Source organism: Tachyglossus aculeatus, chromosome 15 (genome assembly GCF_015852505.1).
Source record: "Tachyglossus aculeatus isolate mTacAcu1 chromosome 15, mTacAcu1.pri, whole genome shotgun sequence".
Classification (NCBI taxonomy): domain Eukaryota; kingdom Metazoa; phylum Chordata; class Mammalia; order Monotremata; family Tachyglossidae; genus Tachyglossus; species Tachyglossus aculeatus.
Window position 1 is genome coordinate 7256758 of NC_052080.1, and position 112509 is coordinate 7369266.

General features: G+C 44.5%; 1 protein-coding gene and 1 long non-coding RNA gene across 6 annotated transcripts; one reads left to right on the top strand and one right to left on the bottom strand.

Moving 5' to 3' along the window:
* Positions 1–9956: 9956 nt before the first annotated feature.
* Positions 9957–89193, bottom strand: GLRA2 (glycine receptor alpha 2). Of its 5 annotated transcripts, none has more exons than XM_038757473.1 (9): positions 88674–89193; positions 86538–86671; positions 63616–63683; positions 57121–57314; positions 51659–51741; positions 49927–50064; positions 43134–43348; positions 26573–26722; positions 9957–10527 (listed from the first exon to the last, which is right to left on the bottom strand). In XM_038757473.1, exons 1-9 carry the CDS (start codon positions 88739–88741, stop codon positions 10252–10254), a joined length of 1326 nt encoding a protein of 441 aa, XP_038613401.1. In that variant the 5' UTR covers positions 88742–89193; the 3' UTR covers positions 9957–10251. The 5 variants fall into 5 exon arrangements, with proteins under 5 accessions (XP_038613401.1, XP_038613400.1, XP_038613399.1 ...); XM_038757472.1 differs by having other exon boundaries at positions 57121–57344; XM_038757471.1 differs by lacking the exon at positions 63616–63683 and adding an exon at positions 63782–63849 and having other exon boundaries at positions 57121–57344.
* Positions 89194–89935: 742 nt separating this feature from the next.
* LOC119937822 lies at positions 89936–93761 on the top strand. The gene is made up of 3 exons (XR_005454221.1): positions 89936–90085; positions 91956–92172; positions 93606–93761. It is a non-coding gene; the product is annotated as an uncharacterized LOC119937822 (long non-coding RNA).
* Positions 93762–112509: the final 18748 nt, after the last annotated feature.

A 112509-nucleotide genomic window follows, 5' to 3' on the forward strand; every position in this document is an offset into this window, starting at 1 on the left:
TATGTTTGGTTTTGTTCTCTGTCTCCCCCTTTTAGACTGTAAGCCCACTGTTGGGTAGGGACGGTCTCTAGATGTTGCCAATTTGTACTTCCCAAGCGCTTAGTACAGTGCTCTGCACATAGTAAGCGCTCAATAAATACGATTGATGATGATGATGATGATGATGATAGACAGGGAACTGTCACACAGCTGACATGTGGCAGGGCTGGGATTAAAATCCATGACCTTCTGGCGCCCAGGTCGAGGCTTTGTGAGCTCAGATGGGAGCTCTGTAGTGTAAAAATAAACACTCTCACTTCTCCAGTGCCACGACAGTGAATCCAGAGAAGGAAGACAAACGGTACAACTCTGGTGACGGAAAGATGTAGACGGATTTGACTGTTTTTAGGTCACACCTGAAATCCTACTCCCTCCCTCTAATAATAATAACAGTACTTGGTAAGCGCTTACGATGTGCCAAGCACGGGGGTGGATACAAGTTAATCATATTGGACACAGCCCCTGTCCCACATAGGGCTCACACTCTTAATCCCCACTTTACAGCTGAGGTAACTGAGGCCCAGAGAGGTCAAGTGACTTGCCCAAGGTCACACAGCAGAAACGTGCCAGGGCCGGGATTAGAACCCAGGCCCTTCTGACGCCCAGGCCCAGGCTCTAGCCACTAGGCCACGCTGCTCCTCAAGACTGTGAGCCTCACGTGGGACAGGGACTGTGCCCAATATGATTAGGGCAGGAACTGTGTCCGACCCAAGATTATCTTAAATATTCCCCAGCGTTTGGTACATAGTAAGTGCTTAATACCATAATAATTATGATTATTACCTGAACACTCCCTTCCTTTCCCATGTAGGAGGAGTAGAGGGGGTCTACCCCAATCCCACCAGAGCCTGTCGAGGATATGAGCAGAGGGTGACCCTTCTTTGGGAGGTTCATTCATTCATTCAATCGCATTTATTGAGCGCTTACAGTGTGCAGAGCACTGTACTAAGCGCTTGGGAAGTACAAGTCGGCAACATATAAAGACGGTCCCTACCCAACACCGGGCTCACAGATGCCCCGCTTGCTTCCACTGTGACGAGATTATCATCGGGGAAGCAGCACGGCCTAGTGAAAAGAACACAGGCCCGGGAGTCAGAGGACCTGGGCTCTAATCCCGGCTCCGCCACTTGTCTGTCGTGTATGACCTTGGGCAAGTCATTCAACTTATCTGTGCCTCAGTTGCCTCATCTGTCAAATGGGGCTTAAATTCCTCTCCCTCTAAATTAGACTGTGAGCCCCATGTGGGTCACGGATGGCGTCCAACCTAGCTATCTTGTATCTACCAGAGCCACTTAGAACAGGCCTTGACATACAGTACGCATTTAACAAATACCAAAATAATTACATTATGATATTATATCTGTTTTCTAACCTAGATAAGACATGCTTTCAAAAGACCATTGGCTAATTTACTGACGTCTATCCAAAGGGCACAGTGAACGCCCGTGTAATGCACTTCACACAGATAAATATAACCTGAAAACATAACCAAAATATATTTTAAAAACAAGAACATGAGTTCCATTATGTGTTCAGATACCAATGAAAATGTATTTCAATCGTATTTATTGAGTGCTTACTGTGTGCAGAGCACTGTACTAAGCGCTTGGGAAGTACAAGTCGGCAACATATACAGACAGTCCCTACCCAACAGTGGGCTCACAGTCTAAAAGGGGGAGACAGAGAACAAAACCAAACATACTAACAAAATAAAATAAATAGAATAGATATGTACAAGTAAAATAGAGTAATAATAAATAGAGTAATAATAATTTCCTTACTTTAAATTCCATTCCTCTGTGTGTGTATGTATGTAAATACAGTACTTAATTTTCAAAGCATCAAATTTTGCATCCTATTCAGCAAAAAATCACCTAAACTAACATGGACATTAAAAAGGATTTATTCATTCGGACATTAAAAGGATTCATTCATTCGATCGTATTTATTGAGTACTTACTGTACTCGGCGCTTGGGAGAGTACAATACAACAATTAACAGGCACATTCCCTGCCCACAACGAGCTTACACTTTAGAGGTGGGGAGACCGACATCAATACAAATTAATCCATTACAGATATCATCATCATCAATCGTATTTATTGAGCGCTTACTGTGTGCAGAGCACTGTACTAAGTGCTTGGGAAGTACAAATTGGCAACATATAGAGACAGTCCCTACCCAACAGTGGGCTCACAGTCTAAAAGGGGGGGACAAAACCAAACATACTAACAAAATAAAATAAACAGAATAGATATGTACAAGTAAAATAAATAGAGTAATAGAGTAATAAATAAATAAATAAAGTAACAGATATGTACATAAGTCAGTAGTATTTTATTCTTTCATTCATTCAATCGTAACTATTGAGTGCTTACTGAGTGCAGAGCACCGTACTAGGGGCTTGGGAGAGTTCAATACAACAATAAACAGTCACATTCCCTGCCCACAAAGAGCGTACACTCTGGAGTGGGGGAGACAGACATCAAAACAAATTAATCACTTACAGATATCATCATCATCAATCGTATTTATTGAGCACTTACTGTGTGCAGAGCACTGTACTAAGTGCTTGGGAAGTACAAATTGGCAACATATAGAGACAGTCCCTACCCAACAGTGGGCTCACAGTCTAAAAGGGGGACACAAAACCAAACATACTAACAAAATAAAATAAACAGAATAGATATGTACAAGTAAAATAGAGTAATAAATAGAGTAATAAATAAATGAATAGAGTAACAGATATGTACATAAGTCAGTAGTATTTTATTCTTTCATTCATTCAATCGTAACTATTGAGTGCTTACTGAGTGCAGAGCACTGCACTAGGGGCTTGGGAGAGTTCAATACAACAATAAACAGTCACATTCCCTGCCCACAAAGAGCGTACACTCTGGAGTGGGGGAGACAGACATCAGTGCAAACAAATAAAATTACAGATAGGTCCATAAGTGGTGTGGGGCTGGGACGCGGGGGCGGCAAAGGGAGCAAGTCGGGGCGACGCTGAAGGGAGTGGGAGACGAGGAAAGGTGGGGCCTAGTCTGGGAAGGCCTCTTGGAGGAGATGGGCCTTCAATGATGCTCTGAAGCTCCCCCAGTCCTTGCAACCTGTTTAACAAATACCGCAATAATTATTAGTATTATTGGGGGGGTGGGGGGTGGGAAGCAGGTGGCTGTCCCCATCAGCACACACCTCCAGCACTCTACCCCTGTTCCCATTCAGCTCGACAGCCCCATTTTAAGGAAAGCCACCTAGGCGTGTGCAGTTCAATGAATGAGGCAGACCGTGTGTCCCATCTACTTCACTTGTATCTACCCCAGTGCTCACAACAGTTTCTGACACACAGTAATTGCTTAAACACCATTAAAAAGAAAAAAAAGCCCACGTGCAGAAATGCTACCCAGTGCACAGAACAATGCTTGGCACATAGTACTGTGTGCAGAGCACTGTACTAAGCGCTTAGAAAGTACAATGCAGTGATAAAGAGAGACAATCCCTGCCCTCCCTAGGCTCACGGCCTACGGGGGGGAGGACAGATGTCAAAACAAATAAACAAGCATCAATATAAATAACTATTTATATAGACACATCAAAACAAGTAAACAGGCGTCAACATAAGTAATAATGATCATAATAATAACGATGGCATTTATTAAGCGCTTACTATGTGCAAAGCACCGCTCTACCAATTTCTACCAAGCTCTGGGGAGGTTACAAGGTGATCAGGTTGTCCCACGGGGGGGGCTCAGTTTTAATCCCCATTTTCCAGATGAGGTAACTGAGGCCCAGAGAAGTGAAGTGACTTGCCCAAGGTCACACAGCTGACAAGCGGCAGAGCAGGGATCTGAACCCACGACCACTGACTCCAAAGCCCATGCTCTTTCCACTGAGCCACGCTGCTTCTCGTGGGCGTTCAACAAGTAGCAAGTGGGGGCAGGGGGCGTCTCTGTTGAGGTACAGTCCTCTCCCGAGCGCTGAGCACAGTGCTCCGCACACGGGAAGAGCCCGATAAATACGACTGACAGTGAATGAGATCAAATAAATAAACGAATGAAATAAATAAATGACAGTAAATAAAACTGAAAAGGGGGGGGGGGCAGGGGGCGTCTCTCTTGAAGTAGAGTCCTCTCCCGAGCGCTGAGCACAGCGCTCCGCACACGGGAAGCGCCCGATAAAAACGATTGACAATGACTGAGATCAAATAAATAAACGAATGAAATAAATAAATGACAGTAAATAAAACTGAAAAGGGGGCGAGGCCTGGGGAGGGGAAGGGGCGCCTCTCTTGAGGCAGAGCCCTCTCCCGAGCGCTGAGCCCAGCGCTCCGCACACGGGAAGCGTCCAATAAATACGACTAACAATGAATAAAATCAAATAAGCAAAGGAATGAAATAAATAAATGACAGTAAATGAAACCGAAAACGGGGCGAGGCCTGGGGAGGGGAAGGGGCGCCTCTCTTGAGGCAGTCTCTCCCGAGCGCTGAGCCCAGCGCTCCGCACACGGGAAGCGCCCAATAAATACGATTAACAATGAATAAAATCAAATAAGCAAGGGAATGAAATAAATAAATGACAGTAAATAAAACCGAAAACGGGGCGAGGCCTGGGGAGGGCAGGAGGCGCCTCTCTCGAGGCAGAGTCCTCTCCCGAGGGCTGAGCACAGCGCTCCGCACACGGGATGCGCCCAATAAATACGACTAACAATGAATAAGATCAAATAAGCAAACGGATGAAATAAATAAATGACAGTAAATAAAACTGAAAAGGGGGAGGGGCCGGGGGCGCCTCTCTCGAGGCAGAGCCCTCTCCCGAGGGCTGAGCCCAGCGCTCCGCACACGGGATGCGCCCAATACGACTGACAATGAATAAGATCGAATAAATAAACGAATGAAATAAATAAATGACAGTCAATAAAACTGAAAAGGGGGGGCCTCTCGAGGTAGTCTCTCCCGAGCGCTGAGCACAGCGCTCCGCACACGGGAAGCGCCCGATAAATACGATTAACAATGAATAAAATCAAATAAGCAAACGAATGAAATAAATAAATGACAGTAAATAACACTGAAAAGGGGGAGGGGCCGGGGGTTGCCTCTCTCGAGGCAGAGCCCTCTCCCGAGCGCTGAGCACAGCGCTCCGCACACGGGATGAGCCCGATAAGTATGACTGACAGTGAATGAAATCAAATGAATGAAATAAATAAATGACAGTAAATAAAAGTGAAAAGGGGGAGGGGCCGGGGGCGTCTCTCTCGAGGCAGAGCCCTCTCCCGAGCGCTGAGCACAGCGCTCCGCACACGGGATGCGCCCGATAAATACGACTGACAATGAATAAAATCAAATAAGCAAACGGATGAAATAAATAAATGACAGTAAATGAAACTGAAAAGGGGGAGGGGCCGGGGGAGGGCAGGGGGTTGGCTCTCTCGAGGCAGAGCCCTCTCCCGAGCGCTGAGCACAGCGCTCCGCACACGGGAAGCGTCCAGTAAATACGACTGACAATGAATGAGATCAAATGAATAAATGAATGAAATAAATAAATGACAGTCAATAAAACTGAAAAGGGGGAGGGGCCGGGGGCGTCTCTCTCGAGGCAGAGCCCTCTCCCGAGCGCTGAGCACAGCGCTCCGCACACGGGATGCGCCCGATACGACTGACAATGAATGAGATCGAATAAATAAACGAATGAAATAAATAAATGACAATAAATAAAACTGAAAAGGGGGCGCCTCTCTCGAGACAGAGCCCTCTCCCGAGCGCCGAGCACGGCGCTCCGCACACGGGAAGCGCCCGATAAATCGGACTGGGTGAGTGAAATGAAATAAACGGATGAAATAAAAGAAATAAGTGAAAGTCAATCCAAGGGAAAGGGGGAGGCGGGGGGGGGGGCGGGTTCCCCGGTACCTGCGGGCGTCGGGCGGTTGCCGGGGCGACTCATCCCCACGAGGCGGCCGGCGCACGGGGGGCGCGCATGCGCGGCGGGCTCGGGCGCGCGCGGCGGGCTCGGGCGCGCGCGCGGGGGGGCGTGGCCCGGCGCCGGGCTCTCCTCGGCCACGGAGCGCGAGGGGCCGCGCGCCCAGGCTCTCCTTGGGGCACGCGCGCGCGCGGCGGGCTCGGGCGCGCGCGCGGGAGGGGGCGGGGCCCGGCGCCGGGCCCTCCTCGGCCACGGAGCGCGAGGGGCCGCGCGCCCCGGCTCTCCTTGGGGCGCGCGCGCGCGGCGGGCTCGGGCACGCGCGCGGGAGGGGGCGTGGCCCGGCGCCGGGCCCTCCTCGGCCACGGAGCACGAGGGGCCGCGCGCCCCGGCTCTCCGAAGGCCGCGGCGCACGAGGGGCGCGCACGCGCGGCGGGCTGGGGCGCGCGCGCACGGGGGAGGGGGCGTGGCCTGGCGCCGGGCCCTCCTCGGCCACGGAGCGCGAGGGGTCGCGCGCCCCGGCTCTCCTCAGGCAGCGGCGCACGGGGGGGAGCGCGCGCGCGCACGGGGGGCGGGGCCTGTTGCCGGGCTTTTCTCGGGCAAGGGCGCCGGGGGGGCTCGCGCCTGCGCCGCGGAGGTGGCGCACGCGCGGGCGCGCGCCCGAGGGGCGGGGCCTGGCGGCGGGCTCTCCTCGGGCAGCGGCGCGGGAGGGGCTCGCGCCTGCGCCGCGCAAGTAGCGCACGAGCGCGCACGAGGGGCGGGGCCTCGTGCCGGGCTCTCCCCTGCCACCAATCAATCAATCAATCAATCGTATTGATTGAGCGCTTACTGTGTGCGGAGCGCTGTGCTAAGCGCTTGGGAAGTCCAAGTCGGCAACATCTAGAGACGGTCCCTACCCAACAGCGGGCTCACAGTCTTAAAGGGGGAGACAGAGAACAAAACCAAACATACTAACAAAATAAAATAAATAGAGTAATAAATATGTACAAACATATCGTCAATCATCATCAATCGTATTTATTGAGCGCTTACTGTGTGCGGAGCACTGGACTAAGCGCTTGGGAAGTACAAGTCGGCAACATCTAGAGACGGTCCCTACCCAACAGTGGGCTCACAGTCTTAAAGGGGGAGACAGAGAACAAAACCAAGCATACTAACAAAATAAAATAAATAGAGTAATAAATATGTACAAACATATCGTCAATCATCATCAATCGTATTTATTGAGCGCTTACTGTGTGCAGAGCACTGGACTAAGCGCTTGGGAAGTACAAGTCGGCAACATCTAGAGACAGTCCCTACCCAACAGCGGGCTCACAGTCTAGAAGGGGGAGACAGACAACAAAACAAAACATACCAACAAAATAAAATAAATAGGATAGAAATGTACAAGTAAAATAAATAGAGTAATAAATATGTACAAACATATCATCAATCATCATCAATCGTATTTATTGAGCGCTTACTGTGTGCAGAGCACTGGACTAAGCGCTTGGGAAGTACAAATTGGCAACATGGGCTCACGGTCTCAAAGGGGGAGGCAGAGAACGAAACCAAACATACTAACAAAATAAAATAAATAGAAGAGATATGTACAAGTAAAATAAATAGAGTAATAAATATGTACAAACATATCAATCATCATTAATCGTATTTATTGAGCGCTTACTGTGTGCAGAGCACTGTACTAAGCGCTTGGGAAGTCCAAGTCGGCAACATCTAGAGACAGTCCCTACCCAACAGTGGGCTCACAGCCTAAAAGGGGGAGACAGAGAACAAAGCCAAACATACTAACAAAATAAAATAAATAGAAGAGATATGTACAAGTAAAATAAATAAATGAATAGAGTAATAAATATGTACAAACATATCGTCAATCATCATCAATCGTATTTATTGAGCGCCTACTGTGTGCAGAGCACTGTACTAAGCGCTTGGGGAGTACAAGTCGGCAACATCTAGAGACGGTCCCTACCCAACAGCGGGCTTACGGTCTCGAAGGGGGAGACAGAGAGCAAAGCCAAACATACTAACAAAATGAAATAAATAGAAGAGATATGTACAAGTAAAATAAATAATTGAATAGAGTAATAAATATGTGCAAACATATATACAGGTGCTGTGGGGAAGGGAAGGAGGTGAGATGCGGGGGATGGAGATTTTGTTAGTATATGTTTGGTTTTGTTCTCTGTCTCCCCCTTTTAGACTGTGAGCCCACTGTTGGGTAGGGACTGTCTCTAAAATAAAATAAATAGAATAGATATGTACAAGTAAAATAAATAAATAAATAGAGTAATAAATATGTACAAACATATATACAGGTGCTGTGGGGAAGGGAAGGAGGTAAGATGCGGGGGGTGGAGATATTGTTAGTATGTTTGGTTTTGTTCTCTGTCTCCCGCTTCTAGACTGTGAGCCCACTGTTGGGTAGGGACCGTCTCTAGATGTTGCCGACTTAGACTTCCCAAGCGCTTAGTACAGTGCTCTGCACACAGTAAGCGCTCAATAAATACGATTGAATGAACGAATGAAGTGACTTACCTAAGGTCACACACGCAGAGCCGGGATAAGAAGTCTTTACCTTCCGACTCCCAGGCCCATGGGCTATTCACTACGTCATGCTGCTTCTTAAATACAAATTAATCAGCTCAGACACATGCTCTGCCCCTAAGGGCCCATAGTAGCAGGGAGAACAGGTATTGAATCCTCATTTTTGCAGCTGAGGAAACTGAGGCACAGAGAAGCTAAGTGACTAAGCCCAAGGCCACACTGCAGGCACGTGGGGGAGCCAGGATTAGAACCCAGGTCCCCTGGCTCCCAGGCTCCTGCTTTTTCCATTAGGCTACCCTGCTTCCTTAGTAAACACCTTCTTCCAGCAGGATAGAGAGAGAAGTAGAGGAAGCCATCAGGGTGTTTTCTATGTTGACAGCAGTTCAGGCTTTGGTCTGGCTTCTGAACATTCCCATTTAATGTTCTTTTCTGACTTTATTTGGGCTAGCAGTAGTCGAGTCCACTTATTGGCAGACAAACTCCCAGTTTAGCTGCAACCTCTTTCCTAGAATAGACATGAAAGTACTTTGAGCTCTGAAGAAGAAAGGCACTAGAGAAATGCAAGTTATTCATAGGACTGTATAAATAAGGAACAAGAACTTGATATTCTGTAGCACATTTAGCTTTATTGAAATCGAACGGATACTTTTTTTTTTTAAATAACCCCTCTCACAACACGTGGAAAATTCTATTTTTCATCGTATTTACAGGTGGTCTTTTTCTGTATCAGCAAAAATACCTTTTTCTTACTTAAAACACGTAGCCGGGGTTTGACCCACATAGTTCCGCCACCAAACAGGTGATGAAAATCACAGTACAGTTTTTAAGTTCGTAGGTTAAGTTGATGCTGGTTAAAATAGTAGCCACTCGGATGAAGGTAGAAATCGGTGGTCTGTAGACCTACAGAGCTGCTCGTTGCGGCTACAATGAGAGCAAGGATGGGAGCCGATTCTAAATTGAGCTACAGCATAGAGGAAACAAAAAAAAGCTCCCTATTTATTGTGAGAGATGGCACGTTACACTTTGGCACTGAGGCGTGAAAATACAGCAAACCGTCAAAAAGGCAGTGCCCTCGTTTGGAACCAGTATAATAATAAAGTAGGCTGTCGCGATTCCTGGAAGGGCCGGCTATCAATCACATTATATAGTTTGAACCTCAAAATAGTCCTCGCAAAGCAAGATAATATCAAAATGCATGGTCACAAGGATAGTGAACTAGAAATCTGTTTTTGTTGGTTTTTTGGGTTCTTTTTTTAACTTTTCTGGAAATAGAAAGCATTTGCGGCTCACAAAAGGACTTTGGTGGGCTCCTGAAATTTTAAAGGAATGTAGCTCGGTAGACTTGTTTTCAACTACAAAGGCAGTGTTTTCTTGAAAAAAAGTTTGGTCCTTGAAACTCACTGTAGGGCAGCTGCTAGTCACGTGATGGGTGGTTTAGGTATTTTTAAGCTAACACTTCCTTACTGGGATTGGGAAAAGTTTGGCCCTGTCGGTTTGGGTTGATAAAATGAGAATCTGGAAGATCAGAGTTAATGGCCACTTGCTGAATTTTCCTGCAACGTCTTAAGTTTTGTGTAATCATTTTTCTTCATATACTGTAACTTCTCTTCCTTCCTTAGCGCCATAAACTCCACTTCCTGCAAAGCCCCCTCCCCCCCACCTTGTCAAAATGACAGAAAGAGCATTTCACTGTTTATTTACAAGTACATCACTTGGGCAAGAAGGGCCCCACGCCCGGAGGGAAACTGCCTATTACTTGTGAACGTCCTCATGCCGAATGATTTTGTACGTGATCCAGTAAAAGATGTTGAAGATGAGGAAGGCCAGTGGGAAAGCGGCTCGGGATAGGGTATCAATCCTTTTTGCCCGGTCGACAAACTTCTTTTTGATGGAGTCGGAATCCTTGGGCGGTGCCGGAGGTGGGTTGGGGGGTGTGGCCTTGATGGCCGTGCCATCCTTGACCTGCAGGCAGTGGCCCATCCCGTAGCCGCTGAAATGGAAGCGACTCTCCCGAGCAACATCTTCTTCCTGGGAGGAAGGACAGAGGAATGGGGGGACGGGGAGGGAACACAGCTGTTGTTAGTTCTAAGAGACACCGACAGATTGGTGCATCTTCAAGGAGGAGAGAAATCCCATGGAGCAAAGCTTCCGGGAGACAACAGGGGCTCAGAGATTGCTCAGGCCGGGCACACCCTCCCTACATTAAGAAGAATGGAAAGCGAGTTCACTCAGACAGAGAGGGTTCAGGAGCATTATTTGTCAGCTAAAGTTTCCCTCCATCCCTCCCAGCCTTGGTTTCTGGAGGGAGAAGGGGATACCTGGGTCCATTTCAGACTCTTGAAGGGTATTCCCTGTCTCCCCAACGCCCCGGGTCGGAAATGGGAGCTGTCCCCCCCCCGTGCCTCAGGTACCCAGCTTTCCTTTGAAAAACTGAAAGGAATCCAGGCCAATCATTCTCTGTTTCTGTGTGTTTGTTCAGGTTTAGAATTGATCTATTGGCTTCTGGTCAGTGGTATTTCTGAAGTCATTTTAATGCCCTCTGTTTAGTTTAGGACACTTGATAAAAAGATCTGAGCACTGTAAACTGTTCATAAGGAACCACTGTAGGTGGCAAAGTGGTTGTTCTCGGCATTAGGAGAGTTTAGTCTGAACCAGGGCCCAGAGAGCTTTCATCCAAGGCCCTCCCTCAGGAGCCTCATGCTCCGTCCCCACCCCAACCTCCCATGAATTTACAAGAGGGCAGCTCTGCCCAGACATTTACCCAACGAATCAGGGTCTCCTGTTTGGTTCCTGTCCCCCTCTCACACCATTAAGCCCGCAGATGGCCTTTCTCTCGTTGCCAGCATTGCTCTGGGAGATGGCCACGAGCCCAGAAGCTAAGATGTCGTAGTTCCATTTTCAGTGTTGATGGCACAGCCCTGGGGCACCATGTTCTGTAGGGTCTTGACATGGTAATTCAGAGCAGCCGAGCCTCTCTGGGTCTTGTGACTGCTTAGGCTCAGCCTGCCTCCCAAGAGGGGTCGGTAGAATCATCATCATCATCATCACGGTATTAGTTAAGTGCTTACTATGTGCCAGGCAATGCGCTAAGCGCTGGGGTGGATGCAAGCAAATTGGGTTGGACACGGTCCCTGTCCCACATGGGGCTCACAGTCTCAATCCCCGTTTTATCAATCAATCAATCAATCATATTTATTGAGCGCTTACTGTGTGCAGAGCACTGTACTAAGCGCTTGGGAAGTACAAGTTGGCAACATATAGAGACAGTCCCTACCCAACAGTGGGCTCACAGTCTTAACAGATGAGGTAACTGAGACTTGAGAAATAAAGAAATAAAGTGACTCGCCCAAGGTCACACAGCGGACAAGTGGTGGAGTTAGGATTAGAACCCATGAGCTTCTGACTCTCAGGCCCTTCCGTCCATCCGCCTCTCCCGACACGCCGAGCTGTATAAACCAGGACTTCAGGGGCCCTGGGTTGCTTTCGCTGGCTCCACGGAAACTGGAGGAGTCAAATTTAAGGTGTCTCATAACCAATCTTTATAATGACTGCCACCGACCCTCCTGAAATGGATCTAGAATTTTCCTAATAATTGTCATCATAGTGCTGTACTATACCAACCTTTCAAGATCCCTACTTTCCGAAGGCATTCCTTTAGGTCACTGTTTACCTTAAAAGCATAGGATACTTGCTTCCCAGGTCTTACTTTTGATACAGTTTTGGCATCTCAGCAGTTAGGTGCAAATCTGTAATTTACAGATCTTAATGTCTGTCTCCCCTTCTGGACCGTAAGCTCATTGTGCAGACGGGGGTGTGTCTGTTTATTGTTATATTGTACTCTACCGAACACTTAGTACAGTGCTCTGCACACAGTGCGTACTCAATAAATACGATTAAATGAATGAATGACTTTGTAGAGTGGGGTTCCAGGCAGATTCTCTCGTGTCTTTGTCCAGTGAATTACAGCGACACACCCAGGGCATGGATTTATGGGTTCTAAAAATACAAAGGCAATCAATCAGAGGTATTTATGGAGCAATTACTTTGCGCAGAGCACTGTACTAAGTGCTTGGGAGAGTAAAATACAGTAGACGTGATCCCTGCCTTGAAGGAGCTTACAGTGTAATGGCAGGGAGTAGTTATTGGGTTTTAAAAAGCAGCGTGGCTCAGTGGAAAGAGCCCGGACTTTGGAGTCAGAGGTCATGGGTTCTAAGCCCGGCTCCTCCAGTTGTCAGCTGTATGACTTTGGGCAAGTCACTTCACTTTTCTGTGCCTCAGTTCCCTCATCTGGAAAATGGGGATGAAGACTGTGAGCCCCCCGTGGGACAACCTGATCACCTTGTAACCTCCCCAGCACTTAGAACAGTGCTTTGCACATAGTAAGCACTTAATAAATGCCATCATCATTACTTAACTTCTCTGTGCCCCAGTTACCTCATCTGTAAAATGAGGATTAAGACTGTGATCCCCACGTGGGACAACCTGATTACCTTGTATCTATCCCAGCGCTCACAACAGTAGTAGGCGCTTAACAAAAACCATAATTATTTATTGTCATTTATTATTTACTTAGTATAATGCTGTGCACATAGAGGGGGCTCAATGCCTTCAGGGCAGGGAACAGGTCAACCAATTCCATTGTACTGTACTCTCCCAAGTGCTTAAACCAGTGATCTGCACACAGTAAGTGCTTAAAATACCACTGATTGATTGAACTTATATTTTTTGGCAGTTTTTTTAAGCTCTTCACGTCGGCCCTTGCTTGACAGCTGCCTACAACTGATGAGGTGAATAAGAAAATATGTTAGACTTTGTCATTTCTACCCCGCTTGGGAAAAAGTGGGTTGTAATCCTGATTTTTGATGCAAAAATCTCTGTTACTATCCTGGGCCAGCCCTTTCCACCCCAGCTATTTCTACTAATTTTCAGGGTCAAACCCTAGAAATGCAGACGAAAGGAATAACCGTGACTAAGTTTCTCTCTGGCTGGGGCGGGATCGTCCCCTCAACCAGTTCCAAATGAAAAAGACAGTCTTTAAGCGAACTCAGTTAACACTGTGGGAGTGGGGAGTGCGACGGAGGACTCTCGGGCTATACTGAATCATCCCTTTTAATTTTGCTAGTGATTATTACCATACGGTGAGTAAGTGACTCCACTGTATCTGCCTTCATTTAAATTTCCAAGCCAAAAAGAGATTAATGTTTTGGTGCAGTTCTCTCGAGCTCTGTGCCACACACCCATTTGGAGCCCAAGAAATTCCAGTAGACTTCTCTTACGTGCGAAGAGATTCTGTGTTCAGTCAGTGTTTCCAATTAAGTGCCTTAGTTTATAGATAATTAAATCTATTATTTAAAAATACAGAGCTGTTAGAAAGATCTGTTATAGGAATATATTACCACATGCAATTTATTGTGTGCAACACTATCTACTTAATGTTATTTTAAAAAATATCTTTATTTACCACTCACTATGCCTCATTTAATCTAATTGAAATACAGAGCCAATCTAAATTGGATGTCATCTGTAGTGTTTTTTTTCAGGAAGCGCCGTTAAAACTAGTGTTATTTTTGGCTGAAAATGCACTTGGAAGTCACCTCCATATTTTACGTACTGTGATTATTCCTGGCAATTTATGACATCTTAAAAAACCCCATTTTAGATGAGGGAAAATGTCTGTTGGGTGAACGGGTTGTGGCTAAAACCAGATTATTCCCAGAGTGTCCTTGGATACTTTTGGAAACTTGTGTTAACTGTCCAGCACCACAGAAGGTGACTGTAGACCGTAAGTCTGTTCTGGGCAGGGAATGTATCTGCTTATTGTTATATTGTACTCTCCCAAGCGCTCAGTACAGTGCTGTGGACACAGTAAGCGCTCAATAAGTACGAATGAATGAATGAATGCATTTTGGTGTCCCGGAACTGTGCCTGCCTAATTTTCCATAGGTAGCGATTATGAGGGGGATGTCAAACACAGCTCTTCAGCTCCCCTCTTTCCATCCTCCGAGGAAATGGAAAAAAAGTGCCAACAAGGAATCATACTCTCAAATCAGTGCAAGGAGGTGAAACAGTAAGTACATACTGAGCTTCATGAAAGCCCAGAACTTTTGCTTTTCTGATAGATGGTGGTAGGTAAAGAGTTGAAAGAACAATACAGGCTCTCTGACAAGGATGATCTATCGATAAGTGGTATTTATTGAGCACTTAGTGTGTGCAGAGCACTGTACTAAGCCCTTGGGAGAGTACAATACAACAGAGTTAGTAGATAATAATAATAATGATGATGGCATTTATTAAGCGCTTACTATGTGCAAAGCACTGTTCTAAGCGCTGGGGAGGTTACAAGGTGATCAGGTTGTCCCACGGGGGGCTCACAGTCTTAGTCCCCATTTTCCAGATGAGGTAACTGGGGCCCAGAGAAGTGAAGTGACTTGCCCAAAGTCACCCAGCTGACAACTGGGGGAGCCGGGATTTGAACCCATGACCTCTGACTCCAAAGCCCGGGATCTCTCCACTGAGCCACGCTGACATGTTCCCTGCCCACAACAAGCATACAGCTTAGCTGGGGAGACAGGCATCAATATACATCAATTACAGATGCGTACAAAGGTGCTGTCTATCTGTGGCCTTAGCCAGGACTCCGGTTCTCTAGGACATCTTTAGCAAACCACTTGCTGCAAATTATCTTGGACCCCGGAAACTCACTTTTGAGGTGATTAAAGTTCAGTAACTACTTTGATATTACAACTGAAGTTCAACTACGTGAATTTATAACTGATGGTTGTCGAGCCTTCTTCGTAAAGAGAGTTGTGTGGGGAGGGGGCAAGACTGGGGCAGTGCAGACCAAAGTCCTGCAGGAGCCTCTCCTAAGCACAAGGCATCATCATCATCATCAATTGTATTTATTGAGTGCTTACTGTGTGCAGAGCACTGTACTAAGCGCTTGGGAAGTACAAGTTGGCAACATATAGAGACAGTCCCTACCCAACAGTGGGCTCACAGTCTAAACTGGCAGGCAGGCTGAAGTCAGGAGGAAGTGGGCAGATAGAGCAGCTGTCCCTCCCGCTTTTCCCTCTGCCCCACCAGGCTGACATCCGGACATCCTGGAGATGCTTGCACCCCAGTCCTAACTTTCTTTTTTAAAAAATTATGGTATTCATTAAGCACTTACTATGTGCCAGGAACTGTACTAAGCGCTGGGGTAGATGCAAGCTTATTAGGTTGGACACAGCCCCTGTCCCAAATGGGGCTCACAGTTTAAATCCTCATTTTGCAGATCAGAGAACTGAGGCACAGAGAAGTGAAGTGGACTGCCCAAGGTAACAGAGCAGACAAGTGGCAGAGCCGAGATTACAACCCAGGTCCTTGTGACTCTCAGGCCTGTGCTCTGCCCACTAGGCCATGCTTCTTCTAGTGGTAAAGAAAGAGTTCTAGTGGTAGATGGGAACCTGTGATGTTTGTGAGACTGCTGCCAGGTTTTTCTGATTTAGACAGTCATACCTCAACCAGCCCTGTGTGCTCTCCCTTACAGAAATTTGTCATTATCAGTCAATTATTGGTATCTATTGAGTGCTTCCTGTATGCAGAGCACTGTACTAAACACTTGGGAAATCACAATTCCTTCCCTTTAGGAGCTCACAGTCTATAGGGGGAGTCAGACAGTAAAATCAATTAGAGAGGGGAAGTAGAGAATACGGATATGTACATAAGTGCTGTGGGACAGGGAAGAGTATTAAAGTTCCTGAGCATTATCCGCTGCACTGCACTGTCGATCCAGAGGGGCTTGGGGAAATTAGGGGGGGGTCCTCTCGGGTGAGATATGATTTTTAGGAGGGCTGTGAAGCTGGGGCGAACGTAATGTCTGATGGGGCCCAACGGTAGAAAAACGGGACTAATACTGACTTGGGGGTACAAGGGTGGAGGCTGTCCCTTTGGCCAATGCAAGACCCGGTGAGCTGCCTGCTGAAGGGCACTGGGTCACTGGGCTAGAAGTAGCCCCACTGTGAGTGGGGGTTAGCAGGGGGGTTGGCACCGGCCACAGAAAGAAACGTCCTAGCTTCACATCAGCGTTTTTGCAGCAGCCGGAGGCCACCGTTCTACCCAGTCACCTTCTCCACGGTTCCATTTCACGGTTGCATACTGACTGAATTGCTAACATCTTTTTCTACTGTGAAACATGCCATCACCCTGGAACACAGCCAGACTAATGAATATTTTCAAGGTGAACCAAAGAGGAAGGCATCAAGCCCCATTTGTGTGATGTCCTGAAACACTGCTTCTGTGTGAGTAGGCACCGGCTTGTCACAAACATGCACAGTCAACTTCTGCAACCCTCTGTTCCCTCTCAAGCCTCCAGCTTTCTCCCACTCGTTGCGATCCATCCAACACAGTGCATATGTGGTCTGCTCAGAGGCTCCCGGCTTCAGAAGCTTTAGAAGCAGCGTGGCTCAGTGGAATGAGCACGGGCTGTGGAGTCAGAGGTCATGGGTTCAAATCCCGGCTCTGCCAATTGTCAGCTGTGTGACTTTGGGGAAGTCACTTAACTTCTCTGTGCCTTGGTGACCTCATCTGTAAAATGGGGATGAAGACTGTGAACCCCCCAGGGGACAACCTGCTCACCTTGTAACCTCCCCAGCACTTAGAACAGAGCTTTGCACATACTAAGCGCTTAATAAATGCCATTATTTTATTATTGCTATTATTAATTCATTGCACACCTGTTATATGCAGGACAAGGGAGAGTGCAGTGAAAGTTGGATGCTACTGCGGTGTTCCTTTACCTTTCTCTTCCTTATTCCTCCTTACATCCTGCTTTTTTCCCCCCCAAACTCTCTTTTTTCTCTATGTCGCTAGATTTAAGTCCCTGGGTCATAGCCCCTACCCCATTTTGGGGTTGCCAGAATTGTGCAAGCAAACGGAGTGATTAGCATGTGATGGAGTCCGACTCCTTTAGTCTGGGCTTTCCTAAAGAACTAGCAGAACAGAGGAACCTATCACTCATCCTCAGTTTCAAACTCGAAGGTTCCAATTAATTGACACTTTTCTTCTATTAATGGTATCTGAGTGCCTTCTATGTGCAGAAGGCAGTGAACTGTGTGGGAAGAGTACACATTTCTTTTAAATGCTGCATGGCATTTGGCAGTGCTAGCTAAGGCTTTCTCAGCTCCCCAAATTGTGTATTCTGCTAAGTCCTCCACAAGAATTCCCAGCTGGGTTTGGGAGCCCATTCTGGGCCCCTGGGGGTGTGGAGGCTTCAACTGTAGGCTAAGCAACAATTCTTCTCAGGGAGTTTGTTGGTAAAGGGATGGAGGAAGTTTGCTTATTGAGGTGGATGGGAAACTCCCTGCTTCATGCACACTGGGCTCCTTCAAATCAGAGATCTGTTGATTCCTCTGTGGGGCTTTCAAATCCAGTATTCCATTTTTCACTTTCCTCGGGTTCAGCTTAATCGTCTCCTCCCTCTATTCCCTTTTGTTAGGTATCTCTGGCCGTGGCAATCAACACACCGGCTTTGGATGAAGAAGGAAGTAGATCCAAGTGATACCTGCTTTCTTCCATTCCACAACTGGGTTCCATCCAGGTGGGACAGGAGATTCCTAGATTCCCAGAAGAGTCCAAGGAGAGGGTTGCCTCTGCTTGCAATTTGTCCACCTATCTTTCTGAACTGACCATCCTCACGCTCACAGGGACCTTGGTTATCCTCACATGCACCTATCCAATGTGCAGCCCCTTCCTCTCCATCCAAACTGCTACTAATAATAATAGTATTTGTGAAGCGCTTACTGTGTGCTAGACACTAGACTGATCCAAGCGCTTAGCCTCTTTTGCCTTGACTGCTGCCTCAGCCTCCCGTGTCTCCCCACTCCAGTCTGCACTTCATAATAAGTGCTTAACAAATACCATCATTATTATTATTTGTTTGTCTCCCCCTCTGGAGTATAAGCTCCTTGTGGAGAGGGTAATGTGTGTACGAGCTATGTTCTATTGTACTCTTCCAAGTGCTTAGTACAGTGCTCTGCACATATAGTAAGTGCTGAATAGATACCATTTATTGATAGATTGAGCCAATAACTTGTTGCTTTCTTCCTCTGGCATCATCTGTCACCCAGAAAACTACCTAAATGGTCCCCAGGTTTTCGCCTTTTATTAGAAACTTCATAATGCAAAAGACCTTTTTTTTTTTGGAAATACATTGCAGAACCAGAAATCTCCCAGTCAGTAAAATCAATCAATTAATGGCATTTAATGAGTACTTACTGAGTGGCAGAACACTGTACTAAATGCTTGGGAGAGTGCAGTATAACATGCCTGGGAGACAGTACACTGGTAGACATGTTCCATATCCTCAACAAGCTTACAGTCTAAAGGGGGAAACAGAAAGTAAAACGAATGACAGATTTATACATAAGTTCTGTGAGCCTGAGTGTGGTGAAACTTTGCCCTTCCTCCTAGTCACACTATTTCACATCATTTTTATCTGTCCATCCCTTTAGATTGTAAACTTCTCAGGGGCCAGTCACCTTGCATTTGGCTACTACTGCAACTCTCCTTACGGCTTACTACAGTGCTTTCCACCCAATCAATAGACACTGAATGTGTACCATTGATGAGGAGGGAGAAGCTATCGTTGCCATGTGACCATTACCTCTTTTTTGGATCACTTGGAATCTCTCACTCTGTGGGTCTGTCCATAGTGTTTTACAAGTTGAATATAATTCCTAAACCTCCACGGGAGAAAACAAAGGATCATTAACCCAGCACAATTACTCAACAGTGTTTGAGTGTTTACGGAACACAGAGCACTGTACTAAGCACTTGGGCAATCCATAGGCTGTTTAACGCCTCAACTTTAACATTGACCAGAAGGACAGTTTTACAGCAAGAACTATTTTTTGGCACATTAACCAGCAAGAGGGTAAGTTTTACAAACAGTTTTTATTTTACCCCTTTTGGCAAAGGCCCTTCTTGACCTGTGAGTTTATCTTACCGTCTGCTGGTTTTTGCACCCCTTACCCTTGTCTAATAAGGAGTTGTGAGAATTTGCCAATTAGATAACCCTGCAACGGCCGGGGGCGGGGGGGGGGGGGGGTGTTAATGAATAATTAAATAGCTGCTGTCCTCCACACTTCACTTTTCCCCAGACAACTCTCTTCCCTGTAGTGCATTTGTTCAGCTCCTACAGTTTTAGTTAAGATTCTTCTGGTATGCTCTTCTTGTTTTTAACAAGATTTCACCTGTAATGGATGTTGAGAAACTGCAAAAACGAACATATAGCTTTTTAAAAAAATATCCTGTCCTTTGGGCAAAGGAAACTTTTTCACCTTGCCCTTGCAGTCTAGCCTTCCTTTGCCTGCCCAATGCTTCACATTCCTTATTCTCTTCCCCACTCCCCTCCTATTCACATTTGCCTATTCTCCCTCCCTTTCCTCCAAGAGTGCTAAATGCATTGTTGTGCACTGTGCTAAATGCATTGTGAAGGAGAAAAAAAATATCTCCCAAAACAACAGTTCTTCAACCCCACCAATCCCAGCAGGAGTGCCTGAAACATGAAATTCCCCAAGGCAGTGGGGATTGTTAATCAGATCTGCTCCTTCCTAGCTGGCCCACTCACTATTTGCACGTACCCTACTCACAGTCCTCCCTGCTTAACCGGTAAGAAATATTTGTTCAAGCTGTAAGATGTATCTGCGGCAAACACTATAAAACGGATACGTTTTCAATTAGTGTCAAATGGAGACGGGGATAGGGTAGTTTAACAATCAATAAAATTGATTCTGCATTCTTTTCCTCCCTCCCAGGAAAAGCAAGGCCTCACTGAAGAGGCAGAAGTGGCTTTGAAACCTGACTGACATCATGAGATTCTATGAATTGAATAAGTGAATGAATATGATGGAATAAGTGAATGAATAAGGAGGAAGAACTTAATAATAATGATGGCATTTATTATGTTCTAAGTGCAAGAGTAGATACCAGATCATAAACTCGGACACAGTCCCTGCCCTGCGTGGGGCTCATGATCTATTACTTCCCCATTTTACAGATGAGGAAACTGAGAGTCTGAGAGGGTGTGTGACATATCCATGGTGGTACAGAAGGCCAGGGGCAATGTTGGGACTCAAAACCAGGATCCCTGACTTCCAGTACCGTGCTCTTTTCCCTACGTTTAGTGAGTGGATTGTTAACTCAGGAGGCTAAGACAGTCATCCCCCATTCTGCTAAGAGGAGTCCGGGGGGCCTCTGATTTCGCTGGGGAGTTTACCATCACTGACACGTCTCTTGTCTCCCTTGCCTTCTGGGTGAAATATGAGGAATGCCCCTTTTTTCCTTTAATATGATCAGTCTTTAAGTGAACACCTGCTGTGTGCAGAGCACTGTTCCAGGTGCTTAGGAGCTTACAACAGAAGTAGAAGGCACATCCTTTGTCTTCTAGGAGCTTAAAGGAAGATTAAGTGGAAAGTAAACATCTGGGTGATTTTGTTTGTTCTCCTTCCCCCTTAGATTGGGAGCACGATATAAGGCAGGGACTGTGACTGATCTGTTCGTCTTAAATCCATTTCAGTGCTAAGCACATCACCTGGGAAACAGGAGGTGTTGAATAAATGCCATCGTCATTAATAGTATTAATAGTAGTAGTAGGATTACCATTCTCTCTTCCTCTCCTCCCTATTATGCCTCTCTAGGTGTGCTGAGAAGATGCAACAGGAAAGTTGAATGACAGTCACCACCTGGGTAGGAGGAAAACCAGCACTGCCTATCAGCTAAGCATCCCGGGAGTGTTCTCAATGCAAGAGAAGGTGCGGGGGGGGGGGGGGGGGGGGGGGGGGTGCACACTCTCTTCTCCCTCTAAGTCCCTACACAGACTTAAAGGTATTATTCCAGTGGGATTCGAAAAATGCCATTCCTTCAGTATGAGATACTCATCGTCACCCAGATAATGAGATTAACAAGGTAGAAGCCAGATTTTCCTATCTTCAACTGCACAAGTTCTAAGCTGCTTAGAATTTCAACCCCTGGGATACAGAATACAGAAATCAATACTCACTTTGTGGAGGAACTCTGGAATTCATCAGTTGTTCAACAAACGGACTCAAGTGAAACTGGGGAAACTTTTAGAGGGCCAGAGTGATTCCCAAGCCTCCACCTGCTCTTCTGCCTTTCCTTTTGCAAAAGGTCACAGGGTGTACTTAGCCATGGGTTACTGTTACATGGCGGGGAGCAGATCATCATGTAAATCAATCAGTGATGAAACCCCTGCTTTACCTAATATAAACAGCAACTCGATCCAAAACAAACTCACAAAACATGTCCACTTAAAATTATAGCAACCCACCTCACGCACCTACAACAGGCTATTTTACTATGAAGTCTACTTCTCTGTGAGTGGAAAAACAGAATAATGTCACTTTGACACAGTGAAACGTACAGTCTTTGGGTGAAGTTTCCCATAGCAATGAGGACTCGGGTGATCTGATCATTCAGCAAGGGTTCAAAGAAGTAACAGGCAGGATCTTATCTTTGTTTATCTGTAATTTACCCCAGAAACCCCTCAGACTTTTTTGTTTTTTGCCCCTCATCCTAGTAACATCAGCTGTTGCTACTTGAAAGTGCCAACCTAATTAGAGGCAAAAGGATAAGAAGCGTGGCCTAAAGGAAAGAGCTCGGGCTTTGGAGTCAGAGGTCATGGGTTCAAATCCCGGCTCCCCCACTTGTTAGCTGTGTGACTTTGGGCAAGTCACTTCACTTCTCTGGGCCTCAGTTCCCTCATCTGTAAAATGGGGATGAAGACTGTGAGCCCCATGTGGGACAACCTGATCACCCCTCCCCAGTGCTTAGAACAGCGCTTTGCACATAGTAAGTGCTTAATAAATGCCATTATTATTGTTATTATTATTAGCTCGGGCCCGGGAGTCAGAAGAACTTGTGTTCTAATCCTGGCTTCGCCACTTGTCTGCTGTGTGACCTTGGGCAAGTCACTTCACTTCCTCTGGCCCTCAGTTACCTCATCTGTATAATGAGAATTAAGATTATGAGCCCCTTGTGGGACAGGGACTGTATCCAGCCTGATGAGCTTGTATCTACCTCAGCGCTTAGAACAGTGCTTCTAACACAATAAGCGCTTAGCAAGTACCATCCAAAAAAAAAAAAAAGCAAAGCTTTGCTAGCAAAGTAAAACCTGGCAAGCAACAGCAGTGAACAGTGCAATCCTGAAGACACAATGTCTGACAAAACCTAGGATGACACATTAACCAAAACAACACACTACACTAGATGTCTGAAACCACAGTTATGTGAGGGCTGGAGGTGGATGCTTCTAACTGAGGACAATGTAAGTGAGCTGTTAGCTATTAGAACAGAAAGGACAACATTCACACACATAACTCACGATTCGCTGAAAGACTACACAACTGTACAGTGGGGCAAGGGGGAAAGAACTCCTGACAAGCACACATTCCAGTTTCCCTGATAAAGTGGTGGGGTTACCTTCAGATTATCCAGCATTGGTATAGAAAGTGTAATCATTTTTGTCCTCTAAACTGTAAGCTCCTTGTGGGCAGGGGACATGTCTACCAATGCTATTGAGCTGTACTTCCCCAAGTGTATAGTACAGTGCTCTACATACTGTCAATAAATACTGTTGGCTGCCTGTTTATTTTATTTTGTTGGTATGTTTGATTCTGTTCTCTGTCTCCCCCCTTTTAGACTGTGAGCCCACTGTTGCGTAGGGACTGTCTCTATGTGTTGCCAATTTGTACTTCCCAAGCGCTTAGTACAGTGCTCTGCACATAGTAAGCGCTCAATAAATACGATTGATTGATTGATTGATTGATTGCCTGACTACCTGACTGTGTACACTCTGCCTGCAGAACCCCTTTCATACCAAGGTCTCCAACCCTTTTCCTGTAAAGGACCTCAACTCCGAAGTCATCAACGGACCATTATCCCATCTCCTTGAAGTGGAGCTCTGCTCGCCTCAGTAACCTATGAACTAGGAGAGTAGGATTTGCCTGAATTAATGCTCAATAAAATATGATTTTAAGCACATTGTTCCTGTTTTGTATTGCACTTGAAAAAGAATCGAAGTGGTAAAATGATTAAAAAAGAAAAGATCACTGTGTAATTTATGGAATTTACTTTTCAGGGACCGAGGCAGCTTTTCATCCTGTCCACGGCCAAGCGGACATCTGGGTTGAGCTAATTCGGCCGTGGGGAATTGTAGAAAAAGACCGCATCTGTTTGCAAAACTGCCTCCCCGGCATAATCTGCTGCTCCACTCTGATTTTTGAGGTAGAAATATAAGATTATTTTTGTAAGCCATGTTAGGGGGTTCTGCACAGCAGAAGTGCCCCCTTTGGAATGGGGTAGGATGAGGAGAAGGGAGGTGAAACTTATTTTCTGCAGCCTTTGGGAGAATGCAGTAGAAGTAAGAGGTGCAGTTTCATGTCCTTCTTACCTTGCTTTTTCTTCCTTCTCCTCCTTTTTTTCTTCTGCTGCCTTTATTGTTAGCCTTAATTCCCTGTGTAATAAATAGCTTCTTCCCTTGCCTTCGGGGAGCAAAAAAGTGGGGTGGTAGAGCACGGGCTTGGTATTTAGATATTAGCTAGACGGTAAGCTCCTTAAGGGTAGGGATTGTGTCTACCAACTCTATTACTCTCCCAAGCACACAGTACAGTGCTCTGCACACAGTAAGCAGTCAATAAGTACCAGTGATCGATTAGGCCCGTTTGTGTCACATTCAATGCCCCATGAAGTCGCCTTGCCCTTCATTTAGCACTAATCCTATTTTCTTCTCTAAGCCAGCTAAAGCCCACATTTTGCCATGTTCTTTTAGACTCTTCCCACGACAGGTGTCAGACCCAACCGTGGCACAGAGAAGGCTGTTCGTTTTCCCAACTGCTCTTTCACGAGCAATCTCAGTTTCAGAGAATCTGACATTCCGTGAAACCCAGCCTGAGAAATGTCACGGATGAAGATAGAGTCTTGCTTCATCACTGGAGTTAAGCCATTGCAGATTGGTTTTCTCAGTGATTGCCTCTGGATATGGCTTGATCTATGGGCTTACTCAGTGAATGAATCCAATAAGAAGCTGCTTTCACCACAGTCAACTAATTCCACCTGGGAAGAAATAAGTAAATTAAAACAGACCCTCAGACATCTAGTGGGTTGATGAGAGGAGCTCTGCTTCTTTGGGGAATTTCTGAAATTGGCTCTAGAGGGACAAAACACTAAATGAAAGGAAAGGTTTGGGGCAAATCCATAACATATCACTCAAAACCTACTTAAATGTGCTTAGTTAGTTCTTTTGGGGGTTCTATACGTTCATCAGTAAGGTGCAACTCAACAGGTTGATTTGAACTTTGCCTGCTTTCACTTTCCTTTGGCTCTAAATTTATGATTTCAGCTGCTGTACAAATTAAGTTCTGGCCCATAAATCCAGTTTTGTTTTGTTTTTTTCCCCACAACAGACAGCTCAGCCTAGAAGATACTGCAAATGAATGAATGAATGAATAAATAAATAAATAAATAAATAAATAAGCAAATAAATAAGCAAATAAATAAATAAATAAATAAATAAATAAATAAATAAATAAATAAATAAATAAAATGATGGCATTTGTTAAGCGCTTGGGACTAGAAAGTCTTCCAGGAAAGCACCCAGAGAAGGGCCTGGGCTGCTTCCTCCAGGAGAAAGCCTCCCTTCAAGGCCCTACTGAGAGCTCACCTCCTCCAGGAGGCCTTCCCAGACTGAGCCCCTTCCTTCCTCTCCCCCTCGTCCCCCTCTCCATCCCCCCCGTCTTACCTCCTTCCCTTCCCCACAGCACCTGTACATATGTATATATGCTTGTACATATTTATTACTCTATTTATTTATTTATTTTACTTGTACATATCTATTTATTTTATTTTGTTAGTATGTTTGGTTTTGTTCTCTGTCTCCCCCTTTTAGACTGTGAGCCCACTGTTGGGTAGGGACTGTCACTATATGTTGCCAACTTGTACTTCCCAAGCGCTTAGTACAGTGCTTTGCACACAGTAAGCGCTCAATAAATACGATTGATTGATTGATTGATTGAGAAGGTGAATTCCCACCAGGAAGGCCCTCTGAAACCATGACAGTCACCTACCTGAAGCAGCTCACACCTGGACCTGCCCTTTCAAGTGGAGCTTCACAGCCATGCCCAACTAACTGCAGTATCTGTTAAGTGCTTACTAGGTGCCAAGCATCGTACTAAGCGCTGGGGTGGGTATGGGTTAGGATGGGCACAGCGGCCGGGGGGCATGGGATGAGGCGGGCAGGGGGAGTTGGAGTCTTCTGCCCGAGGTTTAACAGAGCCCTAATCTGACCTGGCTACAAGCTGGCGAATTCACAACTCTAGGGGCAGGCAGCTCAGCCTTGGGTTTCCAATCCAGTCGGTTTCATCTCATTTACAGTTTCAGCAGTAGATGAACAAATTGCCAAAGAGCTATCGGTGAAATTCCCCGCTCTGGAGTTCAGGGGTGTTCATGAGGGAGGGTCTCGACAAGTTTGGTTGTGAAGCGACAAGCCTAGGTTATAGCGTTCTCAATGTGACAGCCGTCCAGACCTTATTAAAAGCTTGCTTCTCTTGGAATAGATTAGTAAAGCCCATTATATTAAAAGCTCCCTAAGGGCAAGGACCATTGTTTGTTCCTTGGAAATTCTCTTCCGTACCTTGTATAATGCCCTACATGCAACAAATGCTATTGATTGATCAATGATCACTGAGGGACTTTTTGGCAAGCCCGCCAATTTAAAAAAAAAGGGTTTTTTTCCCCCTCATGAGGAAATCAAACCTCAATTGAGTTTTAAAAAGGACAAAGTGAAATGGACAGCTGAGCAACTTTCCACCTATTTTGATTGAGGGAGTAGCAGTAATAGTATCTATCGAGGGCTTCCTGAGTGAAGCGCACTGTTTTTAGCGCTCGAGCCATCGGCCAGTTTGGAGGGTAACTGAGGCCTCAAATCCCCTATTTCTCTTCAATCCCAGTTTGGACAGGGTCAGAATGGCCTGGACAATTGTTTCAGCTCTCCACCTCTTCCCCAACTTCGTAGCCCTACCTTGCTTAGCCTCTTTTGTCTTCTCCTCAGCCTCAGGAACTCCTTATGTTGCCTTGAAACAAAGTTGACGGCTGCGTACTCCAACAAGGCGGCAAACACAAACAGAAGGCACACTGCCATCCAGATGTCAATCGCTTTTACGTAAGAGACCTGGGAGGAATAAAAACAAAACAGCATTCAAAATGGGAGGAGAGGGACACATTCACAATAGTCCGAACCACAGAAGTGGTTCCCTGTTCTTTAGTTCTTTTGGCCAAACCACACATCTCCATCTCCACGGGAAGGCACGATGCTTGTTTAAACAAACTCACGCACTACACAATCCGGACAACTTTGCCCCCATTCACAAAAAGCCCTGGACGGGCCCTCCCTGGTAGCCATCCGTAAGGCCTTCTCTCACCATTTTTGAGCTAGGCACAGGCTTATGTCTTAGAAAAGCAGTGTACTTTAGTGGATAGAGCATGGGCCTGGGCGTGTGGAGGGCCAGGGTTCTAATCCCAGCTCTGCCACTTGTTGCTGTGTGGCCTTGGTCAAGTCACTTAACTTCTCTGTGCCTCAGTTACCTCATCTGTAAACTGCAGGTTAAAGCTGTGAGCCCCATGTGGGATATGGACTGTGTCCAACTTGATTAACTTGTATCTACTCCAGTGCTCAGCACATAATAAGCACTTAACAAATACCATTAAAGGAAAAAGTCTTATCCGAGGCCCCTCAGAGGGGACCTGTCTGCTGATCCTCGCTGGCAGAAAGGACGCCAGGAAGCGGAAAATGCCAAAATGTGGAGAACACAGGCCATGTGATAATTCAGAGTTGAGAGTCGGTAGCCCACAGCGCTTATGACCATATCTTTAAACTCGGTCTCTTCCCCTTCCCTGTCGTCTCCCCTACTAGACTGCAAGCTTCTTGAGAGCAGGGGTCGAGTCTACTCACTCTATCATACCCTGCCAACCGGCTTCTCTGCACAGAAGAAGCATTCAGTAAGTACTACTGATGGATGGTTTACCTGTTGAATCTCTGGTATCTGACGGGAGCAGGTATAAAGGAAATTGTTCCTTCACATAATATAGGATACAAATCTTCTAGCGCATGTACTATAAAATACAAATCTTACGGTAGGTGAAGGAGCAACCTACTTTACAATGTACTTTAAAAAAAATAAAAAAAGAAGAGGTGTTCCCTTGCACCAGTTTTTGCTTCCTCAGCCTACTTATTATTAAACAAGAAGAAAACATAAGAGTCCGGTTTCAGCCTCCAGCTGAGTGGATCGGTTTCTATCCACGTCATTACCTTCCCCCAGGGAAGGGAAATTAGTGTAAATCTTGGATTTAGACTGTGATGATCTGAACACTAGAATTCAAATTCATCCTAGCCTATTTTCCAGTGTCGCAAAACTATTTTAGATTTTTACCTGGGCTAGCCACGTGATGCTGTTTGATCTTTTTCAAGTCCACAGAAAGCATTTCTGGAGTATTTCTTTTCTTAAGTAATTTGTCTTGCAGTAGGGCCCTGTGACGTAGCATATCTTCTCTAGTAATTTTGTTCCGCTAAAACAATGGCTTTCTACCAAGCTCCCATTCACGGTTATATATTATTCAGATGGTCTGTAAATGTTTTAAGACCCAGTAATCAGGGAAATTTGTCAAAGTTGAGAAATAATCTGTATCGAGTCAAGCCTGATAAAGCTGAAGAAGCAAATCCTTCCTGCTCAGATATTCGTATGCCTACAGCCTGCCTCCTTTCAGTCAACACTCGACCAAGCCAGTGCTGTATTTGGATCCTTTTATAGCTCCTCAGGAGCCTATCCTTCTGGCTTATTAATCTCTCATGTTGGTGTTCTCTGAGGTCCCTCCCAATTGAGGCTACATGCCTAAATTTGAAATGCCCATGTCCAGCATTAAATGCATTATTTAAAGCATGGATTGATCAGTGGGCTACACCTCTTTACTTCACCTTGTATTATATGTGATGTCTACGGCGGACTGTGCCTTTCATTTTATTTTATGCTGCTCTCTCGACAGGGTCGGCATTTGCCTCTCACTAAATCTTCCTTCTCCTGGCCCTTTATCTTCTAATGTATTAACATTCACTTTCATACGGTGGTCTCATTTTTGTTTCTCCTGCCCTTAACCTGAACCGTTCCTAAAACTGCATTAGTCCGGCCTAACGTGCATCAGTCCTTCACACTTAGTCTATCGTTACTTTTTAAAATCAATTAATGGTTTTTATTGAGCACTATGTGCAGAGCACTGCACTCCCAAGCACTTGCTTGGGAGAATGCAACATAATAGGGTCGGTAGGTATAATCTCGCTCCTCAAAGAGCTTATAATTTAGTGGGAGCTAAAATACTAGCCTATCATTACACTCATTATACTGTCTTCATTAAATTCAAAATATAGGAGCCAGGGAAATGTGACTTTTCCTTGGATAGTGTCTTTCCAGGGATTCCAGGAAATTTCTTAGTCTTAAAAATCAATGCAGCTATCAAGTAACTTGAACTTCCCAAGCGCTTAGTACAGTGCTCTGCACACAGTAAGCGCTCAATAAATACGATTGAATGAATGAATGAAATAAAGGTGCACATTTTTCAGCAATGATATTTCTCTTGTAGTTCCTCTTCGGGTTGAGATTTTTCATGTGCTTTACTCAAAATCTGTTTGTTTTCTAAACCTGTCCTCTAATGTTCTGTGTGTCACTTTTTGATAAACTGAGGGTAAACAGTGTTTTTCTCCAGTTAGGCAACTTTTCGAATGGCTCATTCATGCTTTGGTAACTCATAATTGGATTTTTTTTAAACCTTCAAATTTCCATGGGCCAAATCCAGAAATATGACTCATGCTAATAATATTTGGAGATATTCTGGTTTTGAGTCCTACCAGAGTATTATCTTTACTTTGAGTAATATTCTCTTTCAGAGCTAGAGTGCTTTCATTTGCATTTCACTTTTCTGTACGATTCTGTGAAAATTTAAACATAAAAACTATCACGTGGGTTTACATGCATTGAATTTTCTTCTTCTAAAAACACATTGGCCCAGCTTTCTGCTTTCTTCCAGCTAAAACCGCTTCCCAGTCAGGCTCTGGAGACACTATCCTTTCCTAATCTGCTTTCAACAGATACCCCACAGACAGTCCTCAATTCAAGACATTCTGAGTCACAGTGAATGGAAGTTACACCATTTCTTCATTTATGCTCTAGTTCAGCTTTTAAAGCACTTGCTTCCTGCAGACCACTGATGATGGGAGAGCTCAGAGTAACCATGGAGAGATGGGAAGACACCGACAAAACTGTGATGGAGGGGGAAATGGGACAACTTTACCCCAGCACTTCATTCATTCATTCAATCATATTTATTAAGCGGTTCTGTGTGCAGAGCACTGTAATATGTGCTTGGAAAGTACAATTTGGCAACAGATAGAGATAATCCCTACCCAACAATGTGCTCACAGTGTAGAACCTAGCACAATAAGCACTTAAGAGAATAAGCACTTAGAGAAGCAGCGTGGCTCAATGGAAAGAGCCCCGGCTTTGGTGTCAGAGTTCATGGGCTCAAATTCCGGCTCCGCCACTTGTCAGCTGTGTGACTTTGGGCAAGTCACTTAACTTCTTTGTGCCTCAGTTACCTCATCTGTAAAATGGGGATTAAGACTGTGAGCCCCCCGTGGGACAACCTGATCACCTTATAACTTCCCCAGTGCTTAGAACAATGATTTGCACATAGTAAGCATTTAATAAATGCCATTATTATTATTATTATTATTATTAAGAAATACCATAAAAAATGGTTGGGGAGAGGCTGGCAGCAAGGGGGTCGATTCCCTGATGGCCAGGCAGAATCACCATGGAAAAGCAACATGCCAATTTTACTCCTCTCAAGTAAAAGTCAGCAACCTGTGCAGAGACTCACAGATCTGATTTTAATACAAAATAGTAATAATAATAGTATTTGTTAAGCACTTACTATGTGCCAAGCACTGCTCTAAGTGCTGGGGTAGATACCAAGTAATCAGGATGCCCCACATGGGGCTCACAGTCTTAATCCTCATTTTACAGATGAGGTGACCGAGGCACAGAGAAGTTAAGTGGCCTGCCCAATGTCACACAGTAGACAAGTTGTGGAGCCAGGATTAGAACCCATGCCCTTTGACTCCCAAGCCCGGGCTCTTTCCACTAAGCCTTGCTGCTTCTGTATCTCTCTTTTTTAATGGTATCTGTTAAGCATTTATTATGTGCCAGGCACTGTACTAAACACTGATGCAGATACAACCTAATCGGATTAGACACAGTCCACGTCCCAGTGGGACTCACAGTATTAATTCCCATTTTACAGATGAGGTGCCTGAAGCACAGAGTGGTTAAGTGACTTGCCCAAAGTCACACAGCAGACAAGTGTCAGAGCCAGGATTAGAACTCAAAGACTTCTGACCCTGGCCCCTGCTCACTCCGCTAGACCACTCTGCTATTCATCTGTATCTGTATTGCTCTGCACAAGGTAAGGGTTTAATAAATATCACTGATTGATTGACATATGGTGGAGAAACCCTGACAACCAATCAATCTGGAACCATTTGAAAGAGGAAAGAATATTGCAGCTCATGTAGCCCATGCAGCTATCAAGAATTTCAGGAAACACAATCCTGCCAATCCATTAGTTTGGGACTGCCGATTTTGGAGATGCTACTTTCCTGGGGTGAGGTTAATATTCCAATTTCCAAATCATTTCTTTGGCTAGGTCCGACTGTTATAAATGATTTCTAGCCCCTCCAGAAGTTAGAAAAGAAAATTGTTTTGTATTATTTTCACACAGGCACAAAACAGAAGGAGTTCGTACCACTAGAAAATCATCAGATAAGACCCAGTGTGGACACAAAAAGATAAACAGTACAGCTGCAATGGCTTGCGATTTGTTAAATTACTACTGAACAATGCTGGGAATTTCTATAACACCTATAGCCGTTTCACAATACGTCTGCCCCCACCTCCAGCCTGAAAGGCCCTTGTGGGCAGGGAATATCATACTCTCCCAAGCTCCACAGTAAGGGCTCAATAAATACCACTGATTGATTAAAAAAAAGTGACATACAAAAGTGAGGCGCTAATGCTTTCGCCTATGCTACGCAGACCCGCCCTGAGTATCGCATTCCGTTTCGGCCACAACAGCTTTAAAAACAAGCGGATAATTGGAAAAGGTCCAGAAAAGAGCATCGAGATGATTTTCAATCACAAAACATAAGTCCCGGGGGAGCTTACAGCCTAGAGAAGCAGCGTGGCTCAGTGGAAAGAGCTTGGGCTTTGGAGTCAGAGGTCATGGGTTCAAATCCTGGTACCGCCAATTGTCAGCTGTGTGACTTTGGGCAAGTCACTTAACTTCTATGTGCCTCAGTGACCTCATCTGTAAACTGTGAGCCCCCCGTGGGACAACCTGATCACCTTGTAACCTCCCAAGCGCTTAGAACAGTGCTTTGACGTAGTAAGCACTTAATAAATGCCATCATTATTATTATTATTATTGAGTGTTGCCATGACTGGGTCAGACCCCTGAATTCCCAGGCTCAGCAGCTTCTCCCCTCACGGGTAGGGAGGGACCATCTAACATTGTTCTAATGCCTCAACTGATGAGAAAGGCAGATAGGAAAGAGAAGGCAGATTTTGTGTTTTCCATTCGATATCTCATCTATCTAGGGGAAACAAAATACATACTCCAAACCATTATCTTTAAGACAATCAAAGATCGCCCTCACCTCGCTCTTGTCCCATTAAACCCCGGCTCATGCTCCTTCGTCCCCCTATCTAACGTGTTTTAGGGTAGGGATCAGAGTTAGTGATTCCCTTGTGCCCTCCCAAGCATATGGTGTAGAGTAGACCCTCAAGAAATGCTACTGACTGACTGATTACAAGAGTGAGTACAGGACAACTTCGTGCCACTGATTTTAACAAATGCTATCCAAGGAGGAAAGCAAAATGAGAACCCAGCTCACCGAACACCATGCAAATGAGCAATTTGAGTTCCTACCAGCTCCAACTACCACGCATGGATACAGCCCAGCCTTTAGATTGATTGTCTGTCCTCGGGTAGCAGGGTTTCATCCCAGGATTATTCCGCAGGCAGAAAGGAACTGCTGTTCCAAGCAGTTGACTCAATAGCTCCCAGATGGCACCTAAGTTACATGATGTAGGAAAGTTGGCAAACTAGTTTTTCGCCCTGAATACCAGGCATGCTGGAGGCACTTGCTTCCTCTCCCTTTCTCTCTCTCTCCCTCCAATGAGATAACGTCACTCCTTCTTCCCACCAGAGTTAAAGGGTCCAAAACACACTGGGATGCTTTTCCTCCCTGGGCCATACTTATTTATTATTATTATTAAAAAATAATAATAATGGCACTTGTTAAGCACTTGCTATGTGTTGAATTCTGTTCTAAGCATTGGGGTAGTTTACAAGGTAATCAGGTTGTCCCACGTGGGGCTCACAGTCCTAATCGCCATTTTACAGATGAAGTAACTGAGGCAGAGAGAAGTTAAATGGTTTGCTCAAGGTCACACAGCAGACAAGCGGCAGAGCCAGGATCAGAACTCAAGTCCTCTGACTTTCAAGCCCGTGCTCTTTCCACTGAGCCACGCTGCTTCTTATTTGATTACCATTATCCCTGAAGAGTAAAGATCCATAGGAAAAAGGGGTTTTATCAGTTTGCTTTCTAAACCAGAGCTTGATTTGCACACCCTTAAGAAAAATCGATCCATTTCTTATGACTGTGACTCCATTGAGCTACTGAGACAACGTCCTACGTAGAAAATCAATTTTTCCCGTCTCGGGCTGGTGTGCCTATTTAATTAACTTAGGAGCTTAATGGAGACAAACATGATTAAAACACGCTTTGAGACGGTTTTCAAAGCGGTCATTTATTGCATATAATAATGTTTCATCAGGGATCTCCCCATGGTAATTATGGTTTGCTTAGGTTTAGTTTTACACTGCTGTTGCCTTGAACCGCAAAGGTTATTAGTGCTGCAATCCTCTAATCAGCTCCTAACCACGAGTCCTACCCATTACCACACTGTACCACAGTCCTACCACACCCAAACAGCCCAGGCACCACTGCCTTGTTCCTCCTTCATGAGGGAGGTGGAAAAAGCTCAGTGTTCAGTGAATGTCAACAGGTAAACAAGAGCCTTAGATTGGGAAAAAAGGAAAAGTGTGTATGCGTGTGCATGTGTATGTGTGCTCATGTGTGAGTGCGTGCACACGCAAAAAGGCGTATTTGTGTTTAAGTGTCCTGCTTCAGGTCTGGGACCCCAACCCCCAATCTCCCAACCAGGGTGAGGGGCCAGGTCAACAGAGACGTTAGTTTTGGAGAGAAACAGTCAGGTCAGAAATATTAAATGCCAGGGTCATTTACCAAAGGTAACTTCTCTAGACTGTGAGCCCGTTGTTGGGTAGGGGCTGTCTCTAACTGTTGCCGAACTGTACTTTCCAAGCACTTAGTACAGTGCTCTGCACACAGTAAGCGCTCAGTAAAAACAGCTGAATGAATGAATCTCCCCAACTTTGTCTTGACACTTGGCTTCTGATGCCTGCAAACTTTCTCCCCATGCTCTTTCCCTGGACCCGTACAGCACCCTGTGGAATAACCAAGATTCCATCTCCTCAACCTTTCTCGGTGTCCTCCTGGTCCCCAAATCAACCCCATTCCAAGGAATTTTTTTTCCCCATCAGCCTTACATGGCGTTAAACCCAAAGGGAAATTTCACTCTCCGTGTAGTGATGTGTGAATCTGACAATTCTCTCTCCTTCTTCATAGATCACACTCAAAAATTAAAGATGGTGAAAACATTGATTTAGCCCTCACAGATGAAAAAGTACAGAATATTTAAACACGACACCAGAAGCACTCTACAGTAGAGTGCATAATAGCAATAGAGTGCTTGCCATTATTCCTTGAATTGGTAAAAAAAAAATGCCTCTTGCTACAGTCTGCCAAACTCTCCATTAGCTAGCCCTGCTGCATCTGGCTGTTCTCATGTCCTGTTGTGATTTAGCAACAAACACTTTCAGCCACACTGGTCTTGTGAACTCGAACATGGGGACTCCAAGAAGGTACAGGGCTTCCTAGAAGACTGCCTATTGACATTTAGTTAACACTTAAGGGGATTCTTTTGATATATTCCCTCCAATGACTCCCTATAGAAAAAAGGCTCAGTGTAGAAATATGAACAAGAGGTCTGAGAGGAAAGATAACAGCATAATAATAATGTAAAAATAGGGCCATTATAGTGTGGTACTGGGTGGGAAAATGGATGGGGTTTGACAATGTTGGTTTGATAATTCATAGCTCTTACTGAGTTCTGATTGCATGCCTGGCCTCTAGGGAATATACAACATAAGTAAAAGGTGTGATCCCTGTTCACTAGGAGCTTGCAATCTACCGGAGGAGAATACAGACACCAACTGCAAGTATAATACAGTTTAAAAGTGAGAAAACAAATTAATGACACAAGGGAATAAATAATAGCAATGGCACTAACAGATTAAAAAAGGCTGGAATGAATGGTGGAGTGGCATCACTAGGAAGGTAGGGGGATTAATCACCCCCCTGGAGGAGGTACATTTTGGGGAGTTTTGAAAGTGGGGAGGTGTGACAATCAAGGAAAGCTTCCTGGAGATGGGTGCTGCCCAAGTGAAGGAAGTTCTTAAATCAGTATCATTATTTTTTGATTTAAAAAAAAATATGTCTTTCTTACCTATGGGTAATGAATATGATTTTGGAGTGGATAAGACCTTTAAAAAAAGATCCAACAACCATAGATCCACTGAGCCCAACTTTTCAAACTCTCACCATTTCTCTGCTTAGCAAAGGGAATAGAAGATGCTGTGGCCTGAATATCAACTTTCTACTTAGAGGGCAGTCTTCCCTCTTAAAAACCCTTTCGTTATCTTCCAAGTTTACAGAAAATGAGGGGTAGTTGGCAGATGACCATAATTCAAGAATCTGCAACAGAATGCACAATTTTATCCTGTGAAATCTGAGCCCTGATGCTTTAGAAGAGAAGCCAGGAATCGGGAGGCACAGGAGTGACCCCTCCAAAGTTATAGGAACCTGCAGTCCCTCCCTACAAGGGGGAGATCTGGGGCCAAGAAAGGTTCAGGCCAGTTGGAGTTTTCTTTCAGCGGCGTGGAATAGAAATGACCAACAAACCCCAACAAGAGAAGGTATCTGCGAAGACCCGGAGCCTTGCCTGTCCCTATATCAGGTCACTGCCATAAAAAGCCGTGACTGAAATCAAATAATTATGTACGCTCGCCTCGGCTAGTTTGGGTGGCCAAGCCCACGGTACCGTCTAATGATACAGTACTGCCATCCCTATTAAAACTGGGTGAAAATGTAGGGAAAGGGCAGGCACCCAGCAGTAACCTCCCTGCCCATTTCCTAATCAAGTGGCGGAGCAGTGGGATGACTGATCATGCTTGGCTGCTCCTTGGAGTGCCTCTCGCATGAAAAATTGCTTCTGACAATCAGCTCGTTTTCTTGCCGGGTCAGAAAGGGCACGTTTTCATTAGCAGAGTTGCTCCGTTCCAATCACTGGCTGGAGCATTTGGCAATGGAGACACGGCCTTTCGGTCCATTTGAGTTACTGGTTCCCAGCCCTGTTTCTTAAACAATTTTTTCCCTGGTCTCATTTTCCTTTTGCTATTTCTTCCTGCCAAGAGACCTCAGGTTGGCTGCAACCTGGGGGTCCTCTCCATTGGCACCCATGTGCCCTGACAACCGCCCTGCTTTCTTCTCCGGGATCTACTGCCCGCTGCCCTCGGACTCTCCTTCCCAGGGATTCTCAGCTGCTGCGTAATTCTAAAGCTTTCCAAAATTGAGGAGTTTGGGTTCTGTTTTCTCTTTGACACAGAGTGTGGCTCCATGAGGCCTGACCCATTAGAGCAGTTGGCACTAGGAAGCTCATTTGCTTTTACACAACAAAGGCAAGTCCTTAATTAAGGAAACCGAACTGTTCTTATGAAGACTGGCAAACAAAAGGGTTTGGCTCTGGGTGGGTGTTTGTTATGACCAAGCCAAATGTGTAAGGCGGGGGACAAGAGAGGGTTCAATCGGAGCAGAGGGATTCAGCCCAACCAAAAATTAAAACTGAGCAGAAATGGGGGAAAAAAAAGAATCTATCAACCCAGAAGGGATTTTTTTCTCCACAAGAGAAGTTAATTGTTTGATATTTTTAATGATATTGAGCTGAAACTCTCAAATATTTTGGAAAGGTCTTCGAATAAAAATGTCTTTTGAAGGCTTCTGATGCAGTACCCTTAAATCAGTCTCCTCCAAAAAGTCAGGAACATCAATTTCAACTCACCATTTAAAAAAAGGATAATTACCAAAGGAATGAAAATGGACAGGTCCTTTTGACTTTTACAAAGGATGAGAAGAAGCGTGGCTTGGTGGAAAGAGCACGGGCTTGGGAGTCAGAGGTCCTGGGCTCTAATCCCGGCTCCTCCACATGCCTGCTGTGTGATCTTGGGCAAGTCACTTAACTTTTCTGGGCCTCGGTTCCCTCATCTGTAAAATGGGGATGGAAGAGTGTGAGCCCCACGTGGGACAACCTGATCACCTTGTATTCTCCCCCAGTGCTTAGAAGAGTGCTTTGCACAAAGTAAGTGCTTAACAAATGCCTTCATTATTATTATTATTATTATTACAGCTACTGGAAACACTGGGTTCTGCTGCCACTTCATGATGGGACACTGGGAATGCTTTGGTTCGCCAGGCCATCAACCAATCTACCAGTGTGTTTACTGAGCACTTAGTATTTGTGGGGTTCCCTACTAAGCACTTGGGAGAGTACAACAGAATTGGTCTGCATGATTCCTGCCCTCAAGAAGTCTATAGGGGCGACCGGAATAGCCTCGAGAGTGGAGTCTGATCAGTTTTGATTTGACCAGACTGAGCTGGTGGGCAGGACGAGGGCTCAGCCAGAGACAGGCGGGGCACCTGTGGCAGGCTGGTGGAAGTGGCTAGACCTTTAAAGAGAGAGAACCCCTCGGAGAAAGAGGAGGAAGCTAAGGCAGCAGCTCTTGATGACAGGAAGTTGGATGGATTGGTGAAACGTCCTGGCAACAGTGTGTCCTCTAGACTCTAAGCTCGTTGAGGGCAGGGAACGTGTCTACCAACTCTGTTGTATTGTACAACCCCAAGCACTTAGTATAGTGCTCTGCACATAATGAGCACTCAATACATACCATCGATTGATCGAGTGATTGTCCCAACCCCTTCCCCCTGCCCTACCTCCTTCCCCACCCCACAGCACTTGTATATAAATTTGTACAGATTTATTACTCTATTTATTTTACTTGTGCATATTTACTATTCTATTTATTTTGTTAATGATGTGCATATAGCGTTAATTTAATTTGTTCTGATGATTTTGACACCTGTCTACATGTTTTGTTTTGTTGTCTGTCTCCCCCTTCTGGACTGTGAGCCCGTTATTGGGAAGGGACCGTCTCTATATGTTGCCAACTTGTACTTCCCAAGCGCTTAGTACAGTGCTCTGCACACAGTGAGCGCTCAATAAATACCATTGAATGAATGAATGAATGAGTCCAATCTGTGAGTTTTCTAGTCAACATATTCAGGGCCCGGGCCAGGCCAGGTCAGGTGAGGCTTGGAGAAGCAGTGTGGCTTAGTGGAAAGAGCATGGGCTTGGGAGTCAGAGGATGCGGGTTCTAATCCTGGCTCGGCCACCTGTCTGCTGTGTGACCTTGGGCAAGCCACTTAACTTCTCTGGGCCTAAGTTACCTCATATTACCTCACCTGTATAATGGGGATTAAGACAACCTGATTACCTTGTATCTACCCCAGCACTTAGAACAGTGCTTGGCACATATTAAGTGCTTAACAAATATCATCATCCCTATTGTTATATTCTAAAGGCAAGTGAATGAGCCACTGTAGCTACCTGATCTGTGCCACCTCGATGGAATAGAGGGTACTTTGGGCAAGTCACTTCACTTCTCTGGGCCTCAGTTACCTCATCTGTAAAATGGGGATTAAAACTGTGAGCCCCCCGTGGGACATCCTGATCACCTTGTAGCCTCCTCAGCACTTAGAACAGTGCTTTGCACATAGTAAGTGCTTAATAAATGCTATCATTATAATTATTATTAAGTAACTTGCCCAAAGTCACACAGCTGACAATTGGTGGAGCTGGGATTTGAACCCGTGACTTCTGACTCCAAAGCCCATGCTCTTTCCACTGAGCCACACTGCTTCTCTAGCTCAGGGGTGATGGCAAAAGTGCAGTGCAGAATGATAAGATCATTGATGACAGTTCTATTTAAAATAAGCCTGATACACAATTAGGAAAAAAAATGACTCTTTTGTTAAGACAAGATTCGCCTGGTTAGCTTTCGAGGTAAGTCTGTCCTGCAAGTACGGATGCCTCAACGGAGAGAATCAAAGAGAGCTTGTCAAAAGAGCCTTGATCCTGCAAATTTAGAGAATAAATTGACTCAAAAGTGAAATAAGAAAGGGGGGGAGGGGTGGCAGGATCAGAATACTTGAATTAGATGGCAATAGGATCAATGGAGCCAGAAGATCGCAGGGCTAGAAGTGAACTAGAAAACTCCCCTGGTCTCTGCTCTTGCCTTCCACCAAGCCTGAGGTTAAACTCTGCCAGACAGGGGAGATGATACTATCCACTTTTCAGATACCTTCCTCAGTTATCTACTTTATCCAGAGAAGCAGCGTGGCATAGTGGATAGAGCATGGGCCTGGGAGTCGGAAGGTCGTGGGTTCAAAGTCCAGCTCTGCCACTTGTCTGCTGTGTGACCTTGGGCAAGTCACTTCACTTCTCTGTGCTTCAGTTACTTCATCTGTAAAATGGGGATTGAGACTGTGAACTCTATATGGGACAGGGACTGTGTCCAACCCCATTTGCTTGTATCCACCCTAGTGCATAGTACTAGAACACAGTAAGCGCTTAACAGATACCATTATTATTATTATTGTTATTGTTATATTATCCACCATATAAAGCACTATCAGGAAATTCTCTCCCACATCCACCTCAAATCCCCAGGGCATTTCCACTTAGTTTTCTAAACAGAATTAGATCTGCAGACAACTCCCCACCAGGCAAGCAGAAGATCAGATTGACTAAAACCACTTTCTTTCTGTTCTGGGGTCCAGGAACCAGGATATAAAGGTCTTACAAATACGGACAAGTATCTCCCCTACTGCTCTGGAAGCAGGGTCAAACAAACAAAGAGGGCTCAGAAGTTAATGACTGACTCATTAAGGGTCAACCCTTAAGGATGACCCGTGTGATCGATACATTTTGGTGCGCTCCCAGGTCCATCTTCTGACAGCAAAATCGGGATTTGCATATATAACACCGGAGATGTTCTTGGCAAGACTCCCGGATAAGAACAGAATGGTTTCCAAAAGTTGCCAGACAAATATCCACGTCAAAGGGACCTTCTAAATGAATACACTGGGCTTTCTCCACTAGCCCAATGGGGTGGCGTTGGCATTTCTAGGTAGACAACAGTCGGTATTGTCAGTATTTCAGACAGACTGTCACAAACAGGCATCACGAGCTCTTCAATCAGTGAGCTCTAACAACCTTCTTATTTTCCTCATTATTTCTATTCCTCATATACATGCCTGGCCAGTTTCCACTTTTAGGGATATCACAGGCACAATTCGCCAGAGGGTGAGCTCTCTGGATCCCAGAAAGACCAGTCTCTGCTTTCTTTTGGTAAAATGCTTGCCCAACTGCTGGCATTAAATGCTTATCAATAAATTTTATCAACGGAAATACCTTCTGTTTAATCTCCGCTGCTTTAAGTGGACTAGCAGTCTTCTTTCTCTTCAAGATAAAGTGGCCATCAGCTTTGTCCGCTGCCTCATAATTAATGGAATACAGAAGCTTTTTACTATTTCCTGATCTAGGCAATTCATTTTTTAATTTGGCACTCATTTGATTTTTTTAAACCCATTTTGAGTCCTTATTATCATAAAAAATAGGCACAAGTAAAGATTTTGTTATTCAGCAGTAACCTTTTCTCAAAAAGAGTCCCTGCCTGTTTTCTGAATTACGGATTGTTCTCGTTTAGTTTAGAAAGGAAAATGTCGGAGTCTCCAGCTTCAGACAGTGGCTTTCTGAAGTTTTCCATACACTTTGTGAAAAGAACAAATTGCAAATCCACGTTCCATTTGATTGAAAATGAGGCGACATCCTTTGGTGCCATGAAGAAACTAAACACAGGTGCCCGGAATCTTTCCTCTTTCCACTGAGTGCTATTTTGTCCCTTGCAGACATAGGCAATGTGTTTAGCAAAACCCCTCTGGCCGATTGTAATTGTCTTTGTTGATTAGAATCAATAACTTATAGCATTTGCCAACGTTGCCAAGTCCTGCATTAAATTTCTGCGCTCGACCTCTCATTCTCTACAACGTTAGAGAAGCACTGTGGCTCAATGGAAAGAGCCCGGGCTTGGGAGTCAGAGGTTGTGAGTTCTAATCCAGGCTCTGCCACTTATCTGCTGTGTGACTTTGGGCAAGTCACTTAACTTCTCTGTGCCTCAGTTCCCTCTTCTGTTAAAATGGGGATTAAAACTGTAAGCCCCATGTGGGACAACCTGATTACCCTGTATCTACCCCAGTGCTTACTATGTGCTTGGCACATAGTAAGTGCTTAACAAACACCAACAATGTTATTATTATTATTAGAATGCCATGTCAAATGGGAAAAGAACTGAGGCTTTCAAAACATGGCAAATTCCCCTTTTTGGAACAATCTGCTATTTGGGTTCTAGAGCATTTCAAATTTAGGATTTTGAATTGTTACAAACTGGCTTTGGTGTGGAAATCAGATATGCATTTTCCCTCTGAGGGCAAAAAGTACTCAATTCTTTCAGTACTAAAACAAAGGTATCTGTAAGGTATCTTACTCTGCTCTTATGGGAACCCAGGCAAAAGTATTTTAGATCCCATTTGTTGGGGTCTTTCACAGTCTGAACATTTGGGGTCCACAGAGACGGTTAATATCCTGTTACTCTGTGGTGGGTCCAGAGATCCCTACACCTCACGGCCCATCAGCACTGGATCCACCCTAGCAGCTGAGAATTGGCAACAGTCCAGAAATCTTGCCAACTTTAGCCACTTCACATTTTCCCTCCCAAATCTAGCTCCAGAGCCCCACCCACTTCCCTACACTCTACAGGACTGTTGAGTGAGCAAATGGGCTAGCCCAGATGCACCGTAGCCTTTTCTCAAGTTGGAACCCTGCTGCTGGTCTTATGGGGAAGTGCTCTGCTCTGGGAAATCAGGAGACTTGGGGTCTAATCCTGGTTTTGCTTGGAGCTGGCTAACATGGTCGAAGGCTGCATATGTACTTTACCACGTGTGACACTCCTACCTGCTCCTTGTAATAATAATAATAATGGTGGTATTTGTTAAGCACTTACTTTGTGCAAAGGGCTGTTCTAAGGGCTGGGGGGATACCAGGTCATCAGGTTGTCCCGCTTGGGGATAACAGTCTTAATCCCCATTTTACAGATGAGGTAACTGAGGCCCAGAGAAATTAAGTGGCTTGCCCAAGGTCACACAGCTGACAAGTGGTGGAGCTGGGATTCGAACCCATGACCTCTGACACCCAAGCCCGTGCTCTTTCCACTGAGCCACGCTGCTTTCCTTGTACTCCATGGCCCCAAAGGAACATGACTGGCAGAGATCAAAGGGTGCAAGTAGGAATAATACTCATTATGGTATTTGTTAAGCGCTTACTATGTGCCACGCAGTGTTCTAACCTATGACTTATGATTAGAACCTAGGACTCCCAAGTCCATGCTCTTTCCACTAAACCATGCTGCTTTCCCTAGTGTTTGCTCCCCACTGGACTTTCTTGTTCAAGGGAGGACTCATCACGTCAAGTAAGAAGCAGGGAATTTCCAACATTTGTGCACAGTGGGAATGTATCCCTGGTCAAATATGTCACATGGCTAAATCCATCCACAGGGGACTCTTGGCCATATCCATTTGGAGGGCACATGATTTTAGAAGACTGTGTAGGCTTCCAGAAAGGGAACTCTTAATCTGGAAAAGGGAAGAGGGAAAGCATACTGGTGGGATTCCTGGCATCTGCTGAGAGGTGCTACCTGGTCCTGGAGAGGTCACAGCAGGGCCCTTTGCACGAGAATTTGAACCACAGAGCAGCAAATGACATTCTACCCCAATATGAACGGTGACAATGCCAAGCAAGAGACCGAGAGCATAATAAAGTTGCCCAGATGCCTGCTAAATACGCGGGGAGCTTATCGGCACCACCCAAACATTCAGGGAATGGTCAGCATCACAGCACACCACAGTAGCTTTCCTGCTCAAACTCCTGATGCTCGCTGATATCCAATCCCGCCTGCTCAATCACCGAGCTTCGACCTTCCTACACTGCCCAGGATCCTGCCCCTCCAGCCCCTCCACCCCGCCCCTCTGTTTCCCCCTAAAATATATGTGCTTTAAACAGACGATGGTACAGATGGGTTGATTCCCGCTAGTTGGTAGCAATTACCTTTGGCAGTGAAGCCCTGGAGCCCGAACTCTGCGTGGTCATTGTCAAAACGGTGGTGATCCCGAGAGCCACCCGGGCTGGAGCTGCATCCATGTTGATCCAGAAGGAAACCCAGGATAAGATGACTATTAACAGGCTGGGAATGTACATCTGGATTAAATAGTATCCCATCTGGCGCTCCAGGTGAAACTTGACTTCAATGCACGTGAACTTTCCTAGAAAAGGGAATGAACCCTGTAAGTCCCTTGACAAAATTTTACTTTTTATTCTAGCCGATGAACCCAGTGAATGTCTGATGATTCTGGATGTGAAGTCGGTGAGCTTCAAGGAATTTGGAAACCGTAACCTGCTGAAGGTCATACTTTCAGTTTTTAATTAAAATTACCTGCCAGAAGCTGGATTTCCTTTAGGACTAGTGCTCAATTTTTTTTACTCTCTGAGTTTGGGTGCCTGAGTTGATGATGTAAATTACCTATCAGAAGGAGCTTGTGTTTTCAAATAATAATAATAATAATAATAATGGCATTTTTCAAGCACTTACTATGTGCACAGCACTGTTCTAAGTGCTGGGGAGGTTACAAGGTGATCAGGTTGTCCCACAGGGGGCTCACAGTCACTTAACTTCTCTGTGCCTCAGTTACCTCATCTGTAAAGTGGGGATTAAAACTGTGAGCCCCCCCAGGACAACCTGATCACCTTGTAACCTCCCCAGTGCTTAGAAGAGTGCTTTGTACTTGTAAGTGCTTAACAAATGCCATTATTATTATTATTATTGGGAGTTTACTCTGGGCAGAGCACTGTACTAGGCATTTGGGAGAGTACAATATAAGAGAGTTGATAGACACGTTCCCTGCCCACAACAAGCGTACAGTCAAGAGGGGGTGAAGCAAGTGGCGAAGCCCATGCCCGTGCACTTTGGCTGGTAGCTTTTATCCCTCATATCCCTACCCCGGGAAGCAGGATGGAAGTAAGCGCATGGAGCCTCGCTTTCCGCTGTGGATCAGCACAGTCGTACGAGATGTCACTGGACTTAATTTAGCTGTTTAATGCGATTTGTTCAAGGAAGCACTGTCAGTCATTATTTTCAGTAGCCCATCGAGGCCACTGTGCATGAAATCAGAGCCGCTTTTAAATAGACCACCCAGGCTTGGAGTGGAAAGACGTGACTCTCAGACTCTTCCAGGCTGGGATGTCCTATGAGGATACCCCTGTCAGTTAAGTGACCAAATGTCCCGCTTTAGAAAGGACAGTCAGGCATTTGAGGCTTCTGTCCTGCCCCTGAAAGGCCAAAGGAACCTCCTTTTTTTCCTTCTACTTTGGACCTGACCAATGGGAGAGATCCTTCCATTCATTCATTTGATCATATTTATTGAGCTCTCACTGTGGGCAGCGCACTGTAATGAGCACTTGAGAGAGTACAATACAACGATAAGCAGACACATTCCCTGCCCACAATGAGCAGAAGGGGCTGCAATCAATCAGTTGTGGTAATTACATTGAATTTATCGAAGAAGAGGCATAGTGGATAGGGCACAAGCCTGGGAGTCAGAAGGTCATGGGTTCTAATCCCAGCTCTGCCACTTGTCTGCCACGTGACTTGGAGCAAATCACTTCTTTGTGCCTCAGTTACGCCTTCTGTAAAATGGGAATTGAGACTGTGAGCCCCATGTGGGAAAGGGACTGTGTCCAATCTGATTTGCTTGTGTCCAGCCCAGCTCTTAGTTCAGTGCCTGGCACACAGTAAGTGCCTGACAAATACAGCTATTATTATTAGTGAGTGCTTCTTGTGTACTAACCACCTGGGAGAGTACAAAACAACAGAGTTGGTAAAATTCCCTGTCCATACTGAGCTCACAGTCTAGACGGGGAGACATACATGGGATAATGTCTAATTTAATAATCCTGCTATTTCTCAAGCTCTTGCTATGGGCCAAGCACTGTACTGTACGCTCAGAGAAGCAGTGTGGCTCAATGGAAAGAGCCCGGGCTTTGGAGTCAGAGGTCATGGGTTCAAATCCTGCCTCTGCCACTTGTCAGCTTAATCCCCATTTTACAGATGAGGTAACTGAGGCACAGGGAAGTTAAGTGACTTGCCCAAAGTCACACAGCTGGTAATTGGCAGAGCAGGTATTCGAACCCATGACCTCTGACTCCAAAGCCCGTGCTCTTTCCACTGAACCACGCTGCTTCTCAAAGCCATAATAACAGTGAGACGTTGTCTCAGAATCTAAAATTATTCTGTGATACTGTTAAGCACTTTGAGGAGATCATTTATTCTGAGCCTTTGGGGAGCAATTATGGAATTTAGGATGTGATGCGCTAAATAGTCTTAGGTTCTGAAAGAGTAACTGCTCCTCCCCAAGTGCCTGGCTAACTATTGGGAATCAGAAGGACCTGGGTTTTAATCCTGCCTCTGCCACTTTTCTGCTGTGTGACTTTGGGCAAGTCACTTAACTTCTCTGTGCCTTTGTTGCCTCATCTGTTAAATACGGATTAAAACTGTGAGCCCCATGTGGGACAGGGACTGGGTCTAACCGGATTACCTTGTACCTGCCTTGCGCTTAGAACAGTTCCTGGCACACAGTAAGCACTTAAGAAACACCGTTAAAAACAAACCAAAAAAGAAACATTAGGCAATGGAAGAATAGGATTCGATACATTTCTTACCATTTATTGGTGTGGATATGAAGATCCTAAGTCAACTTATGTGTTTGTTCTCGTCCTTTCTCCCTCCTTACATTTCCTCCCTGTATTTTGTGTTTTCGTGGATTGAGTTTTGGAGCCAGCTGAATTTCATCCAAGCTCCAAGTACTGTCAAGTGCCGCCGAGCAGGATGGCTCTATTTTGGGTTTACCACCAGGGTGGGAAGACGGAGAATGCTAACCCATTTATGTTAATTGATGCAGCCAAGACTAGGTGCCAACATTCAGGTGACAGCACCGACTCCCAACCGGTATTGCCCTCTGGTGCTCACAATAGGACCCTAAAGTCATCCAACTAAATGCAAAGGTTTCCTGAACATTTATCCATCCTTATTCCTATTGCTTTTCTCTTCGGGCAAGACTCATGCATTCATTCATTCATTCAATTGTATTTATTGAGCGCTTACTGTGTGCAGAGCACCGTACTAAGCGCTTGGGAAGTACAAGCTGGCAACATGTAGAGACGGTCCCTACCCAACAGCGGGCTCACAGTCTAGAAGGGAGAGACAGACAACAAAACAAAACATATTAACGAAATAAAACAAATAGAATAGTAAATATGTGCAAGTAAAATAATAGAGTAATAAATCTGTACAGGTGCTGTGGGGAGGGGGAGGAGGTAGGGCGGGGGGATGAGGAGGGGGAGAGGAAGGAGGGGGCTCTTTTAGACTGTGAGCCCACTGTTGGGTAGGGACTGTCTGTATATGTTGCCAACTTGTGCTTCCCAAGTGCTTAGTACAGTGCTCTGCACACAGTAAGTGCTCAGTAAATACAATTGATTGATTGATTGATTGGGAAGATTCCACCAGGGCATCAGTTGACAACTGTGAGCTCCTTACTGGGAGGGACCAGGGCTGGATGGATCCATTCAGGACTTAGTGTCACACCATTTAGAAACTCTTTACTACCGCCCCCAAAAAAAGCCCTAGAATTATCATCTCACAGGATGGGTCCTAGATGTGAGATGGAAAATGGGGAAGTGGAGGGGGAAAGGTGGTGAAAAGGTTGAGAGAGGTACAGTTCCTCAATCCATCAGCCCCAGAGCCTGGAGCTGGGCCTCTGAACTGCTGATGGTGGTAGGAGGGCAGAATGTTCTTTAAAAACCTACTCTCCTCCTTAGCCTAGGTATCTGCTCTCCTGGGACTGTTTACGTTTATTGAGCACCAGTTATATTTTTGCTTTTTCCCATTAACAGAGATACAGTATTTTTTATCTTTATCATCGAGGGTACACTGAGCACATACACAGAAACACATATATAGTAGTGATGGCATTTATTAAGTGCTTACTATGTGCAAAGCGCTGTTCTAAGCACTGGGGAGTTTACAAGATAATCAGGTTGTCCCACGGGGCGCTCACAGTCTTAATCCCCCTTTTACAGATGAGGGAACTGAGGCGCAGAGAAGTGAAGTGTGCCCAAAGTCACACAGCTGACAAGTGGCGGAGCCGGGATTTGAACCGATGACCTCTGACCAAAGCCCAGGCTCTTTCCACTGAGCCACATTGCTTCCCCTATAAAAGTATCATGTGCTAACTACAGCTATACATCAGCATATATGCGTTAAACACATATTAATATATGATATCCATGTGGATGGTATCAATATGGACATGTGCTTAATATACTCTTAATGTTAAAGATGAAGGTGGAGAACAATAAATTGGGGCTGTACTAAAGACGCTGCATGCAGTGTGAATGGAGGCATCATTCAGGAAATATCTCTCCCAATTATTGAATATCTTTTGCTCCAGCGCTTAGAACGGTGCTTCACACATAGTAAGCGCTTAACAAATACCAAAATAATAATTATTATTTAATGGATAGGAGAATGTAAAGGAACAAACCCTAAGATGCTGCTCTTCCAGCTGGTTAGCAATCAGCCGGTGCTGAACAACCATATTTACCCAGGCCCAGAACACAGAAACAGTTAGATTCAGTTCAGTCACTTGCCCACTAAACACTGTCTTCCTGGGGATCAAGAAATGTGACAGGGTGCCATTTTCATGTTTCTGCTGGATGCAGCATTTTGCACATTTGTTTTCATTAGTGTTGACTGAATTTTCGTACAACCCCTGCATCCGTGATCCCCCATTTGGCTCCGTAAAAACAGAGTACTATGAGAAAGAGTGCTCCATGATGTATAGTTTCATTTCTTCATTTCTTGACACGATACGAGTGTAGATCGGATAATCAGGTTGGGCATGGAACGTGTCTACCAACTCTGTTCTACTGTACTCACCCACGTGCTTAGTTCAGTGCTCGATAAATACCACTGATCAACTGCTTGAAGGATTAGACACAGAGTCCCTGCTCCACATGGGGCTCCCGGCCCAAGAAGGAGGGAGAACAGATTTCGAATCCTCATTTTCCAGATAAGATAACTGAAGCACAGAGAAGTTAAGCCGGCAAGTGGCAGAGGCAGGATTAGAACCCAGGTTCTCTGTCTCGCAGGATATCTTGTAAAGTGTTTTGATGCATTCCCCAAATCCAAAACATTGTACGAAAAAACATAAATATATTACAAAACAGTGATAAAAACACAATATCATTATATGAATATTTATGTGTAAAAATTTACTCAAAATATTTGGATTTCTTATGTGTGTTTAGGTAAAACAATTTTCAAACTGTTAGCTCTCATATCCCACTCGGTAAAAAAGTGAAATAATTAGAGTGGATTATATTCTGTCTGTCAAAATTTGGGGTTTGCTCAGTAAACAAACTCCAAGATAGTTTAACCTAGGAAACTATCTAATATCAAAAAAATTATCCAGCAGATGAAATCTACTGTTTACAGGAATCATTGAAAACCAGAAACAGAATTCAGCATTGAAAGTTAACCAAAAAAAAGTAATCTGGTAACAATTCGTTTGACCAAAAAGGATCGCACAAAAATTAAAGCACAAATGCATTAAATATCTACCTGGAGCTAATGGACTTTACATTTTTAACACATTCTCAAAAATATGTACAGGGAAGAAAAAGAGCACCCAATTCACTTCTAACATGGCACTGACCCTAAATTACAAAAAAAAAGGATCCCTCCCTTTAAGACTCTTGATTTAGCAATCTTTCATGGAAGCACTGTGGAATTTTAATGTTGGGATTTCTGACACCACAGTCTCACTTCAAGTCAACTCTCTGGTTTTATAGCACCTGCAAGATTTACCTTGGCTCCAATACTGCCTTTCTCTCACTCTCACAATTTTCCTTCTACCTCCTCAACCCTTAAAGTACTTTAACTTGGAGGAGGCAGTGTGCCTCAGCGGAAAGAGCACAGGCTTTGGAGTCAGAAAATGAGGGTTCAAATCCCGGCTCTGCCACTTGTCAGCTGTGTGACTTTGGACAAGTCACTTAACTTCTCTGTGCCTCAGTTACCTCATCTGTAAAATGGGGATTAAGACTGTGAACCTCCCGTGGGACAACCTGATCACCTTGCAACCTCCCCAGCGCTTAAAACAGTGCTTTGCACATAGTAAGCGCTTAATAAATGCCATCATCATTATTATTATTTAACTGACTTGAATAGAGATATTAAAATCCCATTTCAACGGCATTTGTTCTCTATTCACGCTACATGAATCTTAAAAAGCAGCGTGGCTCAGTGGAAAGAGCCCAGGCTTGGGAGTCAGAGGTCATGGGTTCTAATCCTAGCTCCACCACCTGTCAGCTATGTGACCTTGGGCGTCACTTCACTTCTCTGTGCCTCAGTTCCCTCATCTGTAAAATGGGCATTAAGACTGTGAGCCCTACGTGGGACAATCTGATTATCTTGTTTCCCTTGGATCTTGGGAACTCAGTTTTGCACTTCACCTTGTGTCCAGGGGGAAATGACATGTTGTTCGCACTCTTTTCCCTACTACTCTATTTTCATGAAACCAACTGACAGCACTAACCATAGAGTCCCTCTACTAAAAGTAGGATTGGAACAACTTCTTTTACACTCCGTGGGAAAATGGACAACTGGATAATTCTGCAGAAATGGAACTCTTTAGTACAGTGCTCAGCACACAGTAAGCGCTCAATACATATGACAATGAATGAATGAATGAACTCTTCATCAATACTTTGGCTACTAGACAGTACTCACCAGTGTTGTAGTGCTTTGTGCAATAACCAAGTTCTTTCTCTTCTTTCAAAATAAACTGAGGCAAGGTCAAACCATCCGCTACTTGAACCGGACCATCACTTAACCATTCGAATATCAGGTCGTTCATGGTGTACCCAACTAGAATAAGCAAAACCATTCATGAAGCAGAACTTTCCAAGAAAATTCAGGATTACTCAACTTGATTATCTTCTTTCTACCCCAGTGCTTCGTACAGTGCCTGGCACATAGTAAGTGCTTAAGAAATACCATAAAAAATAGTCACTCAGAGGAAAGGTGCTATCCAACTTCTGATTCACTGTAGTCTCGCAAGTGCTTGGTACAGTGCTCTGCACACAGTAGGAGCTCAACTGATCCACTGATTAATTTATGGATGGATAAGAATAAATAGGGCATCTAGGATCTAGCCCTGCATGTTCACTGCAGAATCAATTCGTCTCTTGGAAAAGTGTCGGGCTTGCCAGCAGTAAACTCATAATTAAAGTAAGTAGTCAACTCCAAATTCTTTCCCCCTAATGAGGGCTAGTCTGGGCCGAGATTAGCCAGTGTCATAGATAAAAGTAGACAGGTTAAATAATCCAAACACAAGCCCTTTCTTTCATCGAGATGTAACCACAGCTTGGCCTAGTGGAAAGAGCACAGGCCTGGGAGTTAGAGGACCTGTATACTAATCCCAACTCTGCCTGCTGGGTGACTTTGGTCAAGTTGCTTTTTTAAAAAATGGTATCTTTTGGGCAATTAACATGTGCCAGGCACTGTGCTAACACTGGTGTAGATGCAACCTAATCAGGCTGGACACAGTCCACGCCCCTCATGGGGCTCACAGTCTTAATGCTCATTTTACAGATGACCTAACTGAGGCACAGAGAAGTCAAGTGACTTGTCCACGGTCACCCAGCAGTCAAGTGGCGCAGCCTGGATTAGAATCCACGTCCTGTGACGCCCAAGCTCTTGCTCTTTCCACTAAACAAAGCTGATTCCCATGTGACTAAGAAGGTAATGTGTTATAAGTCTCAACATTAAAGTACAGGCCTTAGCTCCGGAATTAACGAGATGGGTTTTGAAGCCAAAACAAAATCAACAAATGGTGAAAGCAGCTTCTCTGATAAAGAAACTCCTTTCGCTTCTCTGCCATACTTACCCACTCTCTTGTCCTACCTCATCCCAGCTCACACTCTCCAATTCTCCAAAGATGACCTTCTCTCTGAGCACCATGCCCGTCACTTCTGCCTCCTGTACCTGGCTCAAACCCTTTCTACCTACTGCCTGGTATTCCTTTCTCCTATCATAAATTCACCAGACCACAGCTCTCCCTGTCTTCAAAGCCCTTCTGAAATCACACCTCCTCCTGGACACGTCTCCCGATTCCTTTTTCATCTCCTAATGTAACATCTTCTCAACTATCACTTCAATACTTGTTCCCTCAAAAGCTTCCCATAGCACATTTTGTACATGCTGATTCAAAAGTGTTTTTTTTTCCTATCTGTAAAATTATTTTGTGTCTGTTTTGGCATACAATGTAAGTTATCTGCAGCCTGCGATTGTGCCTCCCATCTCTACTGTACTCTACCAAGCACTTCGTAAATTGCTCTGCATATAGCAGGCACACACAGTAAATTCACTGATAGTTCATTGCTAGCACCGTTCACTGAGTTGGGAGCAGAACCATTTCTAAAACCTGTGAGGTTGTCCTGAATTACAACGGGCTACTTACAGCTTTCTAGTTGCATTGTGCACGTCTGGACATCCATGGGAAAGTTCTTCAAGTCCATTGGACAGGACAAGGTTAATGTTAACCTAAACAAAGGCAAGAATAGAACATTTTAAAATGACTTATGATTCTTAAAGCATATTTTAAGCAGAACATTTTAGCCCAGCGACCCACAGGCCTTCAGCAGGCCCACCTGCCTTGGGACTGGCAAGTTTGCTCCCACAAGTTGATACCAGACCAGTTTCTCCACTGTTGTAGGGTCTTTTCTGGCATTTCCCTCTCCCCAGCTTCAAAACTCTCCTAAAATCACATCTCTTCCGAGAGGCCTTCCCTGACTAAGCCCTCATTTCCCCTATCCCCTGTGTCAACTGTGCACTTAGCTGTGTGACCCTTAAGCACTTCGCTACTCACCCCAGCCCCACAATGTACATACAGTGCTGTGCACAGAGTAAGCGCTCTATAAATATGATTGAACAAATACATACACTTAGACTCTACTATTTCCCTTATCAGTAATTTATTTTAAAGTCTGTTTCCCCCTGTAGACCTTGAGCTCGTTGAGGGGAGGAAGTGCTTCTATCAACTCTATTGTATCGTAATTTCCCAAGTGCTTTGTACAGTGCTCAGCACAGAGCAGGTGCTCACTAGATACCAGAGACTGATTGATGATTGAATTTTGTTTTAAAACCATGAAACGATTGCCAAGAAGTGTTCATTGGTTGAGGGCCCATGCTAGAGTGGATTTTCAGTAGGTGGAACCTGGCCAGCCTGCCTTTTCTCATGCCCTCTTCCACTCCGGTGCTCTTAGACATCTCCCATTTGGATTCCAGGGCCAAGGAGTCTGACCCCAGGTATTACACAGGAGAAGAGTTGAGGAAGAGGTAAGGGGGTGTGGGAATGTGGCCCCCACACTTTTTTTTAACAGTATCTGTTCCTCCCACTCTGATGGATTCCTCTCTACCCCTGGCCACGATGGGCAGGAGGTCAAGTCTGTTGATCTTTGATGAAAGAACAAAATAAATCTATCAAACAATCCTATTTATTGAGCACTTGCTGTGTGCACTGTAAAAACAACCCTGCTCTTCCCCAGCCCAGTTCTCCACTTGGACTTCAAAGTCAATCCTTGGTTTCAGAGCTGACATGACTCAGCCTGATGGTGGCAGTGACCAGGTTCTCCATTGCGTGGGAATGATGGAAGAAAGCTTGGCGACTGATGACATTTTCCATACTGGGCATGTAAGGAGTGCAGCCTTCACTGAGCCCTTGAACGTACCTTGGTTTTCGTGCTGCTCTTTCATTCCCAGAAAGCTCTCACATTACTTATCTCATTTTTGCCCTCACAACAACCCTATGAGGTAGGTAGAAAGGCAGGCATTATTAACCCTATTTTGCAGATGAGGAAACTGAGGTACTGAGAGATCCAGTGCCTTGCCCAAGGTCACACAGAAGGCCGGTGGCAGAGCTCAGACTCCAAGCCCAGCACTCTTTCATGACACCAGGCTGCTTCCCTTACTATTTGCAAATGGACTGACAAATTTAGTTTTGTTTCCAATCCTGCTTCCTGCTTTTTGATCTTCCTGAAGCCTCTTTTTCATGATGTAGTCACTAGGATTCTTAGTACTGTGCTCTGCCACAGTTTAGTGCTCGATAAATACCACAGATTGATGGACTGACTGCTGTTAGTGTGTCAAGCACTAATTCCTCTCAACAACCATTGTGTGGCCTCATTTAAATTATGCCTCCTTAGGGGAAGCAGTGTGGCTCAGTGGAAAGAGCACGGGCTTTGGAGTCAGAGTTCATGGGTTCAAATCCCGGCTCTGCCAATTGTCAGCTGTGTGACTTTGGGCAATTCACTTAGCTTCTCTGTGCCTCAGTTACCTCATCTGTAAAATGGGGATTAAGACTGTGAGCTCCCTGTGGGGCAACCGGATCACCTTGTACTCCAGCACTTAGTACAGTGCTCTGCACACAGTGAGCGCTCAATAAATATAATAAATATGATTGAATAAATACATGCCATTATTATCATTATTATTATTATCATTAACCTCCCGGGTTATGATGCCTCTGCTTCTGCAACTGTTTAGGTTAAAGCGCTTCTGGCCATCCAGAAATACCTTGTTTTAGGAATTAGAGAAGCAACTAGATATTTTGGGTCCCCCCCGTCGGGGTTACTTAGAAAGACTACTGATGTTATGTAAAGGAGTTATTTTCTCTGGGAAATTAGAAATCAGACTGTTTAGTAACTAGTAAATCACAAAGGAATCCAAAAATCAGAAGAAATGAGACTGCAAATATACTTCATTTTCTCCCCAAAACCTTACTCCATCATCTTTTAGTGTCGGTTTGCAAAATTAGATTTGTCGTGAAGAGGGCTTTTACCATGACTTCATGGGGAGACAGGCCCCCAACACACAAGCATTTCTGTCTTTGAGGCTGAGTTAAGAATTCTTCAAGCTCCTGAAATTCTCGAGGGTCAGTACCATTATGTGCACTGGAGCCCACCAACCGAGAGAGGTTCCATAAAAACACCCCCCCACTGCTCAGCCCTAACTTAATTCAGCAGGTGTCTTTTCTAATTTCCATCCTAAAAAGGGTTTGCATTTAGAATGCAGTGGCTGCCAGCAGCAAAGTGCTAAACAATTTGGCAGTTTCCTTAATCATGTCAACAGTTGAACAAATGAGAACAGACCAATCTCTGTGAGCCCAGAATTCACTTTCTTTTGGTTGGCAAAGCTCATCATTGACCCGTGTGAGGTCATCGTCATTAGAGTTGTCCCTCTAAACTATAAGCTCTTTGCGGGCAGGGATCATGTCTATTTTACTCCCGACTCTATTTTACTGAACTCTCCCAAGAACTTAGTGTAGTTCTCTCCACATAGTAATCACTCAACTAGTACCATTGACTGAGCCCCATATTGCATTATAAATAATTCAATGATTTTCATTTCATGTGATAACTTAAAAATGACTTTGGAATCGAAAAGCGAATGAAAAGCTCAGTAACAAGTAAAGGAACAGGCTGGGGGTTAAATATTTCATGTAAATTAGACATCTGACAAGGTTAAGAATTTTAAATTGGAAAAATAAAAATTTTCATGAGCCAAGTTGTTGCCTAAAGGCAAAACCCATGAATAGACTATTGAAAAGTTACATCCCACTAGGTACTATAATCTGTGCTGACCTGATTTGTAATGGCAATAAAACACCTTTCCGCTCCTGTAATTTATTTTAATATCTGTCTCCCCCTCTAGACTGTGAGTTCTTCGTGGGTAAGGATTTTGTCTACCGACTCTAGTGTGAATCGTACTCTCCCAAGCATTCGGTTTAGCGCTCGGCCTAAAGTAAACCCGCAGTAAATACTATTAATTGATTGACGGATTGACATTAGAATTTCAAGCGAAAATAATAATTATGGTATTTGTTAAATGCATACTACATGCCGAGCACTGTGCTAAGTGCTGGGGTAGATACAAGGTAATCAGGTTGTCCCACACGGGGCTCACAGTCTTCTTCCCCATTTTAAAGATGCCGTAACTGAGGCAAAGAAAAGTCAAGTGACTTGCTCAAGCTCTCACAGCAGACAAGTGGAGGAGTCAGGATTAGAACCCACGCCCTCTGACTCCCAAACCGATGCTCTTTCCACTAAGCCACGCTGCTTCTCTTAAACCGCCCCCCGCCTAAAACAGCCATCAATTCAGGGTTACTGTCCCCGCTTTCTAAAATGACCAGATCCCTGCTTGGGAAGAAGCTGCCCGGAGTGAAGGGACATTCTGGTTTCCGATGGACCAATTAGTTCAGAGTTTGCACATTAGCAGGGAGAACCAGGATTCCAAATTCTTTGTGCTCGGATAAGAACATCTAAAATGAATCTTTTCTTTCTCACAAAATGACCCATGATGTTTTGACAACAGCTGTGCTAGTTTTGGAACAAAGATTCCTTGTTCGCTAACACATGCCAGTATCACAGAGCCAATTGTTTTCATGTTCATATTCTTAATCCTTGGCTTTGATTTCAAGTACTTCTTGCCAAGGGAAAAAGGAAATTTCTAAGATTTTAGCAAGCTTCTCCACATCTCACCCTCTCTCTGTCCCTCTTACTGTCTCTCTCTCTCTCTCAATCTGTTTCTCTCTCCCACTTGGAAAGTTTCCCAACTCTTTCCACCAACACGGCATGGGGAAAACCGGTTACCAGTTTGAATGAAAACGGCAGAATCCCTGTAATGTTTAATGGCTCTAACACAATCTTTCTCTTCAACCAACTAATGGTAGGGGGATAGGTTACTGGTATCTTTTGTATCTTTGCTCAGTGGAGGCTTTGGAGTCAAAGGTCATGGGTTCGAATCCTGGCTCTGCCACATGTCTGCTGTGTGACGCTGGGCAAGTCACTTCACTTCTCTGAGCCTCAGTTACCTCAACTGTAAAATGAGGCAACTGAGGCATGGTGATGTTACCTTACTTGCCCAAGGTCACAGAGCAGACAAGTGGCAGAGCCAGGATTAGAACCCAGGTCCTTCGGATTCCTAGGCCCGTGCTCTATCCACTTGGCCACAGTGCTCTGCAGAAAAGCCACTAGATTGTTAGCATTTCCAGGGCAGGAGCCATTTTCCATTCTAGTAAAGTATGTCCCATAACGCCACATCAAGTGTTCTGCAAGCAGACAGCACTTGATAGAAGTTATTGTGGCTGCTACTGTTGAGGCTAACGCGCTTGTCTCTGTGTGATGAGGGGAATCTTAAAATCTTCACATTTAAGTGACCCAAGCCTTGTCCTCTCCAAGAGTGGAGATCAGGAGAAGCTCACCTGTACTATGCCCTGAATGCTCCTTTGGATGAAAGGGGAATTTTTGTTTTGAAAATGTCTTTCCAAAAACATCTGTGGACTCTGCCGTTGTTTCCCTATACAGTTAAACAGCATCCCCTGGTTCGCCTACATCTCTCTGTTTATTCAAATGCTGACATTTGTATCAGCCCCATTAAATCCGAGAGCTTGTGCATACCAAGTCACTTCATTTAGGAAAATCATAAACATGAGGTGGATTTAGACACAAATTTGGAAAAGAAGAATAATTTCTCTTGGGCTGCATGAGAACAACAACTAAAAAGGTGTCCTAAAATATGCCCGGAACAACAACAACATCAAAAAAACTACTCCTCCAAAGATGTGGCTATCAATCATTCCACCAATCAATCATATTTACTGAGAAATTACTGTGTGCTGAGCACTCTACTAGGCACTTGGGAGAGGACTACAGAGTAAGCACTACTCGTGTTGGATTGCTATCAACTGTCCCACTTACCTGTCTCCCCTGGGACAAGTGTGCTATTCCTGAATTTGTTTTGAAATCAACCAATAGGATTTATTCAGTAGACAAAGCCATTCTGTCTCACACACTATCTTTTTGGCAGTACGGCAGTACGTATGTAAGTCAGCACGTGGAAGGCACTGCTGGTACCCAGGCCTACCTGATACTGTAGAGCACTTTCCCATTCTTCGAAATCCTCAGCAGCTTGTTGTCGGTGGTGACGTCGTGGAAGTTGGCCCCTTTCTCATTGGCAAAGAATAAATCCGGCTTCCAGATGGAGTCCAGCATAGATGGGTCCAAATCCAAGGAGTCGTCTGGGTATTCACTGTAAGCCAGCCGGGTGTCATTCCACTGCTGCCTCAAAAAAATGTTCACTCTGTAGTCCTACAGAAATGCCACGCACAAGCATTACTAAACCCACCCGAGGAGACCGTATTTCAGCTTTCTGTCATCACCTTAGCATCATCCCGCAGGCCCGCATGGGAAGGAAGAACCTATTACTGGGGAGACCGACAGTGCCGGCAGACTACCAGACAAATGTCCCAGTGGAAGTCATCCACCTTCAGTCTCTCTCATCCAGGTGGACAAAAGAAAGAGTTCGACCTACCGATTCACTTTATGGGCCTCTGGGATTAGGGTCTCCCCACCATTCAAATCTACTGAAAGGCCCTAAAGGCGACCTCCTCTTAAATAAAAAAAAAAAACCATGTATTTGAAGAAACGATTTTTCGCTGACTGATCCATTCCTCTGGCTGAACTACGCTCCCCAATTACTTGGATGTTGGGTTGCGTCCAAACAGTCTTTCTGTGAGCCCACTGTTGGGTAGGGACTGTCTCTATATGTTGCCAACTTGTACTTCCCAAGTGCTTAGTACAGTGCTCTGCACACAGTAAGCGCTCAATAAATACGATTGATGATGATTATGAATATTTCATCTGCAAACGGAGTTTTCACTTGTGCCAGGACTGCTGGCTTCTTCTGGCAGGAAAAAAAATCCCTTTGGCCTGGTGCTGCCAAACAGAGGAGGACCCTCTGTACCCCGATCGTTCTGGGTTGTTTCTTAGACCCTCGAAAGGCCCGAGCGCTGCTGGAGCAGCCACTTGTTACACAAGAGGAGTGGGATCTGGATGCTCTGGGTTGTGTGAATAAACAACAAGGCTGGCAAATCTAGCAGGCCAGAGGAGTCAGTGATCCTGCACTCGGCCCTAGGAGCGTAAGTCAGAAGAGGAGAGAAACGAAAGCCAGAAATTAAATTAAGATTTAGACCTCTCTGAACAGAGACACCACCAGAAGAAAGTAGTAAAACAGTTATACAGACAAGAAATGTGTCTGCTTTTTGTAGTGGTGAGAATTTGGATGTACCGAATTGGGTTTGGAGTCCTAGTCAAAGGAGAATGGGATTGGTCTTATCTATATCCTGGCCAGGCAAACCAAGGGGGATATAAAACGTCATTCTCCTCGATTCATTGGAATATTCTTTCGATCATGACGCATAGTGGTAAATCATGTTACATTTGATATTTCTATGCCTGTTTCCCCATTAAGGTGTAAGTTCCTCATGGGGAGGGAACATTTCTGTGACTCCGGTTTTCCTTTCCAAGCTCTGTACAGTGCCCTGCAGTCAGTAGATGCTCAATAAATATCACTGAATGGGCATTTCCACAATGAATACAGGATCGGTGGCTAGATCAATCTCCATGTGGTGGCTCTTACATCACGGCCCCAAACTAATCCACTTCCAACTCAACCTCAAGATTGTAGCATCCCCTCTAGGCTGTAACCTCCCTGTGGGCAGGGATCATGTCTACCAATTCTATTGGATTATAATTTCCCCAGCACTTGGGACCGTTCTCTGCACACAGTTAAGCTCTCAATAAATATCATAAATTGACTGTAACCTCCATGATCACCAGTTAGTCCCCTCCACTGTTTCACTCCAGAGTCTATGTGGAAACAGACTTTGTTGGAGCCCCATACTGTCCTGCCGGTATAAAATCCCCTAATGAGGGACCTTAACCTATGTCTCCTAGTAACTGATTAAGGTGCTAATATATTGGAATAACGAACATCACCATCATAATGCCCTTTGGAAAAAGGCCTACTATGATAACCCGTGACCTGACTTGGAGGTTATTTTTATTCACTTACTCCCTACGATTTCACAGAATTAACAGGGCCACCCTTGATCCCTACCGGTACTTTCAGAAATGAGTATCCCAGAGTTGGACAGCCCCGCCCTCTGATTTCAGTGCGACTTGGCAGATTTGGAAACATAAAAAGAAAACACCTTGCTGTCTTAAAAAAAAGTGTACACTGTAAGAAAGGAAAACAAAAACATAAAACACATCCAGTGTGGAAAAAATAAATGAAGTTGGGAATTCGGGCCGACTGTCTCTCATCCACACATAGACTTCCTCCAGAATCAGCATTCGAACCTAATGCTTCAGACTTCTGAGACAAAATGAGGCAGAAAAATTTGGGCCAAAGCTTTCAGAATCCCAAACACCAAATGTTCCCCACCTACACTGCAGCTCTCCTGGGCTGCGGCTTCAAGGTGCGTTAAGAACCCAGCTTTGCATGGGGGCTTCAGGGGAAGAATTGTTCCGGACAGGATTTCCCATCAAATTTTCTGGACTCGGCCGGGCAGCATTTGAACACTGTTTGCTTTAAATATCCTGGCCCCAGGTGAGGCAGCCCCATTCTTTGATGAAGACCTGACAGCATCTTTGGAAGGCAAATCGTTTACTTTCATGTCAAAGCCACAATCGAGGGGAAGCTAAATGGATTTCATTTTCATGAGGAAAGCAAAAAATAAACCAAAGCGAAGCACACATCCCACGTCGGACCATGCAATTGAATTTACTCCCCATAGCCAAGGAAAGAACCACTGATACTGAGTCTCCCAAATGTCCCAGTCGGCCATGGAGACAGGTAACCACCTGAAACGGCACATCATTTCAAGGCTTTCTTTGAATACCTTCTGCAGATATTACACAGAGAAATAAAGAAAACAGACAGCTTCTGGATCCATCTACTGAAATGTTTCGCATTTTTGCCTTAACGAACATCGAAAAAGGAGCACATTTACATATTTGATAGAGGCAGTTAAGTGCAATGAGGGGATTTCATCAAAGCAATGGCAGAATCTATTAACGCAATCAGCATTGGATCGTGCAAATATTGTCATTGAACACCATCTTGTAAAGCAAGTGACGTGCTGGAGTCGGGCTTCTTCAAGCTTTGCCCCTCGCTGTAGGATAACAGCAACAGGGGAAGACTGGAACTGAAAGCCAAAGCCCATGGCTAGAGAGCAATGATTCTTTTTACTCTGAACTAGAGCAGCTAGAGATTCCTATGAAATCTACAACGCCACTATGAAACAAACCCTAACTGGTGATGTAATTCTTAATATGCCACCTGCTTGGAAGCCCCTTCCCTGCCCTCCCCACATTCTACTTTCCTAACTCCAGAGCTCCAAGACGGTGTAAATTGATAATGTAATGAGATCCTAGGTCTAATCATGCCAGGGGGAAAGGAGTGGACCTATGACCTCAACTTCTCCATGCCTCAGTTTTTTCACCTGTAAAATGGGAATTCAACACCTGCTCTCCTTCCTACTTAAGGTGGGGAGCCTCATGTGGGAGGGGGACAGTGTCCAACTTAATTAACTTATATCTACCTCAGCACTTGGGATAGTGCATGTCACACAGAAAGTGCTCTACAAATACTTAGAATATTATCTCGACAAGTTAAATGAACACTTTCCAGTCCGAAGCCTACTCCAGAGCGTGGCAATTTGTGAAATGATGTTCTGAGACTTGAAAGAACTTAAGTGGTTCCCAGAGGAGCATCAGGCCCCTATGGCCCAGGCTACGTGATAGCTAATCAGGCCACGGATCATTTCTGGTTTAGGAACGGACAGTGACCCGTTGTCCTCCTCCGAGATGGGGTAGGTCAGGGAAAGAGGGGAGTTCAGGGCAACTAGCCTACAGAGGGTCTCCACTGGCCTAGGGGGTAGGGGAACATTTTCCAGAGCAAAGGTTTTGCCTTTAAGTCTCTCCATCCGGTCCCCAGCAAGGCCGGGCAGCAGAGAGATGTGAGACATGCCACATCTGGGATCGTTGGGAATAACCCCATCCACAAGCCCTAGGTGGCCTAGCCCATGCAGGAATCGAAGCTCTGGTGAGCTGCCGTCATGCAGGGTAGTGGGAAGAGGGTGAAGCATGGGGGCGGCAAGGGGGTACCAGAGGGTGGGGCTCATTTGAGGAACTACTCTTGCCCTCCCTCCGCAGCTCCTCTAGACAGCACCTCTGGACTCACAGGTGGTCACAGGTGAGGGGGCCCCCCTAGTGCGCAGGGCCCCAAATGACTCATTCCCTAGGGAGGGCCATGCTGGCCAAAGGGTGTAGGTGGAAATTCTGGGGTTACTTAGTGCTGGGGAAGAAGACAGATGTAACTCTGTTCTTGGTTGCCTTCAGCCAGGAGCTGGATGGTGACCACTGATTCAGACAATCTCCACTACACCTGGGTGAAAGTCAGCTGAATTGGGAAAAAGAGGAGGAGAGGGGAGGACAACAATGCAAATTATTGCCCACCCCGAACCCAGCCAAAGGGAGCAGAGAGAGCCAGGAGCTCCCTCTTGGGTGGGTGGAGAGGGGACGGTTGAACCCCCGGCTTTGGAGTTACACATTAATCACAGCTCTCCCAATTAGCCATTGACCCACCAGTCCAGGGCCTCATGGAAATCGGGCTGTTGACAAGAAATCGGGCAGCAGCCAAAGGAAGCTTTCGATAACAAGAAAGCACCCAGGCTACAAGACTGATTTGGCATTCGTTTGGGATAGTGATGGTTATGGTCCCACAGGGAAGGGCCGAAGAAAACTTAGTATCCTGAACATGTTGATAGGCCTGAATGCTTGAGGGGCGGGCCATTTGGGATTCTTTAATTGCCCTATCTCATTCTTTAACAAGCTTGAATAGTTAATACTGCTGGATGGGATTGCAAAATACAAGGCTTAAATATGATGGATTGCATCCTTTTTGATATGCAAAGCAAATCCCCACTGATGTTTCAGGGAGTTGCAAATGTAAACAGGAGACAGGACAGCATAGACTTGCTGAATATCACCCTACTTCCTCAGCGTCGAGTCTGGGGGCCATCCCGATCTCTGAGGAGGGCAGTCATTCCTCTTCTGCGGCTATGGGTGGGCAAGTGGGTGATGCCTGTGTGGTTCCTGGGATGCACTGGCTCTCCACACGGGCCTCTCGGCTGTCCCTGGGGCGGCTCCGTGCATTTACCAACAGCAGGACACCCGGGCCACCCCACGGTCACTTCCAAATGGCCACACATGGGAGGGGGCGAGGCTTAGTGGAAGAGGCTCGGGTCAGCAATTCAAGAGACTTGGGTTCCAGTCCCAGCTCTGCCACTGACCTGTTAGGCAATCCCAAGTGAGTCACTTAACCTCTCTGGTCCTTCGTTTTCTCATCTGGAAAATGGGTCAAGACACTTGCTCTCCCTACCGCTCGGACTTTGAGTCCCATTAGGGAGAAGGACTGGAACTGATGTTACAGTTGCATCTCCCCAGCGCTTAGCAAGGTGCTTTGGCTTACAGTAAGCAATCAGTAAATACCACTCTGATTATTCCTACCTCCCGGGGGTGCTTGGGGAGAGGAGAGGAGCTCTCTCGCTCTCTGGTGTAACGTACAGGTTGCCCTTGGCTGTCCCCACCCCGGTCCCTACACATGTGATGTGGGGAAGCAATCTGTTTTGCTCCCCGGAGTAGGTGTCAGCCTGTGCTCTGTGGGCTGTCGTTACCCAATCATCTGTTGATTCTCGCTCATTAGGAAGAGGACATGCATTCCAATTTTCCTTCCAGTCAAAAGCACTAGAGAGTACACGGGAGAAAGGATATACACTTGACTTCCGTGGAACACACACTCCTGCTCTTTATGTCGATAATGAACACTCTCCCTGCATCTTGAATTTCTATTTCATTCAGTCAGTGCAATCAGGAGGAAAAATGGTTTGAGACGTTTTCAAACCCTGCACTGCTTGCTCCTTATGAGGTTCTGCTCAAGGAGAGCAGATGCAACAGTAGGGCAAGGCTGGGGCCGGGATGGGCTGTCGGGACAGCGTGTTGCCACCTCGTCACAACCTCATGATTCCGGTGATGTCCCCGTGGGCCCCGTAACTGGATGGTGACTGTGGCCAGCGCCACGCTTCCACTGCTTCTGGATGCTACTCCAGGCTTGCCAACCACTGTTTGGCACTTCTTAGGGGAGGTGGGCAGCGAGACACTATCCTCAGGGTGGCCCCGGGGGAGTAGGGGCATGAAGAAAAGAGCAGTACTGCTCTGGGACCTCAGGAGAGCCCCAAGCCATTGCCTCCACATCCACTGCCCACCCTGCCCTGTCCAAGCACACAGGCATCTTCAAGGTTTCCTACAATTGATCAGAGATCGTTGCTTTTCAAGGAAGGGGCACTTGGCTCATTATCTTTCAGTGAGAAAGAAAATGATAAATAGGAAGGTCCTTCTTGGCATTTATTTCCCAGGAGCTTGGCATCGAATGCCCAGACACACATCGTGCAATGGGTCTGCCTTGTCCCACAGCCCACTCCTTCACAAGATGGCTTCAATGGTCAGTCCCACTCACCATTGTAGTTTCTGCTATTGAACCAAAGCTGTTGATAAATATGTTGCAGGTAACATTTACAGGAGGCCCTGCAAGTTGAACAATAAATAGAAAAATTGACAGGTTGTGTTCATCACATACATCAAGTATTGCTTTCGTGTCTTGCCAGTGGCAGCGGGGCACTTACCATTGTGGTTTCTGTGACTGATCCAAAACTGTTGATAAAAATATTGCAAGTAACGTTTACTGGAGGACCTGCGGAATGCAATAAGAACGTTGCAATAGACATTGAAGCAAAAGCACAGCTCCAACCACCTCTGTTCAAATTGCTAGAGATTTGGGTGGAACTCAGTAGACAGCGAGATTTCACATTCACAGTTCATTTTCAGGTGCACAGTCGTAAAATTGCCTCTGTTTCCTTAGCCTCTGAGGTCTCTGACTATGAAGCATTTACTCATCTTTACCCATTTCGGGTCAAGAAGCTATAGGCTAAACCCTGCTGAACTGAAGTCTCGCATGGCTCCATCATAAGATTGGGCCGGGGAGGGGAGTACCGCAAAATAGACATTGGTGCCCTCTGCCCCCTTATTTTGAGAAAGCACACATCTTGGCAGGGTGGAGGTGGCTTTCCTTGATCCTGAGCCATTTCTGTACTTCTCTTTCTCCTCTTCCTCCCCAAGTTTTCAGCAAGGGCACATGAGCTCACACTTGGCATTCTGCTAGGCGGCTAGGTGTTTGCCTCCCTCCCGGGGCTGGGAACAATTTTCTAGTGGCCTCAGTCCCAATGTTTCTTGGGCTGCAGATGCAAAATTACTCTGAATGGTCCCAGGGTTTACAATTCTCTCCACAGATGCTATTCTGAAATATGGATATCTTCTCTGTGGTTCTAGACCTCTATCAAAGCATCATGTTCTTTTTGGTTCCCAAGGAAATAAAAATACAATGAAAATCAAGCCCATCGAAGCAATGAACCCATAAATGGAGTTAAGCTTCTGCACCTCCAGGCCTAGTGATACGAGGCCCGGGGAGGCAGGGGACGTGGAGCTGGGGACCCTCAGGGAAAAGGTCATCGACTACACAAACCGTTGCTGCTCCTGCTGTGACCCCCCTCAACAAGCGTGATGGCAGCTCTCTTCCCTCCTTCTCTTTTCAGTTTTAAATTCATTTTCTGCATAGTGAAGACTTCCCATTTGGCTAAGGGCATGCTCTCTCTGGCCTTCTGTCAGTGCTGACTGGACCTCAGCCCCCTCTTTCCCTCCCCTGCAGGGAACTGCATTACCTTGAACAAGGCCAACTTGGCCCTTGAGCTCAGAAAACCCCAGGCAGCACCTTCTAGGAAAGCCTTCGGGTCCAAGATCGGGTCTACACTAGCAAATGATCCAGATCCCCCAACCAACCCCAACCACTTCCAGCAAATAACACCCTGGAGGCCAAAATGGATTTGTGGGGGCCTGCAGATTATCTGCAGACCCAGTGACGGGCCATTTTTGTGGGCCTAGATGTCAGAAGCCTGTTGTTCTACTCGGGAGCATCAAAGGGCTCTTTGTTGCATTGGTTTAAGTCTGCAGATTTCTCTCTAAGACCTCGAAGCCTTTGGAACTTCCACTCCATCTTCCTCTGTCAGCATCTGAGCTCCCTACCCTTTGCCACTGAAAGTTCCAAATCCTCTTTTAGCCGAAAGTTGACTCTCTGCTTTGTCTCTCTGCGGTCACTAGTTTGGTTTTTTCGCATCCCTTCAAATTGTTTCTTAGAAATAACCCCAGGTTTTGGAGAGGACGTGCAACCCCACTACTAACTAAAATGTAATTTTCCTTTGAGAAAAAAAATAAAAATCAATTTTTGTTTTTCAGATGCAGACTTGGCATTCTGGGCTAAGGAGCAGGAGAGAATGAGTGGAACAAATATTCAATGTACTTCATGAGGTTCAGGAAAGGTGGAAAGGTGAAGGATGAGGAGAAATATAAAAGCTGCTGGCCTATTTCACTTCCTGAACTTCCCTAATGGTATGCGAAGGAAGATGAGGTCCCATGTCTATCAGTCCATTTATTTTTCACCTTTGTCTGAACCACGATTCTCAGGCTGCCTCCCACCCGTATCAGCTCAACGGATGACATGACCAGACGTGAGGTGATGATGACCATGAGGTTATGTTCAACGAATGCGCACAGTCAGAGGATCGGTTTCCCCCGCCTCTGTACTTGGGCAGAAGATCGAGTCAGCCACCCGGTGCACCAGGCTTGGAGAGGGGCCTGCTGATGAGAAACCCCCAGATTATCTTGCCCAGCATTGCTGGGAGCATGGTGTGAATGCTGTTGAGCCGGTTCCAGGACTCAGCTGGTCATCCAATCCCACCCTCTGATGTTCATGGTGCTGGGGTAACTGCTCTGGAAGCTAGAAGGACCTTTTGTGCTAGGTCCATATAGCCTTATGGATGGGTTTATGGGCCTCCAACTTGGCCCAGAGTGTGATGTCTTGCACTCTCACACATGGAAAGGATCCTGCCCTCAAAAGCATCCAGATAGCACTACTGCTCATTCCTGAGGGCAGCTGCCCCAACATCAACTTGGACGGGCTGGTCACCCGCTGTTCAGGGGGAATGGGAGTACCTTAGGATGAGTCGGCAAGGAAGACATCTCAAATTGGCAAGGGTCCCCTCCATCCCTTTCGATTCTCCCACACTGCTGATTCACAGCTGTGACTTGAGGCAAGGACTAAATCTCCACCCACAACGGAGCTGGGGGGTTGAGCAGACCCTGAATCATTCCCCCCCTGCCCCCCTCCCTAATCCACCTCGCACTGCTTCCCTGGGCACAGATGAAGAAACCAATACATCACTGTCTAGCTTCACGATTATATTCACAATGGGGCACGTGAAGGCAAAGACTGGCCCACTTTGAATTCTTTCCAACTTAAAGATGTGTCCTGCAACTGGCACAGTCCCAAGTTAAGATACTGTTAGGCCCCAAGGTGAGAGTTCCCTCTAAGCTGACAGGTAAAATCCTGAGAGAGGAGGAGTTCATCTTTGAATCAATCGACTTAAGAGATGAGTCTGTCTCCTTGAGATGAGAGCTGAGACCCTTTCTTTCTTTCTTTGCTTTTTATACAGGTATTATCTCGATTTGAGCCAAGATCAACAAGCAGGAAAATCTTTACCCACATCTCTGCCCAGAAATCCATTTGTTTGCATGTTCAGGTCAGACCCACACAATTAAATTAACACACCAGTTCGGTGGGATAATAGTTCTATTTTTGGCCTACTGAAGGCTGGGAACAACAGCTCGTCCGGGACAGTGTACCTAGATACAAGCACCTCCAAGAGCAGAGAGAATAAAAGCTACGAATCTACTGTAATAACTATAACGTGGGTATCTATTAAACCCTGATTTTGGTTAAAGCGTGGTAGAAAAACTCCAGCATACATGCAAGATGACCAAATCAGACCCAGCCCCTGTCGCTCATGGGGCTCACAATCTAAGAGGGAGGGAGTGCAGGTACCATTGCTACACTTTACAGATGAGGAAGCCTTACCCATGGTCATACAGAAAGCCAGTGGCAGAACTAGGATCAGAACCCAGGCTTCCTGACTCCCAGAACTATGATTTTCCCACTGGGCTACACTATCTCTCATCTAGCAAGTTCTGAAGTCACTCCTCAAGATAGTGACCACAGAAGAAATGCCACAGGCCTTCAAAGGTACCACCACAGTCACAGCCTTGAAGAAGAAAGATCAGCCGGCTGACTGTGGACACTACTGGTTACCCAAACCCTGTCCTCCCCTTGACTTTCTCCCATCTCCGAAGACAGCACCGTCATCATTCCCGTCTCACAAGCCCGTAACCTCGGTGTTATCTTTGACTCCTATCTCGCATTCAACCCATTTATTCAATCTATCACTAAATCTTGTCAGTTCCACTTTCACAACATTGTTAATGTCCTCCTTTTATTCTCCATCCCAACTGCTACCATGTTAATCCAAACTATATCAGACTCCTTGCTGACCTCCCTGCCTCCTGTCTCTGCCCCTTCACTCTGCTGCCCGGATCATCTTTCTACAAAAACGTTCAGTCCACGTTTCTCCACTCCTCAAGAAGCTCCAGTGGTTGCCCATTCACATCTACATCAAACAGAAATTCCTTACCTTCAGCTTTAAATCACTCAATCACCTCGGCCCCTCCTACCCCGCTTCTTCACTCTCCTATTACAACCTTACCTGCATACTTTGCTCCTCTAATGCCAAACTACCCACTCTACCTCAACCAGTGTGGCTTAGTGGAATGAGCACGGGCTTGGGAGACAGAAAATGAGGGCTCTAAACCCGGCTCCGCCACTTGTCTGCTGTGTGACCCTGGCAAGCTACTTAACTTCTCTGTGCCTCAGTTACCTCATCGGTAAAATGGGGATTAAGACTGTGAGCCCCACATGGGATATCCTGATTACCTTGTATCTACCACAGCACTGAGAACAGTGCTTGCACATAGTAAGCTCTTAATAAATACCATTATTATTATTATTATTATTATTATTATTAATCATTTCTATCTCACTGCTAACTACCTGTCCTTGTCCTGCCTTTGGCTTGGATTTTCCTCCCTCTTCATATCTGACAGACAGTAGGTCTCCCCACCTTCAAAGCCTTACTGAAGGCACATCTCCTCCAAGAGGCCTTCCCTGACTAAGCTCTCATTTCCTTTTCTCCCACTTCCCTCTGTGTCACCCTGATTTGCTCCCTTTATTTACCCCCCCATCCCCACAGCACTTGTGTACATATTCATTATGCTTTATTTATATCAATGTCTGTCTCCCCCTATATACTGTAAACTTGTGGCTAAGGAATATGTCTGCTACATGTGCCTGTACTCTCCCAAAGGACGAGTATAATGCTCTTCACACAGTAAGCGCTCAATAAATGATTGATTGATTTATTAATCTCTCTGGTCTCTATTGCCGGGATGATTTTAGCCAGGATTCTTCTGGACACACTATTTGGGTAAATAGCGAAACATGTCCTCCTGCAATCATCATACAGTTTCAAATCAAAGTGTAACAATCACACCAGGCCTCCATTTAGGGGAAAGGTGTATTTAAAACAGAACAGCACACACATATCCTTTAGTTTCAAAACATCCAAAAAGATTTGGTTACAAACTGATAAAAATGCCCTGGAAGGAGTGTGGCCTAATGGAAAGAGCACAGGCCTTAGAGTCAGAGGACCTGAATTTTAATCCCAACTCTGCCATTTGCCTTCCAAGTGATCTTGGGCAAGTCACTTAACTTTTCTAGGCCTCAGTTTCCTCATTTGTAAAATGGGGATTAAATGCCCCCTCCTTCTTGGACTGTGAACCCCTTGTGGGACAGGAGCTGTGTCCAACTGGTGATCTTGTATCTACCCCAGTAGATAGAACAGTGCTTGGTACAAAATGAGGGCTCAACAAACACTACATAGTAGGTATTATTATTTATTCCATGGGATTTTCTACAGAATATTTGAAATAACTCAGCGGGGCTAGCAGGACCACTACAATGCTTTTGTGGAAGACTTTTTTTATGGAAAGAGAATATTAGCTATGAGGCTTTGATTTTCCCAGAAATACATATACGTACGTATAAATGTATATACATTTATATGTATAAATAAATAAATAAATAAAAGAATGAGTTGATCAATGAACTTGCCTTTTGATTATATAAAAAAGAAAAATATAGAGATTGCGAGGAGGAAAAAGAAAATTCACCTACACAAAAACACAGAAAAACAAATTGAGATGTTCTTAGAGACACACACACGCACACGAATGCAGGCCTGCAGACAAGAAGACAAGCCTGAAAATGTGCATTTAAAGGTCAGCCCCTTGGCATCCTCTACAATGACGATCTAGGAGGGAAGAGGGAAGATAATTACACATGGCTTTACAGAGTTGGTGAGCACAGGATTCAGCATTTAAGTGGGGAAGAGGGGAACTGGGAGGGGTTTTTACAAAATGCTACCTGGGCTAAGACCTCACAATAATGAAAACAGGTTTCAGAAAAATGAACTGGTGCCCCTGGGTGAGAAATCACATAGATCAAAGCATCCTAGCATCATTTGCTGGGAGCCAGTCTGTGTTGGCAAGTTAATTCCTGAAGTCAATTAATGGCAAAGTCACAATAATTGATCAGTCTGAGTTCTCAATCCCATCCTGTCTGCACATCATGAATGGCGAGTACTTTGAGGGACTCTTATCTGCTGGCCAACACTCAAGGATAGCAATTACAATTGTGGTATTTGTTATGTGCTTACATTATTATTATTATTATTATGTGAATGTGTTTTTGTTATGGTTATTATTATGGCATTTGTCAAGTGCTTACCATGTGTCAAGCACTGTTCTAAGGGCCGGGATAGATCCAAATTAATCAGGTCAGACCCAATCCCTGTCCCTCCTCATGGGGCTCACAGTCTAATTAGAATAAAGTTGCACAATGTGCCAAGCACCATATTAAGTGCTGAGACAGATGCAAAATCGTCTCAGACAGTTACTGTTCCACATGGGGCTCACAGTCTAAGGGGGAGGCAGAACAGGTACTGAATCCCCATTCTACTGATGAGGAAACCAAGGCCCAGAGATGTTAAGTGTCTTGACCAAGGTCACACAGGAGGCAAGTGGAAAAGCTGAGAGTAGAACCCAGGTCCTCTGACGCCCAGGCCTGTGACTTGTGGACTGTCAACTGGTCATATTGACCACAAACTACCTCGACTTTTCTGCCACCACCCTCTCACTCCTGCTGTTCCCATGAACTGGAATCTCCTCCTTCCCCAGATCCACCTGACAACAACTCACCCCATCTTCCCAAACACTCCTGGAACCCCACCTCCTTCAGGAAGTCTTTCCCAAGTAATTCACAACATCCTTGTTTCAGAAACCTAACAGCCCCCCTTAGTATTTATATACTTTTTTCTCAGACTCATTTTATATATATATATATATATATATAAATATAATGCCCAAACACTCACACAGACCCATATGTAATGATAATACTAATGTGAAACTAAACTTGCATTCTCAAAATCCCAGAGTCTCTGAAAATACTCTGTTGCATTACACTGTCCCTAAGCACAGGGTACAGGGCTCTGCACAAAGTAAGCACTCGATAAATACCACTAATTGACTGAAAGGGGCCAGAACGCTGTGTAGACAATGTGGAGAAAGAAATTCATACTGCTGGGGCAAGGCTGAGTCCTTGGGCACCTTAGCTGAACCAGGTTTTGCTAAGTCTGGCAAACTGCAGTTCTCTTCCCTGGAGGAATGGAAGACTTATTGCAGTATCCTTGAGTAGCTTATACCCTGGAGAAATCCATCTAGAAAAACGTCAGTGATGACATTTACCATTTCTACCGGATTTATGAACTGAATACGGTACTTTTAGGCTCACAGGACTGAGTTTTCATATGCTAGCCACGCAAGTGCTTAGTCCAGTGCTTTGCACAGAGTAAACACTCAGTAAATACCATTCAAAAAACAAAATAAAACTAGGAGGCCCAAAATCACAGTTTTGGCCTATTGGGTGGAATGGTTGTATTAAGTGTTTTCAATTGGCTCCTCTTTTGAGAAGAATTTACTGAAGGAAGATTTTCTATTAAATGCAATTAGAAACAAAAAAAATTACAGGCCCAATACTCTTCCAAGGATTCAATCTTTGATTACCAAAAAATAAAACTTTAGCATCTCTTTCTTCACATACTGCTAATTTCATGTTTCATTACGAGAAGAAATCGAAGCCATTTTTGTGACCAGAAGCCACTTCGTTTCAAAACAGTAGGCTGCTCCTCTGCTCTTCCCTTTACCCCAGGATTCTGTGTTCATCATTTCACAACACAGAGCACTGCTGTCTTAGTCTGACCCCTGACATCAACCCAGTGCTAAGTGCTTAGTCCAGTGCTCTGCACACAGTAAGTGCTCAATAAATATGACTGAATGAATGAACCCCCTCATCTCGACCAGAGAAGACCCTGTGTGGCCTAGGAGAAAGAGCCTTAGTACAGTGCTCTGCACATAGTAAGCGTTCAATAAATATGATTGATGATGATGGGCCTAGGAGTCAGAGAAATGGGATTCTAATTCCGGCTCTGCCACTTGCCTGCTGTGTGACCTTGGCCAAGGCACCTAACTTCTCTGAGCCTCAGTTTCCTCACCTGTAAGCCTGGGGTTAAATGCCTTTCTCTCTCCTCATTAGACTGAGGGACGGGGACGTTGTCTGACTGTCTCTACCCTGGCTTTTACAGATGGAGAAATAAGGCCCAGAGAGGCTACGTGGTGTCGCTAAAGAGAAGGACGGAGTTAGCGGCCCTAGAGTTCCCGGTCGCCTCTCCCAGCGGACTGGGGATCATCTCAATGGTGTCAAAGGACCATGCTCCGTCGCTACTCACGCTTCCCTCTTCATCTTCTGCTCCCCAGATCTCCCCAGAGACTGCACCGACCTTCCCCCATCCCTCTGAGCTTCAGAGCCGCTGGCGGCTTCTTTGCCATGGACATCCCCATAGCCGGGGTTGCCACGGGCCCTGGGATGGTGGCCGCACACAGAACACACTGCTGCCTCCAACAATCCATGGTTTGCAAACGGCTGGGCAATGCTCTCCCACAGAGAAGAGACTAGGGGCCGATGTGATTCTCCTCTATCTCCCCCAGCGCTCAATACGGTGCTTGGCATACGATCGGCGCTGAACAAATACCACAATTTTTATTATTGCCTAAGGTTTTCTATAGGACTTGGATCACAGCAGGGACCTATTCCCCTGGCGCTGGAGGATTTCTAATTACATTCTGAAGGTGAATCACAGCTCTCGCTTCAGGCTTCACACTGTAAGAGAGGAAATTCTGGCAGCCCCTTCCCCTGCCACTGCCGACTATATGGAAATTAAATGTTTTTTCTCCCCAAAGCACCGTATAGTACCCCCAGATTATTCCAGGCCCAATTACATGTTTATATATAAACATGTAATTTTAGACTGTGAGCCCACTGTTGGGTAGGGACTGTCTCTATATGTTGCCAATCTTCCCAAGCACCTAGCACAGTGCTCTGCACACAGTAAGCGCTCAATAAATACGATTGATTGATTGATTATATGGGGGCCAGTATAGCCGAGTGGAGAGAGCACAGAATTGGGAGTCAGGAGACTCAGTTTGTTTCCAGAGCCAGCTCTGCCACTGACACACTGTATGACTTTGGAAAAGTGACTTAACTTCTCTGGGCCTGTTTCCCTCATCTGTAAAACGGGGAGATGATCCCTGCTCTCCCACCATCTTAGATGGCCAACTGAGATGATCCGTTTCGATTATCCAGGGTTCAGGACATAATTAGTGCATAGTACATGGATTAGAATATATGAGTCATATAAGTTGTGAAAAACAAATGCCAGAAAACAAATTGGGGAGGACTTCAAGGAAATAGAACCAAAAGAGATCTGAGTGTCCTAGTGGACCATAAACTGAAAAAGAATCTAGTGGAGTTGCTAAAAAGGCCAGTCTGTGTTCTGAAAAGTATCCTTCAATTGGTATGGGGCAGATTCATTTCATGCCCCTTTTTTTTTTTGATTAAGGGCAGTGTGGTATAGTGGATAGAGCATGGGCCTGGAGTTAGGAGGACATGGGTTCTAATCCCGACTCTGCCACTTGTCTGCTGTGTGACCTTGGGCAAGACACTTGACTTCTCTGTGCCTGAGGTACTTGATCTGTAAAATGGGGATTAAGACTCCTACTGAGTGTTCACCTCCTCCAGGAGGCCTTCCCAGACTGAGCCCCCTTTTTCTTCTCCTCCTCCCTACCCTCCGCCCTACCTCCTTCCCTTCCCCACAGCACCTGTATATATGTTTCTACGGATTTATTACTCTATTTATTTTACATGTACATATTTACTATTCTATTTATTTTGTTAATGATGTGCATCTAGCTTTATTTCTATTTATTGTGATGACTTGACACCTGCCCACATGTTTTGTTTTGTTGTCTGTCTCCCCCTTCTAGACTGTGAGCCCGTTGTTGGGTAGGGAGCGTCTCCATATGTTGCCAACTTAGTACAGTGCACATTTGCAAACATCTGGTTGGATCTGTAAGTGGACCTGTGATTACACCTTTAACATGAGGGCTTGCAAAGGGAAAGACAGCATGTGGGTTTGCATGGGGAAAGACAACATTTTGCCTCTGCAGTGCTCTCACTGAGATACATTTGTGACAAAGCCTCATATTAAAACATGTCTTCCAACTCTGTTATACTGTATTCTCCCACTCAATCAATCAATCGCACCCCAAGCACTTAGGACAGTACTCTGCACACAGTAAGTGTTAAATAAATATGGTTGACTGATTGATTCCAAGGCTTTCCTACAAGCTAGTAAACTTTGTGTTCCCAGGGAATAGGGAGCTTGATGCTATTTTGCTACCCACATCTACTAGGGTGTTTATTCATTCATTCAATCGTATTTATTGAGCGCTTACTGTGTGCAGAGCACTGTCCTAAGCGCTTAGGAAGTACAAGTCGGCAACATATAGATAGGGTTCCTACCCAACAACGGGCTCACAGTCTAGAAGGGGGAGACAGACAACAAAACAAAACATGTAGACAGGTGTCAAAATAGTCAGAACAAATAAAATTAAATCAATCAATCAATCAATCATTTGTATTTATTGAGCACTTACTGTGTGCAGAGCACTGTACTAAGCGCTTGGGAAGTACAAGTTGGCAACATATAGAGACAGTCCCTACCCAACAGTGCGCTCACAGTCTTAAAGGGGGAGACAGAGAACAAAACCAAACATACTAACAAAATAAAATAAATAGAATAGATATGCACAAGTAAAATAAATAAATAGAGTAAATAAATAAATAAAATAAATAAATAAATTAAAGCTATATGCACATCATTAACAAAATAAAAAGAATAGTAAATATGTACTAAACGTTTTCCAATGGCTGTTAACTGTCCAAATATTTCCTAACATAGCATTGTGATGACCCAGCCAAGAGGAAAAAGTCTCAATTGTATTTTCGACACAGTCTTATAGATGTCTCAAATATCTGATGCAGAAAGAAATATTTGATACCACCAGCATCTGAATCTTCCTTTCATTCATTCGTTCATTCATTCAATCATATTTATTGAGCGCTTACTGTGTGCAGAGCACTGTACTAAGCACTTGGGAAGTACAAGTTGGCAACATATAGAGACGGTCCCTACCCAACAGTGGGCTCACAGTCTAGAAGGGGGAGACAGAGAACAAAACAAAACATATTAACAAAATAAAATAACTAGAATAAATATGTACAAATAAAATAAATAAATAAATAGAGTAATAAATAAAGCAGGGCATTGGAGAATTTCATTGTTTGGAGAAAGTCTTGTAGACTTGTAGATAACTTGTAGATAACCTCTACCTAGTCAATGAGTAACAAATATCCTATGAATTGTACATACCAGTGTAAAAAAACAAACAAGCAGCTTATATTCTTTCAGGTCTGGTTTCTCTTGTCTCAGCTGGTGAGGGTGTCATTCAAAGGCATTTGCATCTGGCCCTTAGACCAGAATGGGAAGATGGGGACCAAGACAGATCGGGCCTGGCTACACATAGGCAGGGGGACACTTTGGGAAAATTGTGCCCAGGCCCCAAATCAAGAGCCCCACACCCTGTTCTCAGCAAGCTTGTAGTGGTTGTATCCCTGATGACTGCCAATGGTGAGTTAGGGGCTGGGATGGGGTCATGACTTTCAAATGCAGGTTAAGTGTGTACTGCAGTTAAAAATGGTTATTTTTAAGGCGGTAACTGCAGCAAGCATGATGTGCAAATCATTGAGAGACTAAATACGAAGAAGGGAACAACCTGCCTGGGACGTTACTTCTAAGCACAGGGCTTTAAAGGTTACTGGAAGACTGCGGCTTCTGCGAGACAGTTCTTGCCTTCCAAATGGAATTGAAGCAAGGAAGGACCTAGGTCCTAATGTCGGCTCCACCACTCGTCTGCTCTGTGGTCTTGGACAAGTCACTTAACTTCTCTGTGCCTCAGTTCCTTCATTTGTAAAATGGGGATTAAGGCGGTGAGCCCTCTGTGGGACTGGGACTGTGTCCAACCGGATTAGCTTGTATCTACCCCAACTTTTAGTACAGTGACTGGCACATAGTAAGGACTTACAAATACCACAGGGAAAAAAAAAACCCACCACACAACCAGTATCAATATCTTCAAGAACAACAGGGGTCACACATCATTCCGAAAACAGCCGCATCATCTCTGAACAAAGATCTCATGGCTGGTATGCCAATGTACGTACACATACATGATTCTCTGAATTTGAATTGCCTAAAGAAAGAGTGCAATAGCTCCCAAAGTTAAAGATCAGGATTTAAATCTATATCCATGAATAAGCATTAAAGAAATCCAATGGCTATTCTAAGAAGTTACCATCAGATCAATGCCTCCACTACAGCAGTCAATCCTTTGGCATTCATTCAAAAACATTTGCTCCCACCAGATTCACTATGTGGTTTGTAGAGTGCCAGGAGACCAACCGACTGTGGCAATATTCCGACATGCTGACTTAATTCCCTTATGAAATCAGATTCTTAATGCTGACAATATATCAAAATGAAAATCTCCATGTTTCCAGAGTGAAAAGGTCTTCCTTCTACTATCCGGGCTTCACCGAGGCTGTTATTTGGCTAACTTTCCATACAAGAAATAGGTTTTCAGATGTATGGATCGGATTCAGGAAATACTATAATTTTCTCCTATATACCAGTGACAGCCCATTATTTTACGGAAATTCTGCCTTGGTTGTTAAAGGTGAATGTGAAATGCATCATTCTTAAAATGAAAACGTTGGTCTAGAGCAAAATAATACTGCTGAGGCACTTGGCCACCGATAACCAATGGGCCACTCCAGGTACTTGTCTACCAAGTCGGTTATATCGTACTCTCCCAGATGCTTAGTACAGTGCACTGCACATCGTAAGTGCTCATTGAACACCAGTGTCTAATTGGCCGGCTGACTGAATATGCAGCCGACCCAACCAGGTTCCCAGAAAGACCTTGCAAAAGTAGAGTTCACCAGCCATGACCCGGCAGGGAGAGGAATGGCTGCTTAGTCAGTCCCCTGCACAGACTTTTCCTTGAGATATGGCCCACTGAAAGAATCCCCCACCATCATCACTACCTCCAAGAAAAACAAGAGAGAGCAGACTGTGGAAACCATCACGCTATCGCACTGATCCTTACTGCTGGTAAGATCCTAATTAGAGTCTTCCTAGAGCTATAATAATAATGACTTTGGTATTTGTTTAAGTGCTTTCTCTGTGCCAATAACTGTACTAAGAGCTGGGGCAGAGACAGGAAAATCAGGTCAGACAGTTCCTGTCCCACGAGGGGCTCACAGTCTAAGAAGGAGGGAGAACAGGTATTGAATCTCCTTTGGATAGATGAGGAAACAGGGGCACAGAGAATGTACTTGTCTTACATAGCACCTTGGAGGCGGGGATCATGTCAACCAACTCTATTGCACTGTACTTTCCCAAGCACTTAGTAAAATGCATTGTACACAGCAAACGCTCAATAAATGCCACTGATTGATTGATTAGATGCAAAGCACTGTTCCAAGCACTTGAGAAACACAAAACAAAGAAGGGACACTTCCCCTGCCCAAGGAGAGCTTATACTCTACAGGGCAAGCGGGAAAAAAAAAAAAACTTTAAAAAGAGAGTAATTAAAATAAGCAATTGAACATAAAACGGGCACTATAGAGAAATCTGGGCTCCTAGCTCATCACTTTGGCTACAAAAACACACCAAAAAAGAGGGTCAGTAAAAATGACTTAGGATCAAGATTCTCCAGGAGCTTCAGGCGACCCAACCTCCACGAAGGAGGTCATTAGGTAGGCTGGCTTGAGAGCCCTTAATAAAGGTCTTGCTACTATTACACTATCATCTGATATACTCTAGTCTCTAAAAATGCACAGGTTTAGGTAGGCTTGGAATTGATGCACCTGACAAAAAAACTGTCTTCCCAGAGGCCCAAACTATCAACTGTTCTCTCCAAAGGGGAATTCAAAATCTGCATCTGGCAAGAGTGTGGATATCCTGAATCTAACCAAGAGTCTGAGGAATACTTCCCAGAGCCCAAATCTCTTGCCAAGATCACAATGCCCCCAGCTTCTGGCAAAATCCAACTTCAGAACCGTCAGTTAAATGCACTGAAAGATCCTGAGGAAAGGACGAAGGCTGAGCTCCCTAAGGTACCCAGAATCAAAACCTCGGGGCTTTTGAGAGATCAAAATCCAGACACTGAACTGCTTCCAGAAGCAAAATAGGAAGGAGTTGTGCTTGTTCTGGGTATCCATTTCTAGGACCATTAAAATGTCATCATTTACAGAAGAAAAGTGCCAGGGTTTAAAAAAAAAGTTGTAAAATAAGAAATCAACTTGACATATTTGTGTGGTGACCCCTGTAGCTGCAACACCTGGATGGGAAAATGCATTCAGAATTGGAGTTATTTTGTCTTCGGTTCATTTAATTACGGTCCCTTCCTGGGCAATTGTTGCTGAGTACAGTGACACCAACTTGGCTTAAATCAAATGAGCATACAGCAAAATCACAAGAATAGAATCTGAATGGAAAAGGCCTTCCCTGAGTGAACTGACAGGTATTCCTGCCATTCATGTACAGCTACTGGGCACACCTTAATGGGAGTCAGTAACTTATTCAATAAGCAGGAAGAACTTGCACACCCAGAGGGACACCGTCATTCCTGTAGGAATATTCTCAGAGGCCTGAGATCCAGGCTGGAATGAGGAATTTCTAGGCCATTGTAATTTTGCTAGCAACTTCCCATCCCTGCTGGTTGCTGGGAAATCCGCCAGAACAGCTGCTCCTTCCTCCCTCTCTCCCACTGTCCCTATTAGGGGCGGTGAGATTATGGCTGTCTCACTCCTGGTTATCTACCCATACAAAGTCACTCTTGCCCCCTCATCTCAGCCCAGCCTGAGATTCTTGAAAATGTACTGCTCGGTATATTGTTGGAGAATCTCCCCCATTAGACGAGGTAGAAGCAGGGTGGCCTAGGGAACAGAACACAAGCTTAGGAATCAGAGGACCTGAGTTTAAAACCCATCCCCACCACTTGTCTGCTGGGTGATCTCGGGAAAATCACTTCTCTGGGCCCCAGTTTCCTCATCTGTAAAGTGGGGATTATAGACCTGTTCTCCCTCCTACTTACACTAAGCCCCAAACTGGGAAGGAACCAAATTAACCTGTATCTACCTCAGTGCTTAATACAGTAATCGGCACATAGTAAATCCTTAACAGAAACCACAATTATTAATACTACTATTACTATTTTAATTAAGTGCTGTTCCTTTGGGCAGAAACTGGTCCCACACAACTTGAATTTTCCAGGTTGTTTTTTGTTTGTTTGTTTTTGTTTTATCCTGCTCATCCTACCTTTCCCGTCTCTTTTCCTGTGGTGGATCTGGTTAGTTCCCAATTTGTGTGTTGAATATCCCAAATGAGCAAATGATTACTAAGTGGCTGCTCCAAAAAATGCCATTATCACTACTACTCAGAAAAAAATGTAACCCTATTGGAAACACCAGTCTTTGGAAACTATTGATTTACCAGGATGATTAAATTTCTTTCTTCTAAAAGTCTATATAAGCCTCCCTTTAAAAATGACATATTTTTGGCTCACTTTAAAATGGCTCCTCTGACTCACGCTCAGCTCTCCATCCAGACACTGTCTTGTCTTTGGCCCATCAAAGGAGCCCCGCGTTTACAGTGTGTAACTAAGCTCTGTATGACTTCGACCGAAGTTTGTTTCCGTTTATCCCTTGCCTGAAGTTCAAGGTGAATTCTCAGTGAGACTGGGGCTTGTTCGGGAAGCCCAGATTCCTGCTGACTAGGAACTGAGGTCTTAAAAGGCATAATCCCTATCACCCGCTAGCAGCTTCAGGCTAATTTTGTCCAGAGACAACCTGGTCTCTGTTAAATTCCCATTAAAACGTGGAGGGTCTGCATAGGAAATAACAACTCCACAGATATGAAATTTCAACCTGGTCTCCTCGCCCAACTGCCCGGGCCTGAGAGTCGGAGGGCCTGGGTTCTCATCCCAGCTCTGCCCCTGGCCTGCTGCATGGCTTTGCTCTACCTCAGTTTCCTCATTTGTAACACTGGAATTCATTAACTGTTCTCCTTTCTACTTAGACTGTGATACCCATGTTGGTCAGACACTGTTTCTGACCTGCATATACTGTAGCTACCCAAGAGCTTAATGTAATGCCTGGCACAAAGTAAGTGTTAGAGTATTATCATTATTTAGACATCCCAGTGCCTTTTGGGTATGTTGACTTGCAGTGGCCCGGGACTCTGGAGGTACCACAACTCTCTCTTAATAGCAGCATCCCTCAAGAAGTACCCTCCTGGGTGGGTAAACACTCCTTCTCCAGGCCACATCTGAAGGCATCCTTACTTAGCAATAGCCAACAGAGATAGCAGTCTCACACGGGGTCGATCCTTAAGCCCAAATCTGCAAATACCTTCCAGACTCTTCACTCTGCAGCGGTCTATGAGGAAATGCTTGATTTGCTCTTCTGTGGCATTTGAGATGAAATGCGATAAATACCATGTGCATAACGCCCGGCAGAGGAATGATCTTATCTCGTGTGCACTGTGGGCACCAGAACTTAGAGGTGGCAGAGACCTGTGGGCATTCTTTATTCCAGTGGCGGAAAGGAGGACTCGGGTATAATGTGTTACCCACACCGAGATAGAAATTAGCATGTTAAGTCAACCCAGGAGCTAATTATTTTCTGAAGAACTGTTCACTGAAACAGATTTGAGCTTTGTTTCAGTGAGAGGAAAACAGAGCTACTGCAGTATGCCCTGGGGTGGATATTTTGTGTAGTTTCCAGTCAACTGAGTTTCTTGTTTTCAAAATACAATCACTTTGACTAAGGTGTGTTCCTAAGTTACCTAAGAATAGACTGGACCGGATACTCAAGGTTGAAAAATGGTTTCTGGTCTGCCTTGCCTCTACTCAAAACTACCTTTAGCATGATTTTCTGGTCAACTCTAGAGAAGCAGCAAAGCCTAGTGGTAAGAGCACAGGTCTGAGAATGATAGCGCCTGAGTCGACTCTGCCACTTGACAGCTGTGTGATTTTGGGAAAGCCGCTTAACTTCTCTGTACCTCAGTTTCCTCATCTGTAAAATGGGGATTAAATCCTACTCACTCCTACTTGACAGTGTGAGCCTTATGTGCACAGGGACTGTACCCAACGTGACAATTTTGTATTTACCACAGCACTTAGTACATTGCTTGGCACGTAGTGAGTGCTTAAAAAGTACTCTAATTATTAAGTCAAATAGAGCAGGGACTCACCTCGTTTTCTTCCCCTTAACCTATGTGGAGACTGATTAGAATAAATCAAGCCCAGGTCGTAGCCCAGTGCTTTGGCACGTAGTAAGCTCTTAATAAATACCTTAATTAGGGTATTACATTGCATGTAAGCTCTCCTAAGATCTATGGAAATGACCCTAATGGAGCTTGTGGACTGAGTTAATTTTTTCACAAGCATGTCAGAATCATTGTTAATTTCTAGCGCACACCTTTGCATTTCTCTTTTTTATCACTAATGAAACATCTTTCTGAGCACACCAGGGATGTGTGGCCTAGAAAGAGTATATCAAATTGGGGAAATGCAGTAAAATCTGATTCCAATAGAAGAATATTATTTTTAAAACATTTTTTTCTTATTTATTCATGTTAAGTCAAGAAAATGGGAAAACCGGCTGATCTAATAATAACAATAATATTGATGGCATTTGTTATGTGCCAAGCACTTTTCTAAGCACTGGGGTAGAAACAAGGTAATCAGGATGTCCCTCATGGAGCTCACAGTCTTAATTTCCATTTTACAGGTGAGGTAATTGAGGCACAGAGAAGTTAAATAACTTGCCCAAAGTCACACAGCTGACAACCAGTAGAACTGGGATTAATAATAATAAATAATAATAATAATAATGGTATTTGTTAAGCGCTTACTATGTGCAAAGCACTGTTCTAAGCACAGGGGGGATACAAGGTGATCAGGTTGTCCCATGTGGGGCTCACGGTCTTAATCCCCATTTTACAGATGAGGGAACTGAGGCACAGAGAAGTTAAGTGACTTGCCCTAAGTCACATAGCTGACAATTGGTGGAGCTGGGATTAGAACCCAAGATCTCTGAGTCCCAAGCCCATGCTCTTTCCACTAAGCCATGCTGGTTCTCTTAAAGGAATCTTAGAAAGACCATTTTTCTCATCAAAAGGGCCCTCTGGCTTCTACCTCCCTTGGTCAAAGGATCATGGTTATCAAAATTATCTAAGTGCACTACCATTTCCTGAGCATTCTATTGAGTTTAGGGGAAAATCACAATAGAAATTAGTTGATGCAGACCCTGGTCTCAAGAGGCTCAGAGTCTAAAAAGGTAAGGAGATACAACCACATAAAGAAGTCCAACTCACAAAGCTATGGACAGAGTCCATAATGACACAGTAACAATGAGTAAGAAACCTCAGAAAATGGCTCAGTCACCAATCACTGCTGGGCCAGCTACCGGTTTACATCTTTAAGGTGTTCCAATTTTTCATAACGTTCTAAATCAATGGCTATAAATGTTGAGTACTCTCTATGCACTTACTGCTATATTCCAACCTGATCAATTGATCAGTGGTATTTGAAAACTTGCTCTGTACAGAGTGCTGTATTAAGTTTTTGGGAAAGTACAATACAACGGAGCTTGCTCTCAAGGAGCTTAAAATCTAGTGAGGGGAGACAGACATTAAAATCGATCAAGGCGAAACATCTTGTAGCTACGTCATTACATTAAGAGATGACAAAACAGTCTACATCCATTCTTCTCAATGCCAAGTAAACTGTAATATTACATCTGAATCATTGTTAAATCCCTCTACCTTATCATTATTGTTTTCAATTAAAACCATGTTAAAGCGTATGTACTGTGTTGGAGAGTGAGTAAATAAAAAGAACCTTACTGTCTTCAAACCTTCTCCCAAGTCAGGTCTTTCTATTTCCATGTGCTGAAAAACTGTTCATTCCTACACTGATGATCCTGCCACAAAACCACATCCACTTCCTCCTTTCTCTTTCATGTCTTCTCTTTCATGGGGCATTTGTATGCTGTTCTTTATTCTCTCCTTTTTCCTCAAGTCTCAACAAAATTCTTCAACTAAAATGCCATTCCTGCCACTATTAACTGAACTACCCTCCAAAATTTCCCCTCGATACCAGCGTTCTGACAACTTGAAAATACTGAATTCTAACAAACATCCCCTTCAGTCACCAGAAGCCTTGATGTTTTCTCTTGCCTCATTTCCCTCACCCATTCATTCTAGAGAATGTAAAATTCTTCCTGTCAACCTCTTTCCCCCATATCACTTTCTTGCATAGATTAAATTCTCACCCTAGTATTAGCAATGGTAATATTGGGTGTCATGCACTATACTCAGACCCCTGTTCATGCCCTCTCTCCTACTTCAAATCCAACAGACCATGGCTCTCCCCCGTTTCAAAACTCTTAAATCATATCTCCTCCAGGAAGCCTTCCCTGACTAATCTTTCATCTCATCATCTGTGGTATTTTTTTCCACATTTTCCCTACTCTGTCACCTACTGCACTTGAGTCCATACCCTCTAAACACTTAGGACTCTTCCCTACCTTCACATCACTTTTGAAATAATAACAATAATAATAATACTTTTTAAGTGCTTACTATGTGCCAAGCACTGTACTATGCAATGGGGTAGATATAAGTTAATAAGGTTGGACACAGCCCCTGTCTTACACAGGGCTCACAGTCCAATTAAGAGGGAGAACAGGTACTGAATCCCCATCTTACAGATGAGGTAACTGAGGCACAAAGAAGTGAAGTGACTTGTCCAAAGTCTCACAGCAGACTAGTAGTAGAGCTGGGTCTAGAACAAATTCTTATATTCTGTTGCTCCCCGGTACACACTACGAGAAGTAGCGTGGCTCAGTGGAAAGAGCATGGGCTTTGGAGTCAGAGATCATGGGTTCGAATCCTGGCTCCACCATGTCTGCTGTGTGCCCTTGGGCAAGTCACTTAACTTCTCGGAGCCTCAGTTACCTCATCTGTAAAATGGGGATGAAGACTGTGAGCCCCATGTGGGACAACCTGATCACCTTGTATTCCCCCCACCCCCAGCACTTAGAACAGTGCTTTGCACATAATAAGCGCTTAACAAATGCCATCACTTATTTTGATTTATTTACTTACCCCTTCCTAAGACTGCTTTGTCTTGTCTTCTGTATGGCCAGAGACCAGCTGCACAGTTCGGCAGCTGTGGGATATCTGGGGGGATCCTTTTTGCAAAGTCCTATATTGGGGCAGCATTACTGAGCTCCCAATGTACTTGCCTGTAGTGTACACAGCACCTTCCTACCGTGGATAAACTTTCATCAAGTTCCCAATGGGAACCGTGACCTTAACTTTTCCTAACAGGAATCTGCTATTTTTAGGTTTACTAAAAGAGAAGAGAGTCCTCAGTGAACTAGGGAGGTAGAGGGGAGAGAGAAAAATCCACTTGGGCTATTAATGTTTAAACTTAAAAGTATTTGATAGTCACCCCACTGCCCCTTTTTAAGCCATTAAGATCCTCTGAGCTCAGGAAATGCAAATGAAAAACAGTTCAAAATCCTAAGTGCCTGACAAACATCCCAAAGTAAAAAAAAAAAACACTGAGGTTGTCATTCTGCCTTTCCTTGTCTTGGGAGATCCGGTGTAATGAGGAAGGGAGTGTCTCTTTCTGTCTCTCTCTCGTCTCTCTTCTCCCTCTAGGCCAGTCAAGTCAGAATGAACAGGCAGGCATTTCCACCAAAAACGTGATAATAAGAATGATAATGATAATAACTGTGATATTTGCTAAGCACTTACTACGTGTCAAGGACTGCTCTAGGCGCTGGGGTAGATACAGGATAATCAGGATGGACACAGCCCCTCTTCCACATGGGGCTCACAGTCTAAATTGGAGAGAGGGGGAATTAATCCCGGTTTTACAGATGAGGAAACTGAGCAACAGAGGAATTAAGCGATTTGCCCAAGGGAAGACAGCAGACAAGTGGCAGAACCGGGATTCGGACTGACTCTCTCTGACTCGTGGACTCATGATTTTTCCACTAGGACACGTTGCTTTCATGATGGAGTCTCTTTGGTCCCCTGAGATAGTGAACTGTTCGGCTGATACGCATAAGGCCATGTTAAACTATTGAGGCATTCGGCTTTGACCACGGCAACAAGATCCATGGAGGACTAGTGTGGTGGCTTCCCTTCCTAAAACTAATAATAATAGGAAAGGAGGTGTCCCATCTTAACACACCCACCTTCCCTCTACAACCATAAGTTCCCCTCCAGTCACCCATAATGCCTCTCTCACCCTATATGAATCCTTCTTGAATTGCCTCTAACCCCTTTTGGTAGTCAATTCCACAAGTTTACCATGTGCTTAGTGAGTAAGTGTCTCCTTTTGTTTGTTTTGAACCTACCAGATTCAGTGGTGTACCCTCTTCTTGCAATAACCCTGTACACGGTCATTCCCATGCCTAATATGAATGCCAATGCAGGATTTGAAGTTCCTTTGTTTCACTGTCACCCAAGCTTCCAGTGTCTATTTTTCCCTCTTTAAAATGAATTTCCTTTCAAATCAATCAGGATAATTACAGAGTGCCCAAGCTACTTTTTTCCCTGCTTCCATTATGAAAAAAAAGTATTTGTAGATGGCCATATTTAGAGGTACAGCACTTAAAGAAACTCGATCCCAAACTTACTGTTGGCAGTAAAATTGCATTTGCAGACTTAAACAAAGCTAAGTAGTGATATTGCTAATGAGTGAAAGAGAAGCCTGCTAAACCAAAGACCACACCACACCAAGGATATTTGAAATACTGCTAGAAATGACTCTCCATACATCACATGAAATTCAGTTCTAAGTAACGGACCCCACTATAAAAAGTAAAGAACTTCTTCTAGAATTCATTAATCAATAAATAATAGCTTCATTTAACAAGTCAACCGTTGAATCTTTCTGAATAATTAGTTCTTAATTACAAGACTGATGACATTGATGAAGTCAGGATATAAAAGGATGCACTAGATGAATAAAATAATAAAAAGTGAATCATAAACACTGCAAACTCTATGTGTCATTCACGTCCTCACCCCTTTAAAAGTGAAATTTAAAAGACTAAAAGCCCTAGAGGGGGGTTGCATATCACTAAAATGGGAATTAGCAGACTGTGAAAAGTCAACTTAAAGCTCTCAACAAAGATATGAACATAATAATCTTATGATTACGGTGACTATTGAATTCCAGATAAGCAAATATATAGACTTTATACCAAGGAGAAAGAAAATGAACCAGGGCAACTATTTACAGCCTGGGGTTTTTGAAGGAGGAAGTGTGTAATGGTGGAAGAATGTAAAGGATGAATCTTTTTAATTTGAAGTTACCCAGCTTTTTTGTTTGTTTGTTCTTTACACTTAGATGGTTTGGTGGAGCCACTGAGCTTTCTCTAGAAGTTCTGAGAGCTAGTGCCCTCCTGGCATCTAAACATACCCCACAACTTGGTCCTTCTTAAATTCCCTTGCCTATATTACATGATACTGTAATGTTAACCAGTGCAATTCTTCATTGTCTGTAAATAGCCACTAGGGAAGTTTGCAAAACCTTCCGGAAACAAGAGTAAAGCTTGAAATATTTACCACTTGTTAGCTAACTGACTGGAATACTGTTTCCAGAAAGTAAGCACAGGAAGACCTAAGCAGGGCTGCTGATACGGGAAGTCCTGAAAAGCATGCATTCTTCAAGAACATCTCCGAGACATTTGTCACAGCATTAATAAAAACTTACCTTTAAAATTTGGTCTGATTCGGGCATCGTATCCTGAAGTCCGTCCCATTAATTTATCCAAAAAATCTGAGGGAGATAGGGTCTGCGAAGGAGATTTTCCAGACCTGGAATCATGGTCTTTACATAGAGCCGCCCTAAAGAAATGATTCGCTATCATTAGCAACTACTATTCTTCCAATACTCTAAAGTTCAATATACCAAATTGTATTTGTATCTTCAACCAGTTAGGGGAAATACATTGGCTAGGTTAACAAACATTCAACTAGGAGAGTGCCAGGCTTTTCAGATGCTTCTGAATTAGAATATGTTCTAAAGCCAATTTCAAGCAATGAGAGTCATCAATAAATATCAAACTATACTCCAAAAGCTCATTCCCTTCAAGTATTTTGACATTTGCTAAAAAAAAAAAAAGCCTATTACCCATCAGTAAAAACTGGTAAATTCCAAAAAAAAAAACAAAACCCAAAACCACAAAACCCCCAAAACAACAAAACGCCAGTTATCTTAGAATGACTAACATCCCAACAGCATTTCCAATGAACAAGCTTCTGAAAGGGGGATTTGGGGGGATTATAATGTCAGTCTAGAATCTGTCTACGTTGAACAAATCTAGTGCTCGTTTTATTCTGATCAATTGACAGTTACATCTTGACATTTAATCACAGGGTTTGGGATTGATGTTTTCATTTAAAAATTGGTTCATTAGCCATTCACTCGGGGTTTCTTGCTAACGATAACCTAGAAGTTTCATGTGAAGATTTTCAGATGTTCATCTTCTCACCAAGAATAAGAGTATGTGAAATGAACAGATCTGGTCTGCAGAGTGATCAATGCTGTCAAAAACAGAATTAACTCACCGAGTAGTCTTTTTTTACCCTGAAGCATTAAATGATACTTAAATTTTAATTTGAAATTTCATATTTTGTTTGAAATTAAAATTTCAGTGTGATATTTTTCAGAGAATCTTTTATTAAACATTTTAAGGGAGGGTCTAAAAGAATACCATACTCTTTTGCAATTGTCAAATGCATGTCAAGGTAGCATTATCAACTTTCGGTGGAGTATTCATCAATAAATACGATTAATATGCTGAAGCCAACCAGACCTCATGCAAAACCACATATCATTTTGAGTGATGAGTCTACTGAAGATGATGTGACATTCAAGACTATTTTTTTTTGCATGCAAAGCAGGAAATAGGACAATGTCCATATTGGGATTTCCCAACATACTAGCTATTGCCGTACTAACGTATTCAATTTCTCTGGGTTGTTTTCTGTCTTTGTGGCAGAAGGTTTAGAAAACTACTCTTTGAAGTGGAAGCTTTAGGACCCATTCCCCTAGGCTAAAGGGTGACTGTAGGGAGATAATTTCACTTTTCAGGTTCAACTTAATTTAACTACTTATGAGATATGTCATCCTTGTCAGTATTACACACATAATAATACGAGACTTGGAATTATCCCTCCCACAGCCATATGTATAAACACAATATTGTAATGGGGTGAACATTCATTTGGGCAATGGATCTTATGCTATTTCTGGAATGAGAAAATAAATCTAGATGAATATGAAGGAGTTATCTTTCCTCCTCTGAGATTTCAAGAAAATTCCTACCTAGAGCTCCCTGTGTGAGCTCGATGGAATATTATAATGACCTCAGGTTGGCTCAGAATCAGGGAGGTTTTCTGTTTTGGACATGAAAATACACCCATGCATAGCAAATGACTTTAATCGCTTCCACAGCTTGGACGAATATCACTCGGGCATCCTGCTAGACAACTTCCAAGGCAACTGGAATAATAAAACCACATTCTAAAATAGAAAATCTGAGCAGTATGCAACTCAGCAGACTACCTTAATATGACATTTGCTGTAAAAATGTGTGTGATGAAATTCAAAGAGTGTGACCACGCATTCTACAAACTTGCTTTTAATTTGATATCTTGCCAAAAATGAATCTGTTGAAATGAAAAATAAAAAATAAAAAAGAGAAAATCTATCAAGCTATCCTCCACGCGACCGAAATGAAATGGTCTTGGGCATAGCTAAACAGAACCCAAGGATGTGACATCTCTTCTATTCACAGTTCTTATGCCTTTTTGTAAATATCAGCATGAAAGTCGTTTCACCTACCTGAAGTGGTTTGTCTCTAAGAAAAATGCAAAAAAGGCTGTCAAAATGTTCACTAGCTGCCGGTTCATTCCTGTTTTCTGTGATGACTGTGGAAAATATCCCAGAAATGATTCCAGAGAGAAGCTATGAGAAAGTCCCCCTTATTGCCCAGATCCAAAATCTGGCAGTAATCTAGTTTCCTTGATAACCAGAGAGAGATTTGGATTTCTACAGATTGGGGGGAAAAAACAAAAAGTGCCAGTCCTGGGAATCATGGTCAGGTCAGATCAAAGCTCCCCACCAGAAGCCAACCCGAAAGAGACAAAGCATCAGAACTGCTGAGTCCCCCAGCTGCTCTGACTGAATAATAAAAATGCTGCTACCTTAAACGCATCATCATGCCAAGGGGGATGGTGACAGTGCCATGCTGAAAATCTGGCTGCTGAGGCTTTTCTTTTCTTTTCCTCTGGCTTGGAAAAGACTTCCCTAGAAAATGTGACAGCTCTGCTAGGAGTTGCTAAAGGTAGGGAGCAAAGGGTTGTGGATGCGGGTTGCGGGAGATCTCCACGCTCCTATGCAGGAACGAGAGCGATAGAAAGAGACAGAGACGTGATCTTCGCCAGCCTATAAATTTCAGCACTTGGATAACTCCAGGGGCTGGAGTGCGCATGTTTCCTTCTCCTGCCCGGTTGGGGGGAAAGCATTAAAAGGAGAAACGTGACTGGATTGTAGACGGCAGGGTATACAGTAAGTTCGTGCCCAGCCCGGGTGCGGGAATGGGAGTCGGGTGGCCGAGGGGAGGAGGAGAAGGAGGACTGTAGTTTAAAACTGGAAGGGAAGGCATTAAGGTCTAGGGAGAAAGAACAGGGGATCTAGGGAGAGTTGAAGGAGAGATCGAGAGAGAGAAGGATCTGGAAGGTTTGAAACTGTGTGTGTGTGTGGAGGGTGGGGGGGATTATGGGGTGGGGAGAGTCTTGTGAGCTGGAATTGCTATAGAAATCTCTCTGACTCTGTACACACACATAATATCTAGTCAATGGGGGCATGGGAATCCCCCAAATCTATGTCATCTACTATTTGTCTGCTTCTTCCGCTTCCTCCCCATGCCAAAGGGACGTTCCTCCTTCTTAGCTGTTAATCCCTCTTCTAACCCTCTTAGGCTGAATTTCTTTTTGAGTCCAGCAATCTGGAAATCGAAAACGATTCATTCCAAAGAAAGCACTGGCTGGTGGAGAGAGGCCCCTTGTGTGACCACTGCTCTCTCTCCCTTCCCAGGGAGAGAATCAGATGGCAACTTTACACCTACCTCGTCCTCTGGATTTCTGCCTGAAAATTCACTGCAACACCTGTTCCCCACTGAACCTGGTCTTCAGACAAGCCCCTGAATCCACCGACAATCTTTTGTTATCACTTCTCAAGCATGTAGTTTACAGGTGGGCATTTGCAGGATACTTGGGAAACAGTTGTCCTTTGGTTGGAAAACGAGGTCACCAACAGTGAGACAGTCTCTCTGAGGGGGTCTCTTATTTGCTCTTTCTCTGCCATTTAGGTAGCATTGCTAGTCACGTGGGGAGTTTTTGTCTCCTGCCAGCCGCTCGTGCACTTCACGTGTTTATGGAGTAATGATGACGGTTTGCACTGAACCATCCAGACTCCCTCGCCTGGTCCCCCCCTAGCCCAGCGGCACACAGCACAAAGTGGCTGGGAGAGAGATGGAACGGGTGCGGTCCAGGGTCACAGAACAGAATCCCACTGACACCTTGGCAGCAGCAGAAGCCCTCCCTCACCCACTGCTTAAGTACTTGCTTGGTAACTGGCTTGCCAAAAGTTTCTGTCTAGAGAACTGTCCTTTGAGAATATTTTGCTTCCCTTGCCACACACAGGCAATTAAACTGGCATGTATTCCCTGGGAAAAGTAGAAACTCAATGGCTTGGATGCCTCATGTGGAGGAGACAGAATTTAGGTGACTTAAGGCCTCTATTGCAAGAGTTGCAGTAATACGGGAGATCTGAGAGATCGCTGCCTTGGGGATTCTCAGTGGCAATGAGTGGCAAAATGACCTATTCCTCTTCTCTTCTTCCTCGTCCTCATCATCAACAGCATTCACTGAGCACCTACGGAGTACAAAGCACTGTACAAAGTGCTTGGGAGAGTACAAAATAAGTAAAAGAAGAAATCCCTTCTATTAAGGAGTTTACAGTCTAGTGAGGGAGGTAAGATTGGGAAGACATCTTAAGCACGTAGTAAGTGCTCAGTTTATACCACTGACGATGATGATGATTTGTGACACCTGCAGGTTTGTTTCTGAAAACAGCCTCCGCTTTGACATTTATGGTAGGTTCGCTCCTGCCTCCAGCTAGGGCCAGGGATTAAAACTGACTTTCAGGACTTCTCCAGGCTTGGGTCTATGATAGACTCACAACGGTCTCTCAGTCTAAAGGCTGTAGACACTGTGGTTCAAGATGTCATGTCAGGCCACAGTGTCATAAATTAGAACAAAAAGATGATTTTATGGAGGTTGAAAACATCTTTGCCCTTTGAGATCCCTTGGGATTGGATTTAGATATTCTTCAAACTAGGAGAGAGTCCACATAAAAAAAGAGTAGCTGTGTAATTCCTACCACTTTTACAAGACTGAATAGCTAATACAGTAATCTGATTATTATTCTATGAAGATGCACATTATTTACATTTGTTTGCATCTAGAACATTAAATTAGCTCAGGAAAACAGGAGAAAAAAAGAAATGTCCATTCCAAAATGATGAATAACATACGGAGACAACATGTCACTGAAGAAAACCAGATCCCATTACTTTTTCAGATTGGCAGTTACGGATGGTGCCCCTGGAAAGAAAGCCTAATTCGACTTTCAAGTTACTAAGTCTTATTTTAATAATTCTGAGTATGCCTAATAGCGATGTCATGTGAATTTGGGTATTTTGTTAAATCCCAATAGAAAAAACACAATTGGCAAAAAGAAAAGATCCCATTAGAAGTACAATTGAAAAAGGAACTGGAGATAATTTAACGTGGCCACGGGATGGGATGGAGAAGCGGTGAGACTTGACTGCTTCTTTAACAGACCACTAAGAAATTGAATCGAATACAGAGAATGAAGCAAATTAATATCCATTTGTCTTTCTCATTTTCAAGACAGAAATGCTAGTTACATCCTTAGATGCCTTGAAGATAAGGCCAAATTACATTAAGAATCTAAATCAGCTCATGGGTAAGCACAAGCTCAATCTACTCATTTGGGGCTCTTCCATTTGATTAAATAAACCTTTCTAATTATTTCCAGGGTATTTCTCAGAGCCTGCCTCACAAACGGTCTAGACTGGATCACCAGTTGGGAAACTGTAGGGCATGAAAGGCATCACTGAGTCAATGGAACCTCAAGAGTTATCCAACATCCAAAAAGAGAAGAATTCAGGCTAAGAACTGTACTGCTACTCCAGTGCCGCTTGACCATGGAAACAAAAGGATCCTTTCTCCAATCAACAAGAAGTCAAAGAGTGGTATGTTTTGAGTGCCTGAGTGCTAAACACTGAGCTAAATCCTGGGAAGAGCTCCACAGATGTAAGACACACACTGCCTGCCCTCAAGGAGTTTACATTATCAATGTCTCCCACTATAATGTAAACTCCTTGAGGGCAGGCAGTGTGTGTCTCCCACTCTAGATCGTAAGCTCCTTATGGGCAGGGAAAGTGTCTACCAACTCCATTGTGTTGTACTCTCCCAAGCTCTTAGTACAGTGTCCTGCACACACAGTAGGTGTTCAATGAATACCACTGTTTGGCTGAAGGGGAGGAAAGAGGAAGGGAGGGGAGAAAGGGACAGATATGAGTTCACCTAGTGGGGTGAATGCATTGTGTCCTCATGCTAGGAAAAGCTCCCGGGTCCCCTGCCACATAAATATTTGCAGAGAAGAGCCACCACTCAAGGCCAAATCCCTAATCTGAGGCTTGTAGTATCTTGCGCAGGAAGGAAAGTGTGAGACACCATCAAGGCTCACATTCGGGAACTTGACCAATTCTGCAGCAGGCATGTCACTCTGGCAAGCACAAAAGGAATCTGAAGGGCGAAGATGCCCAGCAGTGTTCACTGTTGCCACACTCATAAGTTGCCTGACGCATCGCCTAAGTGTTTCATTTAAATCATCTCAAGGGGTTGAGCAACAAGGGGTTTCAGAGTTGTCAATTATTTCTAGATTTTTCTCATGCACGGCAACCGCTACATCTGGTTCCATATGAACAGCACGCCAAATACACTTAGGAGACCAGACTCACAAAAAATGAATAATGAGGTTTCTTAACCGTACGCGGGATCCCCTATATTTTCCTGTGAATCGCTTCTGTTGACTCAGATGTTTATCGGCAGCCTGATGATATTTCTGCCAACGAAGTGCAAATGACAATGTGACAGAGGTATTTGCATGAGTTAATTGAAAACTTCCAGAAATACTTTCGGTCTTTAATCTGTTTTGTATTCCTTGAAGACAAAGTCACATGTTTCTCTCAGATTTGCACAGCCGTTCAAAGATGCTGTTAAACTACACTTGGATATCATGAGTTTCTAGGGGGAAAATAAAGAATAACAAAAAATACCTGCTGCTTTTTCTTTCTTTTGACCCTTTCACTTGGGCTGTTTGAGTCTGGTTTCACTTTATGCCCCTTCAGATGAAAGAGCAGGCTTCTCTTCTACTCTTAAACGCTCCATTCTGCCAGATTGCATGCTTTCACTGTGCCTTTTGGTGAGAATGTTGTCAGGGAATCTGGGATTGTGCACTTCAACAGGGCAAGCCTGTCTGGCTACAGCATGCTGTGGTCCAAGAAGCAGCAGCTTGCATGCACAGGCGTGTGCATGGGGTTGGACACAGTGTAGATGACAATGCAAGAACACAGCCCTCACAGAAAAGGATAACTGGTCTACCTCCCGGTCTGTCTTACAGATCCGGGGACCTCTTCTGAAGACTCAGCTGGCTGTGGATGTTGGTTTCGGCCCTGCCTAAGCCGAAGGCTCACTCATCAGGCGCCACGTTTCTGCTGGAGAAGCAGAGTGGCTTAGTGACAAGAGCACTTTTAAGAAGATCAATCTATGGTATTTATTGAGCAATGACTGTGTGCAGAACACTATTCTAAGCACTTGAGGTTGTACAGTATAACAGAGTGGGCAGACATGATTTTGGTAATCTCATCAGGCCAGTACCAGCATCCAACAAAGGCTGTGATGGCTTTAATCATTCTGTTCAAAAAGTCGAGGAGAAAATTCTAGCAGCCATCCAAAACACTTAGTACCCTGCCCAGCTGATCTGATAAAAATTACCGTTAAAATACAAGGAAGAAACGAAACCGGGCCTATTCCCACCCCCTCATTAGGAATGGGGCAAAGTTAATATTAACTACGGGTGAAAGGAGAGGAGACATTTGGCTGGTTTCTAAGTTTTAAATAGAAGGTCAATTCGGAGTGGAATTTTTACTTTTCTGCCTCACTGTCATATTGAAAGAAACACTGAAATGTGAATTAACCCACTTACCTTACCTGTGAACCTATCTGCTGATGGTGCTTTGTTCCCTTCCCCAAAAGCATCCTGAACCATTGGCTTCCAGGGTCAAGCCTGGCTGTGAGGCCGAGGAGACGTGATCAGAGCTCATTGATGGACATCTGTAGATTGGGGGCAAAGAACTGCTGACCACCTGGTTGGTGAGAACAGAGGTAGGCCAGCTCTTCAAAAATTCTCCCTTTGCTTACTGCTTTCTAGCTTAGGGGCTTGCTCTCAATAAAAATGGTGGTATTTATATAATAGCATTTATTAAGCACCTACTATGTGCAAAGCACTGTTTTAGGTGCTGGGGAGATTACAAGGTGATCAGGTTGTCCCACTGGAGGCTCACAGTCTTAATCCCCATTTTGCAGATGAGGTAACTGAGGCACAGAGAAGTTAAGTGACTTGCCCAAAGTCACACAACTGACAGTTGGCGGAGCCGGGATTTGCTAAGTTCTTACTGCATGTTAAACAATACTCTGAGCACGGGGGTAGATACAGGATTATCGGGTCCCTGGTTGCCGACCCCTGGTTGCTTACAGCTTATAGAGAAGAAGCAGAGTGGCTCAGTGGAAAGAGCCCGGGCTTTGGAGTCAGAGGTCGTGGGTTCAAATCCCAGCTCTGCCACTTGTCAGCTGTGTGACTTTGGGCAAGTCACTTAACTTCTCTGGGCCTCAGTTACCTCATCTGGAAAATGGGGATTAGGACTGTGGGCCCCCCGTGGGACAACCTGATCACCTTGTAACTTAGAACAGTGCTTTGCACATAGTAAGCGCTTAATAAATGTCATTATTATTATTATTATAGAGAACCCCCTGCTTGTTTCTCCTCTTCCCTGAGAGCAGAGTCGCCCATTCAATGACCGACAAGCCTCGTGAACAGGGATGAAGTGATGGTGGCTTGAGCAGTGCCACTCACACGCCCTTTTCCCCACTGGCGGGGTTCTGGCTGGGGGCCCGGAGTGCAATGTGGGCATTGGCAGATGGGGAGTGGCAATTTACAGGGTGAGCAGAAAGGGCTGTGCTGTGCAGGACCCCCCTTACAGTGAGGCATAATGCTCATGTGTGGCCTTGTGGAAAGAACACAGGCCTAGGAGTCAGAGGACCTGGGTCCTAATCCTCACTCTGCTGTGTGACACTGGACAAGTCACAACTTCCCTGTGCCTCAATTCCCTCAACTGTAAAATGCGGATTCAACACCTGTTCTCCCTCCTGCTTAGATAGTGAGCCTTATGTGGGGCAGGGACTGTGTCCTACCTGATTAAGTTGCATCTATCCCAGCGCTTAAAACATTGCTTGACATGTAGTAAATGTTTAACAAATGTAATAATAACGATGATAATAATAATAATAATATAAATTTGGATAACACAGATGCCAAAACTGTTTTGTTTTGTTGCCCATCTCCCCCTTCTAGATGGTGAGCCCGTTGTTGGGTAGGGATTGTCTCTATCTGTTGCCAAATTGTACTTTCCAAGCGCTTAGTATAGTGCTCTGCACACAGTAAGCACTCAATAAATACGACTGAATGAATGAATGAAAAACTCTGGCCCACTGCTTTTCCTTTGGGCAAAACTATCCAGACCAGGAATATATGCATCAATTTCCCTCAGGGACTTGGTTTCCAACCCGCTTGAGAGAGGAATGATTACCCCAGGATAACAGTTTACCAAAACTACAAAGTCACAAGGCCCCAACTACCCATGAGAGAATATAACCAGCCTCCTGTCCGCTCTCCACAAGGTGGACATTCGATTCCATGCCAGTGATGGGAGGTGAGGCAGGAAATTATTTAAAGTTCAGGGAGCTGATGGTCAGCTCATCTGGGATCACTCACCAGTGACACTGTATGAAAGAGAAGCTGAAGGAGAAGAGAGGGAGTGGGCTGGAAGCAATACTGAGCACTGGATTTATTCGGAGTCCTTGAAATCGACTCCCTGGAATCAGGAGCTACTTTGTGGCAGGGCAGATGATGTCTGGTGGAAGAGTGTGATCTCATCTCGAGGTAAGCAAAGCTTCATCTGGCTTGCATGTTAGGGTTAAAATAAATCCCCTTTCCTTTGATGAAAATTAAAATGGCTGCCACAGGTTGGCCTTTAAAGTGCGGGGAGACAAATGCAAAATGTCAGGAATGCTTTTCACCAAAAAATAAGACTAGGAATGGGGCTCTTCTACCGAATACGAGTTGGAGAAGACAGCAGGTCAAAGGACTACAACAAAAAATGACTTCGTTAGCGATATGGAGTGAGCCAGCCTGCAGGTTTCTACATCTAAGATCAAAAAGGTAATGAATTTGGTCAGGGCCAGAGTTGGAGGGGAAAAAAGTTACTGGACTATATTTTTCCACAGATTTGGGTTTCATCCCTAAGAAGATGTTTCCAAGGTGTCCTACAAAGGCAGAGGATGACACACCATCTCCTCCTTCCTCTCCCTTCCCCCTCACCCACTTCCAGCTCTACAAATAAACCTGTAACTGACAGTGAAGGTCGCCACTGAATCTGATTTCATTAATCTGATGGTAAAGCAATGTTTTGTAATATACACCAAAACCCGGGAACCTGTCCTGTAACCTAGTGGAAAAGAACATGGGGTGGGAGCCAAGAGACCTGGGTTCTCATACCTACTCCCCCATTTGCTTGCTGTTTCATCCTGGACAAGTGAAGTGACTTCTCTGGGCCTCAGTTTCCTCACTTGTGAAATGGGGATTTTACTTGCTGCCATCTCTGTGTGTGAGCCCTATCTGGGACAGGGGCTGTGTCTGTTCTGAGTATATCATATCTACTGTGTGCTTAGCGCACAGTAAGCATTTAAAAACCACAATTACTAAGGCAACATAAATCCTGAAGCTTCAGTCTCCTAGACTGCGGCCAACGGCTGCAGTGTTATTTGTGCCAGGGTGACCCTGCCGTGAAAGTTCAATAGATCTTCGGGATCCTGTGCTCCCATCACTCTGGATGGCCAAACTAGGCCTGGCTTGGGAGCACGGCAGAAAGGGCAACAAACAGAGGGGAGAGGCAACATGCCCAGCAGATGGAGGAAACCCCATCACATGACTGGTGCTCCTTCGAGCTGCCCATGGCCTCTGGGAGCAGAGCAGCAGGACTCAATTCTAATCCTGACTCACCACCCCCTCCATTTTTAGGGGGTCACCCTCCTCCTTGGACAGCTCCCAGTGCCTCCTCTAGTGGTTTACATCTTTGTTGAAGTGACTGTGCGAGTCTAGTTTTGAAGGGAGGACCTATTTCAGACACTCACTGAAGCTTCGAATCTTGCTCCCATCAGGTGTTGTATCATTTGATACCGTAAGTGTAATTCCCACCTCATAGTGGGGTTTCAAACTATAATTATCAAAAAAAAAACATGCTAACTAATAGGCGAGGGGTTACATTCTGGCAGATACATGGCTAATAATGGAACAACTCTGCAGGGAGTGTTCGACATTATGCTTAAACAGCTCCTGCCCAGACAGTTTGAGGATTCAAAGAGCTAATCTCTTTCCGAGAAGGTCCTTTATCTTGTCTGAGGACTTCTTGTTCAGTGTAGGAGGAGAGGGCATGTATTCAATAATAATGGTGCTAGCTCTCTTCCTCCCTTCAAGGCCCTACTGAGAGCTCACCTCCTCCAGGAGGCCTTCCCAGACTGAGCCCCGTCCTTCCTCTCCCCCTCTTCCTCCTCTCCATCCCCCCCATCTTACCTCCTTCCCTTCCCCACAGCACCTGTATAGATGTATATATGTTTGTACATATTTGTTACTCTATTTATTTATTTTATTTGTACATATCTATTCTATTTATTTTATTTTGTTAGTATGTTTGATTTTGTTCTCTGTCTCCCCCTTTTAGACTGTGAGCCCACTGTTGGGTAGGGACTGTCTCTATATGTTGCCGACTTGTACTTCCCAACTGCTTAGTACAGTGCTCTGCACACAGTAAGCGCTCAATAAATACGATTGATGATGATGATGATGAATAATAATGATGACATTTATTAAGCGCTAACTATGAGCAAAGCACTGTTCTAAGCGCTGGGGAGGTTACAAAGTGATCACGTTGTCCCACGGGGGGCTCACAGTCTTAATCCCCATTTTACGGATGAGGTAACTGAGGCCCAGAGAAGTGAAGTAACTTGCCCAAAGCCACACAGCTGACAATTGGCAGAGCCAGAATTTGAACCCATGACCTCTGACTCCAAAGCCCGTGCTCCTTCCACTGAGTCACGCTGCTTCTAGTGCTAGTAAGTACCTTACTAAGTGCTCAAATAGATACAAGGCAATAAAATTGAACACAATCCCTATTCCACAGGGGGCTCATCCTCTAAATTGGAGAGGGAACAGGTCCTGAATTCCCATTTAATGGATCAGGGAACTAAAGCACAGGTAGTGAAGTGACTTCCCCAAGGTCCCACAGCCGGCAAGTGGCAGTGCCGGGATTAAAACCTAGGCCTTCTGAATCCCAGGCCCGTGCTCTTTCCACTTGGCCACATTGGTTCAAGTGTGCAGTTAGCTATGGAGGGGGCACGCGTCTCTCCTAAATGGGAGTTACAGGTCGAGTCCAGTCTGTCCCTGAACTGAGCCATCAATGGCCACTAATGACCTCCCGCTTCCCTTTACCAACCATGGACACTTGAACATTCCAGATACACGGGTCTCTTTGCTAATGTTGTGGGAGAAGAAGCATTTCCACATTTAGGAAAATGTATTCTAACTTCCAAGCTCAACAGGGATTATTTTGCAGCTTGAGCAGTTAAGGAAGCTGAAAAACGAAGCCTGACAAAGATATAAGTGGCATTTCCTTGAGCTGGAAGAATCAACAGCCTCAGTCAGAAATAATGGTTTGTTTATCCCTTATTTGCTGTTAGTGATGGAATTTCGAACAAATTCCCTGCAACAAAAGTGCCTACCGCTTTTTTAAATGCCGAAAACAGAGAAAGGAGACGTCACCGTGATTACACAGCATTTCACATTTTAGAAGGTGGACTTTTAAAAACTCCAGGTACTGCTAAGGCGAACCATCTGATCCTTTAATAAATGAATGGTAGTTTTTAAAATGCCTCTACATGGACACTTGCAACTGTATTGCTTTTACTTGAAAAGTACTTTCAATGAGAAACGCTGGACACTTACATGTCAAAAAGATCAAGGTCTTAAAGGTGGTCTAACAAATTTGGAGGGAGCGCTTAGAACAGTGCTTTGCACATAGTAAGCGCTTAACAAATACCATCATCATCATCATCATCAATTAGGGAGATGGGATCTGGTTGGCATTATGCTAATCTTAGTCCCGTGTCAGCCAGAGTTAGTGACCCTCCAACTGACCAATTATTCATTTTCTTGATCACTCATTGTCTGTTGGGTCCTTTGTACCTGGCTTACCCACCCCAGGACTGTAAACTCCTGGAGGGTAAAAACCCTATCTTATACTTCTGTTGTATATTCCCAAATGCCTTATACAGTGCTTTGCACAGACCAGGTGCTGAATTAAATTTGTTGCTGACCTAGCCCTTTTCCCTTCATCTCCTCTGATTTTCTGTGCTGCTGTCTATAATGAAGTTTGATGCATAGGGAAGTTTCTTTTTTAATCTTAAAAAAGCATCAGCAATTTGAATGAAGCTAAAAAGAAGCTTCATTAGTCACTGGGGTCTACTCTAGCGAGAAGACTGGCATCCAACAACTAAGGCTGTTATCATTCCAAATATTATTCTGGGGTCCTCTTTATGTCTGTTTCCTTGTCTGAATTAAAGGAAAATGCCAAAATCAAAGGAGGACCCTGAGAATTCACATGCTACCTTCGGGGAAATGTTTGGAACTTTTTATATGAAAGATAAACTTGCTGAAAGGCAATAAAACCCTTATTCAGGAACATTCTACATATGCACCACTTCCTGACTTCATTATTCCGATGGGGGTGGAACTTGGTGGGGCCTGGTTCAAAGAATGCTCTGCTCAGGGGGTCACTTCCAAAGGGCTTTCTGCCAGCCACCTTGTCATCTATCTGAATCTCTATAGACCATATCCACGCACTTCATTTTCAGGTTTGCAAATTATTCTTCACTGGGCTTTGAAAATGGGGTTTTCATTCCTCTTTGGGTTTCTTAACAATCTAGTAAAAAAGGCTCATTTGTGATGAATCCTTCTCTCCCAGCAACTCTGATGTCAACTAGTCCTCTCAAGGTTCTCACAATAATGTGTGAATTCTGTTAATTCCTCCTGTGGGGTCAGGTTTAAGACCAGGAAGAGGGATTTACTGGCATGACAACAAGCTGTTAAGTTCCACCAGGGGACTGTGACACATCCAAAACACAGAATCCCCAACAGAATGCAGTATTCCTCTCATTAGTAATCCTGGGAAGCAGGAAGCAGAATTGGGAAGCAGTATGGCCTAGTGGAAAGAAAACAGGCCTGGGGATCAGAGGTCCTGGGGGTCAGAGAACCTAAGAGTCAGAGGACCTGGGTCCTAATCCCAGTTCCGCCAGTTACGTGTTAGGCAAGTCATTAACTTCTCTGTGCCTCCGTTTCCTCGTCTGTAAAATGGGGATTAAATCCTATTCCCTCCTGCTTGCACCATGAGCCCCATGTGGGACAGGGACTGTGTTCAGCCTGATGATCTCGTATCTACCCCTACACTCAGTACAGTGTTTGGCACACAGTAAGTACTTAGCGAGTATCATAATTAAATGAATCCTTCTGTCACTAAAAGCTTGCTCCACGAGACCTCTAACTGCCAGTGGCATGACCTTACAACCAAAGGCCAATTCCCTAATGGCTGCAGCCTCTCTGGATCACCAACTGTCCAGACTTGTCTCTGGGCGAGGGGGGGAATGACCAAATGCTAACAAAGGAGCCCTGGCTATGCCCCCAGTTTACTGTGGTATTGTCAAGCAGCAGTGTAGCACAAATCAAAACATACGCTCAGCGGTGCAAGTGACCTACTTTCAATCACCCTTAACAAAAACGCTTGGAGACGGTTGGTCTTGGATAATGATGAAGACCCATTTAATAGCATGTCCAACCCATTAATCTAAAATCAGATGCATATCTCCTTGGCTCACTCTTCTAGGGCTGAGTGCCACTGATTTCCAAGATGTGGTCACAGTTCAGACTACAATCTGTGACTATCCATACGTGCCTATTACAGCATAAATTGTCTGTACTGAAGAAAACCATCTCTTGGTTGCATTATACTTTTCTCATGTTCCGAGTTCAGTGCATTACACACAGTAGGTATTCATGATACCAATACTAATTTGACAAGGAAATTACATTCAATCATGTAGACTAAAATGTGGTTGGTTATGAAAGATTGAAAATACAGGTACCAATTCCCATGCTAAAGAACAATGACCTCACTTGGCTCACAACAATGACCTCACTTGGAGAAGCAGCGTGGCTCAGTGGGAAGAGCACAGGCTTTGGAGTCAGAGGTCATGGGTTCAAATTCTGGCTCCACCAACTGTCAGCTTTGTGACTTTGGGCAAGTCACTTACCTTCTCTGTGTCTCAGTTACCTCATCTGTAAAAAGGGGATTAAAACTGTGAGCCCCCCGTGGGACAACCTGATCATGCTGTAACCTCCCCAGTGCTTAGAACAGTGCTTTGCACATAGTAAGCGCTTAACAAATACCATCATCCTCATTATTATGATTATTATCAATTTTTTATTCTTTCTGTTTACCACACTGGTTGCAGTCATTTCCCACAGACTACCATTTAACGATTATCCATGTCGGTTTTGTGGAAAATAAAATCCCTGTGTCTGTAGATTCATCACTGGTTAGGTGATATGAAGTAATTCTAAAATTCTGGCAAGCTTTATACTCTTTTATCCTTTTTGGTCAGGTAGGAATTTACAGAACTCAAAGGAAATATTCAAAGGAAACCTTCAATCCTTCGGTCCTATTTTACCATATCCGTGCCACAATATACAAACATTTGAAAGGGCCACAAGTCGCTTAACGGTAATTCATTCAGTCATATTTATTGAGGGCTTACTGTGTGCGGAGCACTATTCTAAGCACTTGGGAAAGTACAATACAACAATAAACAGACGCATTCCCTGCCCACAGAGAACAGTTATCAATCAATGGTAGTGACTGAGCGCTTATCTATAATAATGATGGTATTTGTTAAGTGCTTACTATGTGCAAAGCACTGTTCTAAGCGCTGGGGTGGATACACGGTGATGAGGTTGTCCCACGTGGGGTTCACAGCCTTCATCCCCATTTTACAGATGAGGTAACTGAGGCACGGAGAAGTGAAGTGACTTGCCCAAAGTCACACAGCTGACAAGTGGTGGAGGCGGGATTACAACCCACGACCTCTGTCTCCCAGGCCCAGGCTCTTTCCACTATGTGCAGAGCACTGTTCTAAGCACTTGGGACAGAACAGAAGAATATGCAGATACGTTCCCTGTCCATCCTTTAGGAAAGTAAGTCATCTCTAGTGAGGCCCAAAATAAGGGCAGTTGACTCTTAGGCACATAATAGAACTTGGACTTCATAAAGAAATTTTGCACACCCCACTTTGCGTATTTCCCCACACAAACAAGTTGTTTTTCACTCTCCCCAGAAACCAATCCCCCATTCTTGAAATTCCTCTAAATTCTCCACTGTGCCAGTATGAAGTTGCCTAAAATGAAATGTGCTCTTTCGGGAGCAGGCTCGGGAGCCTCATGCAAAAGTCACCTCCTTGTTTGGTGGAATGCTGGCATTCCATTTTCCTCCTCACACAGCTCTCTCCAAAGCCTCACTGCAATAAATAAACTGCTGGACAAACTCAAAGCAGCCAATCTTTGACTCGGGAAACAGATCAAGGTGACTTTCCATTTCCAACTCTTATCCTCTGCGACCCTCTTTCCCAATTCCCGGTTCCTTCCTCCTCTGCCCTTGAGAAAAAACAAACAACAAACACACCCAAAAAAACTCAGTCAACTAACAAAAACGTGAAATAATGGTTGCGAGAATTTGACCAATACTGTGGGTCCTTCACTGGCCTTTACAATCAAAAACATGCTCGTAAGTGAATTTCACCATCAGTGTCGTCTTTTCCGAGCACGGGCCTGGGAGTTGCAGGACCCGAGTTCTAATCTCAGCTCTTGACACTTGCTTGATGTGTGGCTTTGGACAAGTCACTTATCTTTTCTGTGCCACAGTTTCTTCACCTGTACAATGGGGAGTCAAGACCTGTTCTCCCTCCTACTTAGACTGGGAGTCCCATGTGAGATAGGGATTGAGTCTGAATCTGATTACCCTGTATCTACACCAACATTTAAATAGAGTGCCGGACACACAGTAAGCACTTGAGCAATACCACATTTATTATTATTACTGCGACGTACCATTATGCATTATTCAGACCGCCTACTTGCCTGATCCTCGGCCCATGAGATTTGAGGACCAGGGAATCTAGTTTTGTGTAGTGCTGCAGTGAGATCGCAAACTACTTAACTCCTTTGCAACGAATACAATTTTTCACTGTCATCCAATAACTTCTCCTGGATCTCTGGAATATGACGCACAGACTGTAGACTTCTTCACAAACAAGGCAACGTACCAATTGGAACTGTGCAGGATTAAGAGCAGTCACCAAAGGACTCAGCCACTTGTACACAAATATTTACTTTAAAAGCTCTTCACTCCCAGAGAGGCTTTGACAGATTATGGCAGATCAGCTCAGGGAGGAACTCAAATATTCAGATCAAGTAAACTGATTTCTGACTTCTCGGAAGCATAGCCTCACACCCCAAAAATTAAGTTACAAAATAGAGGAGATTCAAAATGTTCAAAACTCCAGAAATACTAATTATTGAATATCTTACACCGACTAGAAGACACATGGTAATTATTCTTTGAAATGGTTACCCCGTCTGCCGAATTTCCACGCTCAGTCGGTTCTTTGTCAGCAGTGTCGGGGTGACCCATTTAATTTCTCAAACTAAAAATGGAAAAGGCACATCAACTACTAGAACTGTAACACCGTGATCTGATGCTGAAGCAAACTGAAATCCTCAAATGATAATCTTAACCAGGCAAAGTAAAAGCACCAGAGCAATAATCAATCAGTGCTTCTCTTCCCCACTGCAATTCCCATGGCAGGAAAATTGATTGATCACTCCCTCCCTCTTCATGTCCCTGTCTTCTCCTTGTTCTTTTCCTTCTCCATCCTTCCCTCTTTTCACCCTTAGAGGCAGAGGACTCTGAGCCCAGCACTGATTCGAGGCAGGGTTGCAATAGGAAACTAACATAGAGTAGGATTGTCCCTGGAGCATTTGTATCTGAGTGGTCATTTGGCTTTCTTTCATTTAATCTATCTAAGCATTTTCTTTCTCTGTTTGTGGTCATTACTTTTGCCAATTCTCTCAAAGCAAAGCATCCGCTGTCCTGCCGGATGCTTATTTTGACCTTTCCTAATGGATCTTGCTCTCTTATCTACAGACTGCTTCCTCACAGCACTCAGCCCAGTGAACTCTCAGCATTTCTCCCCATTCTCCCCTCCTTAAAATACTCTTCATCCTGACGCAGAGAAATCAGAATCCTTGTTCCGTCCCGGCTTCGATTCTGAAAGCATTTTCCAAAATCTTTCCAACACAGTTCTTTCAGGATAAAAAACAAGTATCTGCATTGATCTGGAAGAAAAAAGACGGCCTCCCCAGAGTCTCTCCGTTTCTGCCAGTCAAGTCTGAAGTCAGAGATGGGCCAGCTTAGCATTTCTGAAGCAGGAGCTGTCTGAACTGCTAGGTGAGCGGAGAAGCTCTTCTACTGAACAACTAAAAACAATCTCCCTGCCACAGACAGCACAGAATAGAAAGGATTACATGGGGCAAAATCTGGCCCATGCCCTTAATCTGCAGATATCTCAATATATTTAACAACAAAGAAAATTGTACAGCATCCTTCAATCCCTGTGCCTTGACTTAAGTTAAATTACAGCTCTGTAATAGAAGCACCCAACTCTATGGAGGGTGATGGGAGCACTAGTCCTCCATTGCTTTGAGCTGGATTTTCACCATTGCTCACCCCAGGTCTCTGAGCAGGTCTGAGGGTTTCCAATCAGGGCTGAAAAGACCCAAAATGTTGGCTTTCTGGCCTATTTCCTCTTTGAAGCCTGTCCCCTTCCGGCCCTCATGCACCTCATAAACTCTCCCCACCCCCTATTTCTGTCCCCACCCTCTAAACGAAAAGTTAGCACCTATAATCTGTGCAGTTTTCTTTACAGGTAGATGGTTTACACTTGGGTAAGAAACAGCTCCCTTCTTGAAAATAAAGCTGCCTCATCTTAAATCTGATAAAAAGTAGTTAATGTTCAATTTGGTGACCAGTGCTGTCTCTTCATGAGGCCTGTCACCCCACCATTTCATCTTTTCCTTTGGAAGGCCTGTCAACTGTACCACCTTGCTTAATTCATCACTCGCTTTGGACAGAAAAAGACGAAAGGCGATAATTAGACAAGATTAATGCAAGTGACGATTGAGCCTAAAGGCTACGCTACTTTATCTCTGTGCAGGCTTGGGCAACTCCCCTTACCTCTCTGGGCCTGTTTCCTGATCAGTAAAATGGGGGTTAACTATCTCTCCCACTTGGACTGTGAGCCCCAAGTGAGGCTGGCAGGGACTGTCTCCAGCCTGATTATCTTGTATCTACCTCAGTGCTTAGCACATAGCAAGTGCTTAACAAATACCACAATTATTATCATTATAATTATTATTTCATTATTGACAGCCAACCAGAAAGTTTGTCATTTCACTCTGACTAACAGTACCTCATCGATACATGGACTGTAAAGCTATCACAGATATTCAACCATAGACTGCTTGGAGATTCTCTAACCCCTGACCTATATTGCCTCTATAATGCCCTGACCTGAGAGCAGGACAGTAAAGTGCTAAGTTTTCATGGGCACTTATCCCATATTTGTTAACTCATGAAATTGGGAGATTTCCTGACTAAATTCTTTTTCCAAAACACACCACCTAAGTTGTGAGTCCTGCGTAGGTCAGGAACCATGTCCAATTATCTTGAATCTAGCCTAGCTTTTAGCACACATTAAGCATTTGATAAATCCATTATTACTATTAAACACGTACTCTGTGCTAATTCTGAGGTACATAAAAGGTTATGAGAGAGGACAGAGTTCCTGACCCACATGGGGCTCACAATCCATTTTATCCCCAGAGAAGTTGTCACTTGCACAAGATGACAGATCACTGAAGCCAGGTTTCCTGACTCCCAGTCCCCCGTTCTTTCCACAAGGCCACAATTAATATTATACCACACCACAATAAACCGTAGAAATAAGGTACAAATCTATGTTCCATTTTTGAGACTAATTCCTCTCTCCACTACTGGCACCAATTAATTCTGGCCCAAAATACTTTATTGCATAATCACATGCTTAGCATCTTGGACACAAACCACTTTAAATGAAAAATCCAAAATCCTGATATAATCTACTACTGCTTAAGAATTATGGGGTTCAACTGCTACAGTACCTCTCCATGTTGGTTTGAGATATCATGGTTCCTTAAGGTGACATTGTAATTCTGTATTGCCTCAGCTAAAATTAGACTTTCAGTTGTGCTATAGTTTCCTATGACCATCAATCAGTGTACCACATGTCCATTAAGTACTTGCTGTTCTCTTGCAAGATTTATTAGGCTTTCCTTCATTAACGTATTTGATCAGAAAAAAGTAATTAAATAGCGAATAGGCAGAAACACAAACTTCCATCAATAATTAAAATCAGGGTTCTTGGAACAGACCAGAGAAACTACAATTTAGCTAGGAAAGTTTCTCATTGGACATCAAATTATCTGAAACATTATTCATTCTAATTCTGAGATTTTCCATCATTATTATTATTATATCTACTGAGTGCTTATTATGCGTCAAGCACCGTTCCGGGCACTGGGGTAGATACAAGTTAATCAGGTCAGACACAGTCCCCTTCCCACATGGAGTTCACAGACTAAGTAGGAGGGAGAACAAGCATTGAATCCCCATAAATAAAGGTATTAAAATGGAGCAAACTGTTCCTGCTAGTGACAGTCCAATTCCTGCCAGCTGGTAGAGAGGACTGTGACCACAAATGGCTTAGACTGTTTCTTCTCCTGAGCATAAAAATCGACTCCTTTGTTAAGTAAAACATTTCTTCAAAAAAATCCATCACCACCCTCATGCTCTGTTCTTAAGGACATTTTCATGGATCCACCCACCTAGACACTCAGTGCTGGTTCTGCCCGGATCATTACCTCACCTCTGAGGGTCAGAGGAACCCAAGACGTTCACCAGGACTGTTTGCCCCCCTTCTAACCAAGGGGCTCAGTAATCCCAAGCCACTGAAGGGCCCAGAAGCTGTGGGAAAGTCAGCCATTCCAGATAGGTTACTTACTTATCGTTAGAGAGGGTGCTGTCTTCCACTCTAGATGGTAAACTCGTTGTGGGCACAAAATGTGTCTGTTTATTGTTATAATGTATTCTCCCAGGTGCTTAGCACAGTGCTCCCCACACAGTAATCACTCAATCGACATGACTGAATGGATGAATGAGTAAGCCCTTAGTAGGCAGGGAACACGTCTACCATCTCTGTTGTATTGAACTCTCCCAAGCGCTCAATAAATACGATTGACTGGTGTTCACCTGCCCCACAGATCACTTATTCCTTCATAACACAACCAAAGGTACGGACTTGCATTTCAAATGAGTTAAAACCAGGGTGGCAAACAGCAATCCGTGTGGGAGAACACCTTAAGCTGGCTGTGGTTGAGTTCAAACACAATGAGAGAATATTTTCAATTTTCATTCCCAAATTGAAAAAGGCATTCGGTCGGTCTCTCGTGATTCCTCAGGTAATGAGAAAAAACTTTTGAAATGCAATTCGGATGGCCTTTGAGAGACATTCGTGGCAGAAAACTGTTCTCGAGGTTACTGGGAAGAAAAGGCGGGTTAAAATTAGCAGCTTCGGAAATAGCCACTGGTGGAGAATAATAATAATAATGATGGCATTTATTAAGCGCTTACTATGTGCCAAGCACTGTTCTAAGCACCGGAGAAGCGAGTGAAACTATCATGTCATCTTCCAACTGTCACCCTGAGTGAGGTAGTTTCCAATTTTAAATTCTGCTCCCAATCTGGTTTTGTGAGGAGGAAAGAGATCTTTCCCCCTACCCAATCCCTTACTTTAAGGAGTCCATCTACAAGCTTCCCCCTTCTCTCTACAATCCCGCAGCTCTTCATCTTCCCCGCATTGGGACTTGAGAATTCTCTTCCCTTATCCTGTATTCCTCCCCCACTGCTCCGCTTCTGAACCTTTCTTCCTTTTATCCTTTTTCTCTGCAGATCCTCTTGATGCCCTCTACTTCTGAGCTAGCTCCATAAAGGGGATAGTCCCTTTGGTCCTCTTTCAGGTGACCATGAACCACCAGCCCTGAGGTAAGCCCAAAACAACGGAGACTCGGGGTGGGGGTGGGGAGCAGTAGGGGAGAGGAGCGGGACTGGGACCCATTCAATAACTGGATTCCCAGCTGCTCTCTCCCTAAGCCGACATCCAGAAAACACTCGAAGCATTTAGGGAACGTTCCACTGTCATCCAAATCTCGGTCTGACCATCTCTGTCTCGAAGCTAGATGTCTCCTTGTTGCCAACCACTCTATTAAAATATAACGACATAAGCAATACCGCTACTGGATCAGAATAATGGTCCATTCGTTTCCAGACTCTTTTATGATCATGGCTCCAAAGAAGGGGCTGAGTGATGGTCAATATCTTTGCCATGTTTAGGGATATACCGATGTCTCTTCCCCCCCCCCCCCCCTTTTTTAATGGTATTTATTTAGTGCTTACTATGCGACAGGCACTGTACTGAGCACTGGAGTGAGATACAAGTTAATCTGGTTGGACACAGTCCCTGTCCCACATGGGGATCACAGTCTTAATCCTCATTTTACAAATAAGGCAACTGAGGTATGGATTCGCTAAGTGACTTGCTCAAGGTCACACAACAGACAAGTGGTGGAGCCAGAATTCAAACCTAGGTCCTCCTGACTCCAGGCCTGTGCTTTAACCTGAGGTCACACTGCTTCCCCCATCTGCACCGTGAGCCCATTTCTAGACCGTGAGCCCGTTGTTGGGTAGGGACTATCTCTGCATGTTCCCAAGCGCTTAGTACAGTACTCTGCACAGAGTAAGCGCTCAATAAATACGATTGAATGAATGAATCTGCATCCCTAACATTCTCATTTTGGTCCACCCATCCACTAGTTAATTCAAGCCCCTGTTGAACCTTTTGATAATTTTTGCCAGGTGGATTAAATTACCAAAATATAGGAAAGCACAATTTCTACCCTCAAAAGAATTACAATCTAATGGGGGATGAATAGAAAAACAGAGTGGAGATGGAGCAATTGGAGAAATAAAGTATGAGAGAAAAGCCTCTGGTTAGTCACTCAGCAAGGAGGCGTCTTTGGCCTGAATTTTCCCGTTTTGCAAAAAAACATCCCATTCACTAAGTAACTGCTAAACTTTCCACTTCATTCTTCATATCTAGTCCCGGCTGATTCGAGTAGAGGTTTTAAAAAGCACAAGGAAGCTTTAAGGGAACTTTTCCCTGGGAAACTTATCCCGCAAAGCTAAGATTACTCGGGTTCTGCTGACGTACTGGATGCTTCATATCTTGCTTGGTAAGCTAAGAATATCTCTTGTGTCTACAGTCAATCAAATCAGCATCTGATGAATCAGGCCCAGTGAGGCTTCCTCTTCTCCATCTTCAGTCAATTCAGAAACAACAACAGCTCTAATTTGAAAAAGCAGATTTCTATAGCCATGACCCACTGCTTTCTGAATTCTCCTTAGTATTTAATAATAATAATGATGATGATAATTGTGATATTTGCTAAGCTTTTACTATATACTAAGCACTGTGGAAGATACAAGATAATCAGATCCCACATGGGGCTCACAGTTCTCATAGGAGGGAGGAAAGGTACTGAATCCCCACTTTGCAGATGAGAGAACTGAGGCACAGAGAAAGCACATGAGAAGCAGTGTGGCCTTGTGGATAGAGCATGGGCCCGAGAGTCAGAAGAAGCTGGGTTCTAATCCCGGCTCCGCTTCTTGACTGCTGTGTGATCTAGGGCAAGTAACTTAACTTCTCTGCACCTCAGTTACCTCATCTGTAAACTGGGGATTAAGACTGTGAGCCCCGTGTGGAACATGGACTGTGCCCAACCTGATGAGCTTGTATCTACCCCGGCACTTAGTACAGTGCCTGGCTTATAGTAAGCACTTAACGAATACAATTAAAAGAACCAAAAGAGTTATGTGACTTGCCCAAAGTCACATAGCAGGAAAGTGGCAGAGAGGGAATGAGAAGACAAGTTCTCGGACCTCAGGTCTGTGTGCTTTCCACTAGGCCAAGCTGCTTCTATTTTGAACGAAGTTCTTGCTTTGACCCAAAGAACAGGCATGGCAATCTCCCTGGGGCCAGGATTCAGGCTTCCACATTCACCTCCTGGTTTGGCAAGCCACTGTTCCAAACCAGGAACTGATATGGGTGAGGTAACAGCAACAGCTCCAACTCCCCTGCATTGGGTTGGGAGACGGAGTTACTGCCATTGGTGGCTTTAAAGGAGCTATTGACGTCCCCCCTTTGCTCAAGAGAGGGCTCTGTCCTACTCAAGACTAAAAAGTTATTCACTTACACCAGAAAATATCTCATCCAAAGTAAGTGGACTGGGAGTCCCGCTCCCATGCTACGATGGGAGTCCGTTCTGTGTGGGGAAGGAAATGGGGAGATCATGTACGCCTGATTGAAGATTCTAAATAGTAGACAAATGACATAGCCTCTTTGCAGGTTTCTTCTTGGGGCTTAATTTAACCTGTGAAGTGGCAGGTTAGTAGTCATTAGAGACCAATTCTGGCTCATCTCTATGCTCTAGGCTTCAGAGAAAATAGGACAACACTCGATTTTGTAAAATCGAGTCTATTTCTCAATCAATCATTTCCCCTTCAAACCCATAAGTTTCAAGAGCTAGGAATGTGAATCTTTTTTTCCATGCCAGCTCCAAGGGACTCTAAAATTACGCAAATATACTCCGTCATAACGTATGGTATTTACCCACAACGTTAATCTAGTTCCCTAACAAATTGGAAATGGAACTTTTTTGCCCACTTTGTTTCAGCCACTACTTACTTATGAAGGACTCTTCGTTTTCCATATGGAATCAGATTAACTGAATCAGCCAAGAAAGAGCAGAGCCTAAAAACAAACCCGAAACCATATAAATGACCAGTTTTTCTTCCTATTGCCCTGTTGGTTTACCCCAAGTTCCTCATTTGTTGGGGAACTTGATGAGTTTCCTACCGGAAGATGTGGTGATATGGGGATGGAGGGAGGGCGATAAATGTAGTCGGTGGTCAGTATCATTTGGGGGGCCCAAATAGTTTTCTTGGGCAGAATGGTTTCATTACAACTCCAGTTTTCAAGCCTGAATGCAGTTTTTAAACCTTCCACAAACCCCTAAGGCTACAGAATAAAACAAAAAAAAAAAAAGAAAGGGAACTGAGATTCTGGGCTGGCCTCATGGTGCCCTTTCCATTTCCTCTGAGGCTGTCACTCTTCTGAGGAGAACCACATCAAACTCACTGGCTCAGTTCATTTCAAGCTTATGATTGGTTGATCCCGGAACCTGCCACTGTGGCTTACTGTCCTAAGCTCTGACTGAAATTGCTTTAGTGCAATCGTGTCTAGGTTATTAACTCTCAGATTGTCTCAGTCAGTCCTCGCTACGCAGCGGCACCACGTCCAGCACCCACGGCGGCTAGGTGTTCTTCTGGGGTCTTCGATACAAAAGAAGACTCTATTTGGCCACCTGACTAGTACTCCCGAATGCTCTTAGCACAGTGCTCTGCACAAAGTGCTCAATAAATGCCATCAATTGATCCCCAAGGTCTCAAAACAGATTATTAGGCCTGAATCATGGACTTGGCTAGCTGTTCCCAAATATCTAAAATTTGTAACTGCCACCACTCCCCTTTATTTTGTGGGCAGGTCCGATGTTACCCAACTGGTTCAATTAGGATCAGCCACATCTGATCTCCAGATCAGCCAGATACAAAAGGATTGAAGGCAGCACTATAATGGATTAAAACATGAGCAATGATCAGCAGGCAACAGCAAAGGCATTGGCTTGGCTGATGACAAAGGGCTAATTTGGAAGTCCTGACAGTTGTCAGGTCAGCTTGTAAGGTCTTGTAAAGTCTTGTAAGGCCTTGGAAACACCAGGGAGGAAGACTTTTCTACCACAGTGACCTCAGGCTCCATTT

Excerpts from the sequence above, each read along its gene's own strand:
- GLRA2 (XM_038757472.1), bottom strand. The coding sequence starts at position 88,741 with ATGAACCGGCAGCTAGTGAACATTTTGACAGCCTTTTTTGCATTTTTC. Across the intron at positions 86,672-88,673 it reads TTAGAGACAAACCACTTCAG|GGCGGCTCTATGTAAAGACC; the intron begins GTAGGTGAAACG and ends TCATTTCTTTAG. Across the intron at positions 57,345-63,615 it reads CAATAGCAGAAACTACAATG|GACTACAGAGTGAACATTTT; the intron begins GTGAGTGGGACT and ends GCATTTCTGTAG.